Here is a 144,179-nt window from a genome sequence, read left to right as displayed (position 1 = left end):
CAGGGTGGTTTTGGTGCAGTGATTTCGGCAGAAGCTGGATTGGGAGGCATAGAGTATCTGGTTCTACTCCAGGCGCGCCATGAGTAGATTGTTGTTGATCTTTTCCAGTACCTTTGCTAGGAATGGGAGCAGGGAGATTAGCCAGTAGTTTTTGAGTTCTGGGTGGAGAGTAAGCATGGGCGGAAAATCCGTTACGCTCGCGGATTTTGCGGATTTTTAGGAAATTCGCAATCCGCGAGATTTGCGAATTTCCCGCAAAATCCGCAAATTCGCACGCAGCGGATTTTTTTGGCGGCGCGCGGCGTTGGTGATACAATTTTTGCGGCGCGCTGCGTTTATCATCGTTTGCCGAGTTGTTTTTCTCGATATTTTGCGAGTGCTGCGCCATTTTGGATCTTGCTGTGTGATCCCGCGGGAATTTGGCGAGCGCGATTACGTCATCGCGGCTTGCCAACTTGCACAGCGAGAGTTTGTCAACGCGAGTACGGCGAGATCACGTCTCGCGGTACTTCGCAATTGCGAGATTTGAGATGCGGCGAGCGAAAATATAAATTTGCAATTCTGCACAAGAAATCCACCAGCAAGCAGCATAAACCTTCTAGAAATGATGATTTTTATCTGAATAACTCCTTAGTTTGACATTTGCCTGCACCTTTTTAGCGAGGAGTCCATTTTGGGGAGGGGGGCAGGGGGGTGGGAGGAAGGAAGTGCCCCACAGTCTTCAACTTCCTGTTCCTGTTCAGCAGGCTCCTCCCAGTGCTTTGTCCATCTCCTGGTCACTTTTCATTTGTGTCTGGAGCTGGAAGGATTACTTTTTGTGGATGCTGCTGGATATTTGGATTTGAGGCCTTTTTGACTTTCTTTGGATCACTGTTGGATTAGAAATTTTACAAGTAAGTTTGTTTGGGGCATTACAGTTGCTGCAATTAAAATTTTGGAATTTTCGATTTTTGGGCTGTTTTGGGGCCTTTTGCCCAGGGGTACTCAGTGGTGGGTGGACTGAGTCTTTCTGTGGGTTGTCTTGAACTTAAACATCATGGAGGCCATGGATGAATTGGGATTGTGCTGATTTTTCTGTGTTTTTCGATTTTTGACCTGTTGTTGGGGCCTTGACCAGGGGTAGTGAGTGGTGCATGGGCCTAGTCTTTCTGTGGGCTGTCTTGAACTTAAACATCATGGAGGGCATGGATGGAATGGGATTGTGCTGATTTTTCTGTGTTTTTCGATTTTTGACCTGTTGTTGGGGCCTTGACCAGGGGTAGTGAGTGGTGCATGGGCCTAGTCTTTCTGTGGGGTGTCTTGAATTTAAACATCATGGAGGGCATGGATGCCATGGGGATTGTGCTGATTTTTCTGTGTTTTTCGAATTTTTGGATTGCTCATGGGGACAGGCCATGTGGGTGGGGGCCATTTTGAGTGCTGGTACAGGCAGGCCCTGGCCATGTGCTAGGAGGCAAGTGGCCATTTTGAATGCAGGCTTTGTTGTTAGGCCTCCAACCATTTTGCCTACTTTTCAACCTTTATTTATGCCCAGGGGTAGTGAGTCTTGCATGGGCCTAGTCTTTCTGTGGGTTGTCTTGAATTTAAACATCATGAAGGCCATGGATGGAATGGGATTGTGCTGATTTTGCAGTGTTTTTCGATTTTTGGGGGTGTTCATGGGGAGGGACATGCCATGTGGCTGGTGGCCATTTTGAGTGCAGCTACAGGCACTGGCCATGTGCTGGCAGGCAAGTGGCCATTTTGAATGCAGGCTTTGTTGTTAGGCCTCCAACCATTTTGCCTACTTTTCAACCTTTATTTATGCCCAGGGGTAGTGAGTCTTGCATGGGCCTAGTCTTTCTGTGGGTTGTCTTGAATTTAAACATCATGGAGGCCATGGATGGAATGGGATTGTGCAGATTTTTCAGTGATTTTCGTTTTTTGGGCCTGTACTTGTGGCCTTTTCACCAGGGGTATTTGAGTCTAGCATGGGCCTAGTCTTTCTGTGGGCTGTCTTGAACTTAAACATCATGGAGGGCATGGATGGAATGGGATTGTGCTGATTTTTCTGTGTTTTTCGATTTTTGACCTGTTGTTGGGGCCTTGACCAGGGGTAGTGAGTGGTGCATGGGCCTAGTCTTTCTGTGGGGTGTCTTGAATTTAAACATCATGGAGGGCATGGATGGAATGGGATTGTGCTGATTTTGCAGTGTTTTTCGATTTTTGGGGGTGTTCATGGGGACAGGCCATGTGGGTGGGGGCCATTTTGAGTGCTGGTACAGGCAGGCCCTGGCCATGTGCTAGGAGGCAAGTGGCCATTTTGAATGCAGGCTTTGTTGTTAGGCCTCCAACCATTTTGCCTACTTTTCAACCTTTATTTATGCCCAGGGGTAGTGAGTCTTGCATGGGCCTAGTCTTTCTGTGGGTTGTCTTGAATTTAAACATCATGGAGGCCATGGATGGAATGGGATTGTGCTGATTTTGCAGTGTTTTTCGATTTTTGGGGGTGTTCATGGGGAGGGACATGCCATGTGGCTGGTGGCCATTTTGAGTGCAGCTACAGGCACTGGCCATGTGCTGGCAGGCAAGTGGCCATTTTGAATGCAGGCTTTGTTGTTAGGCCTCCAACCATTTTGCCTACTTTTCAACCTTTATTTATGCCCAGGGGTAGTGAGTCTTGCATGGGCCTAGTCTTTCTGTGGGTTGTCTTGAATTTAAACATCATGGAGGCCATGGATGGAATGGGATTGTGCAGATTTTTCAGTGATTTTCGTTTTTTGGGCCTGTACTTGTGGCCTTTTCACCAGGGGTATTTGAGTCTAGCATGGGCCTAGTCTTTCTGTGGGCTGTCTTGAACTTAAACATCATGGAGGGCGTGGATGGAATGGGATTGTGCTGATTTTTCTGTGTTTTTCGATTTTTGACCTGTTGTTGGGGCCTTGACCAGGGGTAGTGAGTGGTGCATGGGCCTAGTCTTTCTGTGGGGTGTCTTGAATTTAAACATCATGGAGGGCATGGATGGAATGGGATTGTGCTGATTTTGCAGTGTTTTTCGATTTTTGGGGGTGTTCATGGGGACAGGCCATGTGGGTGGGGGCCATTTTGAGTGCTGGTACAGGCAGGCCCTGGCCATGTGCTAGGAGGCAAGTGGCCATTTTGAATGCAGGCTTTGTTGTTAGGCCTCCAACCATTTTGCCTACTTTTCAACCTTTATTTATGCCCAGGGGTAGTGAGTCTTGCATGGGCCTAGTCTTTCTGTGGGTTGTCTTGAATTTAAACATTATGGAGGGCATGGATGGATTGGGATTGTGCTGATTTTGCAGTGTTTTTCGATTTTTTTGTGCTCTATAACTGAACTGATGTTCCTCTGTCTTCCATTTTTTTTAGGTGCACAAGACTCAAGAGAACCACCAGTGCCAGGAAGAAGTCCTGCAGCGGTGTGTGTGTGCAGCATAACGTCACGCAACGTCACGTCTGGCCTCAGACAACTCTACAATTCGTGCAACTGCGGCCTGCTGTCTGACCTGCTCTGAAGAAGATGGCCCCAAAGAAAGTTCTCCGTAGCTCCTCTAGCAAGAAAGTTGCTAGTAAGGAGCAGAAGAAGCAAGTTACCAAGGAGGCTGGTGTGCCACCCGCCACGTTTTTTGGGAGAAAAAAAAAAAGTACGCCTGCAGCAGCAGGATCTGCTGGGGACCAAGCTGGGAGCAGCACCCCTGCTCCATTGGGTTCAGTGCCTCCACCACCACGCCAACTTAAGTCAAAGCCCTTGAGTGCTTCAGAGGCAGTCAGTGTACTTCTCCAATCACCATCGACCAGTGATGTTGGCTCATCGCAAGAAAGTAGCAGCAATGTCCCTGAATCAATACAGGTTGTTGTAACTCATCTGACAAGTGTTGAACAACCACAGCCGCAACAACAACACCATGTGCAAGTACACGCCCAAGTACATGTGGAAGGAGAGGCAGCAAAAGGAGATGCGCAAGCAAAGGTGCATGGAGGTTCACAAGTGCCCACAATAGTTGTTCCTCCCGAAGTAGGGGCACATCAGGAAATCGACAATGAAGCCGAGGTATCATTGGAAGCCACTCCTCCTGATGATCATTCATTGTCTTCCACATCCCTAGCAAGGAAAAGATCAAGGGGGGTGTCTACATCTTCTTCAAGCCCACCTCGTTCTGATGCAAGTGATCTGTCTTGGGAACCACAACTGCGGTCTGACAGTGAGGCACACCATGATCTGACACCGGTACCTAAGCGTAAAAGGAAGGTCGTCCAAAAACTCAAACCTATGGAGTGTGATGAGGCTCAACAAGAAGTGACAGATACTGCTGGTGATGAAGCCTCTCACGATGACGACGAGCCAGTCATCACAAAGGTCACTGCAGCCCCACCGGGCATGCAGCAGAGAGACATTTTGACCCTATCCCGAGAAGCTGCTGAGCGTGATGATGATGTCGGCGAGGAGGCAATGGAAATGGAATCATTAGATTTGGAGTTAAGTAGTACACCAAAACCTACCGCTTCCATATTTCTTCCACGCAAGAAGGTACCCACCTCGTCCTCGACCTCAATTCGTGGTGGTGAAAGTGCAAAACGTACTGAAGTTCGGCAATCCACATCCTCCACTTCATCTGGCATTAGCAGCAGGACCACCACCACCAGTATCGCCGCCTCCTCCGGCCCCCAAAGACATTTCAAGTCTCCAGTTTGGGACTTCTTTAGTGTTTGCCCAAAAATGGAAAACGTAGCCATTTGTAGCCTTTGTAAGGTTCGAGTTGGTTGTGGTAAGCTTGGTTCTAACTATGGTACCGGAGGCCAGAGAGGTCATCTTGAGAGAGCGCACCCTGTCCAATGGCTTCCGCACCTAGAGGCGTTTATGCAAGCCAGAATTGCACGTAATGAAAACGTTGATTTTTCATCTGATGATGACGAGGAGGAAGAAGACGATTCAAACACTTCACTTATACCCAGTTCCCCTGTCAGCAGCACACCCCATGGGAGCCACACTAAGAGTGTGGGAGAGAGTGAGACATCAATGCGGAAAAGTTCATCAGCGAGCGTAACTGGGTCGAAGAGATCATCATCATCCCGTAAATCCTTGGTCCAGGGCAACATTAAAAAGATGTTGTTTACAGAAGCGCAATATGAACGCAACCACCCGATGACCCGTCTGTATAACACTAAGCTGGCTAAAATGCTAGCTCTGGACCTTCTCCCTTTTTCTTTTGTAGAAGGGGTTGGTTTTCTAGAATTAGTGGCAGCGCTCTGCCCTAAATGGAAGGTTCCTAGCCGGTTCTATTTTGCCCGAGTTGCGGTTCCAGCACTACATGAAGATGTTCTGAAGGTGATTGGGGCAGCTTTGCAGAAGAGTGCTGTTCACACTATACATCTGACAACAGACATGTGGACCAGTGGCGCAGGCGCTGATTACATGTGCATCACTGCACACTGGGTCTCTTTTTCAGGGGCTAAAGCAAAGCTAAACGCAGGTGTTGACACGGACATTGTTTTTAAAGCTGCTCGGAAACATGCAACACTAGCCATGTTTGGTTTGGAGAAACGTCACACAGCAGAAAACATTTTGGATGTCTTTAACACAAAGGTCCTTAACTGGCTGTCCCCACTAAAACGCCAGGTTGGTTATGTTTCCACGGACAATGGCGCCAATATAGTTAAGGCCATGAGGGACGGTTACTATTTCAGAGTGCCGTGTTTGGCGCACTGTATAAACCTGGTTGTCCAAAAATTCTTGGCTAATAAAGCCAGTGCAGCGTACAGTGTATTGGACACCTGCCGAAAAATGTGCAAGCATTTCAGCCATTCTTTTAAGGCCCGGAAGCAGCTGAGGAGCCTGCTATATCAACGTAAAATGCCAGTGAAAGCACTCATCCAGGAGGTGGTAACACGTTGGAACTCAACCTTCTACATGCTTGAGCGTCTGTATGAGCAGTATATGGAACTCGATCAATATTTCTTTACAGAGGGTACAGAGGAGCTGAGGATGGGTGGGCCGCAATGGAACATAGTTCAAGGCCTGACACGCATGCTTCGTCCTTTTGAGTTCTTCACGCGTGCAGTCAGCAAGGAGGACTCTAATTTGGGAAAAGCTATCCCATTGTTGTACGTGCTGGAGGACCAACTGAAGGAGGTGTGTTCTGTGTTTGAAAAAGATGACAAAAACCAAGACTCTTTGCTTCTGGCTGAGCAATTATTAGAGCTCCTACAAGGTGATGAACGTCTTAAAAAGATCCACTCAGAACAGCATTACATTTGTGCTACTATTCTGGATCCACGCTACAAAAAGGCGCTGGCAGGCCAAGCATTCTTTCCTTTTGATGATGAACATGTTCCAAAGTACAAACGTTGGCTAGCCTTGTCAGCCAAGAAGTTTGAAACAGAACGGCTGAAAATTGAAGGAAATGGCAGTACATCAGCAGGCCATCCCCAGTCAAAACAATCCACTTCTGCACCTGTGGCTGTGGCACAAGTGACCTCTCAGCCGTTAAAGACACTGGCAACCGGATCATCTGCACGAGACACAACAGAAACATTGGAGGCTGAAGAGGATTGGCTAGCTCTGCGTGGGTTTGGTTCTCAAAAGGTCAGAGGCACAGCAAGAGCTAAGCAAAGTGGAGGAACCTTGGAAGAGGACCTTGAGTCGATGGTGAAGGACTATCTGAATGACTCAACAGAGGTCTATGTTAATTCTGACCCATTGGCGTATTGGCATGGGAAAAAAGAATTGTGGCCACAGCTCACCAACCTGGCTTTAAACTACTTGTCTTGCCCACTCGCAAGCGTGTCTTCTGAACGGGTTTTCAGTGCTGCTGGTGGCATTGTAACTCCCAAACGGAGCCGCCTCTCGCCCAAAAATGTGGAGAGGTTAACAATGATCAAGACGAATCAGCACCTCATACCACCAGATTTCAGAGTACGAGAAAGCGTGCCGGATGAAGAGGAGGTGGCCAGCAACATAGATGAGGGAATTTCTACTCTGTCAGGTGACACTGAGCTCACCCTGCCTGAATTCGCAGAGTATGATGACGAAGCCTTATTCTTATTCCTGGACCGTGATACCGAGCCCTGAAAATGAGACAACGAATCAATAACTTTCTTTTTCGGCCCTATTCACTTTTATTCCTGTCTGTCTGTCTTTCTTTGTTGTGCACAGTTAATATATTACAAACTTTAATCAGATAATCACAAAATCAAGCCCATCAGCAGAACTGTCTTCACTGGTTTGCTAATTGATTTGAAGTTGCCGCAGTCTGCATTCCTCAGGTTCACAATTTCAGAAGAACATGCTCCTCTATCCTCCTCCTCCAGACTCCTATTTCCATCAAACCAGAGGGCTGGTTTACGCCCAATGAAGAAAGACTCAGCACTTGTGGGGGTGTTGTTGTACCTCTTTGCAGGTGAGTTGACAGCTCTGGTACCATTGTTGGGAAGCTCTAATACCGGATAAAAGTGGTTTGGACCAAATCCCAGGAAGAAATTTTTTTGTGTTTTTGATGACTTGCTTGCCTTTTAGGTGCTCTTAGGGAAGGTTCCGTCTGTTTGTGGGTGAGTTTCGTGGTCTGGGAGCATTGCTGGGACACTCTAATCTTGATTGCATTTGCTTTTCAGGAAATCCGTCGTGCCAACCCCGACTTATGGCCTAGCTACGCAGCGCGTTTGGACCGAAGGCCGAGAAATATTGCAAGTATGAGATTTTGCTTTTGGCCTGTTTGGGGGTGTTATGCTTCTTGGCGGGTGGTTTGGCGGGTCTTGGTGCATTCCTGGGAAGGTCTAATACCGGGTAGAAGTGGTTGGGACAAAATCCAGGCCGATTTTTTTTTTTGGCTATTTCTGACATTTTGCTCTATGTAGCGTTTTCGGGGGCCTGTTTGGGGGGCTTCCTGGTGTTTGTGGGTGAGTTTCGTGGTCTGGGAGCACTGCTGGGACACTCTAATCTTGATTGCATTTGCTTTTCAGGAAATCCGTCGTGGCAACCCCGACTTATGGCCTAGCTACGCAGCGCGTTTGGACCGAAGGCCCAGAAATATTGCAAGTATGAGATTTTGCTTTTGGCCTGTTTGGGGGTGTTATGCTTCTTGGCGGGTGGTTTGGCGGGTCTTGGGGCATTCCTGGGAAGGTCTAATACCGGGTAGAAGTGGTTGGGACAAAATCCAGGCCGATTTTTTTGGGGCTATTTCTGACATTTTGCTCTATGTAGCGTTTTCGGGGGCCTGTTTGGGGGGCTTCCTGGTGTTTGTGGGTGAGTTTCGTGGTCTGGGAGCACTGCTGGGACACTCTAATCTTGATTGCATTTGCTTTTCAGGAAATCCGTCGTGGCAACCCCGACTTATGGCCTAGCTACGCAGCGCGTTTGGACCGAAGGCCCAGAAATATTGCAAGTATGAGATTTTGCTTTTGGCCTGTTTGGGGGTGTTATGCTTCTTGGCGGGTGGTTTGGCGGGTCTTGTGGCATTCCTGGGAAGGTCTAATACCGGGTAGAAGTGGTTGGGACAAAATCCAGGCCGATTTTTTTTTGGCTATTTCTGACATTTTGCTCTATGTAGCGTTTTCGGGGGCCTGTTTGGGGGGCTTCCTGGTGTTTGTGGGTGAGTTTCGTGGTCTGGGAGCACTGCTGGCTATATATACTTTACTTTGCAAGAGGTTTCAAGCAAATCCATGGTGGCAGAGGGGAGTTAGGGCCTAGCTGCAGAGCGCGCGCGGAGTGATTTGGGAAATTTGTGAAAAATTGACTAAGTCCCCATTTTTGTACTTTTGCTCTTTGGCTGTTTGGGGGGCTTCTACTCGTTTTCTCCTGGGTTGACGGCTCTGGGGCCATTGCTGGGAAGCTCTAATACCGGATAAAAGTGTTTTGGACCAAATCCCAGGCGGAACATTTTTTGTGTTTTTGATGACTTGCTTGCCTTTGAGGTGCTCTTAGGGGGGGTTCCGTCTGTTTGTGGGTGAGTTTCGTGGTCTGGGAGCACTGCTGGGACACTCTAATCTTGATTGCATTTGCTTTTCAGGAAATCCGTCGTGGCAACCCCGACTTATGGCCTAGCTACGCAGTGCGTTTGGACCGAAGGCCCAGAAATATTGCAAGTATGAGATTTTGCTTTTGGCCTGTTTGGGGGTGTTATGCTTCTTGGCGGGTGGGTTGGCGGGTCTTGGGGCATTCCTGGGAAGGTCTAATACCGGGTAGAAGTGGTTGGGACAAAATCCTCGCGGAAAAGCCTTTTGGCACTTTTTGTAACTTAGGGTTCGTTAGGGTTAGCCCTAGCAGCAGGATTGCATGTGTTTCGGGTGTTCTAGATTTTTCCAACTGAGTTCTGGGGTCTTAGAGCACTCGTGAGAATGTGTAATTTTGGTTGCAAGTCATTTCAAGAAAATCCATGGTGGGAAAGGGGGGATTTGGCATAGTTAAAGAAAGCCTTTGCCACTATTCTTAACTTAGGGTTCGTTAGGGTTAGCAGTATTTCTATTGCATGTGTTTGAGTGGGGGGGATTTCGAGTCATGGAGCGATGCTGGCTATGGCAACTTTTGCTTGGTTGCTTGCAAGTGGTTTGAATGCAATCCACGGTGGGTAATGGGTAATTAGGAAGGGGTTACTTCGGCCTACTTTTACTTTCAAAGTAAGTTTTGTCACCAGTTTTCTGCTAGGCCTCGTTTTTTGAGATTTGATTGGGGGTCTTCTACATTTTTGCGACTGGCTTTAGTAAGGGTCTGGGTGGGAGCACTGCTAGGAAGATCTAATTTTGTTCTAAAACACAGTTTACAGTACACCTAGCTTGAGGGGCAAGATCCGCTACATTAATTTGCCCATACTTATTTATCCTTCAAAAGGTGACTCAGAGTACGCACTTTCAAAAATATTGTACTGTCTACTAGGAAAATCAAATTGTGACTTTTTGCACTCCACAGCCTACATACCTTATATTTATTTATCAGTGGTGTTGTAATATTATATCACTTCCTGTTTTTCGTTGAATAATTACAGGCCGGATTTCAGTCTCTGCAATGGGGAAAAAAGGATGGAGTCAGGCTTCACAGTAGCGAGCCACAATTCAGCATCAGGCAGGCGGTGGACAGGGTGTCTTCTGGTGACCAACATCGATGGACGAAGCGTAGGCTGCAATGGAGGAGTGCCGCTAATAGGAGGATTTTTTTTCTGCAGGCAACTTACTTACCACTTCCAACAGGACCACTACAACCACATAGATACAGTATCCCTTGCCTTTTTCTCTGACTGTGACTGCATTTCTTGGATCTCTCTCTGCTTCTAAATTGATCCCTTAACACATCACTTAGTCCACTCCACTATCACATCTGCACCACACATAGTCATTTGTAAGTGCTCCTACGTAATTCGCAAGTCGCAGCACGCCCCAGGCCGTAGAGGACTGGGATGGCCCCAATGATGAAGCATGTCACCAAGGGGCAACCCTGGTGAGTGAGGGGACACCTAGAAAACAAGCAATTTCTCCTTTTCTATCTACTATACCTTCCAGACCAACCCCACTGAGTGTTGTTGTGAATGGATTTATAGTGACCAGCAAGGCTCTCGGGTATCTGGCTAAGTACAGAGACCTTATGTTGAATATCGTTATCAATAATTCCACACAGGCCCTGTACTGTCGCATTCTTTCTTCCACAGTTGTCGAATGTACTACTTACTTTTCACTGACATGCATGCAGTAGTGCATGCACTTTCAAAGATTGATGGATAGGTTTGTACCCAAAGAATTGTTTATGTTCCATTGTTTGTCTATGCTGTGCTTTTTTTTACAGGGTGTCTTCTGGTGACCAACATCGATGGACGAAGCGTCGGCTGCAATGGAGGAGTGCCGCTAATAGGAGGATTTTTTTTCTGCAGGCAACTTACTTACCACTTCCAACAGGACCACTACAACCACATAGATACAGTATCCCTTGCCTTTTTCTCTGACTGTGACTGCATTTCTTGGATCTCTCTCTGCTTCTAAATTGATCCCTTAACACATCACTTAGTCCACTCCACTATCACATCTGCACCACACATAGTCATTTGTAAGTGCTCCTACGTAATTCGCAAGTCGCAGCACGCCCCAGGCCGTAGAGGACTGGGATGGCCCCAATGATGAAGCATGTCACCAAGGGGCAACCCTGGTGAGTGAGGGGACACCTAGAAAACAAGCAATTTCTCCTTTTCTATCTACTATACCTTCCAGACCAACCCCACTGAGTGTTGTTGTGAATGGATTTATAGTGACCAGCAAGGCTCTCGGGTATCTGGCTAAGTACAGAGACCTTATGTTGAATATCGTTATCAATAATTCCACACAGGCCCTGTACTGTCGCATTCTTTCTTCCACAGTTGTCGAATGTACTACTTACTTTTCACTGACATGCATGCAGTAGTGTATGCACTTTCAAAGATTGATGGATAGGTTTGTACCCAAAGAATTGTTTATGTTCCATTGTTTGTCTATGCTGTGCTTTTTTTTACAGGGTGTCTTCTGGTGACCAACATCGATTGTCGAAGCGTCGGCTGCAATGGAGGAGTGCCGCTAATAGGAGGATTTTTTTTCTGCAGGCAACTTACTTACCACTTCCAACAGGACCACTACAACCACATAGATACAGTATCCCTTGCCTTTTTCTCTGACTGTGACTGCATTTCTTGGATCTCTCTCTGCTTCTAAATTGATCCCTTAACACATCACTTAGTCCACTCCACTATCACATCTGCACCACACATAGTCATGTGTAAGTGCTCCTACGTAATTCGCAAGTCGCAGCACGCCCCAGCCCGTAGAGGACTGGGATGGCCCCAATGATGAAGCATGTCACCAAGGGGCAACCCTGGTGAGTGAGGGGACACCTAGAAAAAAAGCAATTTCTCCTTTTCTATCTACTATACCTTCCAGACCAACCCCATTGAGTGTTGTTGTGAATGGATTTATAGTGACCAGCAAGGCTCTCAGGTATCTGGCTACAGAGACCTTATGTTGAATATAGTTATCAATATTTCCACCCACGCCCTGTACTGTCGCATTCTTTCTTCCACAGTTGTCGAAAGTACTACTTACTTTTAACTGACATGCATGCAGTAGTGTATGCACTTTCAAAGATTGATGGATAGGTTTGTACCCAAAGATTTGTTTATGTTCACATTTGTTTGTCCATGCTGTGCTACTTTTTCTTGTCTCCCAAAACCTTTCCCAAAAACCCCTGTACCCATCCATTTTTCAAACCCTAACCCTCTTCCCCGGGCTGTGTGGTTTTGATTGATGTGTGACTAAATTACAGCAATAAATCCACACACTTGCTGGGGAGGATAAGGTGATAGCAACAGGCTGGTGAAGAAATCCGAGGATATATTCTTACTCTGCTTGACAAAGACCCATGGCTAATGTCAAAGAACTTCAACCGAATTAGTTATACTTTAACAGTTGTTAGGCTACAATGTGGCACTGTTCTAGTGTACTTCTGTCACCTGCTATATTCTGTATTGTACCTTTGTATTGCTCAGGAGGACAAACCAGATTTCATTTTCTTTTTTTTCGTAGGCAAGCAACTGCCACTGTGTCACACCACTAGTACCACCGCTATGAGGAAATTTTATCCGCCCAGGATTGCCAACCTCATTTGCTGTTTCCCGTGGAGCCAGCCCTGGGCCTAGCCCTACTTGCAAACAGAAATTACAGGTAAGATAGGCGTTTGGTTGGAGGTAGTATAATGGAGTATTAGGAGAGACGAGAGATTTGATTGACGGTAGTACTACTAAAGTCCTAGGACTATTCAGGAAAACAAACTTACTGTTATGTTAAACCCCCACCCACCAGACTCAAAAGCAGTAAAAAACAGGTATGGTCAGATAAAGTTTCAAAAAGTATATTTTTATAGCCCTAACAAAAGAATCTCCCGCAAGACCCTCCCTAACCCCAACGATTGTCCTTCAAAAGTCCCCAAAAATCACAACTCCCAATTCCCACCCCCCAAAAGTCTCTAAAAAAGGGGCAAGGGACACTATGGCAGGGTGCTGTTGGAATTAGCAGCCAGGGCATCATGCTCCTTGCAGAGGGTGGCAAGTTCGAAGCGGAGGCCCTCCACCACGTTCTTATAATTATGGACCTCCTGCTCCAGGTAGGACAGTCTGAGGGATAAGCGGCGCCGGTGTGCCTTGCAAATCCTGTGAGGGGCAGCTGCTTTCTTTGCTGCTGGGCAGTGGCGTTTGGCTTTGGTAGCCCGGCTCCGTACCGCTGGAGCACTGCGCTGGCTGGCAGCACGCACGGAGGAGGATGCAGCTGTCCCAGTGGACGTTGTTGTTGTACCAGACTGCGTCTCCTCCTCCTCCAGGGCCACCAGCCGCCGATATTCAGCAACAGTGGCATCCAGCCTCCGTTGCCGGGCCATTCGAGCCAGCTCCTTCCTCCTTGATGGTGTCTTGGATTTGGAAGGAGCAACTACATGAAAAAAGAAAGACATAGTCTGTAACCAATGCTCCTTAAGATTAACACAAAATGATTGAGCAGAAAGTTGTCACAGTACAAGTAGCAAATTGAAAGCACAGTGCATAACTATTGAGGACAGTATCTATGTAACCTCCGACTTCTTCATCCTTGCTCTAACATTAGTGGGAGGTTAAGGAACAAATTCTACGAGCACTATGGACTTCTATTACAGTCGACTATGACAGTACACCACTCTTATTCTTCTTCTTCTCTCTTGTTTAGGAAAATTGGTACGTTATCTTATGCAAGCCGGCATAATGCCAGCGCAGTGAACTTGCACCCGAGAAAAACAGACGCACACCATGGTGAGTGAGACAGACTTGCGTTACTGTACCGGTCCAGTACATGCAGGTGGTGAAGCTCTTACTTTTCTATTACGGGTGGCACTGAGAATACTCTGTTAAAAGGGCTACTGCTTAATTAATTTAGCTTTCACCCTACAGTGCAAATGAGTATTAGAAAAGGAAAATGAAGAAGCTAAATTATCTGATTATCTATCACTTCACATGGGATGTATTTGATGACATATGGGATGACTTTAGGTGCTTTGCTTATTATTGAGTGAACAGTGATACCCCCACACATGAATGACGTACTACTACTAAACTAAAGTTATTAAGGGAGGTAGGGAGTGTCCACCGTAATAACTGGATATATGCTGTGCTTGCAGTTGCAATACAAACTACTGCTACTATTCATGGTAGTCTTTGGACAACGTTACAACTTCTTTTCCTTCCCTTTCCTACACTGGAACGGACGTGCGGGTGCGGTGTTACATGCTCTTCAAAGTAACACTTAGTTCATCCAGTGACCGTCTACTCTCTCTAGATTCACATATGCTATCTAAGAGTCAGATAGTACCATGAATGATCCAGGCATCCATCCATTCAAAGTATATTGCACACATACAGTTTCTGTCTCACCCACCCAGGCTGTTCTCCTTCCACCCATCCTTGCTTCATCATTCACCCAGCCATGCACCATACCATTTTCTTACCTTCCCAGCCACCTCGGGGACCAAGCAAACACATATCATTCTTCTTTGCCAGTCATCATTACATTTCTCGTGCTTCCACACTTACACCCTTCTTTCGCTTTTCATTCATCCCATCCATCAAGTTCACCTCAGATCTGATTGGGATTCTTCTCGCCAAAAACTTCACAGCTAAGTCGAAGTACATTTAGAGGAGGCTACTACCTGCTTTTTTTATAATACACCCGTGCAGAAAGCACACTCTGCAGTCTTCAATCCCAATGACTAAGGAATGTATAGCTTACCTCTGCCCGCCACCACCGTGTGAACCCTCACAGGCATGTCCTTGTCCGGCACTTGCACCGCCTCCTCCCCAGAGTTGTCCTCCTCGTCCAATGCCACCACCACCTCCGCGCTGGCCCCGTCTCCAGATGTTCCACCTACAAAGTACATTTAATAATGTTAGAATACACCACTCACTACTATATAATATTTGGTCTAGGAGGAAGAAAGAAATGTGAAAAAAAGTGTACAATTTAATAATTTTTGACTGTGTACTCTAGAGTAAAAATGTCCCTTTTTCCAGGGAAGGCTGTTGTCTTGCTGCACTTTTTGGCACAACTGATGAATGTTTGCTTTTTACTTTTTAACACGCACCACTTTTTCTCCTAACAGACAGAACCTTGACTTCTAAGAACACGAGCAGGATCAAGTTCAAACCAGGTGAGAGCTCGGCTCGACCACAAGAAATGTGTCCAATTAATCGTCAGCACTAAGCACTTTTCCATTTTCAGTTACACGTTCACTTTTATGACAAACTTGAATTTAATAAATGTGTTTACTTTTAATAAAGCTTTTAAACTTAAATAGACTCTGTGGTTTTTGGTCCTCCAGACTAGAGTGGATGAGCTAAAGGTTTTCGAATTTTTGCAAGCATGAGTCCGTGCCTCTGCCATCGGTGACTTTGGGAGCTAAATGACTCTGCCACACTATCTAGTCAGTAAGGAGATTGGGGGTTCAACTACAAAGTCTGTTATCACTGAGGTATGTGGAAAGTCTAACAATTACAGCACCTATTATAATTGATAAGCTAAGCGATGCATTATTTAGTGTCCATAGTTCTGTTTGTGCAGATTTGTCCCTGCAACAGTAGTAGAATGGATTGTCCTCCTATCCAAACCAAAAGTAAAGTAGTATCTTATTATTTCTTGGTGGTGGTCATTCACCTTTTTATTGTTGGCAATGGTCAAAGCATAAACATTTAGAATACTTGAAAAGACATTATGGACAATCCCAGAGGACTACACTCAGTGCATAGAGCTATTGCTGACTAGAATGGGAGTCCAATGGAAATGCCAAATGTGCAATCTTAGTTAGCTACACAGACAGACTAATAAGAATAATCTAGTAATACCGCACGGAGTCATAGTCGAGGCAGGATAAGAATTTAGATCCTGTCTACAAGAAGATCAAAGACGATTTAGAAAAAATCGAATGAGGAACGCTAGGAAAAAATAAGTACTCTATATTAAAATTAAAACTTACTGGGGCCAGCAAAGGAGCCCTCGACTGCCCGGTCCTGGCCTGCATCGACAACAGCACCCTCCTCCTCCTCCTCCTCCTCCTGTGTCCTCCTCTTGCCCCTGGGGGAAGCTGATGTACAACATGAAAGAAAGAAAAACAGAAAACATGGATGATATTTCTCAACCAAATCAAACATTTAAAAAAGAACTAACAAAGTAACAAAATATTTTTGCGAAATAGCAAATAGGGAACGACTCCACGGGATATATTATTGACCAATCTCATGTGGTCGACTACGTCATTACTTTAGTATTGCTTGATTTGAGGACCGTCAAATTGGAAACTACCCTATGTAACTCACTAAACAAAGTACTAAAAAGGTTTGCCTAGGATTGGCAGGCAGCAGTCCGCAGCACGCAAAGTGACAGCCAAAGTCCATCGTGATTGAAGATCAGCGACAACACTAAAGTTTCCTACTACATTCACCAGTCATTAAAATACTCAAACTATTAATCCACCACCACTATTTCTTCTTATCGCCATGTGTACAAAGGAAGGACTGGACTTGAGTCTGTAGGGGCTGATTTAGAAGGCCCTTCCGGCTCTTTTGCTCCATTGTTGCGTGACTTTTGTGACGCAGCGACAGCACAAAAGAGGCGCAATGGTGCGGCGTATATTAACGTGACGCATCTGGGAGATGCATCACGTTGTAAAGCCCTGCGCCAATAGGGGTGTTCCGGCGCAAGGGAGGGCGTTCCTGCGCAGGAACGCATCCTAAAACTGGCTGAGGGAAATCTACAAGATTTCAATCAGTCACTTTGAGGACAATGATGCGTGACTCAAACCCTGCGCCTGCTTGAAGCAGACGTACGGCTTGACGCAGCATTGGGGAGATAGGGCACCCCAGAGCATTGATGGAGCTGCACCATCGTTGCGACGCAACTCCAGAAATGCGCCGCCTTTACGGCACAGATGCGTAACGCTTTGGTGACGTTTTGGGCCCATGGCGCGCCGCATTGTAAATACGGCGCACCATGGGTGATGGTGGTGTGACGCACAATTACTGGCGCATCCCTGCAACTTTGCAGGGATGCGCCGGTAATTAAAAATCTGAACCTTAGTGTGTAGCATTACGCAGTTCTTTCAACTACACTCATACATAATTTCACAGGCCAATGAAATGAACACAAAATCTAAAACAAATAAGCATAGTAGCAACACTAGTGAGAAGAAGAGCAGTGTACCTGAAATGCACAGAAGATTTTGAAATAAAATTTACCTACAATGTAATGAGCAGCATTATTGCTCTTGGTAAAAAACAAAAATTTGCAATATAATAACACAGCAGGAGAAAACATAGTAGTAAAGACATAGCTACTACTACTCACCAAGCCCGGGGATCTCAAGGCCAAGGAGGTCGAGCAGATCTCGCTCACGGGTCAGGACATCCGTCCAGCGGTGGGTGGCCTGGTTGTAGGTGCGCCAGACACGAGAGTGGTGGTAAATGGCCTGGCACACCTTCTCCCACCGCTTCCGGCGCTCCCGGGCCCCGTACCCGGCACTGATCTTGCCGCCTCCCATGATGGTCCTGGGGAGGCGGCGCTGAACATAAAAAATGAGTTGGGCCACCTCCTCCGGGGTAAAGATCTCCCGTGGCATCACTAGCTCCCCCCTCAAACGCCCGCACGGGAGCCGGACACGGGGTGCGGGACCCTTCCCCTTCTCGGGATGCTTCCCGGCTCCCTTCACCATGGTCTGGGCGGAAAGGAATAAAGAAAATAGAATAGGGAAGAGAAGAAAAGAAAAGAGTTTACAGAAGTAGTTTAAAATTAACCAAAAGTAGCAGTAAACACAAAAATATAGGGCTAGAAAAATAGAGGGATAGATAATAAGTAAAATAGATCAAAAAAAACTTCAAACAAGCAAAGGATGGCAGAGATTGAAAGAGGATACAAAGACCATGCCCAGAACCATAGCAATGAATGAGAAACAAGATGGCCGCGCCCGTTCACGACCGCGCGGGTAAGTTCGCGCAAGATTTTCCTTGCGAACACGCGCGAGACTGTACTGGCAAGCCGCGGACTTTGCGAGATTACACTTCGCGCCCGGAAACGGAAATACGTCAGGCAAACAAGATGGCTGCGCCCTTGAACGACCGCGAGGGTAACTTCGCGTCTTGCGCTACGAGCGGCTCGCAAAAACGCACAAAACCTTGCCAACTAACACGCCGCAAAAAAAACAAATTGCATATTCGCACGAATTTGCGGCTTCCGAATCCGATCTCGCGCGTGTTCGCACCCCGCGAACCCCGCGAAATTGCAGAAAAACGAGTTTTTCAAAACTGAAAGCACTCGGCAGGGGCAAGAGTTCAAACTCCTCATTAGTAACAATTCCCGGTAGTGCTTCCTGACTGGGGCCCCTCCAGAATTCAGTTGCTAGTTGCAACAATTGTATGACCCTGCTCTGACCCTCACAGCAGGCTCATACAATAGCTACAAGTAGGCCACAAAGAAGGTCCTGGGGAAAAAAAATGCACTGCAACAGAAAGCAAAATTACAGATAAGGAAGCAGGTGCCAGACTGGAATTTTAAAACAGTGACACATTAATAAACTAACCCCAAATTAATTCATCTCAGTTGAAGCAGGGCTGGTGTGCTTGCTTTCCCCCCCCCATAATCTACAGTAATGATGAACCAGAGGGTGGCATTGATGTAACAGAGGGTTGCAGTGGTGAAACAGAGGGTGCTGGGAACCCGTGATGATGAACCAGACGTAGAAACAACATAATTCGCGACCGTTGCGCGACGAAATGTAAGTTCGCAATTGCGAACTGGTACGAACCCCTCGCGAACTGGCAGAAATCCTTGCGAACACAAAAAAAAAAATCCGCAAATTCGCAAGAATTCGCGGATTTTGCGGATTGCGAGTTCGCAAATCCGCAAAATTCGCGAACGCGAGATTCGCAAAATTCACCCATGCTTAGTGGAGAGGAGGTTCCAGGTAGTGAGTATGTGGTACGTCGGTTGCGGTAGTGGCATATCTGTTGAGGAAGTCCATAGGTGTGGGGTTGAGGTTCAAAGTTTCTGTATATGGTTGCATTCTTCGCTTGAAAAGTATCACTCCTAGGCAATCTCAGATTCGAATACCAATAAACAATTTTTAAATGTGGCATATTATAAAAAGTGAAGTGTAAACAACCAATGATTCAAAAAAGTACACAGTTTTTAATAATGGGTAAAAAGTCCCAAAAACGGGATTTACACAATACATACAATATTACACATTAAAAAAGAAAAATAACAAGAACATTCAATTTTATATCAAAAACTTTAAAAGCCGCAAAATCCTTCAGTTCTGTCTCGACGCGCGTTTCGGCGTATTAACGCCTTCTTCTGGAATAGCCACAATATATTCTGTAGATAAAAAATAATACATATAATTTAAATATTAAAGTCCCAAAAAATTGAATTTTGTACATTTATGAGTTAATCACTTTTTAAAAATTACAATCTTAAACCTCTGTTACATCCTAATACAACATTGGTTCTTCACATGTGCCAACTAATATATTATTGGTCAAGTACTCATACATAGCGCTCATCAACTTTCAAAATTAAAGGTTTCTTTCTTTAAATAATCATGTCTCATGTTGTATATTTAAAACATCAAAAAAGAATGTAATACATTTCCAGCCTATGCATATTCGATGTATGTCTTGGGGCCGAGGTTACCACAGTATGTCCTTTCAAGGCGTATGTATCTATTTATGAACACATATCTAGCATCTACTGTATTAAAAACATTCTTATCTATATAACGTCTGGTCAAGGTATGACAACCAGCAGGATTTAAATAGGAGTCAGATACAATATCCAATTTAATATAGAGACCCTAAATGGAGTAACCAGCATACTGTCTTGCTGTACAGAGTATAATTATGGGAATTATCGGCACAACTTATCTCATCTTATGGATAATACAAATATTTTATATGTACCTGTAGAGCTTTTGTGAATCCAAAAGTTTTTAATCCCAAGGTTTTCTACTAATATAAGACAGCAATTGCGACGTATAATTGCGTTTGCATGAAGATCTACAGGAGATTAAAGAAGATAAGTTGTTAAATGGATAACATTCTAACTAGAAACCCCTGTGTCTCAGAGCTTAGCCTCATAGCTAATGAGACAAGATAATTATTACCTATTAGTTCTTAATAAAAGTTGCGAGATATCATAGGCTTGAAGGTAGTCAACCAAAACTTAAACAGGTGTCTCTTGTTTCCCGGGATGTAAAAGGATGCCGCTACAGCTTTCAAAACAAAGGAAATCTATAATTTATGTGATTCCATAAATCATATGCAAAACAATCTTTAAATATTTCAAAACTCGCCTCCTATTTTACCTTAATATTCATCCACAAGGGAATGGACATGTAGAACAATGTCCAGCGTCTTTAGTTAGAAATGAAAACAAGAGTTCACTCCAAGTCGCTTCACGATGGTGACAGACTGGACGAAAAAGGAGGACTAGGGTATAGTACAGGGGGAGGAGTGAGAGGATGAATGGGAGGGCGGAAGGGAGAGAGGAAAAATAAAACTTCAATTGCTATTCTGGTTGAAAAGCGATATAATTGGTGATTCTAAAATGCACTATTAGGTGCAATGAAGTTACCTTTAGTCTCTTACGACTAGAATGAAGCCCGTCAGATAATGTCTACAGTCTACAAAAATAGCAGGGAAACATCAAATCGGTGAGCATCTATGGTAGAATGCAGTCTAGAGACAAAAGGTACTGCATTTAGTAACATGTCTAAAGCCGGGAGTGTTATTCACTTGTGTTGTGTCTCCAAAATGGGAGTATTATTGATTCAAAATGTCTTTACCTGGTGGAGTTGTCAATTCTTTAAAATAGCCCCCACGAGAAATGGCAATCAGCGTGTTCAGATATGAATCCGCCCGTCTTACTCGATAACTTTACCTCAATGTAATCTAAGAGTAAGAAATGTTACATTTAGTATTTAATTTTTGACCCAGGGCAAATTTGGAAGTGCTCTACGCAGTAAACTGATCCTAAAACACGTATCTGATATGATTCATAAATATCGTGTAAGTTCCCGCAGAAAATGGTAGTCGGCGTTTTTAGGATGTGAAACGGGCAGGTTTGTTCTATGGAAATTTATATACTCTATGGTGAACCCGACTGTCACCTTTCGGTTACAAGAAGGGAAGGAGCCAAGACTAGAGGGCGACTGTTTCTATTTGTTTTATTGCGGGTTACAGTCTGTTGAACACAAAAAGGAAAGTTTTAGGTCAGACACGTTAACAAATGACCGCTGGCAGGATTGTGGTCTTCGGGGCACTTCCTGGGTCGGGGTCCGGGACACTCCAGCACATGGAAGGAAAAGAAAAGAACGTGGCTTTTAGGGTATTGTACACTTTCTAAAGACTCTTGGAATAGGGAGGGAGTGAGGGAATAAGCAAGAACCACCACCACATTCAGTGAGTTGTACACGGCTTTGCTAAACGAGGTGCCCCGGTGCTTCTACAGTCTCCTATCCGGTCCCTCCCTTCTTAAAGTGCAACAAAGAACCCAAACGAGCACGCACCTGGGAAAGCCACGCGTCCTCCTTCGCGTGGCTGGGCGAAACGCGGTGTCGTTGGCCTCCTGGCTTTACAGCTGCCTCCGTCCGCTTCTCCTCGGTCACCAGCCCGGCACCTTCTCTGCTCCTGGTGTCGTCTCTTTCCAAGGACTTCGTCTCCACAGTGCTTTCTGCCTTCCCTGTCGCGTGGTTCTCCTGGCGTCTCACTTCTTCCTCCCCCGACGGAGACACGGCGTCTTCCGGGTCTCCCCTCATATGGTGAGAGGCCTCTCCTGATAGGCCCAAAAAGTCAGGTGGTCCAGATGCGAGGCCTTCGTCACGAACACAAAGGCTATCCTTAAAGGGCCCGTAGTAATCCGCCTGTTGAGGAGACGGACAATCGGTTAGCCCTGCCGGGGCTGAGCAGGGAACCCCCTGACACCGACGATACCGTCATGTGACCTTCTTCTGGCAAAGACTTCAACGTAACCTAACCTAATAGAGTATTTGTTCGATACTATGTGTTTGCCAAACTTACTTTATAAAATCTGTAATTAATTAGTCACGTAATCTGTATAGGGAACTGGATACATACGATTTTTAAAGTCTAATTCTGATAATATTTATCGCTCATCGTGTGGCTGCAGTAGACAGCAAAGAGAGACTATCGATGTTTAGTGGAATGATGGATGCGCATCCGAATACGGTTCGCTATCATGGATTAATATCTTAAAGGTGTTCATGTACATTATTAATTGGCATATTATTGGAACATGTTCCTCACATGTGGGTCAACAATACTTAATGGATAAATTATCCCTTTTAAATCCAAGTAAAATAATAATCTAGTTTTAAGATCGATAAATAATTCTTAAAACATTCAATATATGCGGTATATTACTGTAATATTTCAACCGAAGAGAAAAAAAAATAGTGTACATGGCGTGATATATCTACGTCTACATTTTTTATCTATAGTTTAAAAGCTAGCCCTCCGCCGATGACCGATAATCTGAAACATAGAGGAAGGACTCTTCCTTTGAGTATCTATTTTGTATGTGATTCTTGGTTAAGAAAACTATTAATATTTAAATCACAAATGTTCACAATATATGTGAATGCAAGGAAAAAGTGCATTCTTATTGAAAAATAATTAAACCATGGAACCAATTTCTGTGAATAAAACTACAGGAAAAGGAATGGATTCCTGTTGAAAAAAGGGGTGAAACATTTAATCGAGTATAGTGCAATAATCATCACCATCATATAGAAGTGATAGAAAACTCACATAAGGACAGTATTACATTACAGCATTCTCCCACGGTATATCACAGTTTAAACCTTTTTTGAAAGTGCCCAGAGAAAAAATCTAAAAACCTTCACGTTTTTTGCGTATTTTCTAACCACCTTTATTTTCTGGGGTATTAATTTTCTCCAGAATTCTCCATCTAATATCTTCAGGAGTATGTTTTTGTTCAATAAAATGTTTCACTAAAGGGGCAATTAATTTTGCAGTTCGAATTGCGGATCGATGTTCAGTTATTCTCGTTTGAATAGCCCTTGCAGTTTCTCCCACATACTCTATCTGGCAAGGGCAGAGGATAAGGTAAATAATATTCTGAGTCTTGCAGTTCCACAAATTTGATGCTTTAATATTAAAACCATTGTGGACCCAAGTTTCACCTTCAATTATCAAGTCACATGACTTACATAAAGAACATTTCACTGTACCCCTAATGGGTCTATTACCATCAATGGATTTTTGAGTCAAGGTCAAATCTTTGGTTCCCTTTTCAAATCGTGAGTGGACAATCAAATCTTTAATATTTTTGTTCCGCCGGTGGGCGAACAAAGGTTTGACCAGTTTAGGTCCTTGGCTAGGATTACTATTCAGGATATGCCAATTTGCGTTTATGATTTGTTTTACTTTTGAGTCCACAGTGGAATGCCGTGTGACACAGACCAGTTGCTTATCACTCATTTCAGACTCCTTTTGTGTATTTGTACGCAAAAGGTGATCTCGATCAAAAAAACGCACACGTTTGTAGGAGTCCCGCACCAGCCGGTGTGAGTATCCTCTTTCCAGAAGCTTTTTTCTCACAATTGCTGCTTGTCTATCGAAATCTTTGATACTTGAGCAGTTTCTTCGTACCCTCAAAAATTGCCAAATGGGATACTTTGTCTCTGGTTCCGAGGATGAAAACTACTGAAGTGCAAACATTTATTTCTGGCTGTGGGTTTCACAACAAGATCGACTTTCAATACATTTTCCTGATTTTTTATGATAATATCCAAGAATTCAACACTGTCCGTATTTCTATGGGCTGTAAATCTTAGGTTCTCATCTATGAAATTAAGCCATTCAAGGAATTCAGACAGAGTTTCGTCCCCATTGGTCCAGATAAAGAAAATATCACCTATATATCTGGACCAATGGGAAACAGACTCGAAAAAAGGTGCGATTTAATTATATATGAACTTTTTTTCAAAAGCTCCCATATATATATTTGCTAAAGATGGTGCCACTGAGGCACCCATGCATACGCCCTTGATCTGACAGTATAAAACCTCACTGAATTCAAAAATATTCTCAGATAAAACTATCTTTAGGCATGCCAAAATAAAGCTTTTTGGACATGGAATCTGAAACTCATCGATGAACCAGTCCATGGCTTCCATTGCCTCATTCTGAGGGATATTACTATAAAGAGACTCAATGTCTAGAGTCACCATGATATCTTTTTGTAGATTAAATGCTAAATCTTCAATCTTATTAATCATGTCTCTCGTATCTTTTACGTAAGAAGTAATCCTAGGAATATGTGGACATAAGTAATGGGCAATACATTTTGACAGAGGTTCAGTCACAGTACCTATAATAGATACTATTGGTCTATATGGAGGATCGTTAACATTTTTATGTACTTTAGGCAGACCATAAATACAAGCCGTTTTACCTTTATTAATATTTAGAAAGTCATATTCTTTCGATGTAATGTCTCCTTCTAGAAATGCTTTATGGGATAGTATTTGAATCGTTTTCGAAATTCTAGCCAAAGGAGTTTGTTTAATCTTTAGATAGAAATCTCTATTATTCAACATGATGGTTGCGATCTTTTTGTGGAAGAAGTCGGCGAGGTTGTCACAGTTCCTGTGAGGGTGGTTTTGCTGGCAGGCAGGTTGGAGAATTCCTTAACGATGTTGAAAAGTTTCTTGGTGGTGTTGGTGCTGGTATCCATGTGTGCGGCTAGGGTTGTCTTCTTTGTTGCCCTCAGGAGGTGGTGATGGAGGTTGAGGGAGGTCTTCACGTATTCCCTGTTGGATGTGTCTTTTTGGAGCGCCATCTCCTCTCCAGCTGTTTGCTGTCTCGTTTAGCTGTTTTGAGTACTTTGACGTACCAGCTGGCCTATTTGGAGGATTTTCTCTGGATGTTGCTCTTGGTGGGAATGATGCTTTCATCGCAATTGGAGATCCATGCTTTGAAGTTCTTCACTCGCTGTTCCATCTGGTCTGTAAGATCTTGTTCCTCATACGGTGGGAAGGACGCTGCTTGTCTTGTGCGTGGCAGTCATGGTATGGAGATGCTGAAGCGGACGATGGAGTGATCAGTCCATGTGAGTTCTGTGTTGTGGCTGTATTTGACAATGTTTCTGGAGGTGAAAATGAGGTCCAGCGTGTTATGTTAGTGAGAGTTATATAGCACGCAACTCCTCAAGAGTGTCCCAGTGCTAAATCAGGCAGCCTACAACAGTGAATGTCCTATTATGCCTGCTGGAAGGGCCATGTTATTAGTTTGTTCATGAAAGAATAGAGTTCCATTGTCGTTTGTAGCTCCAGAGGGAGTTTATTTCATGTGACTGGCCCAAGATAGGAAAAAGACATGCCATCGGATCTGGCCGGACAAATTTTGGGAACACTAGCCAGTCGCTCGGAGGAGGAGGGTAAGTTTCTAGAAGGGACATAGTCATGAATCCTCTCTTTCAAATACCTGGCTCCTAAAGTGATCAGAGCTTTGTGGACTTAGACCAGGGATTTAAACTTTTTAACTGGAAGCCATGCAGAGATTTCAAATGCGAGGACGTTTGTGTTCTCGTGGCAAGATTGAGGAGGATACGGGCTGCCGTATTCTGCACTACCTGAAGTCGGCCTAGAAGGTACTCTGGGAGACTCAGAAATAATGCATTCTCGTAGTCCAGTATGGCGGATATTAAAGCTTGGATCCCAGTTCTCTTGGTGTCGTCTGACAGAAGAGTTTTCAGGGACCATAGCATCAACAAAACAGGAGCCAGTCACTGCTTGTATCTGTAGTTGAAAAGAGAGGGCACTATCAAACTTAATTCCTAAGTTCTTCACAGTGGCATACATGGGGTCAGGGAGGAAAGCTTCCTTTGGCCAAAAGGTCCTTCATAAATCTGGCAATGTTGGGCCAAGCAACACAATCTCGGTTTAATCCGAGTTACATTTTAATTGGTTGATAAAAAAATCAATGGAACACATAAGATAGGCAATTTTTAATGACTTCTCCATGTTGTCGAACTTAAATTAGTCTGTTTCTAATCATTTTATATAAATATGAATGCTTTCATAACAATGTAACAGAGTCAAATAGTTTTTAAGTGTGTTGAAGCTACTCACTGTATATCAACTTTTAGTGCATTTCCGTTTTGACCAGGGAAGCATATTTGAGGTGATATGTTATACGTTTGCACAAAAAGGAATCTCTGTTTGTCCCTAACACAAACCGCCCTGACCCTTTTGGCATTGAAGAGTGACTCTCCATGTATTTGGAGTATTTTAAAAGGTATCATTGGATTGGTGGTTGGTTGACAAAGTTGGGATTATAGATTTCTTAGCCTCTTGGATGCTCATGACGAGCTGAGCTCGTCATGAGCCACGTCGCTCCGGTGCTCATGATGAGCTCAGCTTGTCATGGCCCATGGAACGCTCAGGTGCGGGGAGAATTCCCCCGCTGTGCTGAGCGTTCCACGGGAGGCAATACACCTGTGACGAGCTGAGCTCGTCATGAGCACAGGAGCGCCGTAGCTCATGACGAGCTCAGCTTGTCATGAGCATGCGGGTGCTGTGCGCGCCACCCCATCCCCCCCAGCACAGCGGGGGATTAACCCCCGCAGCGAAGGGGTTAAAGGTTCATCTTGGGCCTAGTTATTTTCACCTTGCAAGCCTAAAGGGCTGCCATTAGAGCATTCAGGAATCCGGATTGTGAGTCTCTGATACCTTTGGCTGCTAGACTTTAAGAGTTTTTCCTTAAAGGTCCATTGTATAGCTCTCCTGTTCCACCTTGTGTTTTGCTGTTGGAAGCTTAACAGTTCCCCACATTTGAGTCCTTGGATCAGGTTCCATTGAAGTTCCTGACTCAGAAGGTGTTCTATCTGGTGGCTGTGACATCGGCAAGATCGATAGGGGAATTGGGGACTGTTATGCTCGGAGCCTTTTTTGAGAATTTTACCAGATAGCGTGGTTCAAAGTCGGGGGCAACAGTTTGTGCCTAAAGTCTAGTCAGTATTTCATTGTTCAAAAGATTTGGTCCTTTCAGTTTTTGATTTCTTTCCAGACTTTTTGGAAGGGCCAGTTGCTTTAGACGTTGGATTTGAGAAGATATCTTTCAGTCTATATGTAGAAAACAGCTGGATTAAGGAAAGTGGATGCATTGTTGGTTACATTTCGCATTGCCTGTCCGGGATTAAAATTGTCCAATGCTACCTTGAGTAGTGGTTAAAATTGGCTTATATTTTGGCTACTAGCTGAAAGGTAAGACTCTTTCTAATGTTATTCAGGGACGGTCATTCAGAAGGATTGCAGTTTCTTGAGCAGCATTCAAATCAATCAATCATATCATTTGTAAAGCGCACTACTCACCCGTGAGGGTCTCAAGGCGCTGGGGTGGGGAATGCTCCTACTGCTCGAAAGGCCAAGTCTTGAGAAGTTTTCTGAAGGTCAGCAGGTCTTGGGTCTGCCGTAGGTGGATGGGGAGGGTGTTCCAGGTCTTGGCGGCGAGGTGGGAGAAAGATCTGCCGCCGGAGGTCGCTCTTCAGAAGCGGGGGACTGTGGCGAGGTCGGCGCAGCTGAGCTGGCGGGTGGGGGTGTAGAAGCTGAGTCATCTGTTGAGGTGCGTTGATCCTGGGTTGTGGAGTGCCATGTGTGCGTGGGTGAAGCGCTTGAAGGTTACCCTCTTGTTGACCAGGAGCCAGTGCAGGTCTCTCAGGTGGGGTGGAATAGGGCTGCGGCAAAGGATGTCGAGGATCAGGCGTGTAGAGGCGTTCTGGATGCGTTGGCGCCGTTGCCATCTCAGGAGTTTGGCCGAGGCTCCTGCGTAGAGGGCGTTTCCGTAGTCCAATCTGCTGCTGACGAGAGCCTGGGTGACCGTTCTTCTCGTTTCAGTGGGGATCCACTTGTAGATCCTGCGGAGCATGCAGAGGGTGTTTAAGCAGGAGGAGACGGCGTTGACCTGTTTAGTCATGGAGAGGGTGGAGTCGATGATGAACCCTAGGTTACGTGCATGGTCGGTGGGTTTTGGAGCGGTTCCTAGTGTGGTCGGCCACCTAGAGTCGTCCCAGGCAGAAGGGGTGGATCCGAGGATGAGGACCTCCGTCTTGTCTAAGTTCAGCTTCAGTCGGCTGTTCATCATCCATTCAGTGACAGCCTTCATTCCTTTGTGAAGGTTCGTTTTGGCGGTGTGAGGATCCTTGGTGAGGGAGAGGATCAGCTTTGGTGTCATTGGAGTAGGAGACATGGGCGAGCGGTGCCATGTAGATGTTAAACAGAGTTGGCCTGAGGGATGAGCCCTGGGGTACGCCGCAGATGATCTCGGTGGCTTCGGAGCGGAAGGGGGGAAGGCGGACACTCTGTGTTCTGCCGGAGAAGAAGGAGGTGGCCCAGTCCAGGGCCTTCTCTTGGGTCCCGGCGTTGTGGAGGCATGTTTGGTGGCAGACCGTGTCAAAAGGTGGCTGACAGGTCCAGGAGGATGAGGGCCGCCATTTCTCCATTGTCCAGCAGGGACTTGATGTCATCGGTGGCGGCGATGAGGGCAGTCTTGGTGCTATGGTTGCTGCGGAACGCGGACTGGGAAGGGTCAAGGATGTTGTTCTCCTCGAGGTAGCGGGTCAGTTGCTCGTTGACTGTCTTCTCGATGACCTTTGCCAGAAACAGGAGCAGGGAGATGGGCCGGAAGTTCTTGAGGTCCGCCTTGGGTTTCTTGAGTAAGGCGTTGATCTCGGCATGCTTTCAGCTCTCTGGGAAGGTTGCTGTCTCGAAGGAGGTGTTGATGACTTTCCGGAGATGGGGTGCCATGGCTGTGCCGGCTTTGTTAAAGATGTGGTGTGGGAATGGGTCTCACAGAGATCCGGAGTGGATGGTGTTCATGGTCTTGATGGTGTCGTCGTCGTCAATGTTAGTCCAGGAGAGCAGGCGGTTGGTGCGGATGGTGGTCGTGGGGGCGGAGGTCTCGGTGGTTGTCGGGCGGTCGTGGAGTTGAAGCTGTTGTGGATGTCTGCGATCTTGCGGTGGAAGAAGGTGGCCAGCGATTCGCACAGGTCTTGCGAGGGTAGGACGTCATTGGTGTTGGAGCTGGGGTTGGAGAGTTCCTTCAAAGGGACCTCCAGGGGGATCTATATAAAGCAGCTACATGGTCTTTTCCCAAAACCTTTATGAAACATTACAGGTTATATATGGGAAAGAATGTTGCTATAACTTTTGAAGCCTCTGTTCTCGGAGCCCTGAAGTATTGTTGAGATGTGAATCAGCTTTCTTGTCACAGCCATTAATTAATTTTGTAGCATAATTTTGACTGAAATATTTCCTTTAAGCCGTTCAAATGTTTGGGTATTGGTGTATATGTAAACTGTGACAGAGAAGTTGGACGAGGAGGTAATAGGCAGTTACTTAGCTGTAAACTTCACTACTCCCGAGTCAACGGTCTCCCTGTCACAATCCAGTTTCCCATCACTCCCTCACTGACTGTTGGCTTCACCGTCAGTCAGACTTGGAGAATACAGGAAGTGAGGATAATAATTACAATATTTATAGACGGTGTATTAAGCTGTGATTGTCAGCAAGCGGTATGTGAAACAGGTATTTCAGATCTACTTCATGATTCTTCTGGTGGGAAGAGCTTACTTTCATATGTTAATGACTATGAAAGGGAGGTCGTTGAGTCGGAGTAATGAAGATTAACGGTAAATAATTGACCATTATTTGAATAGTGAGTTGATGTTTTATGAATAGTAAGTTTATGTTTTGGGGTGACTTTAATTTTCTCTGTTGAACTAGGGGCGAGTTGTACCTGGGGTGGCCATTTGCTTGAATGATCTATTAGAGGGCTGTACCTAGTGTGGTAAGCCGCTAGAGCTACGAAGGTTGGCGAGCCAAGACTGATAGTCAATTCAATTCAAAACAACTTTATTCGGTTTTCATTATGAAAGCCACAAAAGTACAAATATACACAGTAAAAAAACATTAAAAACGTTAAAAATTCATGATGTGTTAAAATTAGTCTCTTATAAAGGACAGAGCATTTACTAAGGTCCATATTAAGGCAGCTCTATAATTCTCATAAGTTCGTACGATGTATGAGGCACATTCTAAGGTAATGTGCCACGGATTTTGACACTAAGCTGTTTTCCAAAAACTGCAACGCCAGGTATGCTGGGCGGCATCTTCTGACATTCATTACTTTTAAGATTGGTAGGATCCACCTCTTACGGAATGGCGTATAAAATGTACAGAAGAAAAGAACATGAATTGTGGACTGAGGGGAAATAAAGTCACAAGGGCACGCTGTTGTATTGTGTGTCCAGATATTCTGAGAAGGGAATGAAACCATAATATGAAAAAGATTGAACCTGAAACGGGTGAGAAGTAGTTTTTCAAATTGCGTCAGGTCGTGCTGCAGATACGGTTGTATAGATGGAGCCGTTTGTATCATTAGGCAGTGTTGTACTGATGGCTTAGCTATTTCTGTCATCATCCGTAATTGGGTTAAGTGGGACAGGCATAGCTTTTTTAGTTCTTTTTTCGCTATGTCTGTTACTGACTGCGGATCATCAAAGAACCTCGAAAAAACAATATCTGCAAGGAAAGATTTTACGTAGCATAACCATTTTATCTTTTTCATATACTCTAGTTTCATACAGTCCTCAATGATTGCTCTTGTGAGGTGGCATTTGTCCGTGGCCCATATTCTGCGCCATAACATTATGGGCTGGATCTTAATGAGATCTGAGATATGTTCCACTCCAAGTTCTAAATGGCAGCCAAAGGTAGTCGTGCTCTTTGGGACAGCTAGTAAGAATTTCAGGAAAGAATTTTCAATTTTCTGAATTTGTACTACGTTTGTTGTTCCCCAAACTCCTGCTCCGAAGATAGCCGTGCTGACGCATTTTGCATTGTAGATCTTTATCATCTCTGCCAGAGGTCTTTTTCCTAGACGAAGAGAAAAAGCTTTTAGAGCGCCCACTGGTCTTATGAGTGATAACTTACGAGAGGTGATTGCTTCTTTCCATTTGAACTCTTCGTCAATAGTGATGCCGAGATATGGGTAAGTTTTAGTTCTTTCAAGGGGCAGATTGTCCACAAAAATTGTCTTCACCTTTTTCCCTTTTTCACATAGGTTTTTTTTTATATTGACTTTTAAGTTAAGATTAGTCATAAAAGTGCAGTAGTTGTTTAGGGCTTGCTGTAGCTGGATCGGGGTTCGGGCGAGGATCACCGCATCATCGGCGTATAGCAATGCTGGGATCGGTCGCCGGCCCGCTGCTGGAAAATCTTTTGCTCCCTGTAGCATTGCAGCTTCGAGTCCATTAGTGTAAAGCGTGAATAAGAAGGGGGCCAGCACACACCCCTGCCTGACCCCCTTCTGTATTGGGAAGCTATCTGTAAGTTGACCTTCCCGCCCATGTCGTACCTTTCCCGTAGCGCCAGAGTATAACTTGCGTAAGAAGTCTACAATTGCAGGCTCAATCCCCATTTCCAGCATTATTAACCAGAGTTTGGAATGTTCTACACAGTCGAACGCTGCCGTAAGGTCAACGTAGACCATGTGTAGACTAGCTTTTTTCACTGTTGTGTATTTTGCGGCCAGTAAGGTTAGATTCAGAACTTGGTCCACGGTACTCAGGCCAGCCCTGAACCCGTATTGAAGATCTGAAAGTACCCTGTGTTCTTTAGACCACTCCTGGAGACGATCAAGAAGTATCCTCCCTGCCATCTTTCCAACCGAGTCCAGAAGCGAGATGGGTCGATAACAGGAAGGACTGTCTCTGTTGCCTTTCTTGAAAATAGGGACCAAGATTGATGTTGACCAGGAGTTAGGGAGGTTAATTTCCTTGGCTGCGTTCAGAACCTTGGTTAAAAGAGGGGACCAGAGATCAGGAAGGAGGTTGTAAGGGTCCATGGGAACGGAGTCTGGTCCTGGCGCTTTGCCGTTTTTTGCTGTCTTAATGGCTTTCTTTGTTTCGTTGAGGGTGAAGTGTATTTCTATCGGGTATTTCACCAATGGGAGGAGAGGTGGAGGGGCTGAGTCTCCGGATTTAACTTCTCCAAAAACCCCTGAAAAATGCTGCACCCAGTCTTCCGCATTTATTGCAACATCTAAGGAGGGACCCTCGTTGTTTCCGGCTAAAAATGGGGTCTTGACTATTCTCCAAAAGGCTAGACTGTCTTTTTGAGTACTGCTATTTAGAAGTTGAGTCCAAAGGTTGCATTGTATCTCTTTTTTCCTTTGTTTGAGTGCATACGCATATGATTTCCTTAGTTGCACTATCTCTTCTCTATTTCGATCTTTCTTTGCTAGGGCTTTCTTTAGGTTCGAATAGGCTTTTGTGCACTGGGTGTTAAACCAACCTTTTCTTAGTGTGTTGTTTTGTTTTCTGGGTTTGGTTAATTCGTTTCCTATAGTTTTCACTATTGCATTGTATCCGATCAGAATTTCAGCTGCAGTTGCAGTAGGGTTTAGGCAATTATCGATGTGAGTCCTGCATTTTTTAATTATTCTTGTGTTGGTTATTTCTTGGTCTAGGTTACCCCACTTTAGGGTGAAGCCGTTCAATCTGTTTGATGTGAGAGTTTCTTGGTGCAATAAAGCCAAATGGTCCTTAGCTTGGTTCTTGTGGTGATCAGGCTCTAGATAGGTTAGTTTGAGTGGATAGTGGTCACTGAGTGCGTTGTTATTCACTTCAAAGTGCTTTATGCGTGTGGCGTTATTAGTGGAAACTAGAATGTAGTCGATTAATGTTTGAGCGCCTCTTCCGTGAAAGGTTGATGTAAATTGGGTTATCGGCGTCATTATCGTATTCGCGAACCCTATATCTAGCTCGAACATGATGGCCTGCATATTATTTCCTTCCTCCGTGTGAGAAAAGTGAGTTAGAAGATTATCCTGATCGTCTGTGATCCCGCATGTGGGGGCGTTGCTTTTGCTGCATATATGTAGGTTGAAGTCTCCGCCCCAGATTATTGAGTGTGTGACTTTGGCATATTTGGTTTTTTGCTCATTTGTTACATCGCTGATTTCGCTTAAAGCTTTGGTTAGTTCCGTCGGGCTCATATTGTTATAAAAGTTTATTACTGTGTAGATAACTTGGTTAGTTACTTTGATGTTAATCACTTGATAATTCTGATGGAGTACTATGGGCGTTGTTTCCTGACAGGGCCAAAGGTTGGAAATGTATGTAATTAGGCCCCCTTTGCTTCTCCCTGAATGTGATTTTGTTGCATGGGAGAAGTATGTTCTATAACCCACGAGGTGGACTGGATCGTTCAACCATGTCTCCTGAAGACGGATTAGGTCATTTGTGTGGACCAGGTCCAGGAAAGTTTTCTCCAGATGCTTAGTTGCTAGACCCGCCACATTCCAGAATAACATGTTCCTCTCGGCGTCAGTTGTGATGTTAACAGGTTGGATCAGCAGGGCGAGAGGTACTTCTTCTGCCGTTGAGTTTGGAGGATCTATGTTCAAAGCTGCCTCGGACAGTCGGTTATTTGAGGCAGGTAGTGGCATTGTCTGTAGACCAGAGACGGGTTTGGAATGATGAGAACCAACTTTAATCTGACTGTCTGCGTTTTGAGTTGCGGGTTTTGAGGTGCGGTCGTGTATTCTAAGTTTTGATGAGCTTTGAACCTTTTCAAACGTCTTAAACTTAGGGGTACTAGCTGGGGAGAGTAAAGGTACTCTAGTTTTAAGCAGATGACTTGAAGTGTGAAGCTGTGATGATGGTCAGTCGACCATGTCTAGGCAGCTGTAATGATTGAAAGTTGGAATTCCAGTCCAGGGTTCTCTGTTCAGATGTTGATATGGTCTCCTGCCAAAATTATTCCAGTCGCCACGTTCTCTGTGTTCGTATCCCCAATCCCCCTGGGGGTGGTACCTTTGGTTGATTCCCTGACCCGTGTCACCCTGGTTCCAGTTTCTTGGTCCTTGGTCGGGTTGACTCCAGGACCAATTTGATGGCCAGTTAGGGTCCTCGAAACGATGATTTTGTCGAGGGTAAAAAAAGGATAAACGTTTAACATTTATTCCTTCATTATTTTCTGGAGTATCCCAGGAACAGATGTAGTCCACTGCTCGTGGGTTTTCGAAGTTTACTATTATACAATCACCAAGGATTGTTTTTGGCTGGTGGCCTATCCAAGAAACCCTTCTTACCGTGGTGATTCTGGTGATGTTATTAGGGTGGTTGGGCCTGTTGATATTTAGCCAATATCGCGCTTTATTTAGTAGGGACCAGGTAGGTTCATCTGTGTCTCTACTTAGTTCTGGGACACCCGTTAATATAGCTACAAAAGGAGCTGCTTCCGGTGGAAGATTTACTACTTTTGGCCATCTTTTGTTAGGTCGTTCTGGTTTACTGGTTTGTCTCTGTGTTTGTTCGTGACGGGGAGTATTTGATGCGGGTGGAATGGAAGGAGTTGTTACCGGAATGGCTTTTGTAGGAATAGGGTTTGCAGCTGGTTGGTTTTGGAGACCAGAAGTGATTTTAACATTGTCTTGGTTAGGCTTCGTTTTCGAGGGAATAGTTTGTTTAGTTGATTTATTTTCCGGTTCTCTTGTGTTTTTGGTTATGGTGTTTGTGGTATTTGTGGTAGTCGGTGTGTTCACTGATTGTTTCGATGTATTGGTAGCATTAGTTTTTCCGAAGTTGGTGGTAGTGCCTTGAGAGGCAGAGAGGTCATTTTTCCTTGGGTTGGTGGTTGTTTTGGCAGTGGCAATTAATATAGCCATTTGTTTTTGTATTATTTCGAGACTTTTTTGTATGGGTTGTAGTTGATGTTTTACTATTTCCAAGATTTCTTTTAACAGAGATGTTTCTACCTTGGAGTGAATTGTGCTTTTTATCGGGTGAGGAACCAACATTTCTTGTCGATTCTGTTTAGTATTAGGTCTGTTCACATGGTCTTCGACTATGAGCACGTCAGAAGTAATGTTCTTGGTAGATTCTGTGATAACAATATTCTGTTGGTTTTGGTGACTAGGGAGTAATTCAGAATCAGAGTTTGTGACAATTATATGTGTTGGACTCTTAGGACGTGATTCTGTATGAATCTGTTTTTTAGAGATTGCTCCTTCCCTTATACCTCTGGATTCTGACTGTGTTAAGTCATTATTTGTTGGTTGTAGACTTGCAAAAATGTCGGGAGTCTGTTCGAGATCCTGAGAGGATTGTGAATTAGACAGTTGCGAGGTTACTGATAGGTCGACTGTGTTTGGTAGTGCGTGTATTTCAACATTTGTTTCCGAAGTCGACTTGTTTTGAAGTACAGCGTTTGGGGTTTGGGCCTGTGCCAGCATACCCATAGATGAACGTCGTGCTTGGTCTAGCTCGTATGAGACACGACGATCGATCATCAATACTGTTTGATCTATAGTTTCATTCACTTTCTGGAGAAATTGTTCAATGGGGCCGACAGTGGTCGTCATGTTTTTTTTTAATGGTTTTACTTCTGGAGCCTCTTGTTGTCATTGTATATTATTTGACCGTGTAGAGTAAGGTGTATAAATCTTGGATTGATAATATATCATAAATGGAGGTTGAACACTCTATAACTTCGTAGCAGACTTTTACACGGAATTTTACCTTGGCTTGGATGTTGGGGGGTGCGCCCGGCCCGGTCTCCTCCGGTCTGTGACGGGCCTACCCTTGGCCCAGGCTTCGTCCAGCGTCCCGCGAGAGGGAACGATGATGCCCTTTATGCGCCTCCTGGCGCGGCGTGGAGGGGGTGTGGCTGGAGACCTCGAGGGCTGCCGGGAGTTGTAGGCAGCCCCTCGCCTCGCTCCACTCGGCGGTCCCGCTGGCAGATTGTAAAACACAGCAGGACGGCGGGAGGTAGGCGGTGGGGGGTCTCTACAGCCGGTGGATCTGATGTAAAGATTAAGCCTTCTCCTTTGGCGGTCAGCAGCGGTGAACTGGTCTCACAGAGTAGCGTTTCGGTGCTCCCTGCAGCGATGACGCCCTTTATGCGCCTCCTGGCGCGGCGTGGATAGGCATTTAGAGCCCATAGGTGGGCTGGAGCCACGAGTAAATGATCACTTATACCCTAGAAGGTGGGTTGTGTCCAGGGGTGATAGCCCTCTACCGCCCAGTAGTAGCAACCCTCCCCCTGAGGTTATATATGAGCTTTGCGAATCCCCTAGAGCCGAATAGCAGTTACTGGTATTAGTAGTGGTGGTTAGGTATTTACCTGGAGGTCATGAGTTCATAGACCGTAACCAGCCAAACATGCACTATCTTTAATTAGTCATTCTGTGTGGGGACGCTTCCGCTGGATGTCACAAAGGTTCTGTTTACCTAAGAAAGAAAGCCTTAGTTGTCAGTAACCTGTCTCCAACGGAAGCCCTAGCTAGGAGTCACAGAGTGGGCAGATTAAAGCAAGGCCCTATTTTTACCCAAATACGCGTTTACCAAGTGGAGCCCCTTTGTTAGGAAACAGTATTCAGCTTGGGAAAGGCAGAGAGAAAATAGGATGAAATTGATCAAAATATGTACCAACCGCACAGAAACACACTTTAGAAAGAATCACATCAAATATTAACGTTTTTGTTGGAGAAAAAAAAACTCCAGATTGCCTTAACGGCGGAGCAAGGAATATATCCAGTGTACCTGTCTTCTCGGGATCGAGCAGGCAAACGTTATAGATTATTCCTCGGCAGCCTAACATCGCCACACCTGAAAATACAACCTCTTATATTTTTTAAATCACGTTTCAAATATGCTTTAACAAATCACTGTACTTTAAAATAAAGAACCCGTTTCCTATTATTGCTCCATAAGAGATGCTGTGATTGCCTCATTGCCACCGCTTCCATTAAGGTAAATATAGTCTGAAATGACCGGAGCGCTCACTTTTGTTGTCACAGAGTTAGCATTCTAGATTTTTAATACGGTGCCGTGTTTACCCACATCCAACATGGCAGCGGCAAGACCGGCGTCTGTAAGCATGCGCACTCGAGTACAGTCTGACATGGGTAAAGTGATGGGATTACTTTAGACCGAACGCCGTCCGCCTCGTTCCATGGCAGCGAGCGCGCGCCAGGAGGGCTTCTTACGAGAGCTTGAGTTGAAGAACGGCTCGGTGCTGCGCCTGGAGCAGCGCGGCCTGGGCGACGTCGGCTGTGTGGTGTGGGATGCAGCGCTTGTTCTGGCCAAGTTCTTGCAGACTGAGGATTTCTACGACCCATGCTCCCGGCATGTTTTGCAGGGCTGCTCGGTGCTGGAACTGGGCGCAGGCACTGGAGCCGTGGGACTCGTGGCGGCCACACTGGGGTATACACAGAACTGTACTTCCCGTCGCTGAAGTTTTGCTTTATACCGATTTTTGACCGTTTTGGGCAATCCTTGGTGCTTTAAAAGGAAATTTAGAAGTGCAATGCAGTACACACAATTTTATAGAGTACCTGTTCGTTGTAGTATAGTACCGGTACTCTTACGTTAAATGTACTGCAGCAGTGCAGTTATTCTCCCTTTCAAATGTCATTCTTCCTTTCAAATTAAATAAGTTTAGGCACTCAGAACCAAACAGCTCCTTCCAATTTAACGCACTGACCTTTCTTAACACTTAATGTCGACTGCTCCAACATTACGCGTTAGCTGCAGGAGGAGGGGGAGGGGGAGGGGGCTCTTCTGGACACCTGTGAACCCTTACGTAAAACCAAAATATTGGCATTGGGTGTCCGCAATCTGCTTCAAGAGCGGGTTACAGGTACTGATGTCTCCTAAAATGGGAAGTGGTGTCTAACATGGTCCCGCCAGGGGTCCAGACTTAACGTCTGCCCACATGTTTTTAATCGGACTGTGCCAGGTTCTTTCAGCAAGTGACTTACCTTTTAGATTTTTAGATTTCTTTAAAGTTGTGTAAAAAAAAACAACATAAACAATAGGCAGAGAAGCCCAAGTCCAAACAGTGTTTGATGCAAACTAGCAGGCAGCAAAGCAAAATATCAAAGACTATTATTGTCCTTTCAACAAACTAGGGCTCACGCAAAAAAAATGGTCACTTGGAGTAATGCACTAAAACATGCAAATTGTGGTCTGATATATACATTTCGCCTGCTGCAAGTTGTCAAAAAAAGGTGCTGTGATGACAATAAATTAGTTTCACCAGAAACATGCCGGTGTCCTGAACTTTTCTCTGAGGAACCACTTGAACAGCCTTGTAAGGAAGATAGTATTCCTATCCGCAAATACTGGCCTTGCTCTCATAAAACACTGCTTCCCTTGCCAGCTTTGAAAACAAGGTTACACTTGCTAAAGTGTGCAATTTACTTCATCAGACATAATGGCACCTTGGCCTACCATGGCCTAACAAAGCGGTCAGTAAACACAATACAATATAAAGCTTTGAATTAAAACAAGCACATTGATTTCCCGCTGAATGCATGCTATACATGCAAATTAGTGTAATATGTTTTCTCAAGCTTCTTTTTATGAATGACCTACATGTAGTAATTTCTCTTCACACACTTGCGAGGTATATAGCATAATAATAATTATATTTTCACACTTGCATTTATTTGGTGTAATAACATTTTTACTGTATTTCAGGGCATATGTTACTATAACAGATTTAGAAGACTTGCAGGATCTGCTCCATGTTAATATAGAAAATAATAAACACCTTATCTCTGGGTCTATTCAAGCCAAGGTGCTGAAATGGTTGGTATGTCTTTTTAATTTTATTTTAAAGTGTGCTGTGTTGAAAGCATTGTCTTAATTTTTCAGAAATTAGCTTTTTTGAAATTCTACTATTATATGTAACTAAGTCTGTATGTGCCGCATATCCTGCGTAATTGTAAAGTTTTAGCATAATGGTTATATACTAAACCGAAATTGCACTTCACGTTCGTTTCTCGTGACGAAATGTAATGCGTTTTTTACTTCAAAATCTGTCTGCTTTCTATTTATCTTGTGCGTTTGCTTTACTCTCCCCTAATTTTTTTCCGAAGGCATGCGTTGATTTATGTTTCAAGTTAAAACTGTGCAGCACGTGTTTATGATCAGTCTGTAGAATGTTTATTTTACCATGATCTCTTACTCTTTTTCATTGTCAGGTTGTTTAGAGCATTGTTGCCTCATATTGTGCACATGTACGGTTATTGGTTATCTTGTATGTGATGAAATGTTTTTTTTTGTGGGACAAGAAATGATGCCTTAGTAGTTGATAAAGTGGATGACCTAGAGCATGGACCTTGTATTTTCCCTTATCTAATAAGCTGTTCCTCCTATGCCCAGCTCGTCTATCTGGTCTATCTTGGTTTGTGCCCAGTGGGAAGGGCTTTGGCCCAACTCATATCTCAGTCACATTTAAAACAATTTTCACGAGTGTATCCTTTTTGTTGCACAAAAATCTGTCTTAAGACTTCAGCATCTGTGATTCTGCTCTTTTTGACTTACACTCTGTCAATTTGCCTTCTACCGTTGGAATTATCTCTGGCCAAATGAATGGAGTTTTGGGATGCTACCTCAGATATAGACTGAAGCAGGGGATACTTACCAGGAGATCTTCCCCCCGCCCCCCGCCCCAAACCCCTTTTTAGGTCGAGGGACCATAGGGCTTGGCCGTAGGCCAAGACCGGAGGTCCGGAGAATTATTGTTGTTTAGAGTGGCTGCTTTATCCCGCCTCTTCTTTAGTCTCTCCTCCATTGGCTGGCTTCCTAAACGGAGGCCAGCCATTGGAGGAGAGATGCGTCACTCCAATTTAGCCCCGTCTTTTTCGGATTTGGGGGCGTAAATTTTGCTGTTCTTTAGCTCGTGACGTCGTCCGTCACTCTGGACAGCAAAACACGCCCCCAATTCTGAAAAATTCAGACGCTTGCGGCCGCCATTTTTTTTATCGTCTGCAGGTGAGGATCGTCTTGTTTCCTTGTTCTACCCATCCAGCTCGGAAGAGCGTGTCTTAGACCAGTTGTTAATCTAGGATACAGAGCTTGTAACTCTTCCCTTAACTAGCGTTAATGCGGCGAGCGAGCGAGCATGGCTGAAATCCCTTCTAAATGGGGGAACATAGCTTCTGTGAGCTCCTCGCCTGGAACATGTAGAAATATGATATCCTCATCCTTGGAAAGGTTCGGTCCGTCTCTGAGCTCTATCAATGCTGCTCTGTCAGCCGATGCTCGCGGTGGTGAGGGCGGTCAGTGCACCAGAGTGCACTAGTGCAAGGCGGTGCCCTCACGAAAAGAGCTCTTGGTGAAATTAAACACGGGCCGCCCTCCTGATCTCGAGAAAAAATGCTTACTCAGGAGAACCCTAGCAGCCGGGGAAAACCCCTCCGGGTTACGAGGGGGGCTGAAACTAGTTTTCCTTGCGACTAACCCCACTGACGCATATTCAGCGCGAGTTTGCTTTGGTAAGGGAGACGGAGTGTGAGTAGGCTTTACCGTTGCTTGACTCCCAGTGTGGCAGTCTGCTAGCAATATTCATTCCTTTCTCTGTGGTTTCGGTTATTGCAGCTGTTTAGCCTTAGATTATATCAGGCTTTCGCGTGATAATGAGTCTGTGAAGCGGCGCCTTTGCTTGGAGTGCAAGCCCTCGCACCTCTCCAACACACACACGTACACGGACAGGCAAGTATTCTCTTGCATCACCCCTGTGGCAGGAAGCCCACCCGAAGTCTCTTAATAACTAAAATGCAGGCATAAAAGGAATCTTTGAAAGAGGAAACAAAAGGCGTGCTTTTTCTTTACTTTTGTGTCGTAGAGGCGCACGTTTTAAACGTTTTCCTCTCCATACACAAACTAGCAAACAAAGTGGCGTTTTGGTGACACACGTGAATCTCAGCCTTTTCTATCAGTCAGTGTTCTGCTTCTGAACTGTTTGGCAGAAGCTGAGGTCCTCGTCTGTCGTGTTTAATTACGGGTCCTTTGTGGGAACCATCACATGCTCGGAAAGCAGCAGCTCTGAGGGAAGAACACAGCAAGAGAGAATGTCTTTGTTTCTGTATCTACATCTCAATTGCTGTTCATAGCCAGGGCCGCATACTTCGTTACATTTAATGAGGGCTGATGATGTGGTGCTATTTTCAATGTTCGTTGTTTGGCTTGAGACTACCATTACTAGCCGCATGCAGTTTAGGGTAGTTGGCAGCCATTGCAGTGCTCCGTTAGTATAACTGTGGTTGAGGTATTGTTGCCAGGGCCAGTGGCGTACCAAGGATTCCTTAGACCCTAGTGAAGCATGCAAAGTGGACCACTCGATTAAACGTGTTGGCTAGTAAAATCACCAATAATTGTGGTGCAATGGGCCCCATATTATACTGGAACTTGGTGCCACTGCGCTTGCTACACCACAATTTGCCATGCCCCTTGACACAGTTCTGCACTAATGCAGACAATGGTCGGTGCACAGTATTGCGTCCATTACATGTTTTCAGTTTAAGTTCATTTTTTGCTCATGAAAATGTAGGAAAGTACGTCAAAGTGCTAAGTAAATATTTCTGATCTGATTTTTGCACGCTTCATTACTCCTCCTCCTGATATAGATAACCTCATTGGAGGCGGCAAACATAATGCGTCTTTCAAACCTCTGCTAATTTTCTTTAAAACTGTTCCTTTCGTCCTCCACTCAGAACATGCCTATGAGCCCTGGAGCATTTCCAGTGCAATAGGTCTCTCATTTATGAAAGTTTAGGCTTTTGGCATTGTAAATGACAATGCCTTTAATTTATGGTTTAAAAACGAAAACAAAAATAAAAGGCATTGTTAGTTGCAATGTCAATAGCTCAAACTCGCCTAAATGCGAGACCTGTTGCATTGCAAATGCTGCACCGTCCCTTCACTGCTGCACTCGCTCCTCAGCCTCTCACTGCCCCCTCTCCTCAGTCTCTCACTGCACCATCCCTTCACTGTTTCACTCTCTCCTCAGCCTCTCCCTGTCCCGTCCCTTCACTGCTGCACTCACTCCTCAGCCCCACTGGCCCGTCCCTTCACTTCGGCACTCTATCCTCAGCCCCTCCCTGCACAGTCCCTTCACTGTTTCACTCTCTCCTCAGCCTTTCCCTGTCCCGTTCTTTCACTGCTGCACTCCATCCTCAGCCCCACTGGCCCGTCCCTTCACTGCTGCACTCTCTCATCAGCCACACTGCACCATTCCTTCACTGCTGCAGTCTGTGCCTGTGGGGCTCTGTGTCTCTCTCTGTGTGGGGCTCTGTCTGTGTGGGGCTCTGTCTGTGTGTGGCTCTGTCTGTGTGTGGCTCTGTCTGTGTGTGTGGCTCTGTCTGTGTGTGTGGCTCTGTCTGTGTGTGTGGCTCTGTGTGTGTGGCTCTGTCTGTGTGTGTGTGTTGGGCTCTGTGTGTGTTGGGCTTTGTGTGGGTAGATATTTTTGTAGGTGGGTCTGTGTGAGGATGGCTCTGTGTGTGTAGGTGGGTCTGTGTAAGGGTGGCTCTGTGTGTGTGTGTGTTTGTGGGTGGTTCTACGTGAATGACTTTGTGAGGGCGGCTCTGTGTGTGTGGGTGGCTCTGTGTGTGTGTGTGGGTGGCTCTGTGTGTGTGTGTGTGGGTGGCTCTGTGTGTGTGTGTGGGTGGCTCTGTGTGTGTGTGTGGGTGGCTTTGTGTGTGTGGCTCTGTGTGTGGGTGCAAATGCAATAGGTCTCACATTTGTGAGAGATTAAGCTATTGGCATGGTAAATGACAATGCCATTTATTTATGTTTTAAAAACAAAAACATAAATAAAAATAATGTCATGAGCAATGCCAATAGCTCTAACTTTACGAATGCCGTGACCATTGCATTGTAAATGCTTGTTGTAAATGTGGACTCTGATATTGCTAAGCCGTGTAAAGGTAACACTATAGCTTTAATACAGTTATTCCTATTGTTGACAAGCTTAAAGCAGAGATACAAATTCCAGAGATCAAATCTTTCAAATTCCTTTAGTCTTGTAGAGTTATAAGAACACAAACCAAGAAGAAAATTGAAGGGGAACAGTAAGGACGGTAATCTGTTACCAAGCTGACCAAATAACATTAATCCAACATAGTCTCTACCACGCCAGTGCCTCTGGGTAGCTATGCGCTATACAAATGCCTAATTCAATTCAGTGGTTCTTTTGTTCCTTCTGATCCTCCACTGTTCCCAACAATAATTAAATTGTTGGCTTTGTGCCCATAGGCCACAATATAGTCTGATAAGGCAAACAGTTCATATGGCAATTAAACATGCAATGTTCAAATATCTGTTTTCGTTAAAGGTGAAACCTCAGTGCAAGGGTCATAAGAGTTTAAAATGATTTACCCAATTTTTCCTTTGTGCATCTAGGGAAAGTGTCACGTGTCTTTTTAATTCAGTCAAGTGGATATCAATAACCGATTTTTTTCAGTTTGCTTGGGTAGCAAGTGGGTACTCCAAAACCTCTTGACTCTGCTAAAGATGCGCTATTTTTTCAAATGTTGGACTTTAAACTATAGTTCTATCCTTGATCTTTATTCTGCTGCAGCAAGGGGAGTGGCCCTGAGGTGCACTATTTGTCACTCAAATCCTGGCTGCTGCTTATCCTTACAGATGTGCCACTGTGCCTATATCACATTATCTTAATTATTGTCTATACTAGCAGCCCGTCCCGACGTTGTCCCGGGCAGAATGGGCCTGGGGGCAGCACCGCAGCAGGATACGCTCAGCAGAGCGGCCAGCAGCGGGAGCAGCATAGCGTAGTCACAGCAGAGCGTACTCACAGCACAGTGTACTCACCAGCATCACGTGCGCAGGGTGTTTCCTTGCTCCCGTTTTCTTGCTCCTGGCCGCTTCTGCCCACGCTTCTGTCCGCTTTTACTCCGCGCTCCCCTGGTCATGTTGATGTCGACGGTCCTCCTCGCGCTCCTGACCGCTCCTACGCGTTCCGGACCTCACAGGGTGTCGCTTTCTTTCTCCTGGGCGCTCCCCGCAGGGTGTGTCTTCCGCGCTCCGAACCTTGCAGGGTGTTGCTTCGGCGCTCCTGTCCGCTCCTCGCAGGGTGTCACTTCTGTGCTCCGGCCCTCGCAGGGAGTTGCTTCCGGCTTCCGCGCCCCAGGCCACCGACCCGTGATGTCAGCACGCACGTAGTTAGCTGGCGCTACTTCGAAGGGACTACTTTTCCTTAAAAATGACTTTTCCCTTCTAACATATATATTTTTTTCTTATATAGCCTATGTCCAAGTGCTTGCCCTGACGTTTTCAGATGTATTGGGTGTTTGGATTGGTGGTGTACTTTTCGAGTTTACCTGGCTCAAAGGACACAGTTCTCTCTTTATAATAGTAGTATAGATATAGATTGTTGGGTGTGACAAACGTGGATACACGCCTTGCAGGCTGTTTGCTGCTGCACAGAAACAAAAGTTATCACCTTACGGACGTTCATAATGTGAAATCTCCCCATCGTCTAGTTCATTGGCAGTAGTCACAGCTCCAAATGCCAGCTACTTGTGCCCTAGATTGGCATGTGTTGGAGCTCTTAAGAGGGCATTTAATGCAGACACTTTATAAATAAACTCTCTCCTCTAAAAATGATTCCCAAGATCATCCCACAAGTTTTTATCTGCGGTTATTCACTTCCGATTAGACCAATCCAGGCCTGCCAAATCCTCCTCTTTGCTTCGGAGCCTACTCTCCTTTCTGATAAGCAGAACGAGTTTCTTCATTCCTTTCATTTGCATCTTAGCTAGAATGGCTACTTCTTAAACGAACATTCGGAAATGTGAGCGTGTTTTCTTGGAGCTTTTAAAGGCAGCCAAGTAGGTCTTCTACAATATCTTTTTTGTTACAGTGCAGTGTCATCTAAATCTTGCTTGTTGCGGGAGACTTTAAGATTACATTGTTTCTGGATACGGATATACTATAACAATTATTTTAATGCTATCTGTACCTGATGGAGTTTTGTATATACCTCCCAGATATGTGTTATAACAACATTCTTTACAAGATCTGAACATTGTTTTGGGTATTTTGGTGAAGCCTTCTTTTAAATCCATACCTTCCTGTGATGCCTTTACATCAATGTTAACGTTTTGTGCTCATTGTTCCAATTGGTGCTTTAAAGTATACTTTATTGTTGTATTTACTTTATTCGATGGAAAATTCATCATAAAAGTGTACAGTTTATACAATACATTAATAAATAAAGAGTAGGGACACAACACTCGTATTATGCTCTGTTCTTCAGACATTATGGTTATGTCGTACCAGTCCATATTTCATGTTCAAGATAATTTAGGATTTAAATATGTATTAAGAGATCTGTCTTCTTTTTTATGCATGATGTGCCCAATCCCGACAGGGTTGCTCCATCAAAATGTGAGCAAGTCCTCTGATTGTTTTATTACAGCAGTAACATTAACATTGGGTAGTTTTATACCTCTGGTGGAATTGAATCTCTGAGGAAAGTCTCTCAGGCCTTGCCAGGAAGGATGGGTTTTATATCGATATTGTCTATTGCTTTGACATACTATGGGCTCCCATTTTGATGATGCTCATGCTGAGTACCAAATGGGGAAAAGACCATTATATGTGTTTCCAGAACCTATCCGCAAGATTTGTCTGGCGTTTGCATGAGCACCACACATACATTATGTAACTACTCTCCTCAGATTGATAGTGACTCAATTTGGGATGGCCGTGCTGTGGTAGGTGTTTGGTTCCATGCACTCTGTGTGTTGTCTGTATTTTCTGCTTGATAATCTATTGGCAAGAGAATAAAATAGAGGGTTGTCTGACGTAAGAGTAAGGCAAATTGTTTCTATTCGGGAGAACTGAAACTCTTATTTGAAAGTCTCACTGTGTTGCCAACACTCAGTCTCTCTACCTGACCCAGCCCTGGTCCTTGGCAGATTCCCGTGTTTGGAACTGGAGTTTGGCATTAACAGGGTGGTTGGGTGAAGTTTTCATTGGCGGGCGGGGGGAGGTTGGTGCCTCCTTCCACGCATTTTAATCTGTTTCTGGGCTCACATAAATATACAGAAAGTGTCACATGAGTTGTTTGTGGAGCAGGAGCTTTACATTAAGTTTATCAAAGCCACTCTTGGTTAGTAACCTCATCTAAATGATATATAAATAAATATAACATTGCAGAATTAATTTGCTCTTTTTTTAAAAAAGAAAACCATTGTCTTAGCAGCCATGAATTACACTTCAGCAATCCGCTACTAAATTTGTTTTATGTCCCTTAATATTGGACCGCACTAAATGCGGCCTTTAGGTACCTATCAACACTAAAAAGTGGTGGACTGAGTTCTGAAAGTTTTCAAACATTCACCCCTAGTGAGAGATGTGGGTTAAATCCATCGTTCTTTTATTCGCCACCTCAGTTTAGACCCAGCCATATGCAGTCGTGACCCTGGCATTACCATGCCGCAAATTTATCTGGCATATTATTTCTCTCCATGCAAAAAAATACTTTCAGCAAACATCTTAATGCGCTGCCAACTGTCCATTTGCTCCTTACCTTAAACCACATGTAAACTGTTTGGAGCAAACTGCGAACTGGTTTAGCTTGGGATGTGGATGGTTGGGTGTGCCAAACAGCATTGTCACTTTTCTTACAGGTAAGTGATCGTAGTGTGTGCGCTGAATTTTGTTAGCTTGACACCAGGGACATTCATAAGTAGCACCGTTTGTTTTAAAAAACAAACCAGCACTTTATGGTTGGGTACATGTTTGTATTACTCCACTTTAGACACATGCCAGAAAGGCCGTGTTTTTGAGACTGTCATTAAACCAAACCGATATATAGCTTTTATATTATCTTAATCATGTTTAGAATTGCAGTTACGTGAATGTGTGATCTTGTTTTTTTTTTTTTTTTTACATACTCTAACTTTTTTTATTTCTAGGGGTGAGGATGTGTCGGACTCTTGTCCCCCACCTGACTACATACTCATTGCAGACTGCATTTACTATGAAGAGGTGAGTATCAGATTTTCCGAAGATGGACTGCTTTTAGATTCGTTTCATTGAAATTGAAGCAGAGATCATTTTTGCTTGCATACATAAGGTTAAATCTGTTAAATGCATGTATCATAATTTACATACTGGACTACACAAGAAGGAAATTATGAGCCATCGCCACCCTGTTCAGTTGCCATAATTATAATTTTTTGTTGTAAATGTTTGCTGCTTTTTAAAAATGCTGGCCAAGATTTTCAGAAGTAACGTTTTCAGTTTTTTAAAGCTCACCAAGTTCCATTGTCATGCATTCCGTATCTTCAACGATATTTATTTGATAAAGATATAAATGTAATATACATTAGTTTTAGGTAGTCTGTCCAGTTGCTTGTGCAGCCTAATTGTTTTTCTGTCACACCTTTAATTATCCCCATGTTTTAGACATCTTACACCGAAACGCAGGTTTTAAGATTACACGACAGGCAAGTGTATAGTTGTATAGGTCTGTATCACAGTTGCTAAGCCTGTGCATAAAAAGAGCAGACTAAACGCAGGAGTCTCCAACCTTTTCTGTGATGAGAGCTATTTTTGTTCAATGAAAATCATGCCGAGCTACTATTATTAATATTGTAGGAGAGACCACATTAGACGGGTTTACTTTAGTGGCCACCGTACACAAGATTACCAGCAGTGATCAATGTAGTGTACCAGCCAGAGTTGCAAGCAGTAATGTAAAAACGTTTTTTCCAATTTGGAACATGTTTATATGGGTAATGGATAACAACCATTGCTGTAGTGCTTCTATTACTGAGCAAATAATCCCATCCTCTACAACATTATCTATCACTTATATATCAGCTTTAAATACATTTTAGAAATTCAGCCATTTTTCTCCAAACATCAGCTTACAAGTTCTGAAAATACATGCATTGTTCTCGAATACACACACTCAATTGTTGTACAAAAACAGATTTAACAAAGCAAAAGTTTCTATTTTAGCAGGCATAGCTGCACACAGGAGAGCTACTTACAGGTAGCCTGAGAGCTACCAGTAGCTCACAACCTACTTGTTGGAGAAGCCTTCTCCAGAGTGTTCCGGCCCTGTCCAAGTTTGTGCCAGGTAACTGTTTATAAAATTGATATATCAACCTTGCAGCCAGATTGAGAAAGGGGTGGGGGGGGGGGGCGGCGGAGCCTGGCTCACTCCAACTCTTAGCAGCCTATGGTTATGAACCAATTGTTTACCTAGGTGTAGGCTATAAGGCATGCATCTGATTCTTTGAGCTTTTAGACGCTTCAAGCAATCAATGGTAGAGTTTTTAGGCCTGGCTTGAGATGGCCTCTCACTAAGTTAATGCATCCCAATTAACTTAAGAATGATTCTTGTTTCTCACTAGCGCATATCTGGATTTTCATCAGTATATTACATTTCGGGTTTCTGACTGATGGGATGGAGTAAATATGTGAAACCTTAGAATCCTTTTTATCCATCTGAAACTAGTAGGTACATGTCACGAAAACTGAAGAAAGGTTAACCAGCCTTCTGTTTCCAGTTTTTGTTCCCATCACGTGTCAAGCAGCAATACAGAATTCAAATATTTAAAAATAAATTCATTATTTTGGCACTTTCCAGTTAAAAAACGTTAAATAACTGTAACCTCTCAAACCATTTATGTAATGACAATCATCAGTTCTTACTAAAGTCATAAAATAAGAACTATGAGATCGCTTTAGCTATCTTGCCGAGCTAATGCCCTCAAATATAATACACGAGAGAGGCGCCAGCCTTTCCTCGGCCATTGTTTGTGGCACTCATGACACATGGAACATTGATTGTTCACGTGCCTACAGTGGTTCATTAGATATGAATCTGCATAAAGACTTTGCACTTTCTTTTAACATTTTACTCTGCGTTACTTACTACTCTTTAAGATCACTGGTTTTATGCTGTAGACTGGCGTGCAAGTTTATGGCATTGGTGATCAAGCTCCAGGAAAGTGACTTGAGCTGTGTCAATATATAGGTCTGGTGGCCTAGCTCCTGTCATCCTACCCATTACCTCTCCACCAGTCACACAGACCCTTTACCCGCACGGTCAATACCAAACTCTCTCATGGCTCCTGAACACAACCCCTAGCTCGTATCACTGTCCCCAGGATAACTTTTAACTTGTGAAGGTCTCCTCCTGGAATGGTCGTACTCTATCTTTAATCACTGCTCTTGGCCCATTGTGAATGTCCCCTCTGTCTTTGGCCTGTTGCAGCTCATAGCTTCATTGTTTGTTCTGGGTTTTTCCATCTCAAGTCCACATTCCTGTTCCAGTACTTTGTACACCTATTGATGAAGTTGGATACCTCTATCAGAGCAAGAACCCAGTTTGCAAAACTTGGTTTCTTTTCCTGCTGGGTGAGCTGTTAATATCTGACCTGGTCTGAACTGTGTCACTGAGGGTGTCTCCTTCCTTAGACCCCCACTGAACAGGCTCTAACCGTACTGGGGTTAATGAGGCTTATGGAGACATGCTACAAATAATTAATGTTCTTGCACAAATCCTCAATATCAGAGGTTGAACCTATCTCTTTCCAGTGGCCTAGTACGATTTCATCCATACCAAGGGGTTTCTAGGACTGATCCTTGGGTGCTGGAGGTCCCAGGAATTCCCCATGGTAAGCTTTATTTAGCAAAAGCACATTTTAAAAGTGGAGGAAACCTAACTTCTAGGTTGAGGTTAGATTATCCATGCAAAATACCCAGGAGGAATACAATAACTAAAAAGAAGAGAACAGCCCTTACAGTATCTGGAACCCTACGTAATGCATTTCGCTACGCTTTTTTAAGGAGAGATGTAGAAATTTGTAGTGACAACTCCAACATAGTCCAAGTGCTCAAAGATGAAGTTTATTGATAACCTGCCTTGTACGTGACTCCGCTCCTGCCAGCACAGAGCCAACTGGCAAGAGTAGAACCAACGTACCGAAGGGCTCTATCACGACCTCAAGTAAAGACCGTCCACAAAAGATGTATTAAAGGCATAACAAAGTACATACACCTACCTTCTCTGCATCTCAATATGGAGGCTACAAATAGCTTCTCAAATAGACATTTTAAGTGTTTTTCACTGTATCTCTGAATCAATTATTCATTGAGACAGAGAAAATAAATTATCTCTGCCTGTACGTTCTGACCCGTAGGGACACCCCACCTACCCTCAGTGCCTTTGGTTTCTGGATATTCTGGTTGTAAGTTCAGGACTAGAACAGTCAGCACAGAGCTATATCCCTAATGACATACCCCAAGAATATCAGGCAGTCCCTTGTATTTTAAGTTTTCTCACTGGAGGGAGTGGCAATGCCAGACTAGGACCCAAAAGCAGCGTTGTCCAATTTTGTCAGACCGGCCCACATCCTGCATGTAGTGGTCGAGCTTGACCACTGCAAGCGAGGTTTGGGGCAAATTCCCCCCCCCATCCCCCGCGCCCCCTCTCCATCCAAGATATTTTTTTGAAGGAAGAAATTGCAGACATGGTGCGTTTTACAACACATTTTCACTATAGAATCTTGTCCAGTGAGTGGATGGATGGGTATTGGAGACAGCCTGAATGGGTTGATGAATGAATAGTTGGATGGTGAGGAGTGGGTCGATGAGAGAATTCAAGAATGGATGACTATGGATAAAGACTTAGCTACGTGGAGCAACTAGCCTCAATGCACTGAGCAACTGTGGGTGATTTAGTGTTCATTTGGCCTACTGCATAAAAATATTCTCTCCTAAACACTACCCCTACCAATCCTTAAGAAACCTATAAAGCCCAGATATATTTAACACGGTGCTCTAATTCAGTGCCTTAAAGAACTAAACTCAAATCATTAAGCTTTGAGCTAAAATGGGATAGAGTAGGAGATAACTATGTAGTGGTTGAATTGCACAACTTGAGACCAGGAAACTTTCATCAATCCCAGCTTCCCCTTGACCACATTGTATTACCGTAGGCAGTTTTTTTTCTCTCTTCAGTGCCTCCTTTTCCTTCATCACATCAGAGCATCTTGAAATACATTAGTTCGGGGCGTGATCTTCACAAAAGCAAAATACCATGTTACTTTACTTCATCTTTAGCAACACCCAAGGCCACGTTTAAGGGTGCAAAAAGACTTTACACTTTCTTATTGTTTCACTAACTGCTTTGTCGTCAGGACAGTGGTGTTCAAGGCATGACTGTTTCTAAGTTCATAATTCTAATCTGTCACTTCTAATAATTGCCACTAAATGCAATGGCTTAATTTAATATACTTAACGGAAATGCTGTGAAACTGTCACATTGTAAAGAAATGCATTGTTTTGAAGAGTGTTTTTCATATATGTATTGGAATCTGAGCCAAGCTGGTGCAGGCCACACACCCCTCCTCCTTTCTATAGCCTCGAAGGTCAGCCCTGCTTGTGGTGACCCTGCAGGAGGCATTAACCACCTAAATGCAAAAAACAAAAGGTTTTGAAGAGAGATTGTTGTGAGAAGTTGGCCCGATATGCAGCGTTCGCTATTCTAGCGACCACTATGTATCGTTCCAAACGACCCTTATGGTGATTGGTTGTAAGTCAACCTTAGACCACCTATCCTAGTAGCGTGGATACGAGCAGTCTTCGGTCTAAACTCTAGAGGGCGTGTTAAGCCAGCTGTAATACCATCACATACCCCTTGAACACCAAGTGAAAGGACACCACACAAGTGTTATGAAAATAAACAGTATATTTATTAGAATCACAACAGCCCTGTACTCTTTATGAGGACAGGGTACTAAGCACAGAACAAAAGCTCTTAGAAAATACTTCAAGTGCACAATTAAAACAAGTGCCCGAGGGCACGGAAAGTTTAGTGGTCTCGGGCGGACCCGATTAAGGCAAGTCGGAAGCGAGGGACTCGGGACCCTAGAGTAAGGAGGCTATGCAGGCACCGAAATGCCGAAGTTACCTAGCCACGAGGGCTGCGGCTGCACAAGTCTTACAGGCGTTGGGGGTCTTCGCTGACGAGCCAGGAGCCGGAAGAAAAGGAGTTGCTGGCCGGCGACCAGTGATGAATAGTTCGTAGAGATCCAAGCCTGGATCAGTGATCGTTGATACCTGAAAGCAGAGGGGACCAAGTTCGTACTACTAGCCAGTAGTCAGAGGGTACCAGGAAGGCACCGGATGGCCGTCACCTCGACTAGGTGAGTGGGCGACGCTAGGCTCTGCAGTCTCACGGACCAGGAGGCGTTGTGGGCGACCAGGATGGAGGTGCGAGCTGTCCCACGAAGGTTGATGCTGTCGGCGTCGCTTGGCCCAGGATTGGGGCAACAAGCCTTGGCAGATTTCAGGGCCACGTGGTGGGCCTAAAATGGCGTCTTGAGTGGACCAAGAGGGTCCGGGGTGCTCCTCTCGAAAAAGGGAGCAAGGGCCGATCTGGAGCAACCAGACCAGCGGCGTTGGTTGTCGGATGTCGTCAAAGAAGGGCACAAGCCAGCGGCTAGTGACCAGACAACGTGCTGAGCAGCGAGCAGAAGGGCCCCACGCAGATCGTGGAGATGCTGGGAGACTGCACTTCGGTGCTGGAGCTACTCAGGGTCGGGGCTTCTCGGACCCCAGAGCACTCACCAGAGAATGGCTTCGACGGTCGTGCTGATTAAGAAAGCGTGCAGGTTTTGATGATGGCCGGTCCCTCGAGGTCTCGTCGCACCCACAGATCTCAGCTGAGCTGACGACGTGGGTAGAGGTCCGAGGTTCCAGGGAAGCCGGTTCTCGTCGAGCTGGGCCGTCGGATCCTTGAGGAAGGACTTGCAGCAAACCGCAGAGTTCTTAGATGGTGCCTGCGGATGCAGGGTGACTACTCCTTAGCCACAAGGGAGAAATCTTGAGAAGAGTCTCGAAGTCCTTTCGTAGAAAGTATTCTTGATTCAAAGATGATCTAATTTGGAAGGGTCCCCGCTCCGGCCTTTATTCTAAAGAAAGGGGTGGGTACATGACTAGGTCCTGCCCTAAGGGTGGGACCAGGAAGGGGGGTAGTTACACCCCTCTCCCCCTGCTGGACTTTCCCCAGGTCAGGGCTGCGCGCCCCTGGAACTGGTTCTAGCCGGCAGATGCGTAGTGGGCACCGGGGTGCCACTCCGCAGTCACCTTCTTGCAAAGCCCTACCTACCCAGAATACACAAACCCTGTCTGGGACGGTGCGAACACCGCCCTTAACAGGAAACCCTTTGTCCAAGCTCTCCTCGCTGGAAGGACTCCCAGCAGCAGGAGGTCAGACTTGTGTCTGTGGTGGCAGCGTCCATTTTGTGGAGCGGAGGCTTCAGTTAACTTTAACCGGGGTTCACAGTTACGTACATGTCGTGTCCCTCTAGCAGGGCGGAATGCTAACCTCGTCGCCAGAATTGGTGAGGGGGCAGCAGCCCGATTCGTATGACACCTTACTCGACATGTCTTGATAAGGCGATACCGAAGTTACCGATATGATACGCGTTATCATGGAACAGCCATTGGGTCTTGGTTCCGCAAGCTGCAACCGGGCTCGGCTTGTGCCAGAGCCCAATTCACACTGTTCCATGCACTCTGCCTTCAGGACTGTCAAGGCCTGCCATAGGAGTGACTGAGAGGAACTCGGGTGTCCATTTTAAGGTTAGGTATAGGGATACTACACCTACAGCAACGGGCGAGTACGCCACGTGGCCCCAGCTGTCGTGCAGCCAGTTGTGTCAGATTTAGATGGCCATCCAGGGGTGTCATAATACATGCTTCAGCCCCTGGTAGGCCCTGGGTACACCGATGCCCTGAGTTACAGGGTCTGACAGGGTGGCCCAGTTCCAATTGGGAAATGCACCTAAGGTACACATCAATTTAGCGAGAGAACAGCTAGGCTGTGGGTCTGATTGGCAGGCCCACAGCCCGAGAAAGTCGTAAACCAGTGAAACAAAAGCAAAAAGTCCGGGTGATCATAGGATTGCAGACCCTACTCTCCTACAATTGTTCTCACAGGGCACGCTTTAAGACCATTTGTTGCACAGTGTTTATTTTTCAAGCGCTGAAGTTCTTCAGGCAGGAACCGTAACCGGTCCGACCTACCAGCAACAAAACTGACCCCCGACAGTTGTGCCCCCCCCCCCCCCCTCCCTGCCAAATGTCTGGTAGCGTCAATCCATGCCTGGGGGTGACTTAAGTGGGAAAAGAGTTGTTGCAAGGGGAAAGGGTGTGCTTGGTGAAGAGTTTATACTATTTGTGGTGTTGACTTCAAAATGGCAATATATCCATGTTACAAACATTCAAGAAAAAAATCATTGAAACAGCACATTTAACTCTGTAATAATTGTACGAAAAACCTTCACATATTGCAAAACTGTTGTTGGAGCTCAATGGCCTAAAATGCTACTATTGATCGAAGAGGAGAGAGAGGAAACAAAAGAACAATGCAATTTAAAAGGAAAATGTTTAACCCAAATCCCCCTCAAATACCGTTCAGTAGTAAGTATCCATATGCTTCCAATTCTGAAAACCAGCGTTCTTAACACTGCAGAGTTGCAAATGTGTAACCCCAGTACAGATAACCACTCAGATTGCAGAGTTGGACTTGTAGGAAAGGGCATGCTAGACTCCACTTGTGAGAAGACCAGTTGCTTCTCTAGTGTTCCACCGTGTGCCTTGTTGGGGAAAAGCACAAAGACTGCTAGACCACAGCAGTCAGTTCCCTCTTCCTGATTAGCGTTTGAAGGTGTAAGTCTGAAAAGTCTAAACCACTGTGCCAGCGCAGATTTCGGCAGGATTGCTAAACACTATTTTCACCGTCGGTTCAGGCATTTAAAGCCACCATTACTACCTCGCTGTGAGGCGCACCTGCCCTCTGTTTCTCAATGTTGTCTGGTAGAACCTGAAAGATAGTTCCCGGTTGCCTATCCCCTTCACATTGCATTCCCAACTGATCCATCCTAACCCTCTCGAATTCTCTGGCCAATGACTCTTGTGGTAGAGCTGTCGGAACCCCCAGGACTCAAAGGTGGGCACCTCCTGCAGAGGTTATGAAGGGTTCCTTTCCTTTTATCCAACGTCCGAATGGAATTTACCACACAATGCTTCCATCTTGGAATATAAGTCACCTGAGTCTTGCGGTTTGCCATTTGGAGATCCATTTGAAAAGTGTGCATGCTTCCTAAGTGACTCGCCTGTTTTTACTCCACAGCATTACCGCCATCGTAATATGTGCCATTTTATCAGCAAAGTAGGCATGGCTGGCGTTAATGGCATCAAAGCCATTTTTCTGTGGTCAGCTCCACCTTCTGTGAAGTGTCCAAAACAGTCTGTCCCTGTAGGCTCATTCTTAAGAGCAACATTAGGGTGAAAAAAAACGGCTTTTGATTTCTGCTTTGTCTCCCAGAGGGTCTTAGTCGGAATGTAAACTGCTGCTGAAACACGGATATCCAGTGGCAGAAAAAGACACTGATCTGAACATAGACCCAGGCTCCACTGCCAGGGGAGCAGCCTCAAGGGTGGTGCCAGCTTGGATTGCCGCCCCTCTGGCGACACACATTTGGCTTGGCTCTCCTTCCTCCCTACAGCGATCCACCAAGTCTCCTCATTCAGCACCCCCTCCCTATTTTAGAGTGTGCTTGGAAAAAAACCAACAAGAAAAACTCCTATGTGAGCAGTCGAGGACTGTCATCCCCGAACAAGAGGACCTTGACTCTCCACCACTCGAATGTCTTGACCACCCATAGGCATAAATGTGGATACTTGCCTCATTCTTTATTACAATCACTACTGACCTGAGCGCACACCTGTTATCCACTCCCCAAACTTAAGCACTTTGTATCAAATTGATGCTGGATTTATCTGCATGAAATGATAGACTGCAAATGATACTCTCCATCTTCTTCTCCCCCAAGTACTCTTTTTCCAGGGTCTACTCTTGCACCCCTACCTCCTTTAACTTTCCTCGAACACACCTATTCCTGAATAACCCAATACGCACACCAAACCAATGCTTCAAAATATTCCACCAGCATACCCTTTTACTCTACAATCATATGTTTACACTACATTCTATAACCATAGTCTCCAGATCTAGCCATTCTAAATACCACCAAAGACCAATCTGCACAAGCAACCTTCAAATAACCACTTTCTCTCAACTCAGTGATACATCACAACAAACCATCTCCTATTCATGCCATCAGATCTGTCAAACCTGGCCAATGAACAGTAGTAATTTGGTTTCGAACTCAAATTTTGTAGTATATCTGTCCTCTATCTAAGGCTGGGCTTGATACAATTGCTCTTACTTAAAGGGATTCTGCTCATTCTCTATACCACCATCTTAACTCTAGGGTGCACTGTCCGCTGCCTCGGTATAGCAGCAAAAACTGAACGGCGTGGGCAGGGTGCCTTTCATCCACAAGAAGTTGCTCAAATGCAGACTGATTAACTGGAAAAACTTCTCACCCTGGAGATTATACAGCCTTAACGGCTGAGGCTGAACATCCTGTACTTCCCACCTTTTGGTAAAAACAGTTTTACACCCTCCCCCCCCCCCCCTTCCCCCCACCCCCCCCCCTTCCTGTGTTGTGGTCTGACCATCTACTAGTGACCTTTTTAATATCCAGTATAAAACCATCCGGACTATTAGGGACAATGGGTGTCGGCCCGGATGTCCAGTGCCCTCCAAGTAACACCGGATATGATTGAACAATATCTGTTAACTCATCCATGTGCTTCGACGGGCGACATAGAGGAGGACTTAGTCCGCTTTCAAACGTGGCTCATGCAGTGTTTGGGGGGAATTGGCACAGCCTAAACAGACCTCTAAGAACTTTACCCGAGCGTCTGCCCCATGGTTCACGCCAGCGCTCAATACCAGTCGACGGCTCTGCAAGAAGGCCGAAAGAGCTTGGCGATCAAACTATCTGGAACCATCGAGGGAGGCCTATAAGTGCTGTATTAAGGACTTTCACAAGGAAATCTATTTTGCCAAGAAAGCCTATTTTGCTCAAAGGATCGTGGAGGCTACCAACTCCAGCAAAGAGATCTTCCTGATTGTGAAGGAATTCACATCGCCAACCTCCATCACTCCGAAGTGTTCCTTTTCAGAACCCTGGGTTACGCAAATGGCAAGCTTCTTTGCTTATAAGATCAAAAGCATCCAGGCAACTTTTCCATCTGCTGTGATAGGGGAAGTGTCTAATCCAGGACCCCATTCCTTTAGATCTGACTCGGAACAGCCCAGTTTGTCGAGCTTTCCTCCCATTGAGCCTCAAGTCTCACTGGAATTTCTTTCTAAAATGAGATCTGGCACCCCGCTGGATCCATGCCCCGCTAAGTTTCTAGCTAAGGTGGCACATGTCATCAACCCCATTGTTAATCCGATTTTAAATCTGTCATTGGAGACAGGGATAGTGCCGCCTGCCTGGAAGCATGCGTTGGTTCTTCCTCTTCTGAAGAAATCCTCTTTGGACCCCGCCATCCATGCTAATTACCGGCCTATCTCTTTGCTCCTGGTCCTGGCGAAGGTGGCGGAAAAGCATGTTCAGTCCGTTCTCTCAGACTTTGTTGAGTCACACGGTGTCCTGCATTATACCCAATCCGGTTTCCGTGCTTATGAGCACGGAAACTGCACTGCTGGAGGTGGGGGAGGCCATTAAGGAGGTTCAGGACACTGGAGGGAAGGCTCTGCTGGTGCTGCTCGATCTCTCGTTTGACACCGTTCCACACGACCGCCTACTGGCTAGACTCTTGGAGATTGGCGTCGGTGGAACGGTGTTCAGATGGTTTACGTCCTTCCTCTCTAACCGGCAACAGACAGTCTGGGCTCCTCCGTACTCGGCGGCAGTGCCGTCACTGGAGGTGGTAGTGCCCCAAGCGTCGATATTAAGTCCCAATCTTTTCAACATATATATGTCCCCTTTGGCGGCGCTGGTTGAGTCATTCGGCGCCCAGATTGTCTCATACGCTGATGACACTCAGCTTCTTTTTACATGTGGGAAAAATATGGACTTTAACGGGGATCGTATTAAAAGCTGTCTGGGAGCAGTTTTTGCCTGGTTTCAACTTAACCAGCTGAAATGCAACTCGGACAAATCTGAGGTTCTTTTCTTTGGCTGTCCTCCAAATCCCTGTTGGAAGTCCTGGTGGCCGGCGGATATGTTTCCTCCTTCTGCTGTGGCCTCAGTGGCTAGGAATCTCGGTGTTAGGATGGACAATTGTCTTATTTTTAAATCTTAGATTCTGAGCCTGGTCGGTCAGTGCTTTGGGATACTGAAAATACTAAGGAAATTCCTCCCTTTCCCATCCATCGCCCACAGGAAAACCACGGTCCAAGCTATGATAGGATCAAGGCTGGACTACGCGAATGCCCTCTACTTGGGTCTCCCGAAGTATCTTTTTTCACGCTTGCAGGTAGTGCAGAATTCGGCCGCACGGGCAATCTTTGGCCTCGGCCGTCGATCCCATGCTGCGGGACTGTTGGAGTCTCTTCATTGGTTACCAATTCAGAAACGCATTGAGTTTAAGGCGCTCTCCATGGCGTTTAAGGCACTCCATGGCACTGGTGCCCTCTATTTGAGGAAGAGAATTGGTTTTCATCTCCCCTCCAGGGCATTGCGCTCGGCGTCACTGTCTCTGACCACGGTCCCGGTAATTAGGCGTGCTCTGATCGGCAGTCTTTTAAATATCTTGCACCCCAGGCCTGGAATGCTCTCCCTTTGTCTTTAAGAAAGAGTGAGAGCCTACTGTCGTTCAGCAAGGAGCTCAAAACGTGGCTGTTTGGCCAATAAGTCTCTTCCTTTCACCGGGTTTTTGTTGTTATGGGTCTGATAGCGCCGGGACACTCTGCTAGAGTAGCTGAGCGCTCAATAAAACACCAGCTAACATAAGATAACATAACATACTGATGGTTTCCTTGATTTATAGAACTCATCGCTTCTGATCAGATTTTCTGGGAGGATTCATCGTCCATTTGGGAAAAATACTAAGACACCGACTTATCCCTTTTTCTGCAAATCGTTCCTATTTGACAACAACCTATTGCAACATTTAATATTTGCTACTCACAATAACTGCTCTACCCTGTCCCTGATTTATTTCCTTCTTTTTAATAAAGGTACACAACAGACAAAACTCTAACCCTCTCAAATTGAAATGAAAATACGAACTTCATTCCTTTTGAAAATTCTGACTGTAGGAAGCTGGCTCTATATTTATTTAACTAAAAGGAAGTACACTGTTCAGAGATTCCGGGGGATCCCAATTAGCGTGCAGAGGTAAAAGCAGATCATTCTAATGCTCTTTTTGTGGTAGTGTGAGCGAGCAGTTAGGCTTATCAAAGGGAAGTGTTAAGCATTTGTTGCCACACACAGAGGCAATAAACAAAACGCACATTAAAGAATAAATCCGAGACTAATTGGTAAAAAATAGTTATTTCTTTATATTTTTAGAAACCTAGAACTTCGTTCAACAGTGAATAAATGCTTTGTATGTCGATTTTTTTTAACCAAATGCAGTTCAAGACACACATGCTTATGAGTTTCAAGCAACAGCGGTTGCTGCCGTCAGACCGAGACTGTCGCGGTCAGGGAGAAGAAAAGCATAGGGTTAGATGGGAGACTACCGCCAACACATTTACTGTTGCGGTCGATGGAAATACCACTCTGCCATGGAGTTTTGGGGGACAAAGGTCACCCAGAGTTCAGGGAAGTTCTACTCCAGGAGATCTGGTGTTTTGGGGGTCCCAGGGCTCGGTCACAGCAGGCAGTTCTGGGTTACCTGGGTTGGAGATGCCGGAATTCTTTGGATGCAGAATTAGTTCTTCACTGTGGCGTTCAGCTATAGGTGCGGTGAGGCCCATCTTTCCTCGTTAGGGCGGTCGTGCCGGTCATTCCCAAGTTGCTGCTTTCACGCAGTCGACTCCAACAGAAAGGGGGTGCAGGCTCACAGGAGCTGGGCTGTTTCCAGCATTGGTTGCAGGTACTGTAAGGATCCCTCTGGCTGGTGGATGCATTGAAGGGGTCTGCTTCTGGACTAGTGATCAACAAGCTTTGGCTGCTTCAACTTTTGGTTGACGAGGTGAATCCTAGTCAGTGCCTGTCTTCACCTTGTGGCGGTCCTTACCCGTGGTGTGCTGGGGACTTGTACCACTAATCCAAAGGTAGGTCCCTGGCAATTGGCGAAGACTAGCAGGGCTCTGGGTTTCTTTAAAGCTGCACAGTATTCAGGGAGGGACGGCAGGCTACAGTTGAGTCCTTTTGATGTAGCAAGGTTTTGCGCAGATTTCTTCTGCTGCAGGGCTCAGGTTTTTTTTTTGTGTGCATATTTTATATAGTGCGAACTCGACCTGAAGGTGTTGGTCTGTGACATCTGAGGTTCAGGTCTCGGATCAATCTAAATACTAATTCAAGGGGTGTTACATTGGGGGACAGGTAGTAGCTTATAGGCTACTTACCTTTAGGGTGTCTACATACTCTAGTGACCACTTCCGTGGGAAGGGGCACTACCCTAGCCCTGATTTGATGTTTTCCCACCATCTCAAGATTGTGGAATTTCAGTAGAAGGGTTTACCTCATCCGCCCCACCCTGGGGGAGTGTAGGCTGAGGGGGAACCCTCTGCCTCAACCAACTAATTTTCCCACCATTCTTCCTGCCAAAACTGAAGCCCTCTACTTGGGTTTCATGGCCTGGATTGCACAGGTAGCACTGCCTTTAAACTTCCCGCCCGGGAAGGCCATCTTGCCCTGGAAGAGGTGTGAAACACACCTGCCCAGAGCAGGTATTGTTTCTGTCCTCTGGGAGTGCGGGCTCTCACCCCAGGAGGTCAAAAACATGTCTGGCGGTGGAAGGGTGGTAAACTGTCCAGAGACCCCACTAGTGTTTGGTTAGGTTTCAGGGGGCCCTCTAAAGGGGTCTTCTGTGTGAATTTATTTATTTATTTTATTTATTTTGAGAGTTTTATATAGCGCGAACAAGATCTTTGCAGATAACAGAGCGCTTTACACAGTCAGGTGGAAGGGTAGGGGAACAAGGGGGAAAGTAGGTAGGTAGATCATCAAGTTCATGTATATAGCAAAAAACAAATTATTTATAGTACAGGTATGAGGTGGCACGGCCTAGGTGGAGCGTAGGCCATCAAAACGTTGTGAATAATACCGAAATCGATAAAAAACTGATATGAGGTAGCAAGGATCTAAGCACTTTAGACTAATATAAGTCCAGACACACGTACATAGGAATACATAGGCTGTATCATAACAGAACACTGATAATACTGTTCGCAATTCGAATTTTTGAGACCTGTTGTGTAGAAAGGAAGTGAACCAACGAAGCACAGACCCAGAGAATCCCATTCTTGTCTTAAGGAGTTCGAGTAAGTTCTCATGTTTCACTGTGTCGAATGCTGAAGAGAGATCAAGAAGGATGAGGAGGCAGGTATTATTTTGATCTAAGATTTGGATGGCGTCGTCAATTATGTGAGTCATCGCCGTTTCAGTACTGTGCCCTGCTCGGAAGCCTGATTGGTGTGGGTTGAGGAGATCAAACTGTTCTATGTGCTTTGTCATTTGTAGTTGGACGCATTTCTCCAAAAGTTTGGCGAGAGTGGGAATGTTGGTAATCGGACGGTAGTTGTTTAGGTCCGTGGGGTCGGCTGATGGTTTCTTCAATAAAGGTGTAACTTGACCAACTTTGAGGGAGTCCGGGATGGTTCCTTGTTGTAGTGAGCTATTGATAATTTTAGTCCAGAGTGGGAGTAGCCAAGGGATGAAGTCTTTTACGGCGTTAGCAGGAAGAGGGTGCTTGGATGGTTTTAGGGTGCTGAGTATTCTGTAAATTTCTTCTTCAGAGTAGGTGTCAAAAGATGACCATGTCGCATTGTTTTTTAGTTTATTTGGTGTTGAGCAGTTGGGTATTGAGTAGAGGCTTGCGTCAATGAGGAGTTCGCTCCTTATATTGTCAGTTTTTTGTTAAAGAAAGCTGAGAACTCTTCACAGGAAGGAGTAGTGCTCATGATGTCGACTGCTGGGAGTTGTTCCTTAGATTGAGATCGGATTAGCTCGAACAATTTATTTGGACGTTTTTTTGCTTGGTCTAGCTGCATTCTGAAGAACTCTGACTTTAAGCGTTTTATTTTCCTGAAGTATGCATTTCTCTTTTTCCTCAGAGTTTTGAGATGCAATGTCGAGGGAACTGCTCTCCAGGTGCGCTCTGCCATTCTCATATCCCGTCTCTCTTCATTGAGACTCCCGTTGTACCAGGGGTTGGATAACTTAGTGGATACTCTTTTCAGTTGCATTGGAGCGGCCTCATTGATTATTGAGGCCATGGAGTTGAGATAGTGGTCAGTTAGGTCCTGAACGTCAGTAGCATCGGTAGGGGGGAGTAGGCGATTGCAGCTGTTGGGGGGTAGAGAGATTGGATTGAGTTTCCTCATGTCTCTTTTCCAGACTTTGGGCTTGGCGTATTGCACCGGGATGAGTTTTACTTTTTCCTTGATGAGGAATGTGATAATATGGTGGTCTGACCAGTCACACGGTTGTATTGAGTCAAGTTGAGTGGTGCCTTCTTTGGAAATGACCAGGTCAAGGATAGAGCCTTTGTCATGTGTCGGGGTGTTGCAAATTTGAGTGAGGTCCGAAGCGGTAAGGAAACTTTTAAGGCTATTAACTACTGCGTCACCGCAGTCATTCCAATGGAGATTGTAGTCACCAAGGTAAATTTGTGTGTTTTGCCGTCCTGCGTTGATTGATATTGTGTCCATGAGTTGTTGGGAGAAGACGATGTTGTCCCCCGGGTGGTGGTACATGATGTGTAGTGAACATACAGGTTTGTTCTCACTGGTGACATCAAGGCAGAGGTATTCACATGAGGTAAGAGAAGGAGCGGTGACTTTGTTAATAGATAGGTTGCTCTTGTAAATGCAGGCGATTCCGCCACCAGTCTTGTTGTTGGACCTGTCAAGTCTAGTGATGCAGTAGTTGGGGGGGGGGGGGGACTAGGATATCCATGATAGGGTTGGAGGCTTCAGTTAACCATGTTTCAGTTAGTATGGCCAGGTCAAGGCTCCTGGACAAGATGAGTTCAGCGACCTCCGTTGCGTGTTTTTGGGCCGACCTACAGTTGAGAAGTGTGCATTTGAGTCTGGGGGTGCAAGGGGAGGTGGAGGGTTCCGTAGCGAGAGGGACTTTAGTGAGGTTGTTGGGAACAGAGCCTCTGTTGCTATGAGTGGGGTGCCTACTAGGGTTGGAGAGTATCGTAGAAATAGACATGTGCGTGGTGGTTAAGCTGTTTAGGGTTGCCGGGACATATGAGCTGAGTAGGGTGTGTATTTCGCGGTCCGAGAGAGTCTTGATTGCGCGCTGGGGGCGGTTGGCGGTATTGCGAGAGGGGATAGAGGTCCAATGTACGGGGCGGTTAGGAAGTGTATTGATAGTGCGCTTAGGCCTGATGGAGGTATTGCGAGAGGGGATAGAAGTCCCATGTATGGGATGCCTAGGATGTGGGGGGGGGGGAGTTGTTCATTCGTTGAGAAGTGGTCGTGGGGGGGGTATTGCGAGAGGGGATAGAAGTCCCATGTAAGGGGTGCATAGGATGTGGGGGGGAGTTGTTCATTCGTTGAGAAGTGGTCGTGGGGGGGGTATTGCGAGAGGGGATAGAAGTCCCATGTAAGGGGTGCATAGGATGTGGGGGGGAGTTGTTCATTCGTTGAGAAGTGGTCGTGAGGGGGGGTGCTCGGCAGGGGCGCAACTAGACCCAAATTTCGGGGGGGGCTAACACTTCAAATGCTGGAGGCGGAGCCAAATTCAGAGTTAGACTAAAAATTGCTGGTGGGTCATCCTGTCATTGTAGTGGTATAATGCATTGGAGTTATTTTTTGCTGATGAATCACAGCTCAATTCAAAGCACGCTGGGCTCTAACATTACTGTATTCATAATAGTATTTAACACATTTTGCAGGAAGTTTAGGGCTTTCCTTTAAGGAATTCTAGTAGAACAAATATTAAATGTTGTATTTTAGTACACATTTAATAAGTTTACCTACTCTCACATGACATTTGTTTTTATAATTACAGTTTTGCCAACAATTAGTGATATATGATACACTATAAAACACCTGAGGTGAATTGTATTGGCTTCAACCATTAGACGTTCAAAATACTTTAAAAAGATATTTGGGTTCCTCCATCGTCACACCTCCCAGAGTGGTTTGAAAAATGGTGTCAAATAGTGCAGTTTAAGCACACTTCTATAGTTATTGTTTTACTGAATGAAATGAATGATTGAAAATAATATGTAAAGTGCACTTTTACCCTAACCAAGCAGCCTTGTGCTGAGCAGTAAATGAAGCAGAGGTGGAGACTGCACTAATATGGAAAAGGCACCTTTTTTTTTTTTTTTGGAAGGACTGGAGTCTCTGGAGCTCGGGAGCCAGAGAGTTACGGTGCTTTGATGCCAGAAAGGAGCAGCATCCGCATCCAATAGGCACTTGCCTAATGTTAGGAATGCAGGCATTTGACTACTGCAAAGCATAGGATATTGGAAAGAATATAAAGAATGATACAATGGTGAAGAAGCAGAGAACCTGTTTTATGGAGAGCACCAAGATCTAGGAACAACCCTTTGAAGTCACATTGTTTCACGCTCAAAGGCAATTGACAGAACAACAGTGAGTGAGAAGAGATTGTGAAGCAAGTGGGCAGTCCTCAGATGAGGCATGAAGGATGGTTTGGAATGGTTTGAAAGCAGGAAGCCCAAGATAGACTTCCATTATCTAGTTGTGAGAAAATAGTTGAATTTATAGCAGTCCTATGATTGCAAAAAGAGATGGTTTTGCATAACACGAGGATGCTGTTTATACAAGTAGATAATGTGCCTGATCTGTTGAAAGAACGAGAAAAAGTAATTGAAAATGAATCCAGGATTTTTTGCTGAGTCAACCTCGAGTGGGCGATGGGTCCATCTCCACCACCACCAAATTGAAGATCATATTTATTCATTGAAGATTCCCTAAAGATGAAGCCCTCTGTGTTGTCACAATTGAGTTTTGATTTGATTTGATCCAGGAGGCAACTGTGAAAAAGCAAGATCCTAATTTCTCTTGGGCAGACCCCAGATCATTGCCAAAGAAAATGATCCTATGATATCATCTGTGTAGGATATCACAGAGAAACTAAAGGGTTGTATAAATAAAGCAAACTTAATAAGATAAACAATAAACAATATAGGGCTCAGAGAAAAGCCCTGTGGGATTCTGCAAGTGAGCGATCTCGAACATGACTAAAATACGGGGATGTGGGCTGTTTATGCCCTCTCAGATAGAAAAAAGGTAAGACACTCCAGTGCAGTATCTTCAATGCTACATTGCACCAAATAATTGGTATTTTAATAAACATTTTATAAAGTTTAAAACAATCATGTTATTACAGTGCATATGAATATCACCTTAAAGCACATACATTGTTATTTTAAAATGTACTCTTTATTTGACACAGCCTATCCTTCCATAAGTGCAGACAACAAGATGTAAACCTCAGTAAACAATACAAAAAAACTTTGTTGGGGGTCAGCTTTGACCCGTTTTTAATGGGTGATCACAACTATGCAATACCATAGGATACTGATTTGGACCCCAAGTAAACTGGGTCTCTCGCTGGCCGTAAGTCTATTAAACTCAATGGTGTATCTGCTCTTCCGGTGAGTAGTGTGCGTCCATCCCTTGATTACTTTCTGCCTCTTATACAGTCTATATTTAATTGCTAACCACACACCAGTATAGTGTTTTATGCAGTTGGGAGGGCCAGTCATTGAGGGTGGTAATAATCCGAAAGCCTTTCAGTTTACAACATTATTTTTTCACCCTATCTGTTCCATGTATGTGTATAACTGAGCTTCTCACTGTTGTACATTCTGCCTCCACCCATTTCTTTGTCTTCCTCAAACAGTTTTTTTTGTTAAGTGCTATTGTTGCTCTTCATGACACAGCTATGCTACATGTTGCTGCGACTATGGTCAAATCTGCACACTTGAATAGTCTTCCTTCTTTTGGCTCTAGGCATCAAGACCTCACTGTCTTTTCTTTCACCCACTACTTTTGCTGCTGTTTGAGTCATGTTTCCAGTAGTCTAATACATTCCAGCACTCCTAAAGACAGACAGATGATGATCAAATCTATCTTTAGACCCTCATGTCTGAAAGAATATTCTTTAATCTCCATATCTTTCTGAGCTTCCTTGGGTGAGATAGTTTTGATGAAGAAAATTAAATTTTATTAATTTGAAAAGGGCAATGATGCCACTGCTGGTAAGTGTAAAACATCTAGGAGGGCTGCCATCCAGTAGACAACTCTCTTAGAGTTCAAGGAAGTTTAACTGTCCAAAATTAAGCCATTTTGATCATGAGACAGAGCAAGGGCAACAATCTATTTGCTAGCACCTTCCCCAGGATTTTATGCTGTATAGTCATCACAGAGAGTGGATGATTCAAAGTCCTATCAAAACTATCACAGCCAGATTGCAGAATCACTACTAGAATCTCTGTCATTTGCGGAAGCATGAGTAAAGTTCGAGCCTGGTTATAGACATCCAAGAGCTGAGGAGCCATCAGTCTTTTGTATGCTGAGTACAATTAGTTTGGCAGGCCATCCGACCCTGGATTCTGGCCCTCAGTTATCACTTCTATAGCATGAGCAGTTTCAGCTAGGGCTAGTAGTGCCTCCAGAGCAAGTCTTTGATCTTGTGATGAAATGGGAAGAGCTTGATGCCCTTAATTCTTCGTGCGCCCTATATCTCACATGATAGCGCATCCAAGCAGATGAAGCAATTAAGAAAGCTTGCTAACAACCAGCCTGATCTATCAGCCTCTCAGAGTTGCTCGGCTGTGAATTCCTTGAAAGCAAATGGGGTTCAATCTATGTTTGATCAGCTTGTACCTTTCCCTACATGCTATTAATCTATCATTGCTCTTAATGTCAACCCCAGTATCATTCAGAGGAGTATGCATGGCAGTCTCTCTCTTGCATACTTCCCTCTCTAGCATCACTCAAGCTCCAATTACTATGACTAGACTATGCCAGCTCTCTTTTTCTTGGAGTCAATCAGGCTGAGCTCTCCCGTCTCCAACGCGTCCAGAACGCTGCCGCCAGGGCTCTGGTTGGTTTGCCTAAATTTTGTTCAGCTAGGAGAACCATTTTTAATCTCCATTGGTTCCCGGTGGCACAGAGAATAAAGTTTAAATCTTTGATTTTGACATTCAAAATCCTTAAGCTTTCCTCTCCTCAGATTCTGCAGCAACTCATTTCTCCTTATGTTCCAGCTCGTTCTCTGCGGTTTTCTGTTCTCCACCTTGCCACTGTTCCCCCGTTTCAAGAGATCCAGGATTGGCGGCCGCTCCTTCCGAGTCCTTGCCGCCAAACTGTGGAATTCCTTGCCCGTCCACATCCGTGCCATCGATGAGCTCCTGGCTTTTAGGAAGGCGGTTAAAACTTTTCTTTTCCCCTTAGCCCCTTAGTTCTTGTTGCCGTCGTGTTGTGTTTCCCACCTCCTGTCCGGTTTTGTTCTGCACTAGCGCCAGGACGCCCCTTTGCTGGGGCAGCTGTGCGCTCAATAAATCAGGATAACATAACATAACATAACTATGCTGATACACACTAAACGAATCATTAGCTTTAACACTTATAATTGGCATCCCTCACAGCCCCCCCAAAAATTGCATCACACAGCCCTACCACCTAAAGTTTCCATGAGTGAATGCTAACAGGCAATATACCCCAGCCCAGGTTAACTAAGAGCAGCCAGTGGGCCTTATTCTTGTGCATACGTACTGAGCTTTAGCCACAAGTCCCATATTCAATCAATCAATCATATCATTTGTAAAGCGCACTACTCACCCGTGAGGGTCTCAAGGCGCTGGGATGGGGAATGCTGCTACTGCTTGAAAAGCCAGGTCTTGATGAGTTTTCTGAAGGTCAGCAGGTCTTGGGTCTGCCGTAGGTGGATGGGGACGGTGTTCCAGGTCTTGGCGGCGAGGTGGGAGAACGATCTGCCGCCTGAGGTTGCTCTTCAGAAGCGGGGGACTGTAGCGAGGGCGAGGTCGGCGGAGCGGAGCTGGAGGGTGGGGGTGTAGAAGCTGAGTCGTCAGTTGAGGTACGTTGGTCCGGTGTTGTGGAGTGCCTTGTGTGCGCGGGTGAGGTGCTTGAAGGTTATCATCTTGTTGACCTTGCAGGTCTCTCAGGTGGAGTGTGATGTGGCTGCGGCGAGGGATGTCGAGGATCAGGCGTGCAGAGGCGTTCTGGATGCGTTGGAGCCGTCTCAGGAGTTTGGCCAAGGCTCCTGCGTAGAGGGCGTTTCCATAGTCCATATTCAGGAACGTTTCCGGGTCATCTGTGTTGCCACTAATCACCAATGTGCTGTCTCCTAATCCACTGGTGATAATCAAGCCCAGCGATTCATGGAGTGCCTCCACTGCTGCAGCAGCCCTCTCAGCTTATGTAGAGTAGCGGATGGTCTGTTAGCCTTTTGTGCTTTTCTCCTATGTTGCGGTCTGGGTTTCAATTTGTTCTGGGATGACCAATAAATAGGGCTTCCCCGAGTTTGTCAGAGCTTCAGCTCATTTCCATACTGCTGATGTATCAGTATAGATGTGGGATTTCTCATTGTACAAGACTTTCAGGTCCGCTGGGAATGAAAACATGTGTAATTCAGGGAGTTGTTTCTTAACTTCCAGATATGCTTTCCTCTGTTGTTGCACCATTGGAGTGTAATCTAGAAAGTGTTGCATCAATTGTGTATGGTCCATCCAGACCAGACTGGAGCTTTTGTGGTGCCCTGACCCCAAGAACCTGGCTATCTATAATGCCTTAACTGTTTGACCCTGGGCAATTGCTTTCTTTCACTGTAGCTCCTCTTTCAGGATCATTATATTTTAAGGCACCTTCAAATAATTGTTCAGGATACAAACTGTGCAGAAACCTATCTTGTATATTGTTTAATGCACCATAATGTTGCTCAATATATAACAATAAAGGCCTGGGTGGTCCTTTGGATGGATGGCAGTAGTTATAATATGGGCCTATGTCTGTTCAACTGAGAAGAATGTTGTCAGGTACTAGGTTGTAAATGTTGTACTTAGTAACCATTCCAAAAACCATTCAGTGCTAAAGCCCCTTGTTTGTTTGGTGAGACCACCTATCTGAGTGTTGGTCCTCATAGTTTTCCTTCTGCAGCTTCGGCCCAGTTTTGCTTCGGCTTCTGATACTAAAACTGCCAGTTTCTTCTGATCCGATTTAATCCTATATCAAGCACTAGAGCAGAGGTCTTCAAACTTTTTGATGCCGAGACCCCCTTGTAAAACCTTTTTAGGCGTAAGGACCCCCTTCCGACAAAAGTTTCTAGAAACTGGTACTCCTCATCATCAACTTTTGACAACCATAAATGCGCCTGTTAGACCTCATCACATCCCTCCATCATTCATCCACCCACACTTTCACACATCCATCCATCCACCCTTTCATCCTTCCATCCATACATCCATCCTTCATCCATCCACCCTTTCATCCTTCCATCCATACATCCATCCTTTACCCATCCACCCTTCCTTCTATCCACCCATCATTCATCCACCCACCATTTCACACATCCATCCATCCACCCTTTCATCCTTCCATCCTTCCATCCATCCTTCATCCATCCACCCTTTCATCCTCCCATCCATACATTCATCCTTCATCCATCCACCCTTTCATCCATACATCCATCCACCCACCCTTTCATCCATCCACCCTTCATTCATCCCCCCACCTTTTCACACATCCATCCATGCATCATTCATCCATGCAGCCTTTTATCCATCCATACATCCATCCACCCTTTAATCCTCCCTCCCATCCATACATACATCCATCCTTCATCCATCCACCCTTTCATCCTCCCATCCATACATACATCCATCCTTCATCCATCCACCCTTTCATCCTTCTACCTTTTCATCCTTCCATCTATACATCCATCATTCATCCATCCACCCTTTCATCCATCCATTCACCCTTCATTCATCCACCCATCTTTTTACACATCCATCCATCATTCATCCATCCATCCACCCTTTCATCCATCCATCCTTCCGTCCACCATTTCATTCTTCCATCCATACATCTATCCTTCACCAATCTATCCTTCATCCATCCACCCTTTCATCCTTCCATCCATACATCCATCATTCATCCATCCACCCTTTCATTCATCCATCCACCCATCATTCATCCACCCACCTTTTCTGTGCCTCTCTCATGGGGGGGGGGGGGGGGGGGGGGATCAGTATCTCTCTGCGTCGTCTTCCTTCTCTTTCCCACTAATGGGAGGGCATCTCTGTGCCTCCCTGCTGGGGGCGGGGGACGTGTCACGGGACCCACAGCTCCAGGTGGCAACATCCATTGAACTCAAAGGGCTACACTACAGCCACTTCTCCAGCCCCTCCCCACCCCCCCCCCCCCTGCTCCCCCCAGCTTGTGTATGTGAGCCCGGCTGTAACAGCTTCAGGGACACATACACAGTCACACCCAAGTACTTGGCAGGTCTTTAAAAGACCTTTTACTTGTTAACGAGGCGTTGATGTTTTTCACACCTCGGTGTGAATTAGGCCTCCGCCGTGAGCACCCTCAGCCCAATGCCAGGAACTGCACTCTGCAGAATCTGCGACCCCCTTCCCAGGACTCCACGACCCCCCTGGGGGTCGCGCCCCACAGATTGAAGACCGCTGCACTAGAGTGTCAATCTTTGTCACCAGAGCTGCATAAGTATGCTTTATAGTGAGCAATATAGGTTCAATATGTCAGCAGTGTCCTCAGTTGCAGTTCACCCTTTAACCTCCATGCCCTAATCTTCAACTGTCAGCTCTCCCCTGTCTCTTGCCTTCTTCCATGCATGTCTATGTCTACCCTTTCTTGCGGAGCATTACTTTTTCTCACTGATTATTCCCCTCATACACTCACCTTTCCCCCTGCTCTCTCCCTCACTCCTATAGCCTGTTACTTTCACTCAGAGGCTCTGCCCCACATTCATCCATTTTTCCCTCCATGCTGTAATTTCCCATCGGATTGCCACCTGGCCAGTCTGTTACCTAAATAGTGGATATTTTTAAGTAATAGCTGGTAAAAAAAAACCTTGGAACTCATAGTTATTCATGTTTGAAATATGAGGTCCAAGCAGTTAATACAGGTATATAGCCAGAGCTACTGGAGGTATGTAAATGTATGGCTTTGTTTTTTTCTCTCGCAAAGTTGAATATTTGCTGCATTTGCCACATACACTATCATCTGCCTCACAATCTGCAGATGTTAACAGGAGAAAAAAAAGTTTGGCTTAAACGTTCAAAAGTTACTTAAAAAGCAGCAACATGTTGCCATGCAACCTTTGCAAATGGTGACCGGTCACCTTTCTGTTGCTTATTTCTGTATTTGAGTTTTGAACTGGTATTAATGAGATGCAACCAATGTTTAGACAAGTGTTAAAAAGTGTCAAAATTACAAATTAATACAGTAATGCTCTCACAAAATGTGCAGAATTATGCCACATAATTTACTCAACCTTGCAGCATAATTTGGCTCTCCCCTGCTGCAGAATTTCAGTGGCCATGCATATGTCCCATCAAAATTATTACCAAGCAACATACACAAATCCTAAATTATTATTAAAGGTAACAGAGTCTTACTCTTAGCTGTTTAATATTTGTCTCTAAACATTTGATGACCTGACTTTATGACCTCGATACTCAGTTGTTAAATGCAATAATTGCAGCTTCACATTCACTGTGCTCCAGATGACGTCTTATTTTTGTTGTCTATAATACAAATTGTGAACTCCTCAAGACTACTATACTTTCTATAACACTCACTGTACTGTTTTCATTTAAAATCCCACTGTCATTTAGTTTGGTGACATTATAAAATAAAATAAAATTGCCTGAGCAAAAAAGTTAAGAGTTGTGTGTTTTTTTTTAAGGCTAACAGCAGATTTAGTTGCTATTCACTTACCAGCCTCGTCCCCATTTGCATCTGAAAATGTGGCAACGCTATGTATATCATAGGCCCACTTTAAAATTATCTCTCCCCTACATTCTTTGCGAAAATCTGTTGTGATGTGGGTGTATTTCTTTTTGTTTGCAGGATACTCTGTTCATTACTGGAGGGGGGAGGTTGACTGTACTTAACACCTTTAAACCGTTTAACTTTGCCAGTCTCGCCGCTGTTGTCATGCAGATACAGCCATTAAGGAATGAAAGGGTCATGCAGGGGAGACTACTAAAAGAAAGAAAGAGGTAAATAGGATAAACACAAAAACAAGAGGAAAGCTGCGACCGCCAGGGCTTTAGGACGGATCGAGTTAAACCCTCGATGAACCTTGACAACTGCCTGGCAGCCTCAGCCCGGCCCACGGAACCTGACGGGGGGGGCTGAAGCCCTTTCAGCCCAATGGTTGTTGCGCGCCTGGTGCTCGGTGTGCGGGAGGAGTAACTCTTTGAGCGAGTGGACCTCTTTCACTTGGAGGAGGGTGGTCATGATTATATCCAGCATGCCGTTGGAAGTGGGGTTAGAGTTATTGGAAGGGTAATCAGCGACAGGAGGGGTGAGGCAAATGCGGGACGAGTGGAGACTGATCGTTGTGGGGGGGCAAGTGTAGTATTGGGGAGTGAGAGTGGGGGGGAGATGTTGAGGGGGGAGTGGGGACCAGGATTGGAGGGGGGGCTAAGGGTGGGGATTGAACTGTTGAAGGAAGCGTGGAGGCTTGGAGTGGCGGGGGGGAGATGTTGAGGGTGGGGTGTATGTCTGGCATGGGTTGAGTGCCGAGAATATGGGGGGCGCTGATGAGGGCGGAGTGAAGGCTAGGAGTGGCGGGAGTGCAGGGAGTGAGTAGGGAGATGTTGGGGGAAGGGTGTATGACAGGAGTTGTTTGAGTGCAAAGAGTATGGTGGGGGGTGTTGAGGGAGGAGTGGGGGCCAGAAGGGGGGGCGCAGGGAGTGGGGGGAGAGAGAGGACACAGCAGGGGGGGGAGCTAGGTGCGGCGCGGGTGTAGGGAGTGACGGTGGTGGAAAGATTGGGGGGGTAATTGGGATGGCATAGAGTCGCGTTGTGAGGGTCAGAGGTGGTGGGTCGTTCTGAGATGTTAGTTGGAAGTGTGGAGTTCTGGTTCAGTTGGATTGGGGTATGTGTGGAGGGCCGCCGATTGGAGAGGTGCTCTTTGAAAGTGGGGAACAGGTTGTCAAGTAGTTCCAGGTTCCTGTCTGTGGCTTGAATTAGAACAATCCCGTTATTGTAAATAGTAATGACTGTACTGCCAGGGAAGCGTTTGGATGGAGCGATGGTGAGTGATAGTCCGTGAGCGGATTTCCTGGTGGTGGAGACGTTAAGTAAGGCCTGGAAGGTTTTTCTCCATTGAGCTCTGCGTGCGGTGTGGAAGATGATATCAGTGTTCAGGGATCCATTTACCGGAGAGAAGTAGGTGTCCGCAAAGGGTCTTTCAGGGTGGGACCTCAGGAGGTTGTGTTTAAAGCGTTTAGAGGCTTTTTTTGTGAGTGCGGGTGGGTAGATTATTTTAAATGTATGCTTGCCGCAGTGATCCATGTTGGGAAAGTGAAAGGTGGGTGTGGGAGATTGAGCAGAGGAGATGTGCTGGATCGCAGATAGATGCAGACAAAAAGTTACAAATGCCTGTAGACAGTATGTTACCTAGGTCAGATGAGATAACTGCAGACCATATGTTACAGGGGTCAGAACGGGCACTAGTGAGACAGTATGTTACATAGGTCACAGGAGATAACTGCAGACCATGTGTTACAGGGACAGAAGTGGTACTAGTGTGAGAGCTAAATATGTGTTAGCAACTAGGTGCACTATAGGCATAAAAGGAGATGGGAGCAGCGTACATAGATATATAACCATATATATAAGCAGTCAGCTATGTGTATAATACTGCTGAAGTATTGTGTTAGCAACTAGGTGCAATATAGGCATAAAAAGAGAGATGGGAGCAGCATACATAGATAAATAACTATATATATAAGCAGTTAGCTATGCGTATAATACAGCTGAAATATTGTAGCAAAAAAGATGTGCCCACTGCAAGTTAATGCGCCAGGTGACGCTAATGAGCGGGGTGAGATAGGTGCAATAGGTGCAGAGTGAATTAGGTGTAGGTACATAGATATGTGAGAGGTAAACAATGTACTCGAGTGTGGTGATGTAAATACCTTTTTTGCAGTTACTGCTGCTCAGCAGGTTGTTCAAGATGGCTGCCAAAATAGTATATAGGCAGCAGTGTTAGTCCTTTGTCTGTGAATGTGAATGCTGTGAATGTATTAATAAACCCAACACTGGGATCAGAGCGTAATTAAGGCAAGATGTTTGGTACCAAACATCCCAGAAATCAGTGAAGCTAAGAAACTCGTGTTTCAGCCTATGTACTCTTTATAGCTTCCCTGTTCACTTACAACATCAAAGAATGGACTGGACATTGCAGGGGCATATCTGCTCATTCTGATATGCCCACACATGAGATATAATGCACCCTGCCTCAGGGCTAAAGGCCTGCAGTAGGGGTGACTTACCTATATCTCATGCATGTATGGGTGGAATGGCACACAGGGTTGTGTGCCTTGTTCATGGGGTCCTGGGATGGCACAACCAGTGCTGCAGCCCCAGCGGACCCTCTTCAATATTCATGCCCTAGGTACCATTGGTACCATTTACTGGGGATTTACAGGGTAGCTGTAGCTGTGGCAGTCGTGGTACAGTGCTTTGTGAAAGAGATCTGGTACTGGGGACCTGGTTAGCAGGTACCCAGTGCACTTACAGTTCAAAAACACATTAGGCAAAAAGTGAGGCTAACCATGTAAAAAGAGGCACTTTCCTACACTGATTCTAGCACATCCTCCCCCATGCCAAACTTGAGGCAGAAATGGTCACATTAAGAGACTTCGAACACAGTGACCGGTTTTGGAAAAGCCGTAGAGGTCTTAATGTGCTAACCCATTCATGTGAAAATGTACCGATCTCTGTTGAATGTTTGCATTGTTCAGCATTCCGTCCATCATTTATTCCTTTTGTTTGTCGCCCAAAGTTTACTGGGTATGCCTAGAAGTGGGTCCCGTGCTCACTGCGCCACTGGTTTCAAGGTAGCCTGGCTGATATGGGGTGATTCCCCGAAACTGGTCCCAGGATGCCTGTTTCGGGTCAAGGTAGGACCTGGCTTGGCAGTTCGGGCTGGACTGTTCCCATGAGGCACAGGGTCAAGACTGATTTGGATATGGCTGGGTCCAAACTGGGGTGGCGTGGTGAGCAAAAGAACAATGGATTAAACCCAGATCTTTGTGACTGGGGTGAATGTTTCCATTGTTCAGCATTCCGTCCATCATTTTATCTATTCTTGCGTGTCTCGTGCTGGGCTGTTCATCAGATGTGGAAAGTAGAAAATAGTGCTTACAGATAAGAGGTGAAGATAGAGGCATGTTGTACAGGCGTGGCAGATACAGGTGTGATTTGTTTTGTACTCTGTGTCTTGGCTCATTAAGTCCAGGTCTGTGGGCTTTGCCAGGACGTTTCTCACAGCTATTGGTGAATGTGGTTAACCAAGGTTTAAGTACCTGAAACACCACAAATGTACTTGTCCTACTTCTGTTCTAATTGGATGTTTTGTTGGGCAGTGCTGTCGATATTAAGAAGTAAATTACTGTATTCTTTGTCTAGTCTCTAGAACCCTTGCTGAGGACATTGAAGGAGCTAGCGAGTCCCAACACGATTATCCTTTGCTGCTTTGAAAAAAGGACCATGGGGAAAAACCCTGACATCGAGAGAAAATTCTTTGAGGTATGTTTTCTTAATTGTCTATTTTGTTGTCTCTTCTAAAGAAACTCCACTATACTATGTATGGTTGTGACCTGTTAAGGCGACAGCAAATTATACCCTTTTTATGTTTATGGTATTTATGTTTCTGTGCATTTTATTACAGTTGTGTGTGCTTGTGTTGCCTTCATTTCCAAGGTGCTTTTTTGGATATTGAAAAACAGCTACACAAGCGGATTAAGAGCATGCAGGGAGAGCCTCATCTCTCTTTGTCCCTTTTCAGTATTCACCCGTGCTGGATTAGGAGTAATTTTGAGGGGATTGACTTGCTGTGGACGTGGACTTGCCCTGGATCCTGGATATGCATGTCTTTGCTATAAAGTTTCTTGTGGGCTATAAAAATTTTATCCCTCCTGCCACGATTGCTGATGTATTGCATAAGTGGATGAGACTCCTAAGCCTCATGAAAACAAATATCTCTAGATGTTTTTCCACCTTGCTCATCCTGCCAATTACCAAAGGGAAAGATGAATTTCTGATTGGTCTGTTAAGGCATTAAGAATCCCACTTCTTTCCTCTCTTCATCCCGCCCCTTTCCTCTTTCCCTATCCTCCAGATTCCCATTTACCTATAAAAATGTTGTCTTTTGTCAAGAGTAACTATTAAACGAAATTTTTTTTTTGGCTTGGGACTCTGCACATTACCACTGCTAACCAGTGCTAAAGTGCGTGTGCTCTCACCTTTAAAAATGTTGAAATTAACTTATACCTAATTGGCACATTTAATTTACTTGCAAGTCCATAGTACAGTGGTACTACATATATCCAGGACCTGTAAATTCAATACTATTGGGTGTCTGCAGGACTTATTGTGCTACTCATTTATTAGTCCTTTAAACATGTCTCAGGCCTTCCATTTAGCCGGTGTGTGCAGATTTAAACTTCTATTTCGGCTTAGCAAAATAAACCTTTTGCCAGACCTGAACGTTCCTTTTTAATACATATGCTGTCAGTAGGGTAGACCCTAGACAGCCCACAGGCCAGGATGCAGTGCATTTAAAAATCTGCGCATGTACTTGTACATTTTACATGCCTTGGTAGTTAAAGACTTAGTTTTTCACTAATGCAAGGCCTGCCTTTCCCACTGGATAACATTGGGTTACCTTATTACATTTAAAAAGTGCTAACTTTCAACTGGGAGCAAGTAGGAATATCGCGTTTGGTGTCTATAAGAACTGTATTTTTAAACCATGGAATTTTTTTTTCAAACATTTTTTGGTTATTGGAGCAAGCCCATTGCCACGGCTACACATAACAAAACTGTACGATACAGTTGCAGCACAACCAACAAAAGAAAACAAAGAAAAAACAGCAAACCGTACATTTGCCTCGTGTGCACACCATCTCCAGTTGCAAGTATCCAAACCCCTTCCCCACCCCTCACTCTCGACCACCCCCCTCACCCCCCACACCCCAGTACCTCCTCAGTAAGTGCTTAAAAACCACAACCATGGTTCACTTTCAGGGGATTTTCATCAATAGTCATACGCACTGAATATTCTTGCCCATGTGCTGGGACCCCAGAGTACATTAAGAATATATATATTTGCAGAGTTTGCCCGGTTGAAGGCTGGCCTGCTGCGCACTCCCTAATTATAGAAATCCAGCACTCCCCATGGAGGCACACACATGGCGGAATAAGAGAACACCTGTAAAGGAGTTTCACTCAAAAACTAAAAATTAGGCACATCAAAAGACAGTTTTCTGAATTAGGCTTGGGGCTTTAATTGTGCAACACTCTAGCAGAAAGGCTTTCCCAGATGTCAAATGAAACACTATGCAAATGTTTGTATGTGTGTATATATGTGTGTATGTATGTATGTATGTGTATATATAATAGAAAACCTCCTCAAAAGTACAGAAAACAATCTGAAACGGGGATTACCTAAACAACGTGAGTGATCTGGGGGCCTGGTTGTGTGTTCACAGTTCAAGCTAGACAGTCGGAATTCAAGATGGCATGAGGGCATGTCCAAGCCTATAGTAAACACTTCCCAATATGCAACATAATGCACATTTGGGCACAACTGCCTATAACACTACACTCCAAGATAGAGAAGTACATGCCACACCTTTCTCTCTCTCATGCTTTCAAACGCACATCTCACACGTTCTGTTCCTGGCAAGACTGTAACAAGCAAACACTCCCAATCTGAAGATTTAAGGGAACATGAAATGCATGGGACCCTTTGGACGGAGGAAACTGACCTGGGCGTTGCCGGTTTGCCGCAAAAGCCAACTTTCCTCGCACACAGCCTCCCCTTATCCCTGGAGGGATCCGCCGTCTCACCGCCAAACAACACCTTGCAGCACCTGCTCCGCGGGTGCCGCTGCGCGGCGAGAGGCGAGGGGTAGAGGCTGCCGGAGCTTCAGCTGGCACCAGGAAGGAGGAGGGAGCACCGCGAGTCTTCCGAGGGAGCGCCAGCAGGGACTCACAAGACCAGGAGTCCCTGCGCTGCACAGGTGTGCACGGCCGCGCTCCCAGCAAGACACGCCCCCCTGACTGCAACGCCCCTTATTTAACCATCGGACTGCCGCTCAGCGGGACGCCGAGCAAAGCCCGAGCAAAGGGCGGGCAGTCTGTGGCAGTCAGGGGCTGACAGAGGCTGGGCTGGGCCATCCGCCGCTTCTGGTGCAAGAGCTCGGAGTACCCCTGTGGGTATAGAGGCCAACATGTCTACACGCTCTGGTAAAGCACTGAGGGGTGGGGGTGAAGGCGTTAGTGGGAGCACAATGATTGGTACAATGGACAAATTCATTACGAGGGTAGCAGCGGTCATTGAAAAGGAGATTGTGATGACGGAACGTGGCCTCTCACAAGACTCCTTCCCTTCCAAACGCTCCTCCTTGGGAGCTGTTGCACATGCCCTGTCTCCAATCTCCACCTACCCTACCTCCCCTTTGCCCAAGAATCTGTCCGCACAGCCATGGATTGCAGCCATTGGGGCAGGTATTGACAGGCTGGAAAGCTTAATAATAAATCCCCTTCCCCCCAGTCTTAGCCCAGTGGCTGTTGACCCCCCCCCCCCTGTCTCACTCATAACTACCCCCTCTGGCCATAATCCCCAACTATCCACTCAGGTTCCCTTACTAGCTCATAACCCGTTGCCCCAGGCGCGAGCTTGTCTGGTTCATAAGAAAAGAAAGAGGGTTATTAGTACACGGAAGGGGAGTTACTCCTCGCTCCACAAGCGACCAAGGAAACATGTCCCCAGAGGTCCTATGCAACTGGATGCTGGAGGGCCAGGATCATCTGGGAGTACTGCTCCATTAGCACCAGCGGCAGAAATTCCTCTGTCTCATTACTCGGTCCCGGCACTACCCACATTTCCACACGAGGTGCCCTCCCCTGAGTTTATTGAGAAACTGGTCAAGTCCTTGCTGGTACCGCTTATTGACCAAGTTAAGAGTCTGGGGACAGGCTAGATAGATTTGAACAGACCACCCGGGACAATTTTTTTCTCCCTGAAATCCCTCATAAAACTACAGTCTAAGCTCAGGGAGGACACTGTAGATGGTATTGATGGGAAAAGGGATTCTGTGGGCCTAATACAGGGAGCCTCATCGTTACCGTCTGCTCTTGCACAAGCCACTGGGAAGACTTTGACATCTGGGCCCCCGGCTAGTGCAAAGCCGACACCCAATACCCATGTTGTCCAGGTCCATGCCAGTACCCCCCCAGTAGCGAGGACTGCCAATTCTAAACCTGACCAAAAGAAGCGGCAAGAGGGAGGGGCTGGCTCTAATTCTAAACCACTGGTTGTTCCACCCACTGAAGTCAGGGGAGTAGTTACTGCTCCAAAGGCAAAAACAACTATTTGCCATCCTAAAATTCCTAGCCCAGTGGTTATACCACATAAGGTGGCACGAAAGTGTCCCCCAGTCAATCTCCCCCCTGAGTGCCAACCATATGTTGTTGTCCTTATCAAGGTTCCCACCTTGAAGGACGCCCAGCAGGAAACCCACCAGGCACTGAAGAATAAAGTTATCCACTGGTTGCAAGCCAACAGACCCCTTCCCTTGGGAGTGGATGGCTTGATTCTTGGTGTGCGCAGGGTGGGATGGATCGGTCAAGGGGAAAAAAACAGTTCGAGGGGGATTGTGTGGTGGTTAATTTCCAAGACGTGAGAGCTGCCCACTCAATATGTAGCTTAGGGCAGGCCACGGCTGGTCCTGGTGTCGAAGCAGTTGATCTAACATACTTCTACCCGCGGCCGGTCATGAACTACTTAGGCCGACCCCCCGTGTATACCGCCCAAAATAGTGCTTGTGGCCAATGGCACTTAGCTACAACTGTACCCCAGTGGCATGCAGTTTGGCCAATGCCGAGCTGGGGTACCAGGGGTACTGACTCCCCGACTCCCAGGAGGTTTGGGTGGTCCGAACATCTGATGCCCAGTCCTCCATCTGCAGAATGTAACGACCCCTTGACCACTCCAGGGGAGCAGGTTGTCTCAGTGGAAACTAGGGAACTAGGGGAGGGGAGGGATCTAATTGTGCCTGCCAATGTCTGTCCCACCGTAGGAGAGGTAGACTCGGTTGGCCCTGTCGAGCCCTTTAGCATTGCGGCTGTGGCGGACCCACCTATTAGGGTTCTCAGCTGGAATGTGGCTGGTCTGGACAGGAAGCTAGCCCTGCCCGACTGGAACGCACTTGTGGAGCAGAACTCCATATGTCTGTTCCAGGAAACCTGGAGTAGGGAGCCCCTACATAAGGCAGGATATTCTTCTCACCATATACCTGCGGTACACTCCGAGACTGGCAGGGGTCGTCCTTTGGGTGCCCTACTTGTTTGGGTAGCTTCCTCGCTTAACTGTAGGGTGGAGGAGCACGATACAAAATGCCTGGACCTCCTTAACATTACCCTAAAAACCCCCAAAGGACGTGTTATTTTAAACATTTTTAATATCTATGCACGAGGCACAAAGGGGGGTAGAGAATCCCCCACCATAGCCCGTCTTGAGGCTCTGCTTCGTTCCTCTCCCTATAAGCCCTGTACCCTGGTAGCGGGTGACTTCAATTGCACCTTTGAGCCCCTTGGCTCAGAAGTCACCCAAGATCAAGAGGAGGATGATAACAGGAGGGGGATACCGGCTCTAGAACTTAGCCCAATTAAAAGATGGACTGAAGTGGTGCTCCAGGTTAATTCCCTAACAATGGAGTTTGACCTGAGGGCCCTCAATGGCAGGACTAGTTCTGACAAAAAGGGAATTCGCAGTCGTGGTGTGGTGAACGGAGAAACCCTTCTGCCCAGTACCTTTGTGTTCAAGGGAACTTGCCCGTGACTTGGGAGCCTGTGTGCTCAGTCACCAACGCTCGTGAGGAGAACCATTCGCTGTACTCGGGAGCGGGACTGCGAGGACCAGGAGTGCTTGCGCAACACCAGCTCGCGCACCTGGTGCCTCTTCCCGCCCCCCCCCCCCTCCTCCTCCTCCTACTTAGCCACGCCTCCTGACGCGAACACGGGACGCGCGCGGACGGAGGCGCGGGCGAAGCCCGGGCAAAGGGCGGGCCCTCTACGGCCCTCAGCGGCCAGAAGAGGCCGGGCCACCCCTCTTTCCTGCCGACTACCGAGTGCTAAAGGTTAGGATCCTAAGACTCTCTACCCCTTGCGCACTCTGACACTACCCCTTGACTCGATACAGTATGAGGAAGGGTCTGAAAGCCGGTAGAATGCCTGTTCTACGTTCTAAAATGAGACAAAAAGAAATTGCCCCGCAACCGGTTCCTACCCTCACAGCAATTGATATCATGTTACAACAGACTATAGGGGCTGTATCTTCCGCTATTGCTAATACTGAAAGGAGGTTATCCTTGCCGCCAACAATATTTCTGCCTGACACCCAGGAGGTGGCAGTTGATCCTGCGGTCCCATCACAAGATGTTACTGACGATCTAGATTTAAGCCTCGGAGTCACCGCCTCTTTTGCAGACCTTCCATGCGGCCAGCCTTCAACTGAACAACAGGCAAACCTACAAAAAATGTCACCTGACCCAATTCCTACAAGGGACGATGGAACGATAAGCAGTACATTGCCAGGATTAGGGAGTATAGGTCCTACAAATAGCGAGCCAAAGAAAAAGCCAAAAAATAATGCACGGAATCATAACTTAGTGTCACCCGCTCCAAACTCCGCATCAGGCATACCGTGTTGGGTTGAAAATATGGTAGCAGATCTAAAATCAGATCTTGAAGCCACGATATCTGCTCATATTAAGCCCCTAATGTCCAAAATTGATAGACTGACATCATTAATCAATACCAAATGGACTGGCTCTAATAAAGTAAGTGGAAATGTGGTAATTGCGCCTCATGGAAAATCGAAAGAGATGCCCCTGGGAAACACCACTATCAGCAAACCCTCAAAAGATGCTACCACCAAGGCCAAATCATTTCCAGCAAGCTCAGGAGCAGTTACTCAACACCCGATTCAATCTGGGGAAAAATCTGCTCCCACTCCCTCAACTCCCAGCGTCACCGGTCCTCCCCCCTCCAGGCCACGAACAAGGACAGGGGCTCGTTCCTGGAAGAATGTGGACATTCCTCAGATGTCAGATCTTCTGGCACTATCCCGTCCTATGGGAAGAGGCAACCCTGCTTTATCAGCCTCCGATTTCCAAGATTGGATTCGGAATGCTGCTGATCAAGTGGCCCCGGAGAAGTGTACGAGACCCAACCGAACAACTCCGTCGGCGGCCTGGTACACCGAAGAACTTAGGCTCCATCGACAGCACTGTAGGAACCTAGAAAGGCGTTGGAGGAAATTCTATTGCCCCATAGCCAAGCAATCCTATAAGGATGCCCTTACAGTATTAAAAAGGGCGATCACAGCTCGAAAAAGTACCTTTTTCTCTGCTCAAATAGAGAATGCCAAGAACTCCGCAAGAGAACTGTTTTCAGCTGTCACCACACTGTCCACTCCTCCCACTGGACCCGGGGTTGAACCTTCTCAGACCTTCTGTAATGCTCTGTCCACCTTTTTTACTACCAAGGTGGCAGACATATATTCATCTTTTGAGGAGGACATAAGGAACAAACCCAGAGTCTGTATTAGGGATGAATCAACCTTAGATCACGATTACGATCTTTTTTCTTCTTTTGCCTCCATCACTCAAGACCACATCAGTAGTCTCATTTCGACCATTAAGTCTGGTTCCCCCTTGGACCCTTGCCCTCCCTCTGTGATGGCTAACCTAAGCGAAGTGATCTCACAACCACTTATGGAAATCTGCAACACTGCATTTCAAACTGGTCATTATCCAACCCCTTGGAAGAAAGCGGTGGTTAAACCACTCTTGAAAAAACCCTCCCTGGATCCCACAGCTGGGGCCAGCTACAGACCAATTGCATGTCTCCCCTTTCCGGCCAAAATTTGCGAATCTCTGATGAACAAACAACTCTCGGAGTTCGTCGACACTCACCAACTTCTCGACGAAACGCAGTTTGGTTTCAGGAAAGGGCACGGAACCGAGACCGCTTTAATAAAGGCCTCAGATGAGATCAGAGCCATCATGGACCAGGGAGGTGTGGCCGTCCTGATCCTCTTAGATTTGTCTGCGGCCTTTGACACGGTCGACCATGCTATTTTGGTCGACCGTGTCGCAGCCCTGGGGATAAACAGCATGGCCAGGGATCTCATTTCATCTTTCCTGGCCAACCGTACCCAGACAGTGAAGTTGGGTGATTTCTACTCTCCTGTCTCTGCACTCCCCTGTGAAGTCCCACAGGGCTCCTCGCTAAGTCCTACGCTATTTAATATCTATGTAGCGCACTTAGCGAGGATAATAAAGGCCCATGGACTACGACTTACGTCGTACGCAGACGATACCCAACTGGTCCTGGCAATCCACAAGGATGGCCCAGTGGTGGCAGCCAATTTCCAAAAGGCCATGCTTGCGGTTAGCACATGGATGGCCTCCAATTGTCTGAGGCTCAACTCGGATAAAACCGAGATTATGACTTTCGGTAAGCTCTCTCCGGAATGGTCCTCCATCTGGTGGCCTGTCCAGCTGGGCTCTCCACCCGCCCCGGTAGAGAAGGTTAGAAATCTGGGGGCTATTTTTGATAGCAAGCTGTCTTTCAGCCTTCATGTCAACAAGGTTGTGTCAGCTGCATTCTTTATCTTAAAGAAAATCAAGAAATTACTGCCCTACCTCCCTACCTCAGCTGGGAAGACCTTGGTCTCCACCCTAGTCTTTTCAAAAATTGACTATGGGAACGCTCTTTTTTTAAACACTCAGAAACATGTCATAGCGAAACTGCAGTCCGTACAAAATGCGGCTGCAAGGATTCTTCTTGACATCCCCCGTCGCCAGTCCACTACTCTTGCCATTCGTCACCTACATTGGCTAAAAGTAGAGAACCGAATTAAATTTAAGGCCCTCTGCATTGCCTATAAGGCAATACAGGGTGTCGGGCCTAGATTTCTGACAGAAGAGTTTCAGCCGTAGATCCCCAAGAGGCAGCTTAGATCTGCCAACACCCGCCTTCTCCCAGTGCCTCGCTCAAGAACTGTTACATGGGGAGATAGGCGCTTCTTGGTGGCCACACCCAAATTGTGGAATCTGCTGCCGTTGGCGATTAAAACTGCCCCCAATCTGATGAGCTTCCGTAGGCTATTAAAAACATGGTTGTTTAACCAGTAAGCTGCTGTTTGATCGCTCTTAGCCCCTTATGCGCCGAGACACCTCCGGGTATTTGTATGCGCAATAAAAATCTCGAAAATAAATAAATAAATAAATTACGGTGACCCAATCGAACTTGGGTTCCAAAAAAGTGCCCAATCAACCAGCAAAGGGCTCTCAAAGTATGGGTACCAATTTAACATCAACTTCTTCTCCAAACAAAAACCAAGAACTAAAAACAAGACCGGCTCGCTATAAGACAATCAACTTGCCACCGGAAGCCTCCCCCTTTGTGGTTGTATTGACGGGTGTACCACCTTTGAAGGAGGGAAGAAGGGAATCCTTTGTTGAGCTGAGAAATGTGTGCTCAGTGGCTGCAGCTACACAGACCGTTACCTTTTCATATGTGTGGTGAAATACTTGCAGTCAGAAGAGGAGAGTGGGTGGGAAGAAACACTAAGACTATAGCAGGAGATGTTGTAACTGTTAATTTTAGGGATGCAGGGGTAGTAAATTACATATGCAATGCACCTAGTAGTGGGCCAACTACCCAAATCCACCCACTTCCTCTATCCTATTTTCTACCTGTGGCACCAAGACAACAACCCCCAAGATTCAGCTATCCAACCAACAGAGTGTACACACACGCTCCCCATCACACTACTCACCGGTGGCAGCAACCATGGCAAGGTCCCCCTGTAGTTGACCCATTTCTATCTCAGTTTGCTCACTGGAATAGATTTTGTGCTCTTGATGAGGTAGATTGACTCACTTTTGAGGAAACTACCAACTCATATTTGGACTTGAATCGGGGTGAGGAGGAGTGCACGCCAACTGTATTACATCCCGCCTGCCCTAATCCTCCATCCACGATAGTCACTAGCCCAACCCAGTTAACATCCCCTACGCTAGAAAGGGAATGCTTGGAACCCCATAGCTATAGCGATACTACTAAAAATATAAACAAAACCTCTAAGGAAACAATAAAAATCCTTAGCTGGAACCTTGCAGGCATCCATAGAAAATTGGGACTGCCCGAGTGGAGCGATTTGGTTGAAGCACACAAGATCTGCCTGTTCCAGGAGACCTGGAGCACTGAACCGCTCCACCGGGTCGGATCTGTAACCCACTTTGTGCCTGCTGAGAAACCCAGGCACGGGAAGGGACGTCCTTCGGGGGGTCTCCTTATCTGGGTAAGCATTTCCCTTAACTGCTGTATAACACCCAAGCAGGTACACAGCCCAGATATTCTAGGAATTCTCTTGACTAACCATTGTAGAGGCCTTTCCCTCGTTCTATACAACATCTATGCTAGAGGCACTAAAAATGGGTGCATCTCATCGGTAATATCTAACCTCGAAGTGCAGCTTAGAGACCATACGGAAGCTAATCATACCTTAGTAGCAGGTGGCTTTAATTGCACCTATGAGCCACTACCTATGGATGACATCCCAGACTTAGGAGAGGAAGATTGTAGATGGGGTATCCCCACACTTACCATCCCTCCGATAAAACGTTGGTCCCGCAGTGCAATACAGTTAAATGCACTGACATTAGAGTTTGGTCTAAGAGCCACGAACGGCCGTACAATTTCAGATCGGCTGGGTGCTCCTACGTACAACAGAGTCGATCATACCTCAAGGATTGACTGCATTCTGTTGGACCTAAAACTCTGGAGTCTGGTCGAAGATATGGCTGTTATACCTACTGTGGAGAGTGACCACAACTCACTTTCCCTATCTATAACGAATCCCTGGCTCAGTAATGCATCAATAGTACCACCCAATTGCCCACATATAATAGGCCAGGCCATACGTCAAGAATTGACTATATTCTTCTTGACGTCCACCTATGGAGCGCTGTAAAAGACATGGAGATTATACCCTCCGTCGAGAGCGATCACAACCCGCTCTCGCTTGCTCTGACTCCTTGGTGGTTAGAAGGTATAGGGTGCCGAACCCCTTGTCCCACCGTCCCGGACATGTCATCTGTCTCTAACTGCGGTCGACGGCTAAAGTGGGCCAAGCTGTCGCTCTGTCGAGAAAATATCCTCCATAACGCAGCTCTTAGCGGCAGCCCTAGATAACCTTGACTCTCTGGAGGGTGGGTTGGTGGAGGTGTCCGACAGGTTTTGTATCTTAACCCAGGCTCTAAGTGACCTTTTTATTGTCCCAGCTAGCCCCAACAGAAAGAATCTACGTCCCCGGGCCAGACAGGGCTAGTTTAATCGCAAATGCAGGGAAGCGAAGACACTGCTTGTTGAAGCAGTTAAATCTAAATCACAAATCAGGACCAGGGAGGCCAGAAGGCTATACTCACATTGCCTAAAAAATGCCAAAAAGTAATGGGAGGATAACTTCTGGCAGGACCTCTTGGCCGCTAGTCGAGGGAGAGATGCCAAAGGGTTTTGGGACCTGGTGGGTAGTAGGAATCGTCCTGATGACACCTTGAGGACCTACCCTATCACTGCCCAAGCGTGGTTTAATCATTTTAAGGCACTCTATTCTGCCGTAGAAGGTACACTTAATGACCCCTCTGTCCTTCCCCCCCCCTATACTTGGATAGAGGCACCGACCTCTTCTCCGCACGGGAGGTCACGAACTTGATAAAATCCTTAATACCACTTAAAGCAGCTGGACTGGATGGGTTGCCAGAGGACCTTCTCCGAGCCTATCCGGGTGAATGGGGGGTGTTGATCTCTGCCCTTCTTAATGCTATCATCAAGGGAGGCCCTGTGCCAGAGTCTTGGAAAGGGGCAGAGGTAGTCCCAATTTTTAAAAATGATTGTCGGGACTTACCGGGGGAATTATAGGCCTATAAGCCTCATTGACTCAACCCAGAAGGTGGCGGGAAAAGCTATTCTAGGGAGGATTCTCCAATGGGTGGATGATAACCACATGTTGTCCGACATGCAAGCTGGTTTTCGATCAGGTACAGGAACTATCGAGCAAGTCTTTAGACTCCTGTTACTGTACTGGAAGGTGGTGGAGCTGGGCAAAGGCAGTCTCTACCTGGCCTTTATAGACCTGAAGACTGCCTTTGACCTGGTTCCCAGGGACGAACTCTGGAGGGTGTTGTATGGTCTTGGGATGCCCCCTTACCTCTTAATGCTCCTCATCAAACTGCATAACGCTAATTATGCTCAGGTCCGATGGGGACTGAATGGGGAAAAGACCGATAGGATCCCGGTTGTCAGGGGCGTCCGGCAGGGCTGCGTACTAGCTCCCACCCTATTCTCCTTGTATGTGAATGGGGTGGTAGAGCACCTGCTTGGTGAACCAGCAGACGCCCCCTCCTTGGAGGGGCGTAAGGATCCCAACCCTGTTGTTCGCCGACGACACCCTCCCCATTTCCAAGACACCCCAGGGCCTCCAGAAGCTTTTGAACCGCTTCCAGGACTTCTGTGCAAATAGAGGACTTGTCATCAATGTGGACAAAACCAAATATCTAATCATGCACCCCCCCCCCCCGCAAGCTTGGCCGCCCTCCTATCCTGAACTCTATTCCTCTTGAAAGAGTGTCAGAATTTGACTATTTGGGAATTCGTATGAGCGATGTCATGAGCTGGACTCCCCATATCAACAAAATGACCATCAGCCACAAAAGGGTGGGGGGAGCTTTGTTGAAGGAGTACAACAATTCATCTAAACAATGTGTAGCTCCAATAATTGACATCTACAAAGCCCGAGCTGTAACTGCATCACTCTACGGAGCTGAGTTATGGGGCCTAGGTAACATGGAGTCCTTGTCAAAGTCAGAGAACAAATTTCTAAAGGACCTTTTGGCCATCCCGATGAGTACCCCGACAGTTCCGGTGCTTCTGGATGCGGGTTGTAAAGCAATCAAGGACCAGGCCCGCCTCCGGCCTCGCTTGTGGAGGGTCCCGGAACTAAAATCATATGCAGACGGGTTATTAGAGGTGATGGGTTCGGATGGCTGGCAGAAGATCAAATGGCTCAGGGACATTAAAAATCTTCTAGGGGACTTAGGATTGGGGTCTTGTTGGTCTACCCACTCTGCCCCCCCGAAGGCGACCCTTAAAAAACTATACTGGGAATGGGTCTCCGCCAAACTCATCAGCAACCAGCGTCACTGCAACTCCACCGCAGCTTATCTGAAAATAAAAGACGTTGTTGCCTTCGAGCCTTATCTGGACATAATCACCATTTGTGGACCGGGCACTCTTTATCAAATTCAGACTAGGCACACTACCTCTAGCAGATCTCATCTCTAGATGGAATATGCCTATGCAGGCATCACGCCACTGCGCCCTATGCACTAATAGACCCGAAACCGTGGCACACTTCCTTTTTGAATGTCCGGACTACGCCCGCCCAAGATCCCACTGGCTTAAACCACTCTGTAGACAATTGGGTACTCGCCAGTATTTAGTGGCTCTACGGATTTTACTAACTGATACATCCTCTCCCATCGTTTGTGCTGTATCCAAATTTTTAAAATGGGCATAGTTGATCCGCTCAAAAAGACTGTCCATATCAATTTAATCTTTTTCTTAATTAATTTATTTCTGATCAAATTGCTACTTTTTATCTGCTTTGTTTTTAATGTACAGTCTTTTACGATGTGCTGTTTTATATATTTTTGTAATGCTTTTATGATATGCATATCGAAATAAAGCAATCAACCAACCAACAAAATGCATGGGGCAAAGTGGATTAGAACACATAGAATCAATTAAAACAATGGTTGTCAAAGATAATCACGTGGTCCCAATACATGGCGCTACAAAGGCATAAGCTGAAACGTGTTGGCTTCCATGTAAGGTGTTGCTGCAATATAAGTGCAGCTGGATCTCTTGAGAGGGATGGTCATTATGAAGAAATATATATATATATATATATCTCTACAATGTTCCCCAAAACCGCGAGGAATTGCACCACCGTCGAAGGAAATGACGAGTTTGCAAGGGTTGTACACTATCGGCCTGCGAGCAAGGCAACAGCCCTTTGAAAACTTCTTAGCATCAAGGGCACGGAGCCCACCAGAGGGTTTTAATTATACTCATTACCCATACGAAGCAGCAACCACAGGCTTTGCACTACAAACTCCAGCATGCTCCACTAAAGGACCACCCACCAGAGGGCGGTAACGAGTACCTTTCAAAATGCTTAAACACGCAGAAGGATTCTAACACATGCTGAGTGAAATTTGCTGTGTTTCAGGGACACGCCCGTGAAGGAGCAGGAGGCTCCGAAACCGGTCGGCGAAGAAAGTCTGTGCCCACGAAGCTAAGCATTCTCCGAAATAACGTTCTTGCTGAACAGGCTGCTGTGGAGTGCATTCTAATTTCTTTTGGGGAACTGTGGAAACCTATATAATTAGGCTGACATTTCACTCATACAAAACCAGAGAAATGTTAGCGGAGTTAACTATAACTTGCACCCCCACAATGCACTGGTAATGTCAAATATTACATCTCAAATGAGATTCCCCCCCCCCCGCAGCCCTGCTGCTTGGGGATAAAGTCCACTTTAGTCCGGAAGGTCCTCAAGAAACAAGGAGACCTCATCGCCCCACCAGCATTTCACCAAGAGGTGCGTTTGCAGAGTCCACAACCTCTGAGCAATCCCACTGTGTGGGGCATACTGGAGGTACCAGGTGGGTTAGTTGGCCCCTATGGACCCTCCACATCGAAGCGGATTTCATCCCCCAATAAGCAGCGCACCTGGAGGCGCGTTTGCAGAGTAGTAGACAAAGAGGGCGGACCCTCTATCCGCTTGCTGCTTTTTTTTTAAATTTTAGGTAGGTGAGCCGTGTGGCCACCTACCCTTGACCATTTAGGGCTCCAGGGAACCCATCCCCCGGGGCCTAGAATTTTTTTTAAAGGAGGTGGGCCCCTCCTGGGCCATTTTCGGCCCTTGGAGACCCTATCATCCGAGACATGGCCAGATGGTTGGGGACCATGGTGAGAGCCTGAAGGCCCCTGCCTTCCCAGCCTGCTCCCGGCTCATATGGGAGCCGGCATGGCTTTTTATCCCCAAGGTAGCTGCTGAGATGCAACTCTCTGGGGGTAAAAAGCAAAGTGCACCACTTTGAACAAGTGAGAGCAAAATGATCTCACTTGCTCAAAGTCTTTCTACCCTGCCCCATTTTATTGTTTTTAAATGTTTTTTTTAACCTTTTTTTCTTGTGACTCTGTTGAACCGAGTCACAAGATGGCTGCCAACACTTCCTAGTGTGAAGTGTTGGCAGCCAATCCGATCCCAGGCTCTAGATCGGGAGGGTTCGCGGATCCTCAACGCCCATAGTTAGATATCTGAGAAACATTTGAATCTCTCAGGAACTACTGTACGTATTTACACCATTTAACAAAAAGAGTGCTTTCTGAACCTAGAGCTACCTTCCGGCCAAATTTGGTGTAATTCTGTTCAGCAGTTTGGGTGTAGCTGTGTCTAAAGTTTCCGTGAGAAGCTGGCTTACTATACGGTATACACTTATGTAAGTGGGCACCCTGCACTAATCCGGACGACCCTTATGGTGAATTTTGTGGTCTTAGAAAACCTTGTGAAGCTCTCTAAGTGGCAGCTGTGGAAAGCAGCCTACAGGCTTAGTCCAGAAGTAGTGTAAAGCAGCTTGTTTTACCAGGTATAGATTAAGTGAAAAAGAACCACGCAGTTTTTTGTATTTTTTAAAAACTTCTTTTTATTAAAGTTTGGAATCGTACAATAAACGTAGTTATTTATCATTACATAGGATATACATGAAGTTTGTATTCGAGATGCTATTTCCAGCCGAACCAGACGCTCGTTACCCCTTAAGTATCTTCAACATTTACGTCCAATATATCCCTCCAAGTCCATTTCCTTGTAGTGAAGAAGCGGCACAAACATATCCCTTGTGGGCATTCCAATTTCCCCATATTCAATCCTACTTCCTGGGGCATCCCTTGTTTACAAAGACAGTTTTTTCTGATAACATGCACCAGTCCATGTCTTGCTTCCATTCCTCAACTGTTATTTTTTTCTGTGTTCCCACCTACGGGCTATATTTTGTTTTACCATTGCCATCCCCAGGGTTACCGGGCCAAGTCCGTTGCCTCCCATATGTTAAGGAGGTACAGCCTAGGCTGAAGAGACGGCTCCTTCCTACACACGTGTAGCTGTGACGCTACCCCTTCCCAGTATTGTTGGATTATTGGGCATTCCCATTTTATATGGTAGTATGTACCTAACGGAGTACAATTCCGGTTACATAATGCATTTTCCTTTTTCCCATTTTCACAATAGTTTTGCAGGAATAGTACATTCTGTGTAGCACTTTGATTTGTATCAATCTAAGTTAAGATGTTGTTTCTACTTCCCATAGTAAGGAGCACACAGTGTATTAAAAAAATATGTTTATTTTAAGACACTCACTAACACCTAGAGACATCTCCTACCCGGAGATGTACACAATGCACACAATACTTTGCAAACAAACAGGTAAGTAACACAAATGCACAGTGGCTGCCACGGGGAGACCAAACCATATACTAAAATAGTGGTAAGTAAACCACGATTCAATTCAGATCTATGCTGAGAAGATGTAGAAGTGCCGGGGACCCAAGGAACCACCAGAGGTAAGTACCCAGGACCCCATGGAGGCCGTGTGAAGAGTTGGAACACGACCGCAGGCTCAATACAAGTCCATGGGTAAGTCATGGTTGCAATTTTAAAGAAGGACCCTTCCCAGCTGACCCTGAAGAAACCCTGTGGAAGACAGAAGGTTAGAGAGCCACCCCACCCGTGGATACCCTAGGAACCAGGATACCTACACCAGGGAAGCCGGGTGCATAGGTGTGAAGTTACATCAGAAACCGCTGTCGAACTCAATGAATGACTTCGGGAAGATGCCGCTGCTGGAGAGGGTGAAAGTGTCCGGTAGAACCTAAAGTTGGATTTAGGATGTGTGAGTACCTACAAGCAGAGCAGACAGTCTATGCCACTTAGGAGTGACCACCAGGCACGGAAGACTAATGCCCACCAATATCGGGTGTTGCAGGAGAACTGACGGTGACCTTGGAGCTGCAACTGTGTGGACCAGGCGACCCTGTGGAAGACCAGTAGTCGTTCACAAGCCGTCGGATGTCGAGAGTTGAGGAGTCGTTGTCCATTGGGAGCACCAACAAGCCTTGTCAACTGCAATCAACGTCGAAAGCAAAGAAGGTGAAGTGCCGAGACCAGCAAGGTACTGGTGACTCACCACAAGCAGGGGAGTCAGAGCTGGCCCCAAGCAATCTGGGAAGCACTCTGAATTCAAAGAAGACCCTCAAGAGGACCCACCTGCTTGAGGCACCGGAGTCTCAAGAGGACTTCAAGCAGCTCACCAAAGATGCAGGCCCACGGTGCTAGCGATGCGTTGAGCATGATGATTTGGGTCACAGGAGATGCTTGAGGTTAGGGCTACTTGTAGTCCGAAGGTCTTGGAGGAAGGAAGCCAACAAGCCTTTGCAATGGCAAGTCGACGCAGTGCACAGGGGTTCGGGTCCTGTGGCTCTGATGAGGGATACTGGCCTCAAACTTGGTGACAGGGCAGGCCTTGAGGGATGTGAAGAACCACCACCTATGTAGCTGTGCCTTTCGGAGTCTGTGGGAGCCCAGGAACAGCAGACCAGTCAGCTTTGTTGCAGTGCCTGCAGATACAGGGAAATGACTCCTTCACTTCAAGGGAGATTCCTTCAGGTGTCTTGGATGGATGACCACAGGCCTTGGAAGGTTCCTGTATGGAGCACAGACTGTGCAGCAGACGAACAGGGTGATGAGACCAGGAGTCTTCACAGTTTGTCTCGATACCCAGAGCGATGTCCAGAGTGCCCAGATGGTCGAATAAGTAGTGTCCTGATATGGATCTAGAGACCCACCTACAGGTAAGCCCTTATGTGCCTACAGGAAAGGGTAGGGACGATTCAGGTTTCCCTCCCTGGGGAGGGGTCGGACAGTAGGGAGGATACTCCCATGCCGTTTGTCTAGTTTCACGCCAGAGCGAGAGCCAACAGCTCCCTGAGCTGGTTTGAGCTGGACTAGGCGAGGAGTGCACCAAATGTGCCCCTCAAGCAGACTGAGTGGTGCTGGCAAGTGCTCCCACCCGGCCCCAATACACTAAACCTTGTCTGGAAGGTGGTCACCTGTGACCTATTGTTCTGCCTTCTCCTACTCGAGCTTGGCTCAGCAACAGTAGGGCAGAATCGTGTCTCTAGTCGACAGCAGCCTTTTGTGCTGTCTGGGTCTAGAAGACTGGTACCGAGAGCACTAGGGCCTCCCGGAGGTGCTTTTCGTTGCATAGAATCATACCTTCCACACCGTTTATGGTGTGAAGGTGTGATTCAAACATGTTTTATACCATGGCCGCTCTATGTATCATAAGGGCTGTTGCACTTACAACCCGGGAGAATGAACTCCAAAGGTTGTTTGGGTGTCCTGCTCATGCCGGGGCACCCTCACACTTCGAACCGAGCACCGTGCCTTTAGGATTGAAAGGCCTGCTTTGGGGGTGACTTATAGGTTTTAAGCGCATTGACCTCAGACATAGGGAACCTATATCCGTCGTGAGTGGTGCTAGCACAAGCTTACACAGGCTGCAATGGCAGGCCTGTAGTTACAGTTTGAGTGGTCTCCCATGGGAGGCATAGTACATGCTTCAGCCCGTGGGGACACCTGGTGTACCTATGCCTTGGGTACCTCAGGACCATATACTAGGGAACACCAGTATCCAATCTGAGATGTACCCAAGTACTCACCATAACCAATTTAGGGGAGAAAGCACAGAGTCTGGGGTCCTGATTAGCAGGATCCCAATCAGACTAGTCAGAGGCACAAAGTGGGGGTAACCATAGAAGCAGATCATACATTTTCCTATGGAAATAACCATGGAGTAAAGATGTTTTGGGAACCCGCCCCCCCCTTTTTCTCTGCCCCGCTTGACTGGTGTTTGTATTGGCCTTCTTTTTGCCACAAGAAGGGCAAGGATCAAACAGAGAAGGCATTTTTTGACAGAAAAAATGAAAAATTCTGTCAAACTGGTAGCTCCTCAATCCAACAGGTGTAAGATGTTGAGTGAAAAGGAACTAAGAAGGTTTTAAGTAAAATATTTTTGACAAAAAGCCAAAAAAGAGGTGAAACTTCTGGGTCCTGCCGGAAAGAACAACTGACCTAACTGTCACCCCTGAGGCATAATGGTAAGCTATGGGTCATGACTGCCTTAAAGGCATGGCTTTCATTAAGGCTGCATTGTCTTACTTGTGGAAAAATCATATATTTTTTTAATGTACTCCACGGTCCCCGCACATAGGCGGGAATATTCAGTGCTTATGACTTTGATGAGGATACCCTTGGAAGAGAGCTAGGATTACAGGTAAGTAATTTATCCACACAATACATCCAAGCCCCTTATTACATATGAAGGACATCTCGTTTGGTCTGTGTGTGGTAAACTGTATGTAGCAGTTTAAAATGAACTAGGTGGAAACCTGCTTTTATCTCATTCATTCTAGGTATCCACATTGCCTCCTTCCGCTTGGTATCATATAGACTTCCCAGACACTTATCCCATCTGTAATTTATGGTACCCATATAGCTGAGAGCATTATTGATTAGGGTGTAGGATATCAGTGATAATTGCTTTATCCTGTATTGCTTCACCACATAATCTTTACTCGAGGGTGGAACAGTCCTGTACTTCTACCACTCTCTCCTTATGATGTGCATGTCTTACTTGCATATACTTGAACATCTGGGTCTTGGATAACCTATTCTTTTTCCAGTTCCCCATGTAACTGAATCGGAGTCTGTCCTCATGTCTCTTACTTTAAATGTTTCTAGTCTGTCCCGCTGTTGGAGCACTAGTAGTGCCCCTGATTCTTTTAGGAGGTAACTGTCCCAGAACAGAGTTTCCTCTGTAATTTTGCCCAGCCATCTCATCGACCCCTCCCCTCGACCCTCCCCCCATGTTGCATCTGTCCAGGCGTGGTCCACAATGTACATAGGTCTCAGCCATTCTCCTGGGACTTTTCTCCTGTAGATCATTGTCTGGTGTCCTCTACATTCCAGAATGTGCCTATTAATCAAATATGCTGGCTCTCTCTGTTGGGTGAAGGCCCAGTCATTCATTAACACTAAGTGCAATGCCCAGTAGTATCTTTGAATATCCGAGAGTTCTATTCCCCCGTCACACACTCCTTTGTGGTTCATATTTCATTATATGCATGGAGTTTCTCCATTCCACTGCATTGTCTATTTTTCAGCAACCAGAAAGTAAATGTTTTGTAGGGCATGAATGAATCTTGGCAGATACCTAATAAGAGGGTGGCTCTTTTAATGGGAACCAGGAGAGTCCTGACCCTTACTCCACATCCCTCCTGAATATATCCTGGATTCTTCCTAAATTGCGCTTACGTAGCTTGTATTTGTGTCTAGAATCTTGAACCCCGATGGGGATTCCTTGAATGGGCATACTATCTCGTGCCCCGGCTTACAGTTTGCGGGACGTAACACAATGGGTTTCCCTCAGTTCATGGAGTACTCGGTCTGTATACCTTGAATCTCTCGAACACTTACCATAAATCTTTCTGGGTCAGCAAGGAGTTCCCAAGAGCAAACAAATCTCTGTGCTGATAGGCTAATGTGGATCATGCCCTCCCAAGAAAGTATTTTCAAGGACAATTTTTTCATATATTTCCCTCGAAGTTCAGGATGCTCTCACCAGGTTCTTCACTGCATGTTGATTGCCTTAGAACAATCCAGAGAATTAAATGGGTCTGTGCTCGGAGCAGCCCACCTTGCTCTGAAATTCTTTCAACTATAATACGAGGCAAATATGTTACATTTGTTTGAATTTGAACACACCAGGACATCTGAAAGGAAGGGATTGAAACCTCTGAGCATCTGGTATAGGCCAGGGTTTACCCTTGCTAGTAATTCCTCTACCTGGTAAAATAAATTTCACCAATGGCGAGCACAAAATTGTTGAGGAGTTCGGCCATCTGTCGGGAGTGGATCTCTTTGTTTACACCTCTAGTAGCCATGACAAGAAACTGCAAATGCTTAGAGGGGCCATCTGATAAATGGGGTAAAAATAGATCGCAATCCCCAGCTGAAGAAATAGGACTAGCCTACATTTCAGGACGCCGGCTGCTGCTGATTGTTAGCGCTGCGGGTCTGGGCAAAGAGACCCGGATTTTTCTGCACTTGCTGGATGGCCCTTTGAAGCTGCACCTTCCAACAACATCAAGTCCCTGGCAAAGTCCCACCCCCCGCGTGCATCCTGAAGGTCTACATATGAGCAGGATAACCCTGTAGCCTCCCCATCCTCGGAATCGGTACTTAAAGGGTGAGTTGCTCAGCTCCGACCGGGAAACTGAATGTAATTGTTACAAATGCAGAGAAAATTTGAGCCTTGGGGTAATCCATGTTATTCAACCCAGATTTCCTAATAGCTCGGTGATCAGCTTGGGGAACTTGAGAGTCGGCTGTTTTTAAGTTTTTAGTAACCTGCCTGAGGCGACGGCTCTTTTGAGCGGTATTCAAGGCATTCACGAGCCGCAATCCTTCGACTGGGCGCACAGACTCCGCCTGTGCATGTTTCTAAAATAAAAGACCCGAGTTCAGCTTTGTTTAAATGTTTTTCAAATGACAACTTTTGCTCTGCAAACTGTGATTTTAGGTCAGTAACGTTTGTTGCATGTCAGGACTGTGCGTCTCATACTAAATATGTTCTTGAGTTTATGTAAACTAGACCGACAACTCAGTCGTTTTTCGTGTCCTCTCCGTTTATAATAGCTTTTGCAGGTGGATTTCGAATGGGAGGCAGTTCCTCTGGAGAAGCAAGATGAAGATTATCGAAGTGAAGACATTCACATTTTATGCATCCACAAAAAACACTAAGGTAGTATGGAATATGTATACTTTCATGGTGCACTATGCAATATGTGAGAGGACACTGGCCAAGGGAATAGGGGACATAGTGAATTCAGTATAGCTGTTTTACTAACAAGGAGAGGGGCTTTTTATAACTGTCCTTGCATAACCTAAAAAAACATAACGCGTATTTGTACAGCACACATTCACAGCGACGGGCATCTTGGCGCTGCATAACAGATGTTTATTGTTCTCCCAACTTGATGGCACTCATTTTATTCGCCTCTGAAGGATGAAAGGCTTAGTGGGTTTGAACCTGTGACCATGAGGTTAACTACAGGGGACGCATTAGTCCACTAAGCCACCAGACCCTGAAAATACTTTTGCTTTTTAGGGATTTATTTGCACATTAATTTTTGATCTGTATTACAAACCCTGTTGCAAAACTGCTGATAACATTCTCCATTGTTCAGTTACTTTATCACCTTTATTACCCTCGGATATATTGTTCCTGCTTAAGGCTGCTATGGAGGATACTTGGAGGATGTTGGACTATAAATCTCCATACTTGTATGTAATACTGGTGTGGTGGTTGCTTTGACATCTTTTCGTCTAACCTTCAGCATCTACTCCCCAGAGAGTCCGTCTTACTTATTCCACTGCCGTTGTTGGGTGTAAATAGTAACTTTTGGATAGCGCTTGCTAGGACAGATTTTTTTCAGTTTTTCAGTTTCATCGAGCTGTAAATAGCAGCCTCCCTTCAAATACCCAACCGTGGAAAGCTGACCGACTGCCAGGTTTCAAATGAGTGATTTGCAGTTCCTAGACAGTGCTCTGTTTAGCAGTCAGCTAGCAAACAATTTACTATTCTTGCTATATCTGCAATAGCCGCAGTGGGAGTGTACACCTTGCTCATCTAGAATGCCTTTGTACTAGAGGACGCATTGGCACTTCACCTTTCTTTTTCTGTATCGCTCTACCTGTTTAAATAATATGCCCATTCGACTGTCTGGGAAATGTCCTTGTGCGCCATTTGACGAGTATTCTCATAAAAAGCCTGTCGATTAAAAGATTTTATAGGGTACACAGACCTTTTACATTGTTCCTCTATCGCGAAGCTCTATGTAGTCCGTCACAGTGCAGCAACAAGTGTGGTAGTGTTTCAATAGTGCACCTCGATCTAATGAACGGGGCTTGTTGCTTTCTGGGCGCTGGCCTTAAAGAAGATCCAATTTCAAATAGTCTAAAGAGTCTTGGAATGGTAGAAAGTACAAACCAGAAGTTGCATCCTTCTCTTTGTTTCGACTTTTTATCACAAGTTTTCAAATACGGACGTGTAGTCTTGACATCATACAGGATCAGTGGCAGCTGGTGATATTTGAAAGTGGTAGGGCGTAAATGTTCGGGATGACAGTCATGTGGCAAGCAAGCGTAGTCAACAAGCCTGACCATGGTAAGGAGGGCCGGGGGGGGGGGGGTTCTACCCCCCGCCAAACCCCCCACACACACACAGAAAGTTTTGAAAAAATACAGCACAAACAGTGCATTTTCAAGCAAATTTAAGAAAGCGAGAAGGTTGATAAAGCAATTGTGAAAGTGTAGTTCTGACATCAATAAAGAGATTTCATATGGTAATGACGTAGGTAGCTGCTTGTTAAGTATAACCACAGAACTTCATGACAAACTTTGAGATAATGCAGATGTGACATCAGACATTACCTCCCTGATAATATTATATACCACATCAAAATCATTCATGGAACAGCAAACGGCTGCCGATTTTATAGATGTTTTTTCTGACAGCAAAAATACTACATTGTTTCTATATGTTTCCTCCATGTTGGCATTTGTATGTTACCAATGTATTGCAGGCAGCCTAATCAATACTATATGTCTTATGATCTATATTACTAGTGAGTGCAGCTGCAACAACACTACTTCTCTTTTTAAATTTCTCAAGGGCATCTGGTTGGTGAAGGTAGCACTCAATCCATACATTGGAAATTAAAGTAGTAATGAAATATTTGATGTCACTGTTGATGTAATGTGTAATCTGTCCTCTGTTGTCCTAAATTATTTCAGATGTGTTGTGGTCACGAACAGAGCATGGGGTGTGACTGGTGGCTGTGCAGCTTACCGAAGCTGGCAAACATCAGTTGTTGTAACAGTATATCAAGGTCCATTCATATTAGTATTTATATAATTATGTATATATTTTTATAATATGGGTTAGTTGGATATCTCAGTAGATAAGTGCACCTTACTATTGACAGTATCTTTTGTTTACAGTATGGAAAAAGTTCCAAGCATCTGCACTTTGAGGAGGAACTCCAGTCATATTTTATCTTTGTTTACCCGAAGAATGGTAGGTGTACCTTGTAGGATTTGCAAGTGGGGAAAATTATGCAGCTGCTTGCGAAGTTTAAAAGAGGCCCTGCTTGTGAATAGTTCAGCCGAACAAACGGTCCTATTCGGTGCATATCGAAAAAAAGTCATACTTACTAAATCCTGAAGCCCTCACAACCACATGTTCCAATACTATTCAGCAGTCAAAGAGCTGACGAGAAGCACACTTCATTACCATCCAAGACCCGTGCAGGGCAATGCAAACTAATGTGCGTTGGCTCCAATCAATTTACATTCAAACAAACATACACTTCTAACAAAGCACATTTGTTAACGATAATCTAGATATGGCCAGCTAAACAGTTACGTAAATATTATGTTGTCAAAGTGGATAACTGTGGTGTGAGAAACCTAATCTTTCTTAGTCACGGTCATTCACTTCAGTGCTGTTCGAATTTAATAGAAATGTACGTGAAGAATTTTTTTTTAAAGGAAGTTAATGTTACATTGACTGCACATAAAACAAGTGCACATAAATTAAATAGCAAGTGTCTAAAATAATAAATGTTTTTCTTTGGATTTACTTCCCTCTCTGAACCTGCCCTCCGGAGGAGACGGTGAGTGGAAGGCGCTGGATTAAGGAGGTGGTGGTGGTGGAACGTGAGCCCTCTTCACTGCCACTTGCATTGGGGGAGGGGAGGTTTCCCTTTGTGATTTTTGTCCACGCCTGGCCATGTACAGGACTCAGATGCGTTGTGACACACACCACTGTCCTGGCCTCGGTAATCTTCTAGGAACTAGCTTCTCTTTAAATCTACACAGTAAATCTCGCTTTTACATCGGCTTTAGGATCAGGCACTAAAAGCAGATGTAAAAGTGAGATTTACTGTGTAGATTTGAAGAGAAGCATTTGCAACGTACCGCTGCTCGTCTCTGGTAGCGAGATGACTACCTGAGGCCTGGACAGTTGTGTGCAGGCGAGCAACACCCATTGGGCTCACCGGGCTTCAGCCCCCCCGTCGCCTCCTCTGCCCGGGCTAAGATGACGCGCACTGAAATGGTGCAGGAAGGCTGCGCATCCGATCCGAGAATGTGATTGTTTTAATGATTTCTGAGAGGCCCAGCAGCCCGAGCCAGACAGCCAGCCTCTGAAAAGTTTCAGCGAGTGAACCGACCCCCCTGCCCTGACCTCTTGTGTTTCCTTTAGAATGGCGCAGAGGTGAAATCCTTGCCTGAAGGCAGGGATTTCACCTAAGCACTTGATGGGTTGTGAGCATGGGGTGTGAAGATGTGCACAGCAGGGGGAAGGCATGGCCAGTTAAGGTGATGCTTTTCCTTTGTAAAGGAATTTCTGCTGGCATCTTAGCACAGGGTGTGCTGTCTGTGCACTTGTATAGATGTGTATTCCATACAAGTGCACAGACCGCAAACCCTGGGCTATGGCGCCAGCAGGAATTAATTTACAAAGGAAAAGCTTCACCTGCACTGGCCATCCGTTTCCCCCTGCTGTCTGTGCATTTGACCCACATTGATCTACACAGTGAGACCTTCGGGAGGGGCTGGATGCCAGGACACAGTGCTGCTGATCAGCCAGACTCCACAGTATAGTATCAGAAGAGCAGGCAGCAGTTTTTTGTGTAAGTTCCAGTAACTTTAATGCATTTTTCAGCACAGCATTACCTACTGCCTGCATATCTAGGTTACTGTGAATGTTGTTCTTGACTTACATACATAGAAACGTCAAAGAGGACAGTCCCCTCCAAATATGCAAATGTAGTGTAAGTTTGTAGTGTTTATTTTTTTTTGGGGTGCTAGTGGGTAATTTTAGAGTTCAGGGTGGGTGTGGGTTTTAGGGTGCCAGTGAGTAATTTTATGGTTCAGGGTGGGTTACGGATTGGGGTGCCAGGGGGTAATTTTAGGGTTCTGAGCGGGTATGGGTTTTGGGATTCCAGGGGGCAATTTTAGGGTTCAGGGTAGGTATTGGTTTTGGGGTGCCAGGGGACATTTTAGAGTTCAGCGTGGGTATGTGTTTTGGTGTGCCAGGGGTAATTTTAGGGTTCAGGGCAGGTGTGGGTTTTGGGGTGTCAGGGGGCAATTTTAGGGTTCAGGGTGGGTATGGGTTATGGGGTGCCAGGGGGGAATTTATGGTTCAAGGTGGGTATGGGTTATGGGGTGCTGGGGGAATTTATGGTTCAGCATGGGTATGGGTTTTGGGGTGCCAGGAGTAATTTTAGGGTTTAGGGCAGGTGTGGGTTTTCGGATGTCAGGGGGCTATTTTAGAGTTCAGGGTGGGTATGGGGTGCCAGGGGACATTTTAGGGTTCAGCATGGGTATGTGTTTTGGTGTGCCAGGGGTAATTTTAGGTTTCATTGCAGGTGTGGGTTTTGGGGTGTCAGGGGGCAATTTTAGGGTTCAGAGTGGGTATGGGTTATGGGGTGCCAGCGGGGATTTTATGGTTCAGGGTGGGTATGGGTTATGGGGTGCCGGGGGGGGGGGGATTTATGGTTCAGCATGGGTATGGGGTTTGGGATGCCAGGGGTAATTTTAAGGTACAGGGTAGGTGTGGGTTTTGGGGTGCCATGGGATTAATTTTAGGGTTCAGCGTGGGTATGTGTTTTATAGTGCCAGGGGTAATTTTAGGGTTTAGGGCAGGTGTGGGTTTGGGATGTCAGGGGGCTATTTTAGGGTTCATGGTGGGTATGGGTTATGGGGTGCCAGATGGGAATTTATGGTTCAGCATGGGTATGGGTTTTGGGGTGCCTGGGGTAATTTTAAGGTTCAGGGTGGGTTTGGGTTTTGGGGGGCAAGGGGGAATTTATGGTTCAGCATGGGTATGGTTTCTGGGGTGCCAGGGGTAATTTAAGGTTCAGGGCGGGTATGGGTTTTGGGGCTCCAGGGGGGTGATTTTAGGGTTCAGGGTGGTATTGGGTTTTGGGGTGCCAGGGGGTAATTTTAGGGTGTGGGGTGGGTTTGGGTTTTGGGGTGCCGGGGAGGGATAATTTTAGGGATAGGAGGGTATGGGTTTTGGGGTGCCAGGGCTAATTATAGATTTCAGGGCGGGTATGGGTTTTAGGGTGTGAGGGGGTTAATTTTAGGGTTCAGCGTGGGTATGTGTTTTGGTGTGCCAGGGGTAATTTTAAGATTCAGGGTGAGTATGGGTTTTGGGGGGCAATGCATCAAGCTAACAAAAATGTGTGCTTTAATTGCTGTCCAGTTTCAAATGCAGAATTCACCACATTTTGAGCATTAACCGATCCTGATTATCTGCCATTTTAGCTCCGCCCCATTGATTTACATTAGCCACGCGCCTTCATCTGCCATGTTAGCCCCCCCCCCCGAAATTAAGACCTAGTTGCGCCCCTGGTTGTGTGTCACTGCGCCATGCGGGCACGGCTGAAGTTTATAAGTGCACGTAGAATATGGCAAGCAGGAAAACTCGGCACATTTGTCATAATGGCAGCCCCAGAGCCCCAATTCAGGTCTCAGTAACATGAAACACAAACCTGGTGTGCACTCGTATGATATCACGGATGGTCGGATGCAGGCGCCTTTCTCTTTCCGACAACTGTTACGTATAGTGTCCCGGGAATAGGAGCTACCAAGCTCATGCATGGGCCACTCCCCCAAGCTTGCCTTACCCAATTACCAAGCTTAATTTACGGAGGCGAATCTTCAAAAGGAGTGCCTCAATTGTTACCACGCCCTGCACTGTACGCCAGCCCCGCCCATTCCCATTATTGTGAATGAATATTTACTGACCGCACCCTGGGCCATTTCCTAAACGCCCCATTTAAATCCATGCATTTCCGCTTTATGCGGCCACTCCCACAACACCACCTTCTGCGTCAGGACTCGGGAGGACATTTTTAAAGAACTTTTGGGTCCGTCACACAGGCGCCCTCACTCGTCCTTCTGTGGTCTTGTCTACCTCTCTTGCCCAGTATTCCTGAAACTTACAATGGAGCTTGGCCTTGCTACTCAAAAATATAGCGTATAAGTGGGAATCCAGCCTGCTGGTACTGTTGAACGTGGACAGTGATTTCTCAACGCCTCTGAGAGATCTGATAGCTGCATCCTTATTGGGAGTGTATAATACCCATTGTTGCAACTGTTGATATTGCACACTATCATTCTTCGTGACCTTACATTTTTCTTATACTCTTTCGTTACCTCTGATATATAAAGGGTTCTAGGTATCCGTATCTTTGTGCACCAGACTATACTCTACAAGGTTCTGCCTATTAGTGCTTGTTCACAGAATAGCAAGTTCTTCTCTGTCTCCAGAGTCAACAACTTCACAGTCATGGGAAGGTATGAGACGTGATTAGTATTTAAGGAGATAAGAACTTGCTCTCCAGCCTCCGATCTAGGCATCATGTCATTCTCTTAGACAAGTTCTTCTACCTGCCCACATAAAGTTCAATATTTGTTGCTGGAGTTCCAAATTGTCTCTGTTTTGGATAGAAGTCTGTAGTACTTGATACAGGTATAGCCAGGGAGACCGAAGATTCATCTCTATTAAATGTATGTGGTAAATACAGGAGCTGTGATGGGTATGCCATCTCGTCAAGTCTGCCAGCATTTGCAATTTCAAGGACTGCCAACCTGTTACTACAAGCCCTTATGTCACTTGTACATTTGACTGACACCCAAGTATCGCTGGAGGATTTCACTATTTTAACAGTGTGGTCCCCTCCATAGCACTTCACCTTGTCTGAGGGATTGAGATGTTAAGGATTTCCCATTTTACTTTGCTTTCTCTAAAACCATCAGGCTCTTAATTTTCTCTAGCACCGCCGAGATCGAAGATTTGGGGGCAAACTATCAATAGGACAGTATTAGCAAAGAGGCTGACCTTATGCTTCGTCACATCAAATTGTATACCCATGATCAGCATACGCTTCCAAATTGAACTTCAAGGGGCTCCTTCACTAAAGCAGGAGATCGCCGGTCTGCCCTTCCTAGTCTCTTTATGTAAGAGCTCTGTCATAGACTCCTCAATTGACTGATGTACTCTTCCGGTTCACGTTGAAAGCCTTGATTCTCCTTACCGTATGTGGAACCAGCCCACTCTATGAGCACCGTCTCTAGGTTTTCCCAGCTCGCTCTATCAGAATGCTTTTTCTGCATCCGGCCCCATAAGGAGAGCAGGGATTCCCTTCCTTCTTGCTTATTCAAGTAAGTGGGGGTTTTGAGGATGTTGTCCCGCATTTGTCTTCCTGCTTAATGTCCTTTCTTATTTTGGCCCAGTTCTCAGGTAAGAACTTCGCATATTTCACCTTTAGCTATAGGAGGTTCAACCAGGAAGGGCATCCGTTGATTGTGTCTGTTAGGAAGGATTGCGATGAATGTTTTAGCGCCCAACTTTAACTAGGATAGGGGTCTGTAAAGTCTTCTTTATTTCTTTGGGTATTATAATACTTCCTGCATTGAAAGTGTTGCTGCCAGTTGTTGGGCGAACAAATTGTACAAGTGGGACAAGAGGCTAGAGCTAAACGTTTTAATCAATTTAGCGATAATGACGTAGGGCCTGGACCCATGTTTGAATACCTGAAGAGCTTATTGGGGCTCATTGTGTTTGTGAAACTATTCTACCCAAACAGCTGGTATTCTTACTATCTGCAGACACACATTGTATTAATTTATCTTGGAGCGATTGCTCCATTCCCCCTTGTAAAGCTTCTGGTAGAAGGCAGAGTAGAAATACCTCTTTGCCTCGTCATCCTTCACCAATTCCCCTGGCATTACTGGGTTGATTACTGCATGCTTTGCCTAATTGTACATGGTGTTTCTGATCCAGTAACTTGACTGCTTTGTCATGCTTGTTGAAATGTTGTCTCCATTGTAGGAGAGCAAGCTTTACTCTGTTAGTCCTTGGTACCTGGAGTTGGCCCACTGGTGGGCTATTGCTCGATGGACTTTGTCTGTGCTTACACTTATATCCCTAGTGTTCTTCTTTTAGTTCTGCAATGAGGTGTTCTGCTAGGAGTATCCTCTATATTGGCACACCCTTCAAAATAGTTTTTGATCGTTTGTGTAAGTTTGTATGTTTGTCAGGTGCGTCATGAACGCCCCTATCACTGCTACTTTAGCAGCTACAGCGGGGTGTTTTATTTGATAGGCCTCTGTTGTCTGCAACTTGGCAGATAAAAGCTCTTGATTATCAGAAGGGAAGAATGCATCCCAAAGCCTGCCAGGTTCAACCCCAACCTGTTCAAAGCCATGCGTAGTACCACCAACAATTGTGCAGCCGTGACTCTAGCCCCAGACGCATGACAAAAGATCTCACCAAATGTAGCCAACTCCTCAACAAACGCAGCACACTCAGATCTCTCGCCCTCTGCCGGTTGACCAACTCGCCCATAGTCCTATTGTCCACATGGAACAATACTGATCTGTTATGAAACTCCGACCCCCATACCTCCAATGCCACCAACCAGGGGAAAAACTCCAGAAACGCAATGCTCCTCCCCTGCTTCACCATTGGGCCGGCCAATCCTCCGCGCACCATCTGCCATCCCAAAAGATGCCAAAACATGCTGCCCCGGCTGCGTCAGGGTAAATTTGGATTTGCCAAACCATCCTTTCTTCTACAAAGTTGAGTGACACCCCGTTGAATTCAGTGAGGAATGTCAGCCATGTCCTTAAGTCAGCCTGCACTCCCATGGAAATCCGGACCCTGTGGTGTGGTAAGACTGCCCCCGACTTGACCATGCCGAGCCGTCTGCAGAATGTCCTCCCAGCCCTCACTACCCGACATGCAAATTTCAGGAAGCCCAACAGTTGCTGCACTGCCCTCAAAACAATCCTCTTTTCTCCAATCGCCCACAACAGGCATGCCTGTATCTCAGCCACCTTTGTCTGCGGGAGGCGAGTCATCCAGCGAATGGAATCCAGCTCAATTCCCAAGAACGTCAAACAGCAACTGGGCCCAGCTGTTTTCTCAGGCGCCAAAGGGACTTCAAACCGCTGCACCATCTCCTGAAACTGTGACAGGGCCCTGCCACAGTCCCCTGATTGAGCCTTCCCAAGAAAGAGAAAGTTGTCCAGATGCCCGCTAATCTGTGTAAAAGCCCATTTCAGAAATGTGCTAAACATCTCGAAAAGCGCACAGGAAATGGCACATTCCATGGGCAATACCTTGTCCACATAGATGGCCCCTGCAAACTGCATCCCCAGTAGAGCGAAATCCACAGGGTGTATTGGCAGAAGGCGGAAAGTAGATTTGATATCACACTTTGCCAGTTACGCCCTTGGCCCACACACACGCACAAGGCGTATCACATCATCTACTGACGCATAGAGCACCCAGGAGTCTACCTCTGTGATGAAATCCTTCACGGACTGTCCCTCCGGCCACGAGAGGTGATGGATCATGCGAAACTCACCCTCCTCCTTCTTTGGCACAACTCCAATGGGGAGACGATCAAATGTGTTCAAGGGGCCAATCCACAAATGGCCCCGCTACCCTGCCTTCCACCACCTCTTTCTGAGGTTTGGCTGCCACCACTCCTGGCAATTCTTTAGCAGATTTTAGATTGTCCGCCCATCTCCGCACCCTCGGTCCCTGATAGCCCACTCGAAAACCCCACTGCAACTTCAAAGCTGCCTCCCTGTCCGGGTAACATGAGAGCCACGGAGCCTCCACCTTAACCGGAGTAGGCGCCCTTCTGACCAGGCTGCCCCCTACCCTTCGCATTTGCATTTCGCCACTGCTCCGAAGGCGTGACCAAGCTGAAACATTGAGTGACTGCATGCCGGCCTCCACATTTGGAGCACTCATGTTTGAACTTGCAAGGGTACCGCGAGCAATATCCCTTGGTGTAGCTCCAGCATGCACCTGTAGTACTGGTGCTTGGCTTAGCTGTTTGACTGGTGTTTCCTGCGGGTGCAGCAGCCCCTCCCGCCTCAGACTGGGCAGGCCCCGGCGGGAAGGATCGGTAAGAGACCGGCAAACAACTGGACGTGTGCGTTGACGCCGACTAGTGCGTTGACGCCATCCACTGCATCCACAGCTCCTGAGCATTTTTCAATTCTCGCCTAGGGCAGTAAAACACCTAGAAACGGCCTTGAAGGGGCGAAGAGTGTGCGACCTGGAAGGGGACATGCAGCATAAGCTGCTGCCTGCCTAACTTGTCAGGCAGCCACAATCCAGACACTTGGGAGAGACGACTGAATACATCCTCATCGGAGACACGATACCCACAAAAACCCACCCTGCTCATTCTCCAGGGGTGGCAGAAGGTTCCCACTCACTCTTCTGGGCCCAGAAAGCAGCAAACTGCATCAAAGTGATCAAAGCAGCATGACAACGTTTAAATAATGGCCCTGAAACCAACCACTGGTTAATGCAGGCCTGCCAAGTATCACGCATCAGGTCAGGGCCGTTACTAGGTGTTTTGCTGCCCTAGGCGAGAATTGAAAAAAGGCCGCCCCCTCCCTTTTACTACCATCACACTCTCCCCCTGTCATACAGGCTAGAAGAATAAGATATAAAAAGCATTAGATATAAAAACTTGTATTTGGAGCTAGTAGCATGAAGACTGGATTGCTGCATGTTGTACACTCCTTACTGACAGCGAAAGTATTCACAACTCCCTATCATTACCATTAACAACGAAGAACAACAGGGAGTTTAACCAGAATTCAGAGTTTTCTCACCACTAATTAGGAGGTTCACTCCACGCTGGGGGTCGACGAAATTGTGAATTTTGTTTTCAAAATCGACATCTTTTACAAATATTTCACAAAAATGACGCAAATTTCCTAAAATGCTCCTGGCCAGTATCTCAAATGAAATTTACACATAAGTGCTTACTCCAGGTAATAAAAAAAGTCACAAAAGATACCAGCAGGAGACTGGTTTGAGAACAAATGCATCTCAGTAACAGTTCTAATGTTCTTGCGAGGACTTTTCTTCTTGAACTAGTGCCCTCTGGTTGAAAAGTAAGCAACATTTTACAATAGCAAAATAACAAAACTTAATTTATAAAATTCATGCAATGCCGATATTCTCATTACTTGGATTTTGCAGCTGTAATGAAACTTTCACTGAAGCCTAATTATATCCTAGAATGGCAAATTGTCTCAAACAATAGCAGGGACTTTTTTTTTTCTCAAATTACCGATAACCCCTAATCTCCCCATTATGCTTCTATAACCTTAATTCTTTCACATACACGCTTCCAGATGGGCCGTCTCATGCACGAAGGCCTGGAAGGACACGGAGAACCAAACCCTAGCCTTTGACTGCCTGCCCCCTCTCCTTGATCTGTTCTCTCCTCCGTCCTCTCTTTTCTTTCTCCCTCATCCCCTTAAGCAATTCTCTCCTCACCCCTCCTCTCGTCCCTCCTCATACAGCCCCCTGTATCTTTCCCTGTCTCTGTACCCCAGCCCTCCTCCCTCTCAATGCACTTGTCGTTCTGCAGATCCCCCTTCCGGTGGTGTCCTTAGGGCTGACAGGTCTCCTCACTTTGCCTGTAAATTCTTAAAGCTCAAATGGTAATTGCAGCCCACAGGCCTGTCATGTCATCTCTCCTCTCTCATCCTCTCCTCCCCCCCACCCTGCGCTCAACCCTCCTCTCTCACTCAGCTGCCATCTGCACCTTGACACTCCCCCCCCCCCCCCCCCGACCACCCCCCCAACCACCCACCTCAATGTGCATCTGCTCTCGTTCTTATCTCTATATGTCCTCCTGTACCTCCGTGACTCTGCCAGGCCCTCCGTGTCCCTGTCAGGCCCTCCATGTCCGTCCGCTCCATGGAATGTTTCAGCTTTTTATTCCTCTGTCTACACGAGGCCATGTGCCTCAATGTTTTACTCTCCTCTGCGCTGTCATGAGTAGATAGGCATCGTGAAACCATACGTGCATATTTATCGGGTAGGGGGTCCCTGCAATCCTTTTGTACAGTTTTGAGAACCGAAACACCTGCCGCTGAGAGGGGGAGAAGCGGGGCAGAGCGAGGCCTGTCCAGAGACGGCGGCACCGGATCTTGCACTCGCTTTTTACTCTCAGGAGAGCTATTAGTTGCCAGCTGTGCGTCGCCCCACTTGTCACCCCCTGGCACACCCCCACCTTGGTGCATACCTCCGTACCTGACTGTTTCTCTGCCTCTCTGGACTCTGTCTGTACTGTGACCCGTGATGACACGCGCAGCGCAGCGCAGCCATGCTGGTGCCGCACAGATCGCGGCTCACACGGCCGCCGACGCCAAATGTGACATCACGTGATGTCGAATTGTAGAAGGCCTACACAATTTCTCCCCCTTTTGCCCCCCTAGCCATTTTGCCGCCCTATGCGGCCGCCTAGTGCTGCCTAATGGTAGAAACGGCCCTGGCCCCTTGCTTTGCGCCACCCGTAAGGCTTGGCGGAGTCATGGGGCGAACCAAAGTATTTTTGTGTGGAAGCAACCACAAGAAAGAGCTCAAAGTGATGATAGAACAATCCAGGTTGTTTTGGGCTGACAGAAAGAAGACTTATTCACAAAAGACCTCTCATAGCAGAGATGCAAAGTTGTAACAGCAGCCCTCTGAATTCAGTTCTTCATTCTGATCTCTCTCTCATACAGCACATGTACAAATCCGGCATTAAGGCGACAGACTTGCATCAATCGCATAATCTATTCCATCAAACGCCATCCAAAACAGCAGCCATTCACACAGCAGAGAGGGCTAGCCACTCTCCAGTCAGTCCACACCGCTCTGAAGTCTTGTTACTAGAAGACTTCATCTTTACTTTCCACCATTCATATCTTCACTCATTTAGTTTAGGAAGACTGCAAGAAAGGGATGCACAGGTCTTCTACGCAGAAGCCTTTCAGATCACAGGCACCAAGCCAGACCTCTGCAGATAGCTGAGGAATACATGCAGACTCGTCTTTACTGATTGCCACTGCCCTCACTCCTTCTGGTTCTCATTAACCCCCTCCCCCCCCCCCAATACTTCCATCCATCAATAAAAAGACAATCATTCATATTAACTCTTGTCTACTAGCATGACCTGGCTGCACAATAACGAATCTCATAAGGGCGCTGCATGCCACACATGGTTAAAGATTATCCCATTTTTACCCGGGTGACTTGTTTAACTGAGATGCACATCTGACGCACTTTCAAGGATGGGGCTCATTAAGCGTCCTGCTGGAAGTGGGTTGAGTGATACCACACCTGGTAAATGTCAATACCACATGATATTGTGTTAACATTATTCCATTTTCTTCACCTCAAAGTGGGGCATAATCTGATAATACCAAATCTTTTCTAGGAGTGGCAAAGTTATGCATAATTCCGTGAAATGTAATTCAGTGCTACATTTTAGCATGAAATGTGTTTGTGTGTCGATTTTTCATGGCCCTAATGCTGAGTGAATCAAACATTCACCTCCAGTCAAGAGATCTGGGTTAAATCCATCGTTCATTTGCTCACTACGCCAACCCAGTTTGGACCCAGCCATATGCAAATCAGTCTTGACCCTGTGCCCCATGGGAATAGTCCAGCCCGAACTGCCAAGCCAGGTCCTCCCTGGACTGGAAACAAGCATTCTAGGACCGGTTTCGGGCTTTCAGCCCTCATCAGCCATGATAGCTTGATTCCAGTGGCATGGAGAGCACGGGACTCACGTCTGAGCATACCCGTCCCACTCGGGGTGACAAATGCAAAAACAACAGTTGATGGACAGAATCCAGAACAATGTCATACATACACCCTAGTACAGAGATCTGGGCCTAAATCCATCGTTTTTTTGCTCACGATGCCATTCCAGTTTGAACCCAGCCATATGCAAATCAGTCGTGACCTGCTCCCCATGGTAACAGTCCAGCCCGAACTGCCAATCCAGGTCCTCCCTGGACTGGAAACCAGCATCCTGGACCGGTTTTGGGGTAAAACCACTCATCAGGCAGGCTAGCTTGAGTCCAGTGGCACAGCGAGCAAGGGCCCCACATCTGAGCATACCCATCCCGCTTAGGGCGGAAAGTGATCAATGAAATGCTGAGTGAATTAAACATTCATGCCAGTCAGGAGACCTGGGTTAAATCCATTGTTCTTATGCTCACATACCACTCCAGTTTGGATCCAGCCACATGGAGTCAAGCTAGCCTGGCTGATAAAATAACTTCAGCATAAAATATTGAGTAGTGAATTAGTCATTCCCAATTCAAATATAAGCTCATTTTACCTTACAAAAATTGTCTTTTGTCCATTCATTTTAGCCTTTTTTGTCTTATTCTTCTCTTTCTGTAGTGTGCAGAGATTGGACCTTGCATGTGGAAGTCTGCAGGAAGCAGCTGGTGGGAACGGTGCAGCGTATTGAAGACATCTGCTTCATATGAGTGAAGAAAAGTGTCCTGGTCAACGGGCGTACGTCGGTGGTCTGAGGGCCCATGTTGGGCTTTTGGTGGGAAATGTAGTCCACTTCATGTTCAAGCAGAAAAATAGAGGTCCTTACTTTGAAGAGATTGACTGGCCTCCAGCATAATTAGGGGGTTTATCCTTTTGGAGCCCCTTTGTGTCCTTAAGGTCTCCAGGCTATCTACTTATTTTAAAGAGATACCACCGATTTATTAGCGAACTTTATCACAGTCAACTCAATCACTGAATATTTCCAGACAAACTAATCTCTATTTGTACCTTCAAGAGATGAGAGGTAAAGAAGGCTGTGCCCCTTCGATAAAGATTTTCATGCACTCTATATAAGTCACCTTAAAGTTTGTATTCCATAGTGCCAATTTCCTTAACCTGTTTATATGTATACATACATGCACACACACACACACATATATATATATATATATATATATATATATATATATATATATATATATATATTCACTGAAAAAACCATAGGTTATAGACCATATATAGTTAGGAATTAGCATTTACAAAACCTTGAAAATTCACTGAAAAAACCATAGGTTATAGACCATATATAGTTAGGAATTAGCATTTACAAAACCTTATTTTACTCACACAAAACCATTGAAATTCCATATATAGTTAGTTGCACTAACTATATATCGCGCACCCGCAATCCACTGCTGATGATGTCACATATTACATCATTCATGACATGGTCAGTGACATCACTGATGACATCACTGATGACATCTCAAATGACATCACTGATGACATCACTGATGACAACATCAGTTGTCTTACATATTGAAGAATGAGTGGATGTATAAGTGTCTGGATGAAGGATTTAGTAGGTGCATGACTGACTGTATGAGTGAGTGATTAAATGTGTCTCACTGAGTGCATGGATTAGTGACTAAACTGTCTTAATTTGTGCATCATTATGTCTGTTGTTCTGTAAACTGTTGCATGTGTTGATAAGTAGCTATATGAGTAACTATATGGGTTATTGATTGGTTGCCCAAGTATTTGTATGGGAGACTGAGTGTGTGTGTGGGTGGCTGGGAGGTGTATGACTCTGTGCATAGATGTGTGAGCAGTTGATTCACTAGATGTATGGTTTCAAAAGTGCATGTAAAAACAGCTGTATGGGCGGTTGACTGTTTGCATGAGTGTATTGGTGAGTGAATGGATATCTCAGTGCTACATGTTAAAGTAAGTACATATGTAAAACACAGTACATGTGAGAGTTGACATATATAAATAACTGTGCATAAGAGCCAGTGAATGTGTGAGTGGCTGTATGGATCATTGTGAACTTGTATCAGGGATTGTATAAGAGAGTAAATCTGTGTTAGTATATGTTTGAATAAGTAAAGTTTGTATAACTGTATAGTTGAGGAAATGGAGGTGTGATTGGTTCTTTGCATGACTGACTAGGTGTGTGAGTAACTCCATGGATGAGTGACAGTCTGTGAGTGTCTGTTTACACTGATTGTATCTAAGGTTATATTAGAGTCTGAAGAGGTTCATCGTATTATCACATGAATGATATCATCAGTGATGTGATCAGTAATGTCAAATGAGATGTCATCAGTGATGTCATTTGAGATGTCATCAGTGATGTCATTTGAGATGTCATCAGTGATGTCACTGACCATGTCATGAATGATGTAATATGTGACATCATCAGCAGTGGATTGCGGGTGCGCGATATATAGTTAGTGCAACTAACTATATATGGAATTTCAATGGTTTTGTGTGAGTAAAATAAGGTTTTGTAAATGCTAATTCCTAACTATATATGGTCTATAACCTATGGTTTTTTCAGTGAATTTTCAAGGTTTTGTAAATGCTAATTCCTAACTATATATGGTCTATAACCTATGGTTTTTTCAGTGAATTTCATTGGTTTTTTAAAAGCTAATATCTGTAGCTGTAAAATGTATTCTTCTTTAAATCTCAAAATATATTTTACATGTTTTTGATACAATTTAAAAAATTTTTTTTTTTTGTTTCGCTCCCAGTCCGCGAACCGGTCAGCTTCCCGTTAGCTCAATTTAAAGCCGCGACTCGGTCCGCGAACCGGTAAACGTTCCTTTAGCGTAACTGTTACGTTAGAATGACGTTTTGCGTTGTCGCGTAATACGTCATTTGACGCGCCAAGTTAGCGGACCCAGAAGCGGACCGGAAAGCGGCGCAAAGCGCGAAACGTAAACACAGCAGGTCATGTGACTCGGTAATAACACTTTTTTCATTGGTTCATTTCACTTTTGGTTTCCTAATGATGTAATACTAGGTCATGTGATCTAAAATTAACACTTTTCATTGGTTTAGAACTTTTGCTTTTCCCAATTTTTGGCCTGCACCGCCGCACCAGTGTCTCCAATCTCCTCGTATCCCTTCACTGGCTTCCGGTGCGGAAGAGGATACTTTTCAAGGCCATGACTCTCGCCCATAAGGCCTTGCATGGCAATGGTGCCAAATATCTTCAGAGGAGGCTGGACTTCTATCGACCTGTACGATCCCTCAGGTCAGAAGCTTTGGCTTTGGCTCGGGTGCCACGCATCAAAAGGGCTCGGCTAGGCGGCCGGTCCTTTAGCTTTCTTGTTCCGCAGCTATGGAATTCCTTACCGGTGTCCTTGCGAAACACCGCTAACCTGCTTGCCTTCAGAAAAGACTTAAAAACCTGGCTGTTCACTGGATAATCTGCCCCCTCTTTAGGCCCCTGCTCTTTTTACTGTTATGTTTTCCAGCTCTTTCTTTAGTCTGGAGCACAAAAGCGCCGGGACACTCCTTTGGAGTAGCCGTTGCGCTATAAAAGTCCCATTTAACATAACATAACATAACAAATGATGAAAACCCCTCCTTCTTTCCTCACTCTGACTTTCATCTTGGTGAGAGAAAGACCCTTTTTCATAGTTGAGCAATGGCTTCAGTAGTTGCTTCAGCTGGTGGACCCCCACCACCACCACCCCCACCTCCTCATGGGAAGAGAGGACCACCTGCTGAAGTAATCTTACAAGAAGAGGCAGATCAGGAAGAGGAGGATGAGCAGGAAGAGCCAGAGTTTTTGCCAGAGGAGCCCAGGAGGTACAATTAAAAAGAAAACTACATCTGGCAATTTTTTACATTTCCTGAGGGGCAAAAAAAAGTGAATGCAAGATATGTGTTTTGCCGTATATGCGATGAAAGACTGTCAAGGGGGACTGATAAGAAATATAGCTTTGGCAATTACACTATGCATAGGCATATGAGTAGGTGGCACTCAAACAATTATAGTGCTGCCCAGCTTCGGGATGAACAACAAAATCCTCCTGCAATGGCAAGAAGATCGGTGGTTCAAGAAGTGTCGGGACCAGAGGCGAGGGAGATGGTCCCAAACATTCAAATGAACTTTGGGGAAGTGAAGCAAGTGTGCGTGCGCTGTAACCAAATACTTTGCTACAGAGAAAGTAGCATTACTCTAATTGTGAAAGCTATTACTAATCATGTTTGCCCGAAACGCCCCAAACAATAAATTCTTTTTTTCGTTGCTCCTGTTGAGCCCTTTTCAATGAATCATTTTTGTTTCCCCCCCTCCCCCCAAAAAAACAAAAAAATATCAAAATGTTCAGAAAATACAAAAAAAAATAAAAAATGTTCAGAAAAATAATAAAAAAAATTTAAAACAACAAAAACCACAAAAAAAGTTCTTTTCAGAACTACCTCCCCATTATAAAAAAAATTGGTAGAATTTTTGAAACTCTGCCAACCTCTATTTCTTTTAGTTCGCTCCCAGTTCGCACTCCGGTACGCGAACCAGGAGCGAACCAAAAACATTTTTTAAAAAAAAGAACAGTAAGTATAAGGGAAGGAAACAGACCTTTATGTTACAAGAAAGACAGCTATAGGGAGTAAAGAAAAGATACTGTTACCCGCAATCCACTTCTGATCATGTCACATATTAGATCATTCTTGACATGGTCAGTGACATCATCAGCAGTGGATTGCGAGTAACAGTATCTTTTGTTTACTTCCTATAGCTGTCTTTCTTGTAACATAACTGTCTGTTTCCTACCCTTATACTTACTGTTCTTGTTTTAAAAATTTTTTTGAGATCATTCAGAAACAGTAACATTAATAGAGACAGAATGAGTGAATAAGAATGAAGAAGTATGAGAAGAGAGGGACTGAGAAAAATACTGGAAGGAGTAGAATAATTAAGTAATAGAGAAAGGAATGAGGGAAGTAGCAAACGCAGGAAAGTAAGGATTAAAGAAATGAAGCAGTAGAACTAATAGATGTTAAATGTGGTAGATTAAATGATTGATTCAGGATGACGATAAGGTGTGTCCTCTCCAAAAGTTTGTTTAAGGTGAGGCCTACTCAGGGTTGCATATCAAATTTATGCTTGTTGAAGAATACAGAGGAGATAATACATGTGAAGGCCTACCATTGAAGTAAAACATGTCCACTTCACTCTTGAACAACGGCCAGACCTCTTCTGTGTCCATAGACAGACCTAAACTTCATCTGCACAATGTCATTCGTAAACTTAGAAAACACAAGTAATGTAATTGAAAAACGTGGAGTTTCTTTTGCTCATTTCACAATCACATCACCTGTGTTGCCTTTGCTTAGGTATCTCATAGTGCAGATGTAGTCCAGCATATGAAACAGAATGCAGAAGTGCAGCAGTGTATGCATTAATACATGTGAAGGCCTACCAATGAAGTAAGTCATGTCCACTTATTACATCATTCATGACATGGTCAGTGACATCATCAGCAGTGGATTGCGGGTAGAAAGAGTAGAAAACATTTACCTTATAATTCTTGTTAACTTTTCAATTCTTTTTTCATACTTTCAATCTGTAAAAGAGAGAACAAACATTTCAAAAATATTAAAACATGTATTTAAAAATTAGAAAAGACAAGGAAAAAGGTTCAAGAACAAACAGTTTTTCAACAACTTTGACATTTACAGAAGCCTCTGCTTCTCTACGTCCCCTACACAATCCTAAAGATATATATTTTAAACAAACAGTATCCTGATGCTGAAAAACTGAGGCCTATTTTGGAACATGGTGCATCTTTTGCACTGCTGATGTCTCACAATAGTGATGCAATAGCAGCGCAAAAGAGATGTAAAGCCATCATAAAATTGTGTCTAACATTTTAAATGATTGTTTCAGGATGCAAATAAGATGTGTCCTTTCAAGAGGTTTCTTTGAGGTGAGGCCTATTCAGTTTAAAAAAAAAACAGTACCCAGAAGTGCAGCACTGTAAGCATTAACTTTGACACTTACAAAAGCCTCAGTTTCTCCATATCTACCTCACATTTCTAAATGTATATCATAAGTACAAAAAGTAGAACATTAATTATACATGTTAAATGGTTTATTTTTTGCTGTTCTCAGAATATATCAAATTTCACTTAAATCAGTGACTTGAAGGTATTCATCATGTAACAGCGGGGAAAAAAAACACAATCAAAATGATTGTGTTTAAAAAACCCATACAACCTAAGAAATGTGAATTCAAAACTCCTTAAAATTAACTTACTTTCCATAACGTCGAAGGATGTCCTATGAACAGCGTACACTCTGTTGTGCTATAAATATTTTCAGCCCGTCACTTTCTGAAAGAAAACCTCCATCGTTTTGAAAAATATGTTACATACGATACATAAGACTTCTCACATTCTACCACATGTTTCCACTTGGCCAAATCATGTTGCAGCAATTCACAACTCTTGTAATTCTTCCAATCAAATCCCGTCATTTTCTATTTTCGCAACTTTCAAAAAGAAAACATTTAAGATTACTTTCACAATCCTGGACTACTAATATCTTACCCTTCTTGCTCACTCATGTTCTACTTTTCCTATGACACTGATACTGCTTACTATGAAGCAGACTTACTTGCATCAGGTTTATATAGTTGGATTTTTAAAATGACATTATAATTAAAAGTTTTGGACCAATAATCTAGACAGCATTGCAGACTTACATTCCCTCTACTTCATGAACCTTTTGCAATTCCTCAGAGGAAATCCCGAGATTCTTTCCTTAAAATTTTGGTTTTAAAAACACCAGGTAAGAATTTTAAGGTCAAACGGCAATTTTTTTTTTAAAGTTACAACAGAATCGTTGCAGAATGACCAGCCGTTTCTAGACTTTAAATAAGCTGTGTAATGTCCTGATGTTGTTGAAGGACCATCGTGATAGATAATTGCTACAGTTACAAAAGTCCTTCCTGATATTGACAGCTGAGAAGCAACACATTTTTTTATTAAAGTTGACAATTTTGATCCATCAGGCCTACATCGTTGGATCATTAAAATGACATACTGGCCATATCTTCGTATAAATAATGTTGACATCATTTCAGATTTACATTGGCTACACTCCATGTTGTGATCAGCTGCATTTACTAGCTTATTAAAGGAGAGTGATTTACTGTCTGGCAAAGTTAAATATATAAATCTTTCTGAGTCTACACTAGTAGTACTTGATACCATACACTTCTCGCAGTCATGCTGCCATTGATAAGAAAGCCCAAACAGGTGATCTACATCTACACCCTCATCTTGCAATACATCAAGCATATACATTAAAAACTCCTGACAATCCTGCTGATTATTTTCAGAGAAGTCTGTTTGACCTGAACATTCATCTAAGAGATAACGAACTTCAGTCACACTTTCTACTTTTGTCCGATCAGTGCTACATTTCTCTAACACAGAATTCAACAAACAGCATAAACTTTGTTCCGAATTGAACACAATCTGTTCTTTTAAAGTCTCTAGTGAAAAGAGAACATTAACCACTACATTTGCATAGCAGTTGACACCAGAACTGTTTTCAAATTGAAAACCGACAACATCTTCAACAGAATCCGTTTTCTTTCTGCTTACAATTTTTGGTTTATCGACTTTTCGGCTTTTTGCTACAACCTCCCTACTATTAGTGATATTTCTTTGTTTACGGCCTACCACACGTTTCTCAAACAAAGGATATTGAGGCAAATGTAGCGCATACTCTCTTCTTAACCTATTGTATTCCTTAACACAATCTAGATCCGCACAAATGTTTGTGACATCACAATCAATCAAGTACAATCCCGATAAAGTTCTAACTCGTGACAATGCCACATATGCCATACCCTCTTTGAACACAGAACTGCCAATATTCACCAATGCACTATCTACACTTAAACCTTGCGATTTATGGATTGTCACCGCATATGCCAAGCAAACAGGAAACTGTTTACGGCGAACATATAAGTCTTTAACAAGCAAAAACCTAGCAGAACAACGACCAATTAGCTGTACTTCCTCAATGCCATCAAATTTAATTTTTAAAAATTCAATACCATCTCTACTTCTGTATTTCTCAAAATCAACAACATTACCCATTGATCCATTTACCAGACCTCTTTCAACATGTAAATTCCTTCTCAAAATGATTCGGCAATTTAAACACACATTCAAAGTCTTTTCAAAACCCGCTGTTTTAGATATAGTCTTCTCTAATGAATCCAATTTTGATTTCAAATTCTCTGACAAAATAATTGTGGATCCCATATGCTTTATTCTGTCAATAGCTTAAAGTTTCACAATCTCTTGCTTTTCTAAATTCAACATTTTGTTGTTGAAGATGGCACATTCTGCAAGAGTTGGCATCAAACATATTCCGGATTTCTTCTCAGTAATTTTCTGAAAAATATTCTCAGGCACAACGTCTTGTTCTGGATATAAATTTGACAGTAATCGTGCATTTAAAGCTTCTTTCCCATGCTCGGTCACTTTTCCAATTCTAATATCTTGTAGAATATTCTTGTAATCTTCATCCTTTGCCTGACGCATATTTTCATGCAGTTCAGCATAATTGAAGTTTAACCATATATTGACGTTGTCAATGCTCCCTAGGCACTTCCTGGTATCTTCATGCGTGAGTATTTTGAATACAGGTTGTCCTTTTACTGGTGTCAGCTGCAGAAGATCTCCGAAAACAATGATGTGTTTGCCACCAAATAACACATCATACTCAGTTTTAAGAACTTCTTGCATTCTCAAATGCACAAAGGCAAGCATGACATTGGAAACCATGCTTACTTCGTCAATGATAAGAAGTTTCATTTTCCTCAAGACTCTTGAAACTTCACAACAAGCATCCCCAGATAACTTGTGGTATTGTAATTTGTTGTCATGCTCCACTGGCAGCATCAGTAGACGATGCAAAGTAATACCTTTAATGTTATGTGCTGCCAGTCCAGTAGGAGCGGTAACAACACAAGACAGCGATGACTCAGTCCTTTCCTGCAAATAACAAGAAATTGCTTTAATAAGGAAACTTTTTCCAGTTCCCGCTTCTCCACTCACGTACAGTCGGACAGGCTTCAACGACGTACATGAGCACTCTTTCTTTTCATGACTTAATCCATGATCAATTTGCTTGGTAACTTCGTCATATATTTTCCTCTGCTCAACGTTGAGTTGTTTTTCCAAGTCTTCTAAGTTAACCGCATCCTCCTGAGCATGTGCCATGGCTCTTTCCACTTCATTCATAGCAGTGGCAGCTTCATTTTCGATAATAGGTCCTCCTAGTGGATCCTGACTCAATGAAACAGAACTCTGACTGTCCTGAGAACTGTCTCTGGCAATCTCGGCTGCAATCGTTGCTTCCTGCTCAATTTCCAAAGTCAACATTTCTTGATATTTCGGAAAAGCAGGACATTCTATGGTCTCCTTAGCAGCAGTGAAAGAGTCTTCATAACAGAGGAAATCTCCAAGCAGTTCCTCTTCTGCACGCCAAGGCTTGAAAAGTTGCAAAAGTGCTAAATAGAAAAACTCCTTTTTTTCTGGAGATTAGCCACTCAATTTTCGATGGTTTACTAATTGGCATTTTCTTTGCTTGACCAGACATCCCTCACTTCCAATTACAGCATACACTCCTTTCTCAATATCTTCTTTGATGTTCCTCTTGAATATATAATTTTGTAGAACCTCATATAGACAAACATTCTCAAGGTGACTGCTTCGATTTGGATAATATGTATCCAACATGTTGGTCTTCAAAATGTCGGTACAGTTTGGTTCCTTTTCCGCCAAATACTCAATTTCCCGGACAGGTTTTAGAACTCGATTTCGCGTTGCAGCAAGACCAAGACTCGCCCAAACGATACTCCTGGATTTGGCATAGAGACTTGCTGAAGACAACCGGTCAGAACATTCGTAAGCTCCAATTTCTCGATGCGACAACATCTTCAGACTGAAACTGTACAACTTCTTGCTGAGGCTCTTTTCATGGGAAATGTCCTCCCACATATCCTTCAATTCTGTCTTTTCTTTTTTGGTGATGTAAGATGTCACATACCGAGCCACAGCCATACAGTTGTCAGCCACAAACTGTATATCCATGTTAGCATTCCACATGGACAAAATCACTGGGTTGTAGTCGTTGATGTACTTGGACTCTTCGTTCCTTTTCAAATTGTATGTATTTTTGGGTGATTTCCTCGTCACATTATGTCGCAGCGAAGACATCAAACTGTTCACTCTTCCTTTAGAAATCACCGGTCGTGGAAAGTTGAAACGACATTTGGTGTAGAACTTGTCCTTGTTTCTGAATTTACGACGACAGTACTTTCCACAACGATGGCTTTGGAAACGTAGAACTTGTTCTCTTAGGCTTTTCTTCTCCGTTGCGTTTGGAACAGCACACGTAGAATACTGTTCTATGAAATTCATCACTAAGTCATCCGGATCTGTTCCAAATTTAGGTGCATCCTTGATCCACAGCAACATATGTATATGAGGAGCACCTCTTGCTTGGTACTCCTTTCTCCAGAAGAAATCCAACACCTCTCCAAGAGGTGGATTCTTCTTATTTCTGATGAAAGACATCATAGCTTCAAATCTATGATTGAAGTACCTGCATACATTCACTGGATCCGAAGAACACAGTTCTCCACGTGTCTTGAATTCAATGTTTTCAATATTTCCATTTGCCTCTCGTAGAAATTCAAGTAAGTCTTCCCAGCCATACTCGGCAAAGCTCAGAGTGAGGAACCAAGTTGGAGTTCCTAAGTTCCTCAGCATACATTTTAAATCACCATGACGACGGTACCAGTACTCATTAGTACCACGCTGACACGCCATGAGATTAATTAGGTGAGAATCCAAAATACTGTCTTGGACATTGACTTTATGCATAAAGTCACTTGCCGAGATGTTTCGCATCTGTATACCACTTTTTAAGATGTGGTTCACTGCATATGACAGTCCAGACAGATCGCTTTCAAACAGGAGATGAAACAAATAGGGAATGCATTGACGAAACCTAGGATCTTCTGCATACAATCGTAAAGTCCGGGATTCAGACGCAGGAATTTGATGAGGTCGCTCATCATATCTTCCTCCTTGACCTGTTGGAAATAGTTGTGGGAAACACCGAGCTTCCAAACTTTCCTCCCAAACACTAATGGGACTCCCTTTGGCTTGTTCCATTTGAAACCACTCAATAGCATTCCCCATGACTTCCTTGGAATGCAAAGGATGAACACTATAATGTTCATATATTTCTTCACTTTTAGAGGCCTCTACTTTCTCAATTTGGCCAGCACACAAATCGCTATCCTCTTCATCACTTACTTCCTCTTCTGCAACATATACATTCTTATAGAACTTATTATTTTTCTTCAAATACAATGTTGCCTTTTTGACTTTCCTAACATCCACTAAATCTTGCCATATTTTCTTATTCTTTGTCGGAACCCCATTAACCAAGATAACCAGAGGTTCCTCTTCCACTTTTTCTACTCCAATTGTGTTAATGTTTTTGTTCAAATCTAGAGGCAAATAAACAACTCTTCCCTTTAATCCTCTCTGTAAATCTGATGGAGGCAACTTCCCTGTCTTTGGCTCCATTCTTACAATAGCCTGAAAGGGATGGATACTTTGAATCAAAATAGATTCATAAGTATTTAAATCCTTCAATTCAGAAGGAATCTCAACCAATTCCAGATTATTATGAACCGCCCTAGCGGGCATCTGGTTTTGGTTTAATTTGTTACAACAATAAGTACACACACGTTGATCCGATCCCAAATCAAAACAATTTTCTACCATCAAGTATGTGGCAAAATCCTTCCATTCACTATTATTTTCCCTTTCACTTTTTGCATATAAATCCACTAACTTAATCTGATTCTTGTAATAAGTGCGTCGACAACACACACAAGGGAAATTAGGCCTCTCACTTGATTTCATCTGAAACGTGGCAATTTCCTTCTGAAATTTATCTGTACTACAAACCTGTACATTATCTTCAACATTACCCTCTACTTCTGGGTCAATTTGAACATTCTCATCTTTACTTCCAAAGTAACAAAACTCAATTTCTTCACAAATATTCTTGACATCTATTTCAGAACCATGCAAAAGAGCAGCACATAATTGTTTAAGCATAATTGCTGGACTCTTATCATGATACAACATTCTGACTAATTTCCTGACTTTATTATGATGCACTGCAAGCATCCTGAAATGATGAAAAACTCTCTGGCATACTCTCCTGGAAAGACAAGCCAGTGAATGACCACGCAAACCTGTCATTTGTCTCACTCTGCAAGGATCTAATTCTTGCAACAACTTCATTTTCTGCTTCAAACTTTTCTTATTAAATGTCCGTACAAAATCACAAAGCAAATTGATGGAATCCTGTCGCACACTGCAAATAGAACTACACTTCCAAATGTACACAGGACCCTTGGGACGTCTTCCTAAAACCTCATTACCTAACACCTCGTCTGCCTCTGTTGTCACAAGTTTTTCTTTTTCAACTGGACAACCATCCTTCACTTCATAAGCTCGACCACTGGTGTCAACTGCAAACACCAAATCATTATCCTGAAAATAACTCTCCTCATTAAAAAATGCCTCACAACTTGAACTATGCATCCATTCTCCGGAAAAAACTTCACAAAAGTTAGTACGATTTTCTACTCTCTTCCATCTACTATTTGATTTGAAATCAGAAATTACCTTGCTTAGTTTCCTAATTCTATTGATTACCAAAATAAATAACTTTCGCTTAATTTCGAAACCATGATCAATAATTTTCTCTACATTTTTCTTCTTCTTATAAAATGCCACTTTCTGTTGGCCTTTCTTAATATTTTTTAATAAATTAACTATTATCCTGTTGCGAAACATTCGTTTTCGAATGTCCCTAAACTGTTGTTTCCTTCTACTATCATGCACAGAGTTATCTCTTGCTCTAGCAGTAACATTTTTGATTGGTCTTTCCTTTCCATTTAAATTTCTTTTCTTTTTCTGGACTGAAACATTTTTGGGAGAAATACTTTTTTTACTACAAATATTTCTTATGAATGATTTCGTGCTCTTACCCGGAGCTTTCTTGGTGATTTCACAAATTTTTGGGGGAGAGGACTGCTGCAATAATAGATCATCCTGCTGTCTTTGACGTTTTCTAGCCTTTCTAATTCGATTCTTAGTTGGCATTTTTCAAATTTTGAAATGATCTGCAGTTGAATCTGTGGAAAAATATAATAAAAAATGTTATTAACCACTATTACTAAACAGTAAATGAATAACAGTCATCAAAAACTTAACACCCTACTTATTATTTAACATAGCAAATCTTTTGCACCACCACTGCGTCACAAAAGTGACGCACAGTGGTACAAAACGGGCATACACCTATCATAAATCTCTCCCTAACATTTTAAATGATTGATTCAGGATGACGATAAGGGGCCTCATTTATGAGGCCTTGCGTCAGTTTTGCTCTGCGGATGCAGCACTTTTTGTGACGCATCTGCGGCGTAAAACATGCGCCTTGTTGCGCCATATTTAAAAAGTGACGCATCTAGGTAGATGTGTCACTTTTTAAACCCCTGCGCCACATTATACCTGCGTCAGGTATAATGTATGCAGAGGTGGCGTTCCCCCGCAAAAAGCCTCGTAATAGTGACGCAGTGAAATCTATGAGATTTCACTGCATCACTTTTAGGATGCTGTTGCGTCAAAATCTTGCGCCTGCCTCACAGCAGGCGTAAGGCTGACGCAAGCCCTTTCACATAGGGCTTTCCCCATGTGAAAGAACGCATTGCTGGAGATGCGTCACTTTTGTGACACACTCCAGCAATGCGTCACTTTTGCGCTTACAGATGCGTCAGAAATACTGACGTATCTGTAAGTCCTTGCAACATGATGCGTCATACATTAAATATGACGCATAATTGGTGTCGCAAGGAGTGCACAGTGAAAAGTGACGCATCGCTGTTTTCACGCAGCGATGCATCACTTTTCATAAATGAGGCCCAAGGTGTGTCCTATCTAGAGGTTTGTTTGGGCCCAGATCTTTGGACTGGGGTGAATGTGTGTCATTGATCCACATTCGGTCCATCACCTGTTTTGTTTGTTTGAGGTGAGGCCAACACACGGTTGCAGATAAGATTTTTGCTTGTTGAAGAAAACAAAGGAGATAGTACATGTGAAGGCCTACCAATGAAGTAAGTCATGTCCACTTCACTCTTGAACAAAGGGCAGACCTCTTTTGAATCTGTGCTCACACCTAAACTTCATCTACACAATGTCATTCATAAACTTAGGAAACACTAGTGATGTAATTGAAAAATGTGGAGTTTCTTTTCCTCATTTCAGAATTACATCACCTGTGTTTCCTCATTGACTTAAAATATCCTTAATACACATGAAAGCGTTTTTTAGATTGCCCTTGCACCATTTTTGGGTCATTTTTAACATGGCTATATAACTCCCATAATCAAAATCTAAATTTGCCAAGCACAGGTGGGAGCATATTTACAAGAAACTTGCCCCATGCAGAAAGCTCTTCAATTTAAATGGGAAAAATAACATCAGAGACACTTAAATGCCTTATAAATATGCCCCAAACAACCTATGAAGCTCTAGCAGTACATATCCAGAAATGTAATTGATTTAAAAAAATCGTTTTTAAACACAGCATATAAATCAATTGTATACCTACATTCAAGATGAAATGACTGAAAATGTCCTTGAGACACATGAAAGCGTTTTTTTGAATGCCCTTGCACCATTTTTGGGACATTTTAAAAAGGCTATGTAACTCCCATAATCAAAATCTAAATTTGCCAAGCACAGGTGGGAGAGTATTTACAAGAAACTTGCCCCATGAAGAACGCTTTCCATTTAAAAAAGGAAAAATAACATCATAGACACTCAAATGCCTTATAAATATGGCCCAAACAACCTATGAAGCTCTAGCAGTACATATCCAGAAATGTAATAGATTTCAAAAAATTGTTTTTAAACACAGCATATAAATCAATTGTATACCTACATTCAAGAGGAAATGACTGTAAATGTCCTTAAGACACATGAAAGCGTTTTTTTGAATGCCCTTGCACTATTTTTGGGACATTTTTAACAAGGCTATGTAACTCCCATAATCAAAATCTAAATTTGCCAAGCACAGGTGGGAGCGTATTTACAAGAAACTTGCCCCATGAAGAACGCTTTCCATTTAAAAAGGGAAAAATAACATCATAGACACTCAAATGCCTTATAAATATGACCCAAACAACCTATGAAGCTCTAGCAGTACATATCCAGAAATATAATTGATTTCAAAAAATCGTTTTTAAACACAGCATATAAATCAATTGTATACCTACATTCAAGAGGAAATGACTAAAAATGTCCTTAAGACACATGAAAGCTTTTTTTTTTTAATGCCCTTGCACCATTTTTCAGACATTTTTAACATGGCTATGTAACTCCCATAATCAAAATATAAATTTACCAAGCACAGGTGGGAGCGTATTTACAAGAAACTAGCCCCATGAAGAAAGCTCTTCCATTAAAACGGGAACAATAACATCAGAGACACTCAAATGCCTTATAAATATGGCCCAAACAACCTATGAAGCTCTAGCAGAACATATCCAGAAATGTAATTGTTTTCAAAAATCGTTTTTAAACACAACATATCTGTTTCAGCTTACATGAGAGACCATGGAATGGGCTCCATGTACAACAATATCTTGTGTTACTGCATGCCAGAATGCTAAACCGAATATGCAATTACAATTTCTCAAAGAAACAAAATTGTATATCACTTGAGACAAAGCCACATTTTAAAAACACAGCTTTCTTCATCATTTTCTCCTTAAATCATACTATTCTCTATCTAAATTAAATAAATCTTTTCTCACCTTAGCAAATACTTTTTGAGTTTCAAAACAGTCTCAGAAATACTCCAAATTGTCTTCAGCAGAACAAAGAGGATGCACTCCAGAGGCTGCAGCTATAGAAAGCACAGAAATGCAGATATTCATTACACATATCTCTCATATTAGCCAATCATAACTCTTCCCTCATTTTTTTCAAATCAAAACCCTTCCCCCCTCTGCCCTCTCTGCCTTTTTTGCTTAGTAACCACCTCCTGAAAGACCTCTCATGTTAGCAAGTTCACACAACAATGTTTCAATTGAACTCTGAACTCTCAGTGCACCTGCGTATCCAGTGCAATCTTTCATTAAATGTTTTTTCCTTGACCATTCAAATTACATCTTTCAAAGAACACATCCATGCACCCTAACTTTCTGTTTTCAGAAATGGAAATGCACCAATCACTGCTAATGAATCATTAGCACTGGAAATCCACAGTTTTTTTTCTTTACAAACTCCTACTGTTTCAACTGCCCTTTCATTACCACACTTCATCTGACTGCAGCCCAACCTTCTCTCACCATGTTTAATGTCTGGATTGTTGGACATAGTTACATCTACTGGGCTCAAAGGTATGCTGAGAACAGAAATTTACCTAACCTCAATTTACAAGATGTGGAAATTAAGGGGTTGGGCCAAAGAGGATTAAAATGTCACCAATTGATACCATTGGTGAAAACCTTTATGCATTTGCCAAAACCTGACCTGTTAATTGTGCACTGTGGAGGTAATGATTTGGGCACTTTGACTGGGGTAGGTCTGGAAATGCTTTTAAAGGACACCTTTGAGCAATTAATGGCACTTTTTCCTCAAACTGCCTTGGTATATTCCAATATATGCCAAAGACAGAAATGGAGGTGGTCCAACCAATTTTGTCCACAAATTGAGAAGTCGAGGAAGCATGTAAACAAATCTGTTTCAGCTTACATGAGAGACCATGGAATGGGCTCCTTGTACAACAATAACTTGTGTTACTACATGCAAGATATCTACAGAGGAGATGGAGTTCACTTCTCAGATGAGGGCAACAGAATTTTCATTTTGAATTTAAGACTGTGCATTGGCACCTACTTATAAGTACCAAAATGTACCATAAACACAAAAGCTCTTCTCAGAGCTACCCTACATCTGATCACTCACAATTATTATTTTTCTCTAACTTTTTTCTCTAATTTTCAACAAAATACGCTCAAAGAGCGCTACCCGGTACGCGAACTGGAAGCTAACCGCGCAAAATTTCTAAAAAAAATGTTTTTCCCCGCACATATGGTCCTCCTCAGCCACCCTCAGAAAACCTAGGGGGTCAAGATACATCTACCGTACCCCCTTCTACCCATTCTGAACATTATTTGCCCTCCATCCTGTATCTTGATTCGACCGAAACACAAAATGGTGGACTCCCGTTACGCTGCTGGTTCGCGGACCGGACCGCTTCCCGGGAAGCGGTCCAATAAAAAAGGTGGGAAAGTAATTCACAGAAAAACGACTGGAGACACTCTCACCAAATATAGATTAGCTCATACTACATAACAATCCCTTTCATTTTCACAAATTTGATTGAAATTCCATTTAGCCATTAAGCCTGTAGACCTCTCTAAATACCGTGAGGTAAATTACTTCACAAAACACATCTGAAGTGTTGGAATTGACAACCAATGAAAATGTTACTTTCATTTTCTACTTTTATTACCTGACATTTGATTGGTTATATACCTGAATATATATAAAGAGTAGAAAACACAGCCATTTTGACTGCTACTTCTTGTTGTACATTACATTTGAATAGTTACCAAACACTTCAACTTGTTTGTGAAGGTAAGTTGTTATTTTTAAAACTGAAGTATATTGTGCACTATAACTTAATATGGTAAACTTTTTCTGATAGTTATATACTATCCCTTTGTAGTAGTTATAGATTTAGATAGACTTCTCTGTTATAGTTATGGATGGAGTTAGGCCTCTCTTGGTTAAATCACATACACTTTTTTATAGTCCTACTTCCACTCTGATACTATACACTGCCAAAAGATGAATTCACTGATAAAAACTGCCTATCTAAAATTAATCCCAACAGTGCCCTATCTCTAGTAATATATATTTTTTTAATCCAAATTTCAGGCAAAATGGAAGGCGAGCAGCAAGTTCAATTTAAAATTGTACTGGAAGAGAGCAGCCAAGGAAACATTGATGAATTTATGGATGAAAGTAGGGACCAGGAACTACTTCAATGTGTGGAAGCAGTGGATAACCTGCTTAAAAATGAGGACATTTTACACCCTCATAGACTTCAAAATATATTCAATGACAAATATGAAATTTCTGACGATGAAATGTTAGAAAATTTAATAAATTATGAAACACAATCAAAATAAAAAAAATGCGTAAAAAATAAATAAAAAAAAATAATCAACAAAAACAACAAACAATTAACATACAGTATTTGAAAAGTCTATCATTCTTTTTTCCTTATAGTACGCTGCCCAGAATGCTTTCCGGTTCGCGGACTAGGCGCTCACCACGCAAAAAAAAAAAATATATTTTTTTTTTTTGCCCTGCTGGGCCCTTTTAAAACCTCCACATAAAACCTAGGAGGTCAACGAGGATCTACTATGCCCCCTTAAGGTAATTTCCCCTGTTGTTTTGGCCTCCTCTTGTCTCTCGATCCTACCGAGAGACAAGATGGCGGCCGCTCCGGACTGTTTAGAATGTTGACAGACACAGGAGAGCCAATCAGATTCGCATCGCAAAGTTCCGTTACGCGAAAAGTACGCGAACCGGAGCGCTACCCGGAGCGCTGTTACAGATATATATCTTTTTTTGAACGTTAATTTCTCAAAATCCACTGAAGCACATATATTGAGACCTAGCAAAGGCACATCGGGCTAACAGTCCCTACAATTTTGCCAAGTTTCGTGCAAATCCATTCAGCCGTTCGGGCTAAAAGTGAGGCCAACCGCCCTATGGAAATTAACATGGGAAAAACGCGTTTTGGGACTCCCCTTTTTTCTCGGCCCCCCCTTGACGAACCCCCCCCCCCAAATTTTCAGGGGCTGCTCAGAAACAAAATGTGCCATTTTCCTGAAAATTGCAGCCAATTCCGTCCACAAACGCCAACGTTATTAGACATAGAATTTTCAGAAATCCCATAGGGAAAAAATCCTAACTATATATACCTACTGGCGACCGCCAGTAGGTAATATATATATATATATATATATATTCACATATTCACTGAAAAAACCATAGGTTTCACACCAGTTATAGTTAGCTGAACATTTTACTCATACAAAACCATTGAAATTCCCACGTTATAGTTAGTTGGACTCACTATAACTTGCGCGCCCACAATCCACTGCTGATGTCACATATTACATTATTCATGACATGGTCAGTAACATCACTGATGACATCTCAAATGACATCACTGATGACATCATCCAGTGTCTGTGTGTTTCTGTAAAGTTTAAATATGTTTTACATATTGAAGAATGAGTGGATGTTTAATTGTCTGGATGAAGATTTAGAAGGTGCGTGACTGACTGTATGAGAGTGATTAAATGTGTCTTACTGAATGCATGGGTTAGTGACTAAACTGTCTGAATGTGTGTATCAATAAATCTGTTGTTGTGTAAGCTGCTGCATGTGTTGATCAGTAGCTATATGAGTGGCTATATGGGTTATTGATTGGTTGCCCAATTATTTGTATGTGAGGCTGAGTGTGTGTGTGTGTGTGTGTGTGTGTGTGTGTGTGTGTGTGGTTGCCTGGGAGGTGTGTGACTGTGCATTGATGCGTGAACAGTTGATTCACTTGGTGTATGAGTTCAAGAGTGCATGTGGAAACAGTTGTATGGGCGGTTGACTGTATGCATGGGTGTGTTGGTAATTGAATGGATATCTCAGTGCTACATGTCCAAGTATGTACATATGTAAAACATAGTGCTTGGGAAAGTTGGCATATGTAAATGACTATAGATGAGAGCGTGTGATTGCGTATGTGGCGGTATGGATCAATGTGTACTTGTATCAGTGATTGTAAAAGAGAGTAAGTATGTGTTAGTATATGTTTGAATAAGTAAGGTTTAGTGTGTATAACTGTGAAGATGAGCAAATGGGAGTGTGATTGATTCTTTGCATAACTGACTAGGTGTGTGAGTAACTCCATGGATGAGTGGCAGGGTGTGAGTGTGTGTATAGGTGTATGAGTGGATATGATAGTGTTGTATTGATGAGTGACTGTATGTATGAGTGATTGTATGGGTGAATGAGTGGATGTGTGTGTTGTCTTAGGAATCAGTGAGTGCGTATGTAGTAACTGATATTGGTGTGTCAATGGTTTCAAGAATAATAGTCTGTATTTAACACGGGGTGTATCAATGGTTAGAGTAGAGTGTGAGGAGGTGCTTCGTATTATCACATGAATGATGTCATCAGTGATGTCATTTGAGATGTCATCAGTGATGTTACTGACCATGTCATGAATGATGTAATATGTGACATCATAAGCAGTGGATTGCGGGCGCGCGAGTTATAGTGAGTCCAACTAACTATAACGTGGGAATTTCAATGGTTTTGTATGAGTAAAATGTTCAGCTAACTATAACTGGTGTGAAACCTATGGTTTTTTCAGTGAATTCCAAAGGTTTTTTAAATGCTAATTCCTAACTAACGTTTGTGAAACCTATGGTTTTTTTCAGTGAATTTTTAGGTTTTTCAAAAGTTAATTCCTTGCAATTTCGAGTTTATAATCTACGATGTTTAAAGTGAATTATTACGTTTTTTTTTTTCTAAAATTAATTTTCCAAAGTATTTTTCTTTTTATCATTTTACCCCGGAGCGCTCAAGGTGCGTGCACCGGTGAGCGCACCCATTAGTGTAGCGAGAGCGCTATTCCTGCGTGCGGAAAAAAAAGTATGTATTTAAAGTAAATAAGAATGCAAGACGTTCAGTGGCATACTTATAAAAGTAGTATTTTTGATTTTAAATAACCATATTTTAACTTTAAAAGCATTTCCTAAAATCGAACAAAATGTCATTTAGGCGTGCAGCGTAGCGCCCCCGGAAGCGCCTACGTACGTGCCGCGTAAGCGCCTACGTACGTGCCGCGTAAGCGCCCCCGGAAGCGCTTCGGTGCGCGCAGCGTAAGTGCGTCAAGTCATGTGACCTTAAAATAACACTTTTCATTGGATGTTAACTGTTTCTTTTTACAACTAATGAATATTCCACCCATTTACTTCACTACCTCTTTCACTTTGGAGAGAGCAAGACCTATTCTCTTCTTGTCTTCATTTGTTTGCAAAGAATGGCTGCAAGACCACCAAGCAGCAGTGATGACACTGATGAGTTTCTTGAGGAGAACCCACCTCAGCCAAAAGTGAAGGAGCACTATATATGGAAATTTTTTACAATTCCAGAAGGGGAGAAAAAGGTAAATGCACCTAAAGTGGAGTGCAAGATTTGCCACACTGTTCTTTCTCGTGGTGACCGTACCAAAAAATATAGTTTTGGGAACTCCACGATGATTCGGCATGTTCAAAGGAGACACCCCCAGAACTATGCCCGGGAGAGCGTCTGGGACCTGGCACGGAATGCCCCGAGAGATGGCGCCTCGACTTCAACCGGAGGAGCAACCTCATCGGGAAGAGGAAGATCAGATGAGCTGATTCCCAACATTCAGCCTGTTTTCAGTGACATCAACATTAGGTGTAAGCAGTGTTAACTGCTTTGTGTTGGAGAGCAGAGTATCCTCCTGATTGTTCGCAAAAGGGAAGAACACCGCTGCCCTCCCCAGCCCTAATTTCCCTCTTTTTTTTTTGCTCCTGTTGAACAGTTTGACATTCCCTATTTTTGTTCTCATAAAAATACCCCAAAAAATTAAAAACGTTTGGAAAAAGAAAAAAAAACTAAAAAAGAAGAAAAAAAACAGTTCTTTTTAGAACTACCTCCAATTCTCCAAAAAGAGCTATATTCTTTACAAATTCAAAAGGAGTGAGTGAAGTGGGGTGCAGTGAGAGAGGAAAGGAAAATGAGTGAGGGAGCAAAGAAAGGGACGATAGGGGAAGGGAAATGAAGTAGGGGGATTGAAAGAAGGTGAGTGTGGCAGGTGAGTGAGGGGAAGGGGAGGGAACATGGGAAATGAGGATAAGTGAGGAAAGCGGAGTAAGGGAACGGGGGTGAGGAAGGGTAAGAGAAGAGCAGTGAGATTGAAGAAAGAGTGGTGATAGAGAGTGGATAAAGGCAACTACTTACAAAAAGGTGAGTTGTTAATTAGTAAGAGGAACTATGTTGTACACTTTAAGATAATCTGGAAAATGTTTTCTCTTAGCTATTTACAGTCATTCTGTTATAATTATGGATTAAGATAGACCTCATCACATGCAGGGCTTTATATTTCTAGTTCTTGCCTGATACTATTCAGTGTCAATTAATTTTAAAGAACTAAATACTTGAATAAGCTACTTTTATATTATGTATTTATAAAAAAGAAAAATGAAAGTGATTACTTTTTTCTGCAATTTACAGCAAAAGATTTCAAATTAAAATTAATCAGAATGAGGAGACCAAAGAAATTTCTTTTGAAATTACAACTACATTTCTTGAAATACAAAATGTCACGCATATTGGCAGCACCATTTTATCACCAGGAGATGAAATTAATGATTTTTTTGATGAATCTCTAGACGAAGAATTTATTGAATGTTTGGATACAATAGAATACCAACAATCATCATTGAACACTTTTCATGAGGAGATTGATCATATGATTGAAGAGGAAATTCCAGATGAGGACATGCTACAAGTTCTATTAAATTATGAAAATTCTGAACAATAAATTATTTACAAATTAAAAATTAGTTGACATATTATTCATTTTTACTTCTAATTTATGAGGTTGTAGCGAAGTGATTGTAGTATATTGTGATACTTATAGTATAGAGTGCAACATTTTTATGTAACATAGTAAGTTTACTCATATTTACTTCACTTCTCCCACTGTATTTTTTCAAATGTATATTTGACACCTCTTCATCTCCTGCCTCCTTTCTCTCACTCTCTGTCTCTGATGCACCCTATCGCCGCCATTTTGTGTAGTTACAGAAGAGAGTGGAATATAATACTTCAAAACGTGAAAAGGGAGCAGGGTAGAGACGTTCTCAGGGGGTCCCAAAAGGATCTGTTTCTGCTTTCCTGAGAGACTATGGTATGAGTTAAATATACCACAATAACTTGCATTACAACATGCAAGATATCTACAGATGAGACAATGTACATTTCTCAGATGAGGAGAACAGAGTCTTTCTCTTGAATTTTAGACTCTGCATCGGTACCTACTTGTAGGTACTTAAATCACCCACATAACACAACAGCTCTTTTTCGAGCTACCCTACCTCTAAGCAATCCAAATTCTTATTTAAAACTATTTTCTTTCACTGTTTTACCCTGTGGTGCGCTCAGGGTGCGCGTACCGGTGAGCGTACATGGGAACGCACCCAGCGCTTACCCCGCGAAAATTGCCAAAAAAAAGAAGGTTTTTTTGTCCTTCAGGGTCCTTCTAGGCCCCCCTCAGAAAACCTAGGGGGTCAGGGGGTGTGTACCCTGTCCCATTTTTAAACATTTCCCCCTTTTTATTTCCACCTCATGTGTCTACCGAGACACAAGATGGCGGACTCTCCGGACTGTTTAGAATGTTGACAGACATCCGACAGCCAATCAGCTTTCCGCTCGCGCACTCCCATAGCGCGCCGGGTGCACTCCCCGGTACGCGTACCGGTGAGCGTTTGGAGCGCGCCTATAGATATATATGTGTTTTTTACGTTAATTTTCATAAAAACCACTGGACCAAATTTCACTAAATATAGCAAAGGCACATCTGCGTACCAGTCCCTACAAATTTGCATAGTTTGGTGTAATTCTGTTCAGCGGTTCGGGCTGTAGCCGTGTCAGAACGTCCTATGGAAAATTGCATGGGGAAAACACATTTTGGGACCCCCCTTTTTTCTCAGCCCCCACTTCACAAATCCCCCCGAAACTTTCAGGGAAGGAGCGGGCCAAAATTTTGGAAAATGACACGCAAATTCCTCAACCGGCGCCAAAGTTATTCCCAATAGAATGTTACGGATTTCCTATGGTAGCTAGGTCCTAACTATAACTACCTACTGGCGACCGCCAGTAGGTAATATATATAATGTTTCGATCTGCAGTAGCATAGGCAGATGTGGATGTAAGCTAAATAAAAACAATGAAAGAAACTTAAAAGAAATATTCTTACACTTTCGCACTCGCTGCATCGCTTTGTAGACAGAAAATCCATACCAATTGAAACTCCAGCAAGAAACTTCTTCTAAAGACCTCTGGTGCCACACCAGTAAGAAGAATCATCAACAATTCCTTAACTATAGGAATGTTTCCAGAAGATCTAAAAATATCACACATAATGTCCATTTACTAAAGAAAACAAACCTGAACCCGTTTAACGCCGACATCTATTGACCAATTACAAATGGATCTTTCCTGGGCAAACATGTTAGAAAGAGCAGTGTTCGCCCAGGTTCATTGAGGATAATTCCATACTTTCAGACTTCCATACAGTATTCCGTCCAGGAAGAGGCCCAGAATCTTCCCTCAATGCCACCTGGGATGACCGTAAGAGCATAGTTGACTGGAAGGGGTTGCTGCACTACTTCTCTTGGACCTTTCATCTGCCTTTGACACAGTTGACCATGATACTCTAATACAAAGATTCTGCGAAGACAGCATAGAGGGACTGCGCTCGACTGGATACATCTAACCTTTAAAGCAGAACTAATGCCGTGCATAAACCCTCCCCCCCCCCCCTCTGTCTCATCAGAACTGACTGCACAAAAGCAGGGATCCCTCAAGGCTCTTATCTTGCATACGCTTTTCAACATCTACATGAAGTCATTACCAGCACTGATCAATTAATTTCACATCCCATGCTATAACTATTCATATGACACAACAAAAACATTGGAAATTTGAGAGCTAAAGGGGAGACTGGCTGTGGATTCCCTCCTCGGCCGTCACCTACTCAGTCGGTCATTGGGCAGATTTTCCCTTCGTCTCTCCTACTATCTCCCTCTCCTCTCCCTTCTCACTCCTCCTCTCTCCCTATCCGCTCTATTTGTCTCCCCTTCTTGCTCTTTAATGTGTTGCATATATTTATCTATACCCCCTTACCCTTCTAAGCTCCATTTATTTCGTCTTCTACTCTCTTGGAAAAAAAAAAAAGAATTCTAGTAGCTGATGTAACGTGTAACTGATGTAATTTCTGTGGAACCTTATGTAAAGCGCTCGCATACCTCCGGGGCTAGCCGGCGCTATATAAAACTCTCTAAATAATATATATTTTTTTAAATCAGTGGATGACATGGAGCCATCTCAAAGTTACTTCTTCCAAAACTGAAATACTCACATGTGGCGATTGGAAAAATTATGACCCACTCACCGCCTGACGATCTGGGAACACTGCCTAAAGTATCTAAGGAAGTATGAAACCTCAGAATTACCATGGATTCCAAGCTATCAATGAATGCTCAAGTAGATAAACTAGCAAGATCAAGCTTCATTACTATAAAATCTCCGGAGCCTGGTGGCGGCGGCACCCCTCGGAACGGTCGTCCCGAGCTGCTGTGGAAACGTGCTGGGCAGAGGGGGGTGGCGGCATGGTGCATGGGGCCTACGGACCTGCTGGGCAGCAGCATCCGAGCCTGGCGCCACCCAACCCCTCCTGCTTGGGTCAGACCACTGGGGGGCACGGGCTGCCGGGGCCGCTCGGCCTTCGCTCTGCTGGGGGAAGGGCCTACCGCCAGGCGGAAGGCCCTCGAGTCGGACGGTCCATGTGGGGTGGAAGCTCTTTGCCTGAAACAACAGCTGAGGCTGGCCAAGCAGTCCATCCCTAAACGGACCGAGAGTGCCCAATCGATCAGAGAGTACAGCCGGGGGAAACAATCTCATGGCATCCCCAGACCTCACGGAGGTCTGCCTGAGCAAACTCTGAGGAAAAGAGACCATCGGGAAGGGGCCGAGAGGCAGGTGCGTACCCGGGGCCCCTCGGGGCCCCGCGAGGCGGGCCCGGGTGCTGCCTGGCCCTGTCTCGGCATGGCCAGACCTCGCAGAGGCCAGCCTGAGCAAACTCGGAGGAAAAGGCCCATCGGCGATGGGGCTGAGCGGCAGGTGCGTACCCGGGCCCCTGGGGGCCCCGGCGGGCGGGCCCGGGTCCTGCCTTCCCTGGACTCAGAACCGCCGGACCTATCGGAGGTCGGACTGTAGGAAAAAACTCGGAGAAAAGGAACCATCGGGAAGGGGCTGAGAGGCAGGTGCGTTCCCGGGCCCCTGGGGGCCCCGGCGGGCGGGCCCGGGTGCTGCCTGGCCCTGTCTCAGCATGGCCAGACCTCGCGGAGGCCTGCCTGAGCAAACTCGGAGGAAAAGGCCCATCGGCAAGGGGGCTGAGCGGCAGGTACGTACCCGGGCCCCTGGGGGCCCCGGCGGGCATGCCCGGGTCCTGCCTTCCCCTGATTCAGAATCGCAAGACCACACGGAGGTCTGACTGACCCTCTCCCTAGTAATCCGGAGGAAAATTACCCCCCTTTCTTGTAATCCGTGCACTTGAGGTGACAGAGGGGACCCAAGGCGCGAAAGTACCCGACCTCCTGGAGCCCTCGCTGGGATCCGGGAGGCAAATGGCACCTCATAGGGACTTCCAGGGAAGTTTGGCCATCTGGTCGCCCCCATCGGAAAGCATTGCGTGCGACCAGATGCCCGAGCGTTACCGTGCGACCAGATGGCCGGGATCGAAAGTGCTTCACACCCCAAGCCTTCGTGGTAGGGCTCCTGCCTGCCTGCCTGCCTGCCTCCGTCCGCGGCGGACGGGAAAGACCATCCGCCATCCTAATTTACCCCTTGAAATCCGTGCACATGAGATGACAGAGGAGAACCAAGGCGTGAAAGTACCCAACCTCCTGGAGCCCTCGCTGGGATCGGGGAGGCAAATGGCACCTCATAGGGACTTCCAGGGAAGTTCGGCCATCTGGTCGCCCCCATTGGAAAGCATTGCCGGAGACCAGATGGCCGAGGCGATCCTGGAGACCAGATGGCCGAGGGGATCCGGGAGACCAGATGGCCGAGGGGATCCCAGAGACCAGATGGCTGAGGGGATCCCAGGGACCAGATGGCCGGGCCCTAAAGTCAAGCCAGCCTATGTCACTCTGTGCCCCAACAAAAAAGTGAGCTGGCGCCAGGGAACGGGCGGGTTGGGGACCGGAGGCCCAGGGCCTAGCACCCGACCCGGGGCCCGGACGGGCCCCTGGACCCAGCCTGGGCTCTAATGCCCGGAGACGCAGGGGACGCCTTCCCGGGCCCTCCGGACCCCGTCCTGGGCACCCTGCCACGCAGCAGGACCAAGGACAGAGCCCAGGATGGGGGGGGCCGTCCTCCCCGGGCCCTCAGGGGCCCTGGCCGGAGCTGCTGAACTCAGCCGAGTGAGGGGAGGCTTCCTGGGCGCAATGGAGCCTCGTCCCGGGGCTTTGGCAGTGTGGCATGTCGGTGGATGGGGCCCAGGGCCGTAGCACACAACCCGGGGCCCGGCCGGGCCCCTGGACCCAGCCGGGGCTCCCGGGCCCGGAGGCGCAGGGGAAGCCTCCCCGGGCCCTCCGGACCCCGTCCCAGGCACCCTGCCACGCAGCAGGACCATGGACAGAGCCCGGGATGGGGAGGCCGCCCTCCCCGGGCCCTCAGGGGCCCCGGCCGGAGCTGCTGAACTCAGCCGAGCGAGGGGAGGCTTCCTGGGCACAATGGAGCCCCGTCCCGGGGCTTTGGCAGTGTGGCATGTCGGTGGATGGGGCCCAGGGCCGTAGCACACAACCCGGGGCCCGGCCGGGCCCCTAGACCCAGCCGGGGCTCCCGGGCCCGGAGGCGCAGGGGAAGCCTCCCCGGGCCCTCCGGACCCCGTCCCAGGCACCCTGCCACGCAGCAGGACCAAGGACAGAGCCCGGGATGGGGAGGCCGCCCTCCCCGGGCCCTCAGGGGCCCCGGCCGGAGCTGCTGAACTCAGCCGAGCGAGGGGAGGCTCCTTGGGCACGACGGAACCCCGTCATGGTCCTTTGGCCGTGCGGCAGGCCGGGGGACCGGGCCCAGGGCCATGGCACCCGACCGGGGCCCGGCCGGGCCCCTGGACCCATCTGGGAGCCCGGAGGCGCAGAGACCTCCCCGGGCCCTCCCGGACCCCATCCAGGGCTTCCTGCCACGCGGCAGGCCCAGGAACGGACCCGGGACTGGGGCAACATCCTGGCCCACCCATGCTGCCGGCTAAGGACCGCTAGGCCGAGAGGGGTCCGAGAGTACCTTGTCCCTAGTAATCCGGAGGAAGGCTACCCCGCTTTCTGGGAACAAGTGCGCACCGTGAGGCTCCGGGGACCCTAGGCGCAAACGTGCCCGACCTCCTGGAGCCCTGGCTGGGATCCGGGAGGCGAATGGCACCTCATTGGGACTTCCAGGGAAGCCCGGCTCTCTGGTCGCCCCATAGGAAAGCATTGCGGGCGACCAGATGGCCGAGGGGGTCAGGGCAGCCAGATAGCCAAGACCGAAAGGGCCGCCCCGAGGCCTTCGCGGCAGGGCTCCCGCCTGCCCACGCAGGGCTTTGGCTTCCCGAGGGGCTCGGAGACCCCGGCTGCTGGCCCTCAGGCACAGGTGGGGATGCTGGAGCTCTCGGGCTTAGACACCCGGAAGAGGAATACCGGGGGGAAACCATGGAGCACTCGTCCATACCATTGGCCTGGAGACCCGAACGCCCAGGGGAGAATAACCCAGGGACCCATGAAGCCCGTCCCGGGCACCCTAAAGCCACGGACACCATGGGGAGGACTACCGGGGAAACCATAGAGCCCGTCCCGGGCACTCGGCCATGCAGTGGAGAAGTGTGGCCCAATGGTTAGAGCAGCAGACCCTGATGCAGAGGTCTAGCCCGGGACCAGGGTTCGATTCCCCGCCTCGGCGGGTCTTGGGCTCAAAATCCCACGGAACTGATAATTTTCACCTCGTGCCTATTCCAATCATGGAGTCCCACTCACCAGCCTGGGAGGCCGTGTCCCCCCTTCCCCTGATTCAGAATCACCACACCACACGGAGGTCCGACTGACCCTCTCACTAGTAATCCGGAGGAAAATTACCCTTTTTTCTTGTAATCCTTGCACATGAGGTGACAGAGGAGAACCAAGGCGCGAAAGTACCCGACCTCCTGGAGCCCTCGCTGGGATCGGGGAGGCAAATGGCACCTCATAGGGACTTCCAGGGAAGTTTGGCCATCTGGTCGCCCCCATCGGAAAGCATTGCGTGCGACCAGATGCCCGAGCGTTACCGTGCGACCAGATGGCCGGGATCGAAAGTGCTTCACACCCCAAGCCTTCGTGGTAGGGCTCCTGCCTGCTTGCCTGCCTGCCTGCCTCCGTCCGCGGCGGACGGGAAAGACCATCCGCCATCCTAATTTACCCCTTGAAATCCGTGCACATGAGATGACAGAGGAGAACCAAGGCGTGAAAGTACCCAACCTCCTGGAGCCCTCGCTGGGATCGGGGAGGCAAATGGCACCTCATAGGGACTTCCAGGGAAGTTTGGCCATTTGGTCGCCCCCATCGGAAAGCATTGCGTGCGACCAGATGCCCGAGCGGTACCGTGCGACCAGATGGCCGGGATCGAAAGTGCTTCACACCCCGAGCCTTCGTGGAGGGCTCCTGCCTGCCTGCCTGCCTGCCTGCCTCCGGAAGCGGCGGACGGGAAAGACCATCCGCCATCCTAATTTTCCCCAGGCTTAACGGGCCACCCTTAACATAGCCAGGACGATGGGGCCGATTATGATGGCGGATGGGAAAGACCGTCCGCGGAGGACGGGAAAGATCGTCCGCGGAGGACGGGAAAGACCGTCCGCGGCGGACGGGAAATACCGTCCGCGATGGCAACGGACAGGAAAGACCATCTGCAGGGCGGACGCGAAAGTGAAGGCCCGTCCCGGGCACTCGGCCATGCAGTGGAGAAGTGTGGCTCAATGGTTAGCGAGTCAGACCCTGATGCAGAGGTCTAGCCCAGGACCAGGGTTCGATTCCCCGCCTCGGCGGGTCTTGGGCTCAAAATCCCACGGAACTGATAATTTTCGCCTCAGTGCCTATTCCAATCATGGAGTCCCACTCACCAGCCTGGGAGGGGTGTCCTGCCTTCCCCTGATTCAGAATCACCAGACCACACGGAGGTCTGACTGACCCTCTCCCTAGTAATCCGGAGGAAAATTACCCTCTTTTTTTGTATTCCGTGCACATGAGGTGACAGAGGGGACCCAGGGCGCAAATGTGCCCGACCTCCTGGAGCCCTCGCTGGGATCCAGGAGGCAAATGGCACCCCATCGGGACTTCCAGGGAAGCCCGGCTCTCTGGTCGCCCCATAGGAAAGCACTGCGGGCGACCAGATGGCCGAGGGGGTCAGGGCAGCCAGATAGCCAAGACCGAAAGGGCCGCCCGAGGCCTTCGCGGCAGGGCTCCCGCCTGCCCACGCAGGGCTTTGGCTTCCCGAGGGGCTCGGAGACCCTGGCTGCTGGCCCTCAGGCACAGGTGGGGATGCTGGAGCTCTCGGGCTTGGACACCCGGAAGAGGAATACCGGGGGGAAACTATGGAGCACTCGTCCATACCATTGGCCTGGAGACCCGAACGCCCAGGGGAGAATAACCCAGGGACCCATGAAGCCCGTCCCGGGCACCCTAAAGCCACGGACACCATGGGGAGGACTACTGGGGAAACCATGGAGCCTGTCCCGGGCACTCGGCCATGCAGTGGAGAAGTGTGGCCCAATGGTTAGAGCAGCAGACCCTGATGCAGAGGTCTAGCCCGGGACCAGGGTTCGATTCCCCGCCTCGGCAGGTCTTGGGCTCAAAATCCCATGGAACTGATAATTTTCGCCTCGGTGCCTATTCCAATCATGGAGTCCCACTCACCAGCCTGGGAGGCCGTGTCCTGCCTTCCCCTGATTCAGAATCACCAGACCACACGGAGGTTTGACTGACCCTCTCCTTGGTAATCCGGAGGAAAATTACCCTCTTTTCTTGTAATCCGTGCACATGAGGTGACAGAGGGGACCCAGGGCGCAAACGTGCCCGACCTCCTGGAGCCCTGGCTAGGGTCCGGGAGGCGAATGGCACCTCATCGGGACTTCCAGGGAAGTCCGGCCATCTGGCCGCCCCCCCCCCCCTTCCTTGGAATTTCTAGGATTTCCACACAAGGTCCAGACTACTATATCTTGTTCTGTCTAAACTCTGTTACACCAATAGCCTCTACCATGAATCATCTTTAACAACTATGAAGACTACAACGGATTAAAAACTTTGCTGCCAGACTACTATTACATATAAAGCCACAAGCCCACATCGCCACTGCCTTGAAGGCCTTCGATTGGTACTGGTTGCCAGAAGATCCACACTCAAGTGGATTTGTATTGCCCACAAAGGGATACATGGAACAGGGCTGCTCTTCATCAGGAAAAAAAGTCACCAAATACATTCAACAAAGGAACCTCCACTCTAGATTGGCATCTCGCCTCAAAATTCCACCACACAAGGAAAAACCAAAAAGTGGCACATTATTCTCTGTTCAAGCAGCCAAACTATGGAACTCTTTACCCACAAACATAAGATCCATGGATAACTACCTTCTCTTCAGAAGACTACTCGAGTTGGCTCTTAGCCACCAATCTCAAACAAATATACAGCATATCCCTATGTATATAAGCATTTATTTAGGCTTTTTATGTCTACCTAGATATATGTATTCCTTTGTATAAACACGTATAATAGTGGTTTATAAATAGATATTCATTAGTTCTGCTTACCAAATGTACATATTACTTATGGTTGTATTCTCTTCCGGTCGCAGCTCACAGTACCGTGACAGGGTACCGATGGACAGAGCGGGCCCCCTTCCTTGAGCTGCCCCCAGGTTGAGGTGTGGCCTCTTGTCTAATCATTTTGGGTACATCCAGTATTATCCGAAAAAAAGAAAAGATAGGATTACTGGTTTGATATCATAATGCACATTTCTGTTTTTTCATCTTTGGCAGCTGTATTACCTCTTTGGGTCCTGTCGAAATCCTAGATACATTCTTAGATCAACCAGGCTGAAACATGAAGACTGTCTTTATAACCAAGCAGTTTAAATCCATACTGCTTCTTGCACTGCTTTTTAATCCTGTCTGTGCGTGCAAGTTATTAAAAATTTGTTTTGCTCCTACTAGTTTTAACCTCACTTCCTCACTCGTTACATTTTTCTTTGCGCTGCGTCCTCACCACACCATGACTCATCTGTGGGATTTAGTATCCCTGATAGTGTAGGAACATCTTAAAACATTCCCTTGCATCATCTGAAATATTTTACTATTCAGATCTCTCTAACGAGCATTTCTAACTGATTGGTCTTCTCTCCACCTCCCCCTTACTCATCCCAAACCTCCCCCTATGCTGTGATCTATAAAAAGGTAAAAATGGGGGTGGTGATGGACGGAGCATCTGAATCAATCAATCAAACACTCACACCCAGTCACAAGATCTGGGTTTAATCTATCACCGTTCTTTAGCCCACTCTGCCACCCCAGTTCAGACATGGCTATATGCAAATCAGTCTGACCCTGTGCCTCATGGGAACAGTCCAGCCCGAACTGCCAAGCCATGTCTTCCCTGGACCGGAAACAAGCTTCCGAGGACCGGTTTCTGGCATTCCAGCCGTCTTCAGCTGCAGTGAATCCAGTGGCAAAGTGAGCAAGGGACTCACGTCTGAGCATACCTTGCCAACTTATGGCGAACAAAGAAAAACCAAAGGAAATGATGGACGGAGCTTGACTTTAGCGCGTCCGCTGAGCGCCCGGTCCTTCATCTAAATTTATTGGCTTGGCAGTTCGGGCTGGACTGTTCCCATGAGGCACAGGGTCAGACTGATTTGCATATAGC

At 45.4% G+C, this 144,179-nt stretch overlaps 1 protein-coding gene across 3 annotated transcripts; it reads left to right on the top strand.

The window, feature by feature from the left end:
• Nucleotides 1-37,001: 37,001 nt before the first annotated feature.
• VCPKMT (valosin containing protein lysine methyltransferase) lies at nucleotides 37,002-112,290 on the top strand. 3 transcript variants are annotated; one of them, XM_086936600.1, is made up of 6 exons: nucleotides 37,002-37,317; nucleotides 38,596-38,706; nucleotides 46,845-46,917; nucleotides 75,617-75,736; nucleotides 97,170-97,275; nucleotides 111,842-112,290. In XM_086936600.1, exons 1-5 carry the CDS (start codon nucleotides 37,067-37,069, stop codon nucleotides 97,272-97,274), a joined length of 660 nt encoding a protein of 219 aa, XP_086792726.1. In that variant the 5' UTR covers nucleotides 37,002-37,066; the 3' UTR covers nucleotide 97,275; nucleotides 111,842-112,290. The 3 variants fall into 3 exon arrangements, with proteins under 3 accessions (XP_086792726.1, XP_086792725.1, XP_086792727.1); XM_086936599.1 differs by having other exon boundaries at nucleotides 37,008-37,317; nucleotides 111,835-112,281; XM_086936601.1 differs by lacking the exon at nucleotides 97,170-97,275 and having other exon boundaries at nucleotides 37,016-37,317; nucleotides 111,835-112,280.
• The last annotated feature ends 31,889 nt before the right edge of the window (nucleotides 112,291-144,179 follow it).

This window comes from Lissotriton vulgaris, chromosome 9, assembly GCF_964263255.1.
Source record: "Lissotriton vulgaris chromosome 9, aLisVul1.2, whole genome shotgun sequence".
Taxonomy (NCBI): Eukaryota; Metazoa; Chordata; class Amphibia; order Caudata; family Salamandridae; genus Lissotriton; species Lissotriton vulgaris.
This window is presented reverse-complemented; position numbering and strand designations above follow the sequence as displayed.

Coding starts and splice junctions, on each gene's coding strand:
- VCPKMT (XM_086936600.1), top strand. CDS start 37,067: ATGGCAGCGAGCGCGCGCCAGGAGGGCTTCTTACGAGAGCTTGAGTTG. Junction 46,918..75,616: donor ACTGCATTTACTATGAAGAG/GTGAGTATCAGA, acceptor TTCTTTGTCTAG/TCTCTAGAACCCTTGCTGAG. Junction 75,737..97,169: donor TCGAGAGAAAATTCTTTGAG/GTATGTTTTCTT, acceptor CGTTTATAATAG/CTTTTGCAGGTGGATTTCGA.